At 41.3% G+C, this 102,768-nt stretch overlaps 1 protein-coding gene and 1 pseudogene across 2 annotated transcripts; both read left to right on the top strand.

The window, feature by feature from the left end:
• Window positions 1-6,199: 6,199 nt before the first annotated feature.
• LOC308550874 (large ribosomal subunit protein uL15 pseudogene) lies at window positions 6,200-6,647 on the top strand (annotated as a pseudogene). The gene has a single exon. The product of its transcript is annotated as a large ribosomal subunit protein uL15 pseudogene (transcript).
• A 40,411-nt stretch (window positions 6,648-47,058) lies between these two features.
• SLC30A4 (solute carrier family 30 member 4) lies at window positions 47,059-75,798 on the top strand. Its single transcript, XM_081117323.1, has 7 exons — window positions 47,059-47,905; window positions 55,162-55,308; window positions 65,619-65,772; window positions 67,181-67,382; window positions 68,076-68,181; window positions 68,977-69,111; window positions 69,723-75,798. Exons 1-7 carry the CDS (start codon window positions 47,515-47,517, stop codon window positions 69,875-69,877), a joined length of 1,290 nt encoding a protein of 429 aa, XP_080973449.1. The 5' UTR covers window positions 47,059-47,514; the 3' UTR covers window positions 69,878-75,798.
• Window positions 75,799-102,768: the final 26,970 nt, after the last annotated feature.

Raw genomic sequence — 102,768 nt, 5'->3', positions numbered from 1 at the left:
CCTAGTCAGGGCACATGCCCGGGCTTCGGCTGGATCAGTGCAGGAGGCAGCGGATCAATGACTCTCGCATCGTTGATGTTTCTGTCTGTCTCTCCCTTTCTCTCTGAAATCAATTAAAAAAAAATGTAAAAAGGAACAAGGCCCGCGTGCCTTCCCTGCGATTGGGACTATTAAAGAGTTCAGTGTTTAGCTGTCTGTGAGCTTCAGCCTTGCTAACTGGGGCATTGGCCAGGATTCCGGGCTCCCCTTGTTGATCGTAGGCGAATGATTTAAGGCCTGGGTTGCAGCATCTCCGGAACAGATTCAGCCGTGTTACTAGAAACTGCACTTGCTGAGATCCTGTGGGATGATGTCATAAATTTTGATGAAAAACACCTAGAAATAGGCAGAAGCAGCCTCACACCAAATAAAACCATCAGTTATGCTCTCCTACCTTAGACCCTCTCACCTGGACTGTAATAGTGGCCTCCTAATATTGCACCCCAAACTTGCCTGTCTAAACAATTTTCTATGCTGCTGCTGATGCTCGCCAAAAAAAAATGAGAATTTATGTCAAACCTCAGAAACTTGCACCTGCAACCCCACTGCCTTTAGCAGTGCATTCACACCCCTTCCTTTGGCTTCCTTCTGAGTAGTTATTCCTTATTACCTGTGGTAGGCAGAGCAATGACCCCACCTCAAGATGTCCACAGCCTTAATACTCAGAACCTGTTAATAATGTGTTAAATTTCACCAAAAGGGGTAATTTTAAGGTTGCAAGTCACCTCACCATAACATAAAATAGATTATCCTGGATTATTGAGTGGGCCCAATATAATCAATCATAAGAGCCTTCAAAACTGGGAAAAGGAGGCAGAAGAGGAGAGTCAGAAGGGAGATATGACTATGAAATACGATTAGAGTTGCAACATTGCCAGCTTTGAAAATAGAGGAAGGGGGCCAGTGGCCAGGATTGTGGAGACCTCTAGAAGCTGTAAAAAGCAAGAAAACGGATTTACCCCTAGAACCTCTAGAATGGAACTCAGCCCTGCTGACACCTTAATTCTGTCCCATTGTAACCTGTATTGGACTTCTGACCTACAGAATTATAAGATAATAAATTTGTATCACTTTAAGTTTGTGGCAATTTGTTACCACGGCAATAGGAAAATAATGCACTACCCTTCAAGCATCCTTTGTTCCATCCAACCATGGAATGTCTGCAGTGCTCTTGTTCATGCTTCAGGGATATTCTATTCAATATCCTATTCATGTTCCAAGGCTCAGCCTAAATAATACCTTTAATTTAAAATCATTCACAATTCTACCTCCCCCTTCAACTTTCAGGAATCAGAGTAATAACCTTTTCTCAATATAAAGCATTCTCCTGCTATTTAGCACTTAATCCACTCCTGGATTAGTTATTTCCCTTGACTTTCTCTATTAGATTGCAAACTCCAAACAGAAACTGTTATTCACAAAGAACCATAAAAAGGTTCTCAATAAATATTTGCTGAATGCAGTATTAATTTTTCAGCCCCAAATTCCAAGTATTGATAATATCCAAAGTCCGAATCACACAAGATGGCACTCGATAAACTGCCTGGTATCCTTGACTGTTGTTATTTCCCAACTAGATACTAAGGCCCTTTAGAGTAGATGCATGTCCTATGGGTTGTCTGTGACCTCTTTAGCTCTTAACGTAGTATTGCGTATATTACTTGGATTTTAAAATACTGGTTATTTAAATTTAATGGATGAAATTAAACTGCCACACCCTGCCTATTTTTATCACCTTTCCCTCTCTTCTATTTTGCTTAAAAGAAAAATTCATGTTACAAAGTTTGATGAATGCTCTTTTTCAGGATTTTAACTTAATGTAACAAAAATTAATCAGATAAATAGGCAAGGAGGACTTTCTACCAGACCCATCTTGGTTTTCTCTTTCTCGTTTTCCTTCTTTACTCCCACAGGTTTGAGCTCGATGCATCAGGTGCTTGTTAAAGACCCTCCGTGTTCCAGCCTCCATTGAGCAAGTGCTGTGCAACTAACACTGCTTGTGACAGCTCAAAAACAAAAGGTTAGGATTTGATGCAAGGAAGTAAACATGGTTCACTGAGTTATATATGTCTTTCAAAATGTCCTTTATTTCCCCACTGGTGTCTGTTTTACATACCAAAGTTATAATCCACTTCAAATAGCTGGGTACCTAAGATTGGACTAGGCACTGCAGAGTATAAAAGATGAGGTAAAAATTCTGGTTCAAGCCCACCAGGAATTTATATTATACCATTTATACATAGTAGAATCAGCATGGCAGTAAAGTGCTAAATTATGTGGAACAGACCTAGGGGACTGTAAAGGAAGTTAATGACATATCAGTTTCCTGTTGCTGCTGTAACAAATAACCACAAACTTGGTAGCTTAAAACAACATGGATTTGTTATCCTACAGTTTTGGGGTTCAGAAATCCAAAATCAGGCTCAGTGGACTGAAATCAAGGTGTCAGCAGGGATGGTTACTTCTGGAGATTCTGAAGGAGAATCTATTTTCTTGCCTTTTCCAGCTTCTGGAGGCTGCCCACTTTACTTGGCTCATGGCTCATCTCATTGCCTTTTCTCCCTCTGCTACCATTGCCACATTGCCTCCTTCTTATAAGGACCCATGTGATTACATTGAGCCCACCTGCATAACCCAGGATAATCTCTCCATCTCAAGATCCTTAACTAAATCTGCAAAGTTCCTTTTGGCATGTAAGGTAACATTCACAGATTCTGGGGAATTGAAAGTGGACACCTTTGGGGAGGTGTATTCAGCCCACCACAGATGTGCAACTGTGTAGTGCACAAGCAAGAGTAACTAGAGAAATTTTAAAAACTTAAGAGAGGAAATAAACTATCTTTAAGGACAGGTCAAATGTAATATGCAGAGAAAAGTTAGTAAAACTTTCCAACAGGAAGAACAGCATAAGTAGCAAAAGTATACTTCAGACTCAAGAACCTCAAGGTGCTAATTATCTTTTGGAGAAGACAAGAGTAACACAGATTAAGTGGCCAGTGAAAGAATTTATTGGAGAAAGGTGTTGTGACGTCTTTTAGATCAAAAGAGCTTAGGGCATGCCTGGCTGGGTGTGGCTCAGCAGTTGAGCATCGACCTAGGATCCAGGAGATCGCTGTTCGATTCCCGGTCAGGGCACATGCCTGGGTTGCAGGCTGGATCCCCAGTTGGGGATGTGCAGGAGGCAGCCGATCAATGACTCTGTCTTATCATTGATGTTTCTCTCCCCCTCTCCCTTCTTCTCTCTGAAATCAGTAAAGACATATTTAAAAAAAAAAAAAAAAAAGAGGTTAGAACAAAAGATAACCCAAAATGTAGTCATACAGCTCTGAAGAAGTTAGCCCAAAGAAATGATATCCAGAAAGAATTAAACACTGTATATTCATAGCAAAAGGAAAATAAGTCCATTGGATTCCAAGGACCTTGAAATCCAAAAGAGGGAAAGCAAATAGAATGCAATAAATACACCAAAACCATTTATCCACCTTTCAGTTTTGCTATTTTCCTTAAAATTTCCTGTATCTTTTATTTTGACTAACCAGCACAGAGTAGGTAGGAGGGAGATTCAAGTAGAGAAAAAATGTTAATACATAAATATTTTCTGTTCCCTTTTATTGACCAGGATGTCCTATATTTAGAATGTGCTAAGATTTGATAAAAGCTACTCCAAGTTTGGCCTACTTCTCTTACAGAACTGGATTCCCCCCTCCCCTTTACCTCTCTCCATTCTTTTCCAAAACCAAGAATAGAGATTGGGGACAAAAATATTTGAGTGAGAAGCATGTAGGGACCAGGAACTGCAGGGAGAGGGGATGGAAAAAGGTAAGGTACACTGAAGAAAGATGTTATAGCCCATGACCTTATGCTTCCAATGAATTAAAGTGTTCGAAATATGACACATTCATAGGGGGTGCTGTGCCTGCAAAATAATAAAAAAGAAAGGAAGGGAACTGAAGGTAGAAAATCAGAGAAGTTTGGATACTAAAGAAAAACAGTTTATCATTTTTCCTATGGTTCACCAATCTGAAAATGATTCTCGAGCAATTTTATCCACTTTTCTTATAGTTACGTGAAAAATATTCTTTCACATTAGCAAAATGCTAAAATACTTCCACCCAATGCAATTCTGCTACACTTACCATCATTTCTTCCTTGCCTTATATAAAAAAAGTACATGGAGTATTTCACCAACACATTCTCCTAAACCTTGCCACCAAAAACTTTGTGAAATTATATGCAGGGGTCAAAAGCTGTAACTTTTGAAATTTTTCAGTGGAATTTATTTTTTTACAGCTTTTGGTTCATAGCAAAATTGAGGAGAAGGTAGAGATTTCCTATAAACCTCCTACCCCCACACATGCACAGCCTCTCCCATTGCCAACATCCCTCACCAGAGTGATACACTTGATACAACTGATGAACCTGCACTGACACATCATAATCACCTAGTTACATTAGGGTTTGCTATTCATGTTGTACAATCTATGGGGCTGGACAAAGGTATAATGACAGGTATCCACCACTATAGTATCATAGAGAGTCATTTTAATGCTCTAAAAATAGCCTCCGTGCACTGCCTAATCACTGCTCCCTCTCCCCTAAACCCTGGAAATCACTGATCTTTCTACTCCATAGTTTTGGCTTTCCTCGAATATTATATACTTGGAATCATACAGTATGTAGTCCTGTCAGATTGGCTTTTTCACTTAGTAATATGCATTTAAGGTTCCTCTGTGTCATTTCATGGCTTGATGGTTGATTTCTTTTTGGCATGGAGTATTATTCCATTGTCTGAAGGTACCACAGTTTGAGTTACCCTCTCCCTACTGAAGGACATCTTAGCTGCTTCCAAGCTTTGGCAGTTATGAATAAATTATAAACATCCATGTACAAATTTCTGTGCAGAAATAATATTTCAACTCCTTTGGGTAAATACCAAGGAGCAAGATTATTGGATCATATGGCAAGACTAGGTTTAGTTTTGTAAGAAAACACCAAACTGTCTTCCAGTGGCTATGCAGTTTGCATTGCCACCAGCAATGAATGAAAGTCCCTTTTGCTCCACATGCTCACAAACTTTTGGTGGTGTCAGTACTCTGGATTTTGGCCTTCTAACAGGCATGCAGTGGTATCCCATAGTTTCTTTAGTTTGTATTTCCTAATGACATATGATGCAGAACATCTTTTCATATGCTTATCTGTCATCTGTGTATCTTCTTCGGTGAGATGTCTGTTCAGATATTTTGTCCATATTTTAATCAAAGCATTTGTTTTCTTCTTGAGTTTTATGAGTTCTTTGCATATTTTGGATAACAGCCCTTTATCAGGTATGTCTTTTGCAAATATTTTCTTCAAGTCTGTGCCTTGTCTTCTCATTCTCTTGACAGAATTTTTAACATGAAAACTTGAAGGGAACCTAAAATAGTGTGTGTCCATGAAAAGAGGGTAGGAACTCTAATCTCCCACAAAGGTGCCTGATTAGTTTTGAAATGTATATGTAGAGGACCTTTCTGAAGTTTGCAGCAGTGGAAATAGCCAAGTATTTGATGTCAAAAGACATGTTTCAGTAATAGCTAAGACATTTATTTACTAGTTAGGGTTTTTCGATTGCAAGTGAAGAAGTCCAAACCTACCTAAACAAAACAAGGAATTTATTGCCCAGCTGGCATGGTTCAGTGGTTGAGCATCAATCAACCTAGGATCCAGGAGATCGCAGTTGGATTCCAGTCAGGGCACATGCCCAGGTTGTGAGCTCGATTTCCCAGTAGGGGGCGTGCAGGAGGCAGCTGATCAGTGACTCTTTCATCGTTAATGTTTCCCTCTCTCTCTCTCCCTCCCCCTTCCTCTCTGAAATCAATAAAAATATATTTTTTTTAAAAAAGGAATTTACTGACTCCCTGAACTTGAAAATGCAAGAGTTGATCTGGTTTCAGGCATAGCTATACCCATTTCCTCAACTATAATCTCTCTCCCTCCCTCCCTCCCTCTCTCTATCTGCCTCATTCTCTACTAGGCTTTCCCCTGTATTGGCTTCACTCTAGCAGCAATCTCTCTCTGGAAAGTAGCTCCAAGTTTTCGTGGTCCTTACAGCTCTCAAATGACTAGAATTCATTTATTTATCTCCTTAAAAATAAAAACTCGCTCTTGTACCTTGGCCACGGACATGCCATCCAGACTGAGGAAGACCCAGAAACTTCAGGGCCACGTGAGCCAGAGCCATGGCTGCATCGCAAGCATAGGAGACACTCAGGAAGCCAAGGTAATACTGGTGGCTTACATCATCACAGGATCAACTTCGACAAATATCACCCAGGTCACTTTGGGAAAGCTGGTATAAGGCATTATTACCACTTAAAGAGGAACCAGAGCTTCTGCCCAACTGTCAACCTTGATAAACTATGGACCTTGGTCAATGAGTAGACCTGGGTAAATGCTGCCAAATACAAGACTGGAGCTGCTCCTGTCATTGATGTGGTGCAATTGGGCTACTACAGAGCTCTGGGGAAGGGAAAGCTCCCAAGGCAACCTGTCATTGTGAAGGCCAAGTTCTTCCGCAGAGAGCTGAGTAGAAGATTAAGGGCATTGGCGGGGCCTGTGTCCTGGTATCTTGAAGCTACGTGGAGGGGAGTTCATTAAAATATCCACAAGTCCACGCTAGCCAACTTGCCACAGTGGCTAAAGCGCCGGCCTGCAGGCTGAGGCGTCCAGTGTTTGATTCCAGCCAGGGGCACGTACCTCAGTTGCAGGTTCAATCCCGGCCCGGTCACGCACGTGCAGGAGGCAACCAGTCAGTGTGTCTCTCACTCTCTCTGTCTCATGTTCTCTCTCTCCCTCCCTTCCACTCTCTTTGAAAAGCGATGGAAAAAATATCCTCAGGTGAGGATTAAAAAAAAATGTCCAAAAATGAAAAATAATAAAAATAAAAATTCAAACTACTTGGATCACATGCCTACCTGAACACCAGTCTCTGCATCCAGGGGCTATGGAGGGTTCTGATGAACCAATGTGGGTCACATGTTAACACAGACAGGCAGTCTCTTCACTGGCAGTCCTCCTAGGAGTTATACTAAGGCACAGGGTAGTTTTTTAAAGGAAAATCAGAGTCCTGTTACCAAAAGGAGGAAGGAAATTGTTGCAACCAAAGAAACAGATGTCAACTGTATCAGTTACAAGATTTTAGTCAAGTCCCTTAATCTCTGTGAGCTGCTGTTTTTTCCATCAGTAAAAGAGGCATAAAACCAGACCCGTCAGTTGACATAGTTCTTGTGAGAATCAAACACTCGATAGAACTATGAAAAGGATCTGTAAGTTGTGAGGCACTATTGCAAACAATAGCAGCCCCTAAGTACTTCCTGTGTGCCAGAAGAAATATTATTTCTGTTATTAGTGCCTTGGTTACATACATTCACCAACCTCATTGGAATTTGAAGAGGTTCAGAACAGGCACTTTGGCATGTGAATTATTTTGAGCTGAAAGCAATCGAGATGAGGGTTCGTGAGAAACTTTTACCTCTCCCTTAAAGAATTTAAATTAGAGGCCTTGCCCATAATAAGAGTTATCACCAGAAATAACTTTTTATGACCTATCTATAAGGCAGGGCAAACTTCTTAATTATTGAATATCAGCTCTTCCTATCATTCTGAGAATGAATCTTCCTCCCCTCTGAAGGCCCAAGGTGCCTTACCTGATCCTTAGCTTGAAAACAACTGATTTTCCCTTTCTGTCCCAGAACCGCTCATGTATGTGGCATTCCCATATGTACACATGTAATTAAAAATTTGGTTATTTTCTCTAGTTAAACTGTCTCATGTAAATTTAAGTATTACAACAGACAGCAGAACCTCAAAAGGTAGAAGAAAGTTTATTTCTACCCTACAGTTTCTCTTTTTTTAAAAGTATGTTTTTATTGATTTGAGAGAGGAAGGGAGAGGGAGAAAGAAGCATTGATGTCTCTCGTATACACCCTGACCAGGGCTCGAACCCAAAACCTGGGCGTGTGCCCTGACCAGTAATTGAACCACCAACCCTCTGGTGCATGGAATGAAGCTCAACCAACTGAGCCACGCCAGCCAGGGATACAGTTCCTTAACTAGGCTTTAGATTTCTTAAATTTATTTTATTTTTTTTATTTCTTAAGTAGAGTTCCATGGTGAGATAAGAGAGACTAAATGGTTTAAAGAAATATCAGAGAGTTTGGAAATTACATGTTTTATTACAAACTCACTGTTTTCATACAAATCAGTGTCACACAATGAGGTTGTGTTTTAGGGGTAAAGCTCTACTGGCTAAGCTGGCAACTGAAGTTCCAGACTTGCAGAGTCAGAAGATCAAGTCCTGAAGTAGAGAGACCAACACCAACACCAAGGCTTTCTTTACCGTCACTACCACTGTCAATGTTTTCTTTTATGAGGGACAGGGGATGCAGAATGAGGTGAAATACTTTCTTCTTTTTTTAGTACTATAATGTCTGCCTCTCGATGTTATTCGTGAGTAAACAAATATTCATAACACTGAGCGTAATCCTTGGAAATATCATCAGTGCTTCTGGACTATTAGTAAAACTAGTGGTAAAAATTTTATTGATTCAAAAACGACATCTTTATATACTTTTTATTGAATTCAATGGGATTACATTGGTTAAATAGGTTTCATCTGTACATTGTACTGTGTGTTCACCTCCCACAGTCCAGCCTCCTTCCGTCACCCTTTATCCCCCCTTCTACCTGCCCCCACCCCTCCCCTCTGGTAATCACCATACTGTTATCTGTGTCAAGGAGGTTTTCCGGTTTTTTGCTTAATCCCTTCACCTATTTCACCCAGCCAGACCCCACCCCCTGAGAGCTGTCAGTCTGTTCTCTGTATCTATGAGTCTGTTTCTATTTTGTTAGTTTATTTCATTAGATTCCACATATAAGTGAAATCATGTGGTATTTGTCTTTATCTAACTGGCTTATTTCACTTAGTATAATACTCTCTAGGTCTATCTATCCCTGCTGTCACAAAAGGTAAGATTTCCTTCTTTTTCAAGGCTGCGTAGTACTCCATGGTGTAAATGTCCCACAGCATTTTTATTCACTCATCTACTGATGGACACTTGGGCTGCTTCCAAATTTTGACTGTTGTAAATAATGCTGCGGTGAGCACAGGGTGCATATACTCTTTCAAATCAGTGTTTCAAGTGTCTTCGGATATATTCCCAGAAGTGGAATCTCTGGGTCATAAGGCAGTTCCATTTTTAAGTGTTTTAGTAAACTCCATACTGTTTTCCACAGTGGCTGAATCAATCTGCATTCCCACCAACAGTGAACGAAGATTCCCTTTTCTCCACATCCTGGCCAACACTAGTAGTTTGGTGATTTATTAATAGTAGCCATTCTGACAGGTGAGAAGTGATCTCTCATTGTGGGTTTAATTTACATTTCTCTGATTATTAGTGACTTTTAGCATCTTTTCATAATTCTATTGGCCTTATGTATGTCCTCTTTGGAGAAGTGTCTATTCAGGTCCTCTGCCCATTTTTTAATTGGATTGTTGCGTTTTTGGTGTTGTTTGAAGAACTTTACTTCTTAAAATTCTTTTTTCATATGCTTATGGTGGTTCAAAAGACAATTTAAAAAAACACCTAAACCATAACATCCCAGTTTTCACAAAATTCATTTGTTAAACTTACTGTGTAGATATCAAAAAGGGCACCAACCATTATTGCTTTATTCTCTATGCAATACAAAAAGTGGGATTTTATTGACTATGTGCAGCATAAATCATTTCAGTCCTCACTTTCCTTTTAGGATGAACTTATTTAAACTAGCTAGTTATATGAAGCATGCTTCATTCAAAATTGCTAAAAGTAGCACATGCATTAGCCTTCTAAAATAGTTCTTATTTCTTACTTAAAATATTCTCTTCAAAGTGTTTCCGTTGCCAACTATAAATAATTTCCAAAGATTCTCCAGACCAGACAGTGAGAGAGAGATATAAAAACTCAATTTCTTTGTAATGTGATGAGGTCAATAGTACAGAGTTCAGAGTCTCCAATTCCTTTTTCAATTTAAAAATTCCAGTGGATCAAGTCATTTTTAAATTATTGCCTTAGTCTTTGGCCTTCCTGTAAATTTCTTGTCAACATCTTTGCAATTATTTAATGAATGTACTCTGTCTTTAAAATTAATCATTAACTTACCTTCATCTTAAAGTATTTTTTCTAAACTGTTCATTTAATTTATTAGATGAAATAGCACATTTAAAAGCATTAATCTTATTAATAGCTATTAAAAACAAGACAACAGGCCCAGGAATATGACTCAGCTATCAAAAGAATAAAATCTTGCCATCTGCAACAACACAGATACACTGAGTGAAACAAGTCAGAGAGAAAGACAAATGCCATATGATTTCACTTATATGTGGAATCATAAAAAGTAAACAAACACACAAAAACAAAGTCATAGATAGAACATCTTGACAGTTGCCAGATGGGAGGGGGCTTAGGTGAATGAATGGAAAAGGGGAAAGAATTAAGAAGTACAAATTGGTGGCTACAAAACAGTCACAGGGATGTAAAGTACAGCATAGGAGATATAGTGAATAATATTGTAATAACTATATATGGTGTCAGATGGGTACTAGATTTATTGGGGTGATCACTTTTTAAGTTATATAAATGCCCATCACTATGTTATACACCTGAAACTAATACAATATTGTATGTTAACTGTAATTGAAAAATAAAAAATTATTCAAAAAATAATTTTTTTTAATTCTCAAAATGGAGTCACTTATGCTAAATTCCGTGTCACCAAACAGAAGCTAAATTAGTTTCCACTCTCCCAGAAATGGAATCTTAAGCCAGCCAATCAGGAATCACTTGATCAGCACTAGTTAGGTAATCTGCCTGATAAACCTCTGCCATCCCCCTAAAGGAAAGTAACTTGGCAATAACCAACTCACTTTTTGGCCAGTATAAATTCCTTGTTCCTGCTTTCTTCTGCCTATAAAAGTCTTTCATTTTGTGCAGCTCCTTAGAATTCCTTTCTATCCGCTAGACTGGATGCTGCCTGATTTGAATTGATTTTTGCTGAGATAAACTCTCAAAAATCTTATGCCTCCAAGGGAAAGCAGAGTGTGCCACCCCAAAATATGACTTTTTTTGGGGGGGGGGGGGATGTTGATTTTTTTTAAGCTGGTTATTTTTTTTTTAAGCTGGTTATTTTTAAGAAATTAAAAACTCAGGAAAAATCTTTGACTTCCCCCTAACAACCTAAAAGAATTTATAGAGTACCTGCTCCAGGAACGGAGCTATCATCATAGATAACTATAGTTTAATATCAACTAGGTGTGATAGGCAGGGAGGAACCTAGCAAGGCCCATTTGATCAAAGTCCTCTCTGTGTCCCTTTGTTAAGGATGGTCCAGCAAACATTTATCAAACATTTGCTTTTCCATATCCATGTGAATTACCTTCCTGACCTTTGAAATCCCAACCACACCATCCACCTTTCTCCTTAGTTCAAGTGACATATAAGCCTCAACTGCCAGATTTGTCCTGGGATCTCATATTCTTATGACACCGTCATATGTACATACTTAATAAGTTTATTTTATCCTGTTAATCTGTCTCCTATCAATTTGATTGTTAGACTAGCCAGAAAAATTTAGAAGGGTAGAAGGAAAATTATTTTTCCTCCCCCACACCTGTTTTTAACACAGCTTAAGATTTCAGAATGGCATTTTCCCTTTTAAGGTTTTTGAAAAGTATTATCTATTCCCAGTGGGGAAAATAGGCCCTAATTTAATTTACTTAAAGAGATAAATATAACCTGTCTATATTTCATCATAAACCTACTGCAACTAATTCCTTACTGTCAGTGGCTACTGCAGGATTTTGCCAGTCCCAGTTGCCCTCAGACCCATTCCTCATCTTTTCCTGTTATGCTCCATCACAGGGGCTGTGTTCCCTGGCCCCTGTGTCAGCCGGCTGCCAGCCGGGTTTGACCAATGGTGAGACTAGGGGCTAGGAGACTGGAAGGGGGAGAGTAAAGAAGAAAGCCTTCCATGTTACTCAGTAAATGGGTTGGAATGTGAAATGTGCTGCCTCCAGAACCCCCCAAAATCTATGAGGTGTGGTGCCTCCTTAGTGGTGGGAGGTACAAGTACAATAATTTTTCCCTTACTTTAGAGGGGAATGTCCCGGTATGCCCAGACCACTGGACCTCTAAAGACTTTGCCCATGTCATAGGCCACTGAATCTTCATAAGGTTTATCTCCCACCCTCTGGAGCACAGGTATCTTTCCAAAGCCACCAACATACTTGTTACTTCTTGCCTATCCAGTCTAATGAAGCCATGAATGTAATAAGCCAACGTTATATTCTGCATCTTCAGGTGGTCCAGATCCCTTTGGACTATATTATGCCAGAGGATGGAAAGTTAACATGGCCCTAGAACAACACAAAGGTATTCTGCTGTGTCCATCCCACAGGAATGCAAACTGCTTTCTATTCTCTGGTCTTACCAGGATAAAAAAGAATGCATTCATCATATCAATAGCCTGTTCCAGAGACCATGGAAATCTCTGGCCAGGATACATATGGCACAGCAGACTTCACCTACTGGGCTCTGAATCTGAAAACTGACTCAGATACGGAAACTGGGCACGGCATCATGGATAGATGCCCTCAACCTCCTGCATCCATTCTCGATCTCTTTTTATTTTATAAATTAAGCAACACTCAAAACGCTTATTGGTTGTCCATACATATTGCCCCTTGACACAATCTCTTAGTCATCTTCATAGCTCTGTACGTGTCGGACTCCCTTGAGGGCCATTCTGCCTTTCTTCTTATAATATTACATTCACTTGGCTTCTGACTGTTTTAGTCCTACCACCTGGCCTCTGTTACTTTAAGATCCTATCACCTCCATGACTATGGGGGAGCTCAGTCTTATGACAGCATAGCTCACTTCTGCAGCCCTGTCCTACAGAAGACAGTCACCACTAATAGGCACGATCCTTGAAGACAGGGACTCAATGATCCTGGTGCTCCTTTTACCATCACATTCCTTATTGTTTTGGTAAATGAGGCACTGCCGGAATTCTTCTGCAGAACATGGTCAGAAGGTAGATTTTTCAGCCCGGCCGGGCGTGGCTCAGTGGTTGAGCATCGACCTAGGATCAGGAGATCGAGGTTCGATTCCAGGTCAGGGCACATGCCCGGGTTGAGGGCTCGATCTCCAATGACTCTCTCATCATTGATGTTTTTCTCCCTCTCTCCCTCTCCTTTCCTCTCTCTGAAATCAATAGATTTTTTTTTTTTTTAAATTTTTTTAAAGATGGATTTTTCAGACATACAATATATCTACTCCAAAGTCTACATTGTATCTGAGCCTTCTATCCTTTACTGCCTCCCAAAGCAGCATGAATGTTCCATTCCACCTTCCAAAGTTTTCTGCGGCTAGTTAACACTATTTCCCAGCAAGTTAAGTCCTGTGTTACAGAGAACACTCTCATATCCACGAATTCTTCTTTACTGAACATTGTATCTCAGCATCATTAATCAGGATCCTCAGGATCCAGTTCCATATATGCTCTCTCAGCTCCTGCCATTACCTGTTGGCTAGATCCTGCAGCTCCTTTAGCATAGGTCCATTTCTCCCTTTAGCAACTAAGGAAAGTGCTGGGTTATATTGTTACTTAACCCTAATAATTAGTCTGGTGGCCAGCAGGGGAGATGGAGGTTGATTATGGGGAGTGGGTGCATATTGTCTTACAAGGTAAAGGCCTCTACATTATCTTTAAGTCAAGGAGGCTCATGGCCTTTAACAGGAAGGAGAGAGTTACTGCTTCAGGCCCAGGTCCAGGCGAATACAGGGATATAAGATTGTCAAGTTCATCAGCCCAGACGAGATAGGCCCATCTCAAGTTCCAGGTTCCCAGCTCTTACCCTTTGGTGTAACAGACTTGGCATGGCTGGGAATTCACTGTTCCATGGAGTTTTGCTACTATTATAAAGTTCCAGACCTGATCTTCAACTTACCTGTCATCCGGCTGCCGGATTTGACAGACTACTTAGTCTTGAGTTGGAGGCTAATTGCCCTCAGTATTTCTTTTTTTTTCCTCCAGTGCTTCAATAGCATGTAGCAAGAGCCATTTAATTCCATAGTCCTTATAATTACTACTCCCCCAAGGTATTTTAAATACCTGAGTTATTACATTTTGCAGTACACCCCTTCTAATACAACCCTACTCCTGTTCAGCACTAGTGAAAGTTTTAACAATGGCCCAGCTGCCCCATGCCAGGCACCATCACTACTCCACCTCCTACCAGTGATGGCATTCTTGTTGCTAGCCAGCCAGTGAGCTGTCACTGCTAGGACAGCATGGCATCAGCTTTTCTACGTGGGATTCCCTAGAAAACAGATTATGAGGCAGAGATTTGTGAGCAGGAGGCCTATTGGAGGTTTCTGGAACAATACCTGTAAGAAAGTGAAGGAAGTAGGACTGGGTAGAAGGAAATAGGTTGAACTGCTTAGGAGTTGCATCAGAGGCTTCAGCAGATCCTGTGGGGAGCTCTGGAGTTACAAGTGACTCTTTGGGTCATCTCAAATAGAAGCAAGGGACCAAGTTTTTGTACACCTGCATCAACTAACTATTGGAAGAGTTGTATCCTTGGGCCAATCGGTGTCCTTCATCAAGGATCTCAGCTCTATAATCCAACAGCCATCAACGTACCCTCCAGCTAGGAGAATTAGCACCTCTGGCTGAAGGAGGGATCTGGGCAGCACACTGCAAGATCTACTATAGTTAGATTCTGCTCACACTCTACAGGTTCATAAGCCAAGAGAAAAAAGAGAGGTATTGAAACAGAACAAAGAGATTAGACAACTGTTATATTCTTGAAGGGATTTGCTTCTAAAACAAGAATGCTGGAGGAAATAAGTTAATAATGAAAGAATAATTTTGATATTACAAGGAAGTAAACTCAGGTCAGGTATGACTTCTTTGACATCCATGACCACACCCTCCCAGTGTCTCTTTCTCCCTATCTGGTCACTCCCTGGTTTCCTTCACTGACTCCTTTGCCATCTTCCCCTTCCCCACACCCTTACAGATGTGGCCTATGTTTCTTCCTCAGTCCTCTTCTCACTCTGTCTCTTAGATGTGGGTGACAAGCAGATCTACATCTCCAGCTCTCACCTCACTTCTGAGCTCCAAAATCTAATTTCCTGCTACCTGCTGGCCATCCCTTCCATCCCACTTCAAATTCAACATGTCCAAAACCAAATTCCTTAATATAGGATTCAAGGGCCATCACAATCTGGACCCTATCTAGTTAAATTATTCCTCCTCTACAGTCACTAAAATTCTGCCTTTTCCACCGGTTATTTTCTGGATACATGTATATTTTTATGTCTTTGTGCCTTTACACATACTGTTCCTACCAGCAATGCACAAGGGTTCCAATTTCTCTACATTCTTGCCAACACTTGTATTTTTCTTTTTTTTTCTTTTTTAGTAACAGTTATCCTAATGAATATAAAGTGGTATCTCACTGTGTTTTTAATACGCATTTCCCTAATGATTAATCATGTTGAGCATTTTTCATTTGCTTATTGGCTATTTGTATATCTTCTATGGAGAGATGTTCCTTTGTCCATTTTTAATTGATTTTATTGTTGAGTTGTAGCTCTTTATATACTGATTATCAGTCCCTTATCAGATATATGATTTGCAAATATTTTCTCCCATTCCATGGGTTGCTTTTTTCACTATTGGTAAGTATCTCTTGATGCAAAAGTTTTAAATTCTGATGAAGTATTTTTTCTTTTGTTGCCTGTGTTTTAGTGCCATATCCAAGAAATCACTGCCAAATCCAATATCATGAAGATCTTCCCTTATGTTTTTTATAGCTTTAGCTCTTATGTTTAGGTCTTTGTTCCATAATGACTTGATTTTTATATATAGTGTAAAATAAGGGTCCAAATTTAGTTTTTTGCATATGGATATCCAGTTTTCCCAACACCACTTATTAAAAAGACTGCCCGGCCCAGTTGTTATGCCTAAGTGGTTGAGCACCAACCTGTGATCCAGGAGATCAAGGTTCAATTCCTGGTCAGGGCACACACCCCAGCTGCAGGCTTGACCCCCGGGGGGGGATGTGCAGGAGGGAGCTAATGAATGGCTCTATCATCAGAGATGTTTCTATCTCTCTCTCCCTCTCCCTTCCTCTCTCTGAAATCAATAAAGATATATTAAAAAGAAAAGACTGCCCATTTCCCATTTAATAGTCTTGACACTCTTGTTGAAAATCATTTAACTATATATGTGAGAGTTTATTCCTGGGCTCTATTCTATTCCATTGGTCTATATATCTTGTCTTTGTGCCAGAACCAAACTGTTTTGATTACTGTAGTTTTGTAGTAAGTTTTGAAATTGGGAACTGTGAGTCCTCCAATTTTGTTCTTCTTTTTCAAGATTGTTTTGCCTATTCAGGGTCCCTCTATATAAATTTTAGGATGGATTTTTCTATATCTGCAAAAATAGTTGAGGTTTTGATAGGGATCACATTGAATCTGCAGATCATTTTGGGTAGTGTTAACATCTTAAACAAGGAAACTTTTTGATGATGGATAAGTTCTGTATCTTGATTGTAATGATACACGAGTGATGCATTTTTTTCAAAATTCATAGAACTATATAGTTAAAATGAGTATATTTTATTGCATGTCAATTATACCTCAATAAATTGATTAAAAGCTTTTCAAAGATACCATAGACTGGGTGCTGGAGAAGGCTGTGTCAATGGACACAGAAGAAAAAATGGGACCCCAAGAAAAGCCTGTTCTGTTTAGCCAAAGGATCTGAGAAGGAACTGCCTAACAAGACAGAAAGCTGAACCCTGGGTTACAAGCCATTAGGCCTCTCCCTACAAAACCAACATAACTTATAGCCTCTCTTGATTTTTTTTTTTTAATATTGTATTCTCTGAACTTTTTCTAGCTTTTCAGCTACCTCTTCTAAGTCTGACCTAAGCCTTATTGTCTTCTCCTAATTATCAGTAGGCTTCAGCCTCACTTAAATGAAAGTAATAACCAGGTCCCCAAGTGATTATCCAACCATCAAAACCCATAAGCAGGCCCTGAATTACTCCTGCATCTTACATTTGCTCATGTAGTTCACTCAATACATGTAGTTCACTGAAGTACATTTCTCCATCTGTCAAAATCCTTGTTAACCTTCAAGTCTCAGCTGAAGGGCTCTCTTAAGCTTTCTCAAATATCCCAGTCAGAATAAATGCTCTTTCCTCTGTTCTGAGCTTGTTTCATTAGGTGCCCTGCACTAAAAGCCAAGATCCTTTGGCCTAGGAATTAAATCTCTATGCCCTAGATAAACTTGATGGATGAATGAATGAGTGATCTGGCCTTCAAATTATAGGAGATTCCTATAATATTATAGGACTCCTATAATTTTATAAAGCTCTTATAGCTTTAGGGGACACATTAACCGTGGGAGAAAAGTGTGGTCCATAAACCTGTGCACAGGGCTATGGGGGTGAGGGAGGCCCAAATGTACGTGTGTTAGGTATAGATCTCAAGCTATGTTCATAGAAGGAAACCTGGAGGTCTGGTGGGGAGGTGTTGGGTAGGTTTGTTGGTAAGGGTGTTGGAGGAATATGTGGAGATAAAAATAAAAGATTCAGAATGATTGATAGACGGGGAAATTGAGAGGGAGACGTAGCACAATGAGGAGCAACCATACCTGTGGGCAGTCCCGACCTTTTGAACAGGCGGTGGTTTTCATTCCTGTGCCTATATCACCCCCATTCATACGTTCCTTAGCTATTTTTATTTTATCATTGCTTCATTCCATTGCTTCTTGAAGATTTCTTCATAAAATGAAAATATCCTTGGGAAGCATTTAGCTCTAATCAGTTAACATTTTAGCTACCAATTAAGCCAGTATGCAAATGCCAAATCTTAAAGGAAATGGAGTGTGGCAGTTCATTTTACAGGTCAACTGGGCTAGACTGTAGTCCCAAGTTATTCAATCAAACACTCATTTAGGTGTTACAGTAAGGGTATTTTGAAGATGTGAATTAAATCCATAATCAATTCACTCTAAGTAAGTAAAAGAGATTATCCTAACTAATCTAGGTGGGACTGGTTCAATCATTAAAAGGTTTTCAGAGCAGAACTGAGGCTTCTCTGAAGAAGAAATTCCTCTGTGGATAACAGCTTCAGCTGGTGCCCAAGAGTCTCAGTCTGCCCTTTCTGATGGCCTACCCTGCCAGTGCGCCTCGCCAGCTGCCGCAACGTGTAAGCCCGTTCTGCGCAATAAATCACTTAACGCTTATCTCCTACTGGTTCTGTTTCTCTGGTTGAACCCTAACTAAGAGTTGGGGGCTAGGCAAGTAGAGACCTGCATGAAGAAATAAAGGAAAGGGAGCAGTCAGCAAGCAGATGGGGGAGTTAATCTGACAATTCTGTGTAAGGCAGGCTTTATTTGGGAAGATAAGAGAAAGGCCAGAAAAGACAGGAGCCAGAGGACACAGAATGCAGAGTAAAGAAAGGCAGAAGGGGTGCGGAGGCTGTGCCACAAACTCGCTCTGCAGCAGCAGCGTTAGTTATTGGCAGCGGCGGGAGCGCAGAGGGAGCGTTGACTTTCTGACGGATCCTAGTGTCTGCGGACTGCATGGAAGTTATTCCTCAGAACAGTACAAGCTCACTTTGGCTTCTTTGTGCATTTTTATTCTTTCGTGCAGAGAGGCAAATGCATATCTTTGCAACTAATGCTTCCAGACTCACCCACAGAGTTGAAGGCACCGGAGAAAAGAGCAGAGAGGGAATAGGTTCCTTGTATATCTAGAGTGTTTTTCCAAATACCATGCATGAATAATTCTCCAAAATTTTTCCAGAAACTAGGATGTATTCTTTTTTAAAAATATATATATATATCTTTATTGATTTCATAGAGAGGAAAGGAGAGGGATAGAGAGATAGAAACATCAATGATGAGAGAGTCATTGATCGGCTGCCTCCTGCAAGCCCCCGACTGGGGATCGAGCCTGCAGCCCGGGCATGTGCCCTGACCGGGAATCAAACCCCGATCACCTGGATCCTGGGTCAAAGCTCAACCGCTGAGCCACGCATGGCTGGGCTAGGATGTATTCTTAACTGTGTGTTTAAATAACCCAACAGCAAGAATATAACCTAAGGTAGGAAAAAATAGGATGTTTGGATAAATACATACTTAAATAAGCAAGTTAGTAAAAAGATGACAATGTATATGAGCTTTGACAGAAAGAAGAGAACAACCCCTGATGACTCTAAGAAGGCATCTGCATGAGCATGATAAAACCAGGAATAAGCGAAAAGTTAAGATGCAAAACTGGACAGAATTGAAACTGTACCTAATATTAAAGGAATCAGCAATTGGGTGAGAAATGTAAAACATAAGCTAGTAGGCTAGAATTTTTCACATAGAAATTACATTAAGCCCGGCCGGGGGTGGCTCAGCGGTTGAGCATCGACCTAGGATCCAGGGGCTCAAGGTTCAATTCCCGGTCAAGGCACATGCCCGGGTTGCAGGCTCGATCCCCAGCTGGAGGCCTGCAGGAGGCAGCCGATCAATGACTCTCTCATCATTGGTGTTTCTATCTCTCTCTATCCCTCTCCTTTCCTCTCTCTGAAATCAATAAAGATTTTTTTTTTTTTTAATTTCGTGACTTTGAATTAGACACTGATTTCTTAGATGGGACACCAAACACAAGCAAAAAAAAAAAGGAAAAAAAGAAAAATTAGAATTCATCAAAATTAAATGAAATACCTAACAATACCAAATGTTGGTGAGGATGAGGAGTGATCTTTCATACTTTTCTAATGAAGATATAAAATGATATAAGCACTTTGGAAAATGGTAGTTTCTTATCAAGTTAAACATAGATCTATCCCTTGACCCAGCAAATCCATTTCTAGGTATTTACCTAAGAGAAATGAAGAATACCTAGAAATATTCTTATGAAATTATTTTTGTGGAGAATGTTATTGACTCAGTAAGCCCCAGTGCAAGGAAGTCCCTCAGCAAGGTGACAACAAGGAAGCTCTGGAGCTGCCTATTTGGGGGAGGTGTTAAAGCTAAGGGGTCCCTCTTTGGAAACCTTTGTCTTTATCCAGCTATCAAGAATGGTAGAAAGTTAGAATGGTTAAAAGAATTGTGTTCTTAAAAAGATAAACTGATATTTACTGAGCACTTAGTACATGACAGGCACTGTGTTACATGGTTAATCTCATTAATGCCCCATAGAAGTGAATATAATAGTAATATTGTCTTCATTTTACAAATGAAGCTCAGAGAGGCTAGCAGCTTGACCATGGTCACCCAAATAAATACATGAGTGTACATGGCATAGTTAAAAGGAGCAAGTCTGTCTCCTTTGTCTTTGTGTTTCCAATGTCTAGCACATATCGACTGTTTAAAGAATGAACAAACTAATGAATGGTGGAAGCACTTCACTGTGTGACCTCAGACAACATACCAGTATCTCTATTCTACACTAACTAATTTTTAAGACACAAATTTATAATTCAATGTTTGGTTTGGTTTTAAATGTAGACATTATACAGCTTTACCTTTGACAAGCCAGTGACATTTTTCTTTCAAAATTCCAAAATGCTAGCACAACCCCTAAAATTAACTGACTAAAAATGAAACAAGCAAAAATGTAATAATTCCTTGGAGTCCATAGTAATTACTGTCCTACTTTATCAGCTGGGTAAAGGCACATGATGGTAGTAGAGGCACTTAAAATACTAGCTGCTATAATAGATATGCTCTAGAATCTCTAAGTCTTAACTAATTAAATGTTTATTTCTCCTGCAACATACAGTCCTATGGAGGTCAGCAGGTTGTAGGGGCTCTGCTTTACATGGTCAACCAGGGGCTCAGGATCCTTCTATTGTATGTCTGTGCCTTACTCTAGGTTCTCAGAGTTCTCTCCATTTACCAGATAGATTAGAAAAGAAAGTGAAGATTACTTGTACTTTTTATAGAACAAATATGGAAGTGGCACATATCACTTTTTTACATTTTATTGGCCAGACTCAGCCAGAAGGCCTCACCTAACTGCAAGCCATATGCCCCAAGGAAGATGAGCGCAAGGATATTGAGAAGCGTGAACAGCCTTTGTGGAAACATCCAAAGTGAGGGAGGAGTGACTCTCAAAACCCAACAAAAGAGGGACATTAAGCCTATGACATCTAGACATCTAGAATATGATATAGTATAAATGGGCCACAACTAGATAAAAATATATGTATATTTATTGTTAATAATGGAATGATCACGATATTTTAATATCTAAAGTTCAGTGCAAAGAGAGAGAGAAAGGAGTAAAGGAAAATAAACTTAGTTCATAACTGTGCTTAATGTGAAATGAGGATAACAGGGGTCAATGGTTCCTGTTCTGGTTACTGACTGCTGTGTAACAAACTACCTCCAAACCATTGTATGAGTCATGAATATAAGCAGGACCCACCTGGAGAAATCTGTTCCATGAGGTATTAATGGAGGACACTTGGCATTCATCTGGCAGAGGGAGTGTTCTGGAAGGTCCAAGATGGTTTCATTCATACGTCTAGCATCTTGGCTAGAAAACCAAGCTCAGTGGGAACTGTTGACTAGAGCATCTACACATGGCTTCTCTAGCATGGTGGCCTCTGGGTAGATGGACTTCTCACATAACATCAGGATTCCCGGAAAGTGGCTATACTTACATCAGACAAAATAGACTTCAAATAAAAACTATCAGAAAAGAAAAAGAAGGGCATTATATAATGAGGAAATGTCAATACACCAGGAAGATAGAACAATTATAAATATATGTGAACCGAACATCAGAGCACCTAATTATGTCAAGCAAACTGACAGAACTGAGGAAGAAAGAGAAGGTAATACAGTAATAGCAGAAGAGTTCAGTTCCCCATCTTCAATAACAGGACACCCAGATAGAAAATCAACAAGGAAACAGAACTTGAATAACACCAGAGATCAAACTGACCTAACAGACACACACAAAACATTTCACCCAACAGCAGCAGAATACACATTCTTCTAGGGACACACGGCTCTTTCTCCAGGAGAGATCACATGTTAGGTCACAAAACAAGACTTAGCAAGTTTAAGAAGACTGAAATCACATCAAGTATCTTTTCCAACCACAATGGAATAAAACTGGAAATCAACAATAAAGAAAAGCTGGAAAATTCACAAATATGTGGACATTAAATCAAAAAGGAAATTAGAAAGTACCTCAAGACAAACAAAAATGAAAACAACATTCCGATACTTATTCTGAAGTCAATACTTAGTACTGAAGCAGTACTAAGAGGGCAATAAATGCCTACATTAAAAAAGAAGAAAGATCTCAAATAAACAACCAAATTTTATACCACAAAGCTAAAAAGAACAAACTCAGCCCAAAGTTAGCAAAAGGATATAAATAATTAAAGCAGAAATGAATGAAATAGAAATAGAAAAGCAATAGAAGAAATCAGCAAAACTAAGAGTAAGTACTTTAAAAAGATAAATAAAATTGGCAAACCCTTAGTTAGACTAAGTAAGGTAAAAAGAGAATATGCAAATAAAATCAGAAATGGAAGAAGAGATTTTACAATTGATGCCCCAGAAATAAATTTTTAAAAGATCATAAAAGGCTTCCATGAACACTTCCACACCAACAAACTAGAAGAAATAGATAAATTCCTAGAAACATACAACCTACCAACACTAAATCATGAAGAAATAGAAAGTCTGAACAGATCTATAACTAATATGGATATTGAGACAGTTACCAAAACTCTCCCAAGAAAAAAAAACCCACGATCAGATGGCTACACTGGTGAATTCTACCAAACATTTAAAGAAGAATTAATGTTGCCCTGGCCAGTGTGGCTCAGTTGGTTGAGCATAATCCCATCTTGTGCACTGAAAGGTCGCCAATTCGAGTCCCAGTCGGGGCACATAACTGGGTTGTGGGTTCAATCTCCGGTTGGGGTGCATGAGGGAGGCAACAAATGGATGTTTCTTTCTCACATGGATGTGTTTTTTTCCTCTCTCCCTTCCCCTCTCTCTAAAATCAATAAAAACATTTTAAAAAGAATTAATGTCAATCCTTTTCCAATTCTTCTGAAAGATTAAAGAAGAGAGGACACTTCCAAACTCACATTACCCTGAAAACAAAAATACCACAAGAAAACAAAATGACAGGCCAATATCCCTGATGAATATAGGTGCAAAAACCCTCAACAAAATACTAGCAAACTGAATCCAGCAGCACACTGAAAAGATCACATACCATGATCAAGTGGGATTTATCCCTGTAGTGCAAGAATGGTTCAACATATGAAGATCAATTAATGTGATACAGCCAATTAACAGAATATAGAATAAAAATCACACGATCATCTCAATAGATGCAGAAAAGTCATTACAGAAAATTCAACACCCTTTCATGATAAAACAAAAAAACTCTCAAAAAAGTAGGAACAGAAGGAAGTTGCTTCAACATAATAAAGGCCAAGTATTTGGCAATATTGTGGAGAAATTGGAATTCTTGCACAGTGTTGGTGGGAGTGCAAAAATGGTACAACAGCTATGGAAAACAGTATGGAATTTCCTCAAAAATTTTAAAATAGAACTATCATACCATCCAGCAATCCCACTTAATAGCTACATCTATATTGCAATTTGATCGAGAATGAATTGCCTCCCAGACAGACAGTTAAAATCTTTTATGTAACAGAAAATGCTGCAATGAATCCAGGATTCCGCTTTAGGCTGCTCACTGTCCCCCAGGGCAGTTGGTGAATGTCACAGCAAAAAACTATTGGTAAAGGTTTTCAAGGAATTGTGAAAAGATAGGGACTTAAAGGCCAGCCTGCTACTTACGGTCAAATGAAAACTCAGGAGACCTGAAGCTATTTCCATCGGTGATGTTGCCAGAGTCTGGCCTGGAACTAAAATGCCTGGAAAAATGAGAAACAAAGATAGGACAGCATATGAACTGAGAGTGTGGACACAAAAAACAATATAATGTATGTAAACAGCTCCGTGCCTGGACATAAAATAGTTTAGTAACAATCAGAGATTCAAATCTGCCTGTATATAAGGATTTCTGTGAAAATTTACTATTCCTTATATGTTTTTCCTGATGGAGATGAAGAGGACCAACCAGAAGACTTTTATGATGAAAATATGGGTCAACCCAGAGTGCCTTCTATTACATCTGCCTAACTTCACTGGACATGGCAGAACCTCCCATATCCGGTGAACTTCGATGAGCCAAAACAGTAAGATAATCAGGAACTACATTCCACTTTCTTAGTCACAATAATACCACACTTGTCATCTCTGTCAAGGGCATAACTATATCACTCATCCTCTAACTGAATTTTGTTAGAAAAATGACCACTTATGCAAACCAACTAAGTAGATTAAATATGCCAAATTTAGATGGACTGGCAGTTTGCATATTAGCAAAATCTCTGTAATTTGTGGAGTTCATTATTTTTACAAAAAATTTCACAACTTATCTTAAGGTTGTATAAATTTAACTTCTTTCATTAAAAAAAAAAGGTAAGTTCTAGAGCTCTACTGTACAAGATTGTACCTATAGTCACTAATGCTGTATTATACACTCAAACCTGTGTCAAGAGGGTAAATCTCATGTTGTGTTCTTTGCACAATAAAATAAAACACAAAAATAACTGAAGAGCTTAAAGGATTCTAACAAGTATCAGGGTTAGTAAGGATCCCAAAGAGTGGGGAAGATATCTAGTTACTGGACTTGGGGATTTGAATCCCACATACAACTTGGTGACATTTGCTCAAAACCAAGCAGAGGAAGGAAACCTAACAGCATGAAAAGAGACGTGAATCAGACTTTTGGTCAGCCCTGTGAGTTACGCAAGTGGAGCGATTCAATTCACAAACTTCCCTTTTGTAACAATACTGAGAAGCGAGTAGTGTCCTCCTGAAAGTCAGTGTAAGATCCTGACTTTTGTACATAAACAATACAATCACACTTGGCTCTTCCAAGGCAGAAAACAAAAGGGAAACACCCAAAATCATTCAGCTTTGAACCTGCAGAATATTCCATACACACTCATATTTAAGTCATGCTCCTTGAAAAAAATCAAACTGTACAGAGGCATTGAAATATATAATAAATAATAGAAGTCTCTCTCCTCTCCACTTTGATATCACTTTGATATGTATCCTCCCAATTTGGTGTACATACATACTGACCTACCTACACACACACACACAGACACACACACACACACACACACACACACACACACTTGAAATAAATGGTATTATCCTAACCATATCAAATCATTCTGCAATTTGTTTTTCTTACTTAAAATTTGTATAGCTATACCTCATTTTTTCTATTGCCTGCATGGTATTATATATGACTATTTAAGCAATCACCCATTGATGAATATTTTTTATATTATTTCTTTTCTTATATTTCAAAACTTGCTTAATTTATAAAAGTAATGCACGTTTTTAAAATTCAGACTGTACAGAAGTGTCTAAAATGAGAAACAAGTCTTCCACCACCCATGCCCACCAACTCCACCATTCCTACACCCATTACTCAGAGGTTTTATTAAATTTCTGATTTAAGTTCTATTGCTGATTGCCACTGAAATTGTATGCAATGTATTTGTACCTCTTTTTCTTGATTGATCAACTATAGATGTTATCTTTTGACTCCTTATGGTAAAAAATTTTGAATTTCTGGTTTAAATTAATAAATTCAATATATGGATGAAAACAAAATATGGCATTTGGCTATTGAACAATCTCAATCTGCTGCCAATAATGAGTCATCTTTTGTGGTTGCTATAAATAAGACTTTAGCTAGAGAAATATAGTTTAGCCCTGGCTGAGTGGCTCAGTTGGTTGGACTGTCATCCCATACACCAAAAGGTTGCGGGTTCAATTCCCAGTCAGGGCACATACCTAAGTTGCTGGTTAGATTCCCCTTCAGGGCACATACTGGAGGCAACCAATTGATGTTTCCCTCTCACATTGATGTTTCTTTCCCTTCCTTCCTCTCTCTCTAAAATCAATAATCATATCCTCAGGTGAGAATTTAAAAAAAGTTTTTTAAAGAAATATAGTTTAGCCTGGATGGCGTGGCTCAGCGGTTGAGCATCAACCTATGATCCAGGAGATCACAGTTCGATTCCTGGTCAGGGCATGAGCCCAGATTTTGGGTTCGATCCCCAGCAGGGGGCAGCAGATCAGTGACTCTCATCATTGCATTGATGTTTCTATCTCTCTGAATTCAATAAAGACATATTTTTATATATATATATATATATGTAAAAACTTGGATTTAGATACAGATAAACTCCACCAGGAAATGGAATACCTCAGTTGATATCACGGTCCTGCTGCCAACTAACTTTGTGACTGTAAACATATTACCTAACCACATGGTGCTCTAGTTTCTTATCTCTTCAAATAGAAATAATGACTATCTCACAGATCTGAAAGAGCATCAGATTAAATCCTGCCTTTGAACACAATTAGTAAACCACAGAGGTCTCATTAGTGCCTTTCCTTTAGCTGTCTTTGTCATTCCTGGAGCTGGCCAGACAGTTGGACAAACAGGTTAAACCTCAAAGTCAGGAATCCTCATGGTACCCTGCTGCTTCTCAGGTTTCAACCCGTAAGAGATCTGATAGAATGGGGGTGCCAACAGGAGTGTTAGCTGAAGCAACAGTTCAGACGTCCTAAAGCAAAACCAGAAACTGGAAGCAGGAAAAACAGATGCTGGTTGCCACTGGCGGCAGCAGCAGACAGCATCACCCCACCCTGACTCGGGGCAGGCAGTGCGATGGGAGAAGCCCATGCATGGGTGCAGGCATCAGATGTCTAAGTCTTTGAGACAGTCCCTGGAGCTGGATCTTGAGACAGAGGAGCAGAAGGAGAGAGAGGAGCTCCTGGCTACAGCCGGGATTATGTCAATGCCCTGGGTCACTACGACAGTCCAGGAGAACATACATGAGTCACACGGGAAAGCTCAAACCCAGAGCCGCCGGAGGCCTCACTCTGCTCTTTTGAAGAGAGCTTTCATTCTCTAAAAATGATCTCTCTGGTACTAACTCATCAGTAGACACATGAGGAAAGTCTGTCTGTAATTAATCTAAGCATGTCCGTAAGAGTAGGGCTGCTAGCGTCTCCTGTAAAGGATGGCACTTCACAGTTCTGGAGTGCACCTCCTCGCTGGGGGTCAGTAAGTAATAAGTGCATAGTCTGATTTTGTCAGACTATGGGCTTGATCTGGAGGCCTTGGGCTGAACAGGCTTTAACTGTGCTATGTGCTGGGTAATAGACAGTTGCATCTGAGACATGGCTGGATGGGGAGGGAACAAGTATGAGGTTCCCTTGAGATTTGAAATGAAAGAAGAAGCCATCCTCTGAGAGTGCTTCCAGCAAAAGTTAAATGCAAAGGAAGGAATCAGTTATCTGTTGGAGTAAAGTAGGAAGCCATGAGTAAATGAAGAGTGTGGGGGTACTGAAAGAGTATTCTTAGGGAAGTGGGACTTTATTGGAGTTGCAATTTAGTAAGCAGAGATCAAATCAATTGCTTTTGGAGAAAGACGTGGAAACAGAAACAGGTGGTTCAGTCATTTTATATTGTTAATAGAACAGTAATCTTTTGTGTAACACATTGGTATGTTACAAAAATAATAGTAATCATAGCAATATAGTAGTGAGGTGATGCTCTGGATTTAGACACAGATCAAGTCCTACAAGAGCACTGGACTAGGAGCCAGAATATAGAGCTTTGATCCCGCCTAGGGCAGCTCAGAGAAAGCCAATGTCTTTGCAAACAAGTCTGAGGAATGGGAGCCCTGCCAAGTCCCACAAGATGTGGATCTCCTTGATAGAAATGACCCCAGAGCATGAAGCTATTAAGCCTGGAACCTATAGCTAACTACCCTTGCTAGGATTCCAGGTGTACCCGACACTCTTTAAATCAAATTAGCTTTCCAAGCTGAATTCCTGGTTAAGGTAACTTGAATATCCAGGCTACCTACTTAATTTCTCTTTATAAGTCATTGTCATTTTTCTTTATATTTTTAAATTTTATATTATGAAAAATTGCAAACACAGAGAAGTAGAGAAAATAGTATAATGAACATATTTATAACATATATAATGTATAATGAATAGTATAAAATACCCATTAACCAGAGTCAATCATTATCAAGATTTTCCCACACTAAAGATTTTGCCTCACTAAAAACTGAAATATTTTAAAGCAAGTTCTAGACCCAAATCATTTCATCCCCACTTACTTTTCTATGGGTCTCTAAAACATACCTACACTTTCTTACATACCTACAATATTCTGCTCTGTATGTATTAGTTTCTGTGAGCCAGGTTAATGGGAGATGAATGCATTCTCAGGGTGCCAACAAAATCAAGTTTCTCATTCTTGATGCGCAGGGAACTTGCTGAGGTCAATGTCACTGTGAGGACTCTTGGGTCACCAGGATCCCTCTGTCTGAACATGACTTTAATAACTGAACTACAATAATCCAGGTCCTCTCACTTCTCACATGCATAAGTCTACACACACCATGTACAAATGCACACACTGAGCACATACGAACACACATACAAAAGAAACTAAATGAAGTAAACCCCTTCTGCACAGGAAAACAGTCCGTCACTGTAGCAATTCTGGTCGGCTATTAAGATAAGCGGGGATGCTACCTACACAAAGAAACAAAATGCAAAGGTAACATCTATGCTGACTTGGAAAAGAGTAAAATGAGAACATCAGAAAGCTAGAAACGTATCAGCTTGTTGGGAAGGGAACTGGAAACCATACGTCAAAATTTGGCCAGTTCCACATTATCACTTCTTTTTTTTATCTTTATTGTTGAAAATATTAAAGATGTCCCCCTTTTTCCCCATTAACCCCTTCCACCCCACACCCACTCCCCACCCCAGGCCTTCACCACACTTGTCTGTGTCCATGGGTTATGCATATATGCATATAAATTCTTTGGTTAACTTCTCCCCACCCACTAACCCACCCCCACCTTCCCTCTGGGATTCATCAGTCTGTTCCATGTTTCTATATCACTGAAACTATTTTGTTCATCAGTTTATGATGTTCGTTAGATTCCACCTATAAGCAAGATCATGTGATGTTTGTCTTTCTCTGTCTGGCTTATTTCACTTAGCATAATATTCTCCAGGTCCATCCATACTGTCCCAAAGGACAAGAGATCCTTCCTCTTTATAGCTGCATAGTATTCCATGGTGTGAATGTCCCACAGCTTTTTTATCCACTCATCTACTAATGGGCACTTGGGCTGTTTACAGATCTTCGCTATTGTAAATTGTGCTGCTATGAGCATAGGGGTGCATATATTCTTTCTAATTAGTGTTTCAGGATTCTTAGGATATATTCCTAGACGTGGGGTCACTGAGTCAAAAGGCAGTACCATTTTCAATTTTTTGAGGAACCTCCATACTGCCCTTTGCCCATTTTTTAATTGGTTTGTCTTCCTCTTGTTGAGTTGTATGAGTTCTTTGTACACTTTGGAAAATAGCCCCTTGTCAGATGAATCTTTGGCAAATATGTTCTCCTATACCGTGGGGTTCCTTTGAATTTCGAGGCTGATTTATTTTGCTGTGCAGAAGCTTTTTAGTTTAATGTAGTCCCATTTGTTTATTTCTTCTTTTGTTTCTCTTGCCCTATGAGATGTATTGATGAAAATTCCACTACATGAGATGTCTGTGGCTATTGCCTGTGGTTTCTTCTAGGATTTTTATGGTTTCACAACTTACATTTAAGTCTTTTATCCATTTTGAATGTATTCTTGTGTATGGAGTAGGTTGGTGATCTAGTTTCATTTTTTTGCCTATACCTGCCCAATGTTCCCAACACCACTTATTGAAGAGACTGTCTTTACTCCATTGTATGCCCTTGCCTCCTTTGTCAAATATTGACCATAATGGCATGGTTCAATTTCTGGAGTCTCTGTTCTATTCCATTGATCTATATGTCTGTTGTTGTACCAATACCAGGCTGTTTTGATTATAATGGCTTTGTAGTATAGTTTGATATCCAGTAAAGTGATCCCTCCAACTCTGTTCTTCTTTCTCAAGATGGCTGCAGCTATTCCAGGTCTTTTTTGGTTCCATATAAATTTCTAGCTCTGTGAAATATGCTGTTGGTATTTTCATAGGAATTACATTGAATCTATGGATTGCTCTGGGTAGTATGGACATTTTAATGATATTAATTCTTCCAATCCATGAGCATGGTATATTTTTCCACTTGTTTCATATCGTCCTCTTTTTTTTTTTCAGTGTCCTATAGTTTTCCAAGTACAGGTCTTTTACATCCTTGGTTAAGTTTATTCCTAGGTATCTTATTTTTTTAGTTGCAATGGTAAATGGTATTGTTTTTTCAGTTTCTCTTTCTGAGAGTTAATTGTTGGTGTATAAAAATGCCACCAATTTTTGGATGTTACTTTTGTATCCAGCTACCTTGCCAAAGTAATTTATCAAATCTAGTAGTACTTTGATGGAGTCTTTAGGGTTTTCTGTGTACAATATCATGTCATCTACAAATAATGACAGTTTTACTTCCTCCTTTCCAATTTGGATACCTTTTGTTTTCTTCCTGTCTGATGCCTGTGGCAAGGACTTCCAGTACTGTGTTGAATAATAGTGGTGAAAGTGGACAAACCTGACTTGTTTCTAAGGGAAGTGGTTGTAGTTTTTGACCACTGAGTATGATGTTGGCTGTAGGTTTGTCATATATCGCCTTTATTATGCTGAGCTATGTACCTCTATTCCAACTTTGCTGAGAGTTTTTATTAAAAATGGGTGCTGGATTTTGTTGAATACTTTTTCTGCATCTATTGATATGATCACATGATTTTTGTTCTTCATTTTGTTTATATGATGTATTACATTTATTGATTTGCTAATATTATACCAGCCTTGCATCCCCGGAATAAATCCCACTTGGTCATGGTGTATGAACTTTTTAATGTATTGCTAGATCCCGTTTCCTAATATTTTGTTGAGGATTTTAGCATCTATATTCATTGGGGATATTGGCCTGCAATTTTCTTTCTTTGTAGTGTCTTTATCTGGTTTGGGGATTAGGATAATCCCATAAAAAGAATTTGGAAGTCTTCCCTACTCTTGTATTTTCTGGAATAGTTTGAGGAGAATAGGTGTTAATTCTTTGAATGTTTGGTAAAATTAGCCTGCAAATCCATCTGGTCCAGGACTTTTGTTTGCTGGGAGTTTTTTTTTATTTTATTACTGATTCAATTTCATTAGTTGTTATCAGCCTATCCAGGTTTTCTGATTCTTCTTGATTCAGCTTTGGAAGATTGTATGTTTCTAGGAATTGTGCATTTCACCCAGGTAGTCCAGTTTGTTGACATATAGTTGCTCATAGTATTTTCTTACGATCCTTTGTATTTCTGTTGAGTCAGTTGTTATATTGCCTCTTTTATCTCTGAATTTATTTATTTGTGTCCTCTCTCTTTGTTTCTTGATAAGTCTGGCTAAAAATGCATCCATCTTGTTTATCTTTTCAAAAAACTAGCTCTTGGTTTCATTGATCTTTTGTATTTTTTTTAATTTTTTTTTTTTAGTCTCTATGTCATTTATTTCTGCTCTGATCCTTACTATTTCCTTCCTCCTACTTACTTTGGGCTTTTCTTGTTCTCTAAGTCTTTAAGTTGTAAGGTTAGATAATTAGAAGTTTTTCTTGTTTTTTGAGGTAGGCCTGCAGTGCTATGAATTTCCCTCTCAGGACTGCTTTTATCATGTCCCATAGATTTGGGGTTATTGTGTGTCCATTTTTTTCCAAGAAGTTTTTTATTTCTTCCTTGATCTCTTTGGTAATCCATTCATTGTTTAATAACATATTATTTAGCCTCCATGTGTTTGAATGTTTTTCAGTGTTTTTATTATAGTTGATTTCTAATTTCATGTCATTGTGATCTGAGAAGATGCTTGATATGATTTCAATATTCTTGAACTTGTAGAGACTTGCTTTGTGTCCTAACATGTGGTCTTTCTTTGGGAATTTCCCATGTACACTTGAGAAGAATGTATATTCTGTATCTTTGGGGTGGAATGTTCTGTAAATGTCAATTAATTCCATCTGATCTAATGTGTCATTTAGGATCGCTGTATCCTTGTTGATTTTTTGTCTAGAAGATGTATCCAGTGATGTCAGTGGGGTGTTAAAAGTCTCCTACTATGATTGTATTTCTGTCAAGCTCTCCCTTAAAGTCCTCCAAAAGTGTTTAAATAGATTTGGGTGCTCCTATATTGGGTACATATATGTTTATCAGAGTTATATCCTCTTGTTGGATCGATCTTTTTAGTATTATGTAGTGACCTTCACTGTCTCTCATGGTTTTCATTTTGAAGTCTATTTTGTCAGATAGGAGTATTGCTACCCCTGCTTTTTTTTTTTCATTTCCATTTGCATGGAAAAATTTTTTCCATCCCTTCACTTTTATCCTGTGTGAGTCCATTGTTCTGAGGTGGGTCTCTTGTAAACAGCATATATTTGGGTCATGTTTTCTTATCCATTCAGCTATCCTATGTCTTTTGATTGGAGCATTTGTTTACATTTAAGGTTACTGTTGATACTTATCTATTGCCATTCTTTCTTTATGTCTGTGTTCCTCTCCTTTTCTACATTTCTTCTTCTTCTTCCACCAGCCCCTTTAGCATTTCTTGTCGTGCTGGTTTGGTAATAATGAACTCCTTTAGCCCTTTTTTGTCTGCGAAGCTCTTTATTTCACCTTCAATTTTACATTATAGCCTTGCTGGATAGAGTAGTCTTGGGTTCAGTCCCTTATTTTTCATTACTTTGAATACTCCATGCCACTCCCTTCTGGCCTGAAGTGTTTCTATTGAGAAATCAGCTGTCAGTCTAATGGGTGCTTCCTTGTAGGTAACTTTCTATCTCTCTCTTGCTGCTTTTAAAATTCTTTCTTTATCTTTAATGTTTGCCATTTTAATTACAATGTGTCTAGGTGTGGGTCTTATTTGGTTCGTTTTGATTGGGACTCTCTTTGTTTCCTGAACTTGAGTGAATTTTTCCTTCACCAGGTTAGAGAGGTTTTCTGTCATTATTTCTTCAAACACATTCTTTAATCCTTTCTTGGATTCTTCTCCTTCTGGAACTGCTATGATGCAGATATTGTTATGTTTCATGTTGTCCCAAAGCTCCCTTAAACTGTCTTCCTGCTTTTATTTTATTTTTTAATATATCTTTATTGATTTCAGAGAGAGGAAAGGAGACGAAGAGAGAGAGATAGAAACATCAATGATGAGAGAGTCATTGATCAAGCCCACAACCTGGGCATGTGCCCTGACCAGGAATCGAACCTTGATCACCTGGATCCTAGGTCAACGCTCAACCACTGACCCATGCCCAGCCGGGCTGTCTTCCTGCTTTTAAATTTTTTCCTAATTGCTGCTCTGATTGGGTGCTTTTTTCTACCCTGTCTTCTAATTCACTGATTCAGTCCTCAGCTTCTTCTAATCTACTGTTGATTCCTTCCAGTGAATTATTTATTTCAGCTGTCATTCTTCATTTCCAATTGATAGTTATTAATTTGCTTGAGCAACCTTATAACCATTATTTTGAACTCTATATCTGATAAATTGCTTGCCTCCATTTCATCTAGTTCTTTTTCTGGCTATTTCTCCTTTTCTTTCATTTGGGTGTTCTTTCTTTGTCTCCCCATTTTATTGTGTTGGTTGTCCAGAGGTACCAGGTCAAGGCTGCAGGGAGTAAATAGGGCCTCCTTTCTGGGAGTACCAGTAGTTAGCCAGGTCCTGGTGGCAGGACTATGTGTTTGGGAGGCATTGGGTCATGATGGCAGGGCCAGGTACAGTACATGAAGGTTGTAGGCCAGGAAGGCAGGCAGGCCGGTCCCTCTGCATGGAGGAGTCAGGAAGGCAGTCAGGCAGGCCTGACAGGTCATGTTGAGAAGGCACGGCAGGCAGGCCAGCAGGCAAGCTATGAGTGCCCCATAAAGGAGGTGGGCCAGGCCAGCAGGCAGGCAGGCCTTGCACCACATCAAGGAGACATAGCAGGCAGGCAGGGAGGCCGGGTGCACCGCGTTAAGGGGGCAGGCCAGGCAGGCAGGCATTGTGCACTTTGTCAGGAAGGCGCTGCTGGCCCAGAGGCAGGCAGGCAAGCAGGCAGGCAGGCAGGCAGGCCAGCAGCGGGACCCACTGAAGGTGGCAGTCAAGTGGGCCTACTGTGGGTGCTGCACCAGGGAGGCGCCACTGGCAGGGAGGCAGACTATGGGCTCCGCATCAGAGAGGTGCAAGCCTGTGCAAAAAGCAGCCAGGTAGGCTGTGTGGGCCAGATCTCTGAGGTGCTGTGCCCATCAGTGGCCTCGGGGCGCTGGGTCAGGCTGCTCCCCACAGCCGCCTCCCAAGGAGGACCTTGAGGATCCTCCAAAGTGTGTGCTCTCCACTCTCAATCAGAGAGAAGCGCACACTGCAGCTGCGCAATTCTTCTGCCACAAACTCCTGCACCCCCAGGGAGCCCCCGCACTGACTGACGGGTGCCCCCCACACTCATACCCACGCACACACTCGCACTCTCAGCCTCCGTCAGGTGCTGTCAGCTGCCATCTTGGAACCTCCCACATCATCACTTCTATTTCAGTGTATAAGGACCCATTAATCTTCCCCTGCCTTCCACATCACGTCCAGTGTCCTCCTCCCGACCCGCAGGCCCAGGGCAGTGACTTCATAGGACGTCCTTCTCTTTTCCTTCCTTTTTCTCCATCTTCCATACCTACACACTCCCTCTTCAAACACCTCCTCCACTAACTCCCCAAAGTCCTAATTTTAAAAACTATGGACACATTTCTTTGACCTAACATGTGACCAGTACATAGCATAGTGTCTGCTATACAGCCTCTGCTATGGTCTTAAATGTTTCTGCCCCCCTTGAATTCACATGTTAGAATCCTAATGCCCAATGTGATGGCGTTTGAAGGTAGAGCCACTGGGAGGTGATTAGGTCATGAGGGTGGAGCCGTCATAAATGGGATTAGTACCTTATAAAAAAGACCCCAAAGAGCTCCCTAGTCCCTTCCACCACCTGAGGACACCAGTTTCTAATTGTGTAAATTTTAATAAATTGTTTTTAAAATTTCATTTATCCCACGTACACAATGGGGATAACAGTGTGTACTAGGCAGGGTTGGTATAAGGATTAAATTAAATAATGTATGTAAGGTTCCTAGCACAGTGCTTAATACATACTGAGCTCAAAATATTGTGATTTTTATTACACAATAATATTTATTATCATTAAGAAATCTCTGGAGGGAACCTGGGAAATTATGTTTACTTGTGAAATGGAAGGCTAAACACTTAACCAAATTAACTTCAGGGAAGGATGGCAAGTGGTATTGTTGTAGGAGGTGAGAGCGGCACCAGGTGTCTGACCTGGGTTCAGCAACCTCAGTACTCGAGTTCTGGCTAAGAAAAAAATTCAGAGCCAGGACTCCAACTTGCTAGAAAAGATTTATTGGTAAAGCAAAAAGAAAGTACATTCAAAGAGAAAATTTCAAGCAGGCAGCTCACAGAGCTTCCCTGGGGAGTGGGCTAGGGTTCCTTTTAACCCCTCAGAGTGGGGACTAACTGCTTTCCTCTTTAAACTGACCTATCAGGGCCTGTCCAGTCATCTTCTGTCCTTGTCTGGAGATTAGATGGGGCTTTCCTCCAGCCCCCTTGTTCTCTAAGGGTAGGGGTCTACCACATGACTAACCACATGCCAAGGGCAAAGAGATCAGGAGAATCTGAACTGCATGACCTGAGGTATTCTAGGGTGGAGAGGGGGTCTTAGGGGCAAGGTCCTGAATAACAATACTTATCTCCCATACCTGCCATTCTAGGCTGGAGAGGGGGTTTCAGGGGTGAGGGCTCGCATATTTCCAGTATCTGCTCTACCAGTTCTTTTTCATTGCTAGGTGTCCTGAATGTTCTGCCCTGGTGACCTTCTGTAACTGGTCCATTGTTCTTGCTTTGCTCATGTCTATTTAACTGCCTACCACAGTATCTTTAAGGAAAAACTTGACAAATTAAATTTTGAGGAAGTAAACAGCATGTAGATAAAAGGACACTGGTCAATATTATCAGCCTTGAGACCTTAAGAAAACCTTTGCTGGGTTTCCAAAGAAAGGTTGAAATAAAAGTTGCTTGAGATTGGAATGTGTTGTAAGGCAATAAGGAAACACAGTGGGTGGCACCTGTTGATTCCAGGCGAGAAAGAGAGCTAGGGGACAAAGTGACAGCTCCAGGGAAGGCAGCAAATGTATTCTGGATTTCTCTGAGGAAATGGTGCCGTTCTCAGGAAGGCGGGGTGCTGTGTGCTTGAGGAATTTGGGCAAGCGGTGGTTAGGCATCAGGTGGCCATGAAGATGACGTCCATGAGAAGAAGTGGAAAGGGGAATTAACATTAATCTAACAAGCCATGTGCCAGGCACATTATCTCATTTAAGTCACCACGACCCAATTATAGTAGCTAGTGCTTTCATTTTACAGACAAGGAAAGTGAGGCTGAATGAGATTATGTAACTCATCCAAGTTTGCTCTGCTAATAAGGGGAGGGGATTGTGATAGTAACTCCCCAGCCAGCAGACTGAGGTCTAGTGGTCCCAGTTACTCCATTCAATAAATGCCCACTGAGCATCTACTATGTGCCAGGCATAGGGCCAGGTGCAGGAGACACAGTGGTCAACAAAGATAGTCCCCTACTCTCATGGGACAAAGAGTCTAACAAGGGAGTTAGAGGCAGCCATCAGTCAAATAATTCCACTTATGAAGATAAAATTACAAAGTGAGACATGAGTACATGTATCAAATGGACTCCTCTAGATGTGGGGCATGATGGATGCCACGAGGAGTGGCTCTAGAATTTACCTGGAATTAACTAGGTAAAGGAGCAGTGAAGAAACACATTCCAAATGAGGCAACTACACATACAATGGTTGTGGTCAGAGCCCCGAACAATGCGAGTTCAGAGTGGCTACAGCTAAGGTACAGGAGAGGGTGAAGACAGTCAGGTTTCCATTCTGGAAGTCCAAGGTATTTTAAAAGCAGTCACTTTGGAGACTTGGGCAGTCACAAGCAGAGCCCTCTGGTGGGTTGCGGGGCCCCAGCTACACCCCACCTTTATGAGGACAACGGGCTGTCGAACTGTAGCTGCTTTAATAGTATGTCAGGGAGCAGGGATTCCTGGAAGCCAGTCAAGAGCCTCAAGCACCTATGCTAGGAGGGGGCTCACTAAGACGTGTGCTCGTGATCTGGAGAAGGGAGTATGCAGTAAAATCTGAACATGTCCAACTAATGATGGGCCTACATCAGGGTCAGCAAACTAGAGCCCTCAAGCCAAATCCAGCCTGTGCCTGTTTTTGTACAGCCCACAGCTAAGAGTGGTTTTTACATTTTTCAATAGTTGGGGGGAAATCTAAAGGAGACTAACATGTGTGACACAGGAAAATTACACGAAATTCACATTTCAGGGTCTACAAATAAAGTTTTATGGAACACAGCTATATTCATTATTTACTATGTCTATGACTGCTTTCACAGTACAACAGCAGAGCTGAGTAACTGACTGACACCAGGGTATTGCTGTAAAACTGATACTATTATCTGGCCCTTTATAGAAAAAGCTTGCTGGGCTAGTCAGAAGAGCCTATAAATCTGACCATGTGGTGAGACAACTGACAAATGAGTGTTAGTGGGACTAAGTGCAAAGTAATGTACTTTGGAATAAAAATATCCAAACTATTTATAAAATGAAGACAGGGCTCTGAGCTGTGAGGTTACAACTCAGAACTAAGCACAACTAGGAGTTCTAAAGGCAGCTAGAGTGACACTAAGTGAACTTCCTGCCCAAGACTATAAAAATCAGTACACAACAGATGACATTGGTTATCTGCACACTTCACCTGATGGGGCCTAGGGAATTATTTCAGGAAGACTAGACTAAAATACAACTGAGAAGAAAGGCTATCTTATTTTGCACTTTCACTTAAAAACTACATACAGCTATAGATATCAACAGTCTGCATGTAACCCAGGGAAACTTAGTAATAAAAATTTAGAATCTGGGGTGTGTACACGCGACTCCTGAGGGATGGGATATCATCTAGACTTCGTCTTACCCAACACTATGGCTCCAGCGCCTAGTTTCATAACTGACTATGAAAAGCATTCAAATAATGTCTGTTGAAGAAAGAAGGAATGGGGACAGGGAAGGAGAAGGGGAAGAGAAGGCAGAAAGGGGAAGCAGGAAAAAGGGGGAAGAAGCAGAAGCGAAGGAGGAAGCTGGGCAGAATCTCCAGGGTGTGAAGGCTGATGGGAGTTAGCCAGACGCTGCAGGTGGGGGAGAGCAGAGGAGCAGGAGCACAAAAGGCCAGGACAAGCTATGAGGCCTGGAGCGATGTCATTTAAAACTCCCAGTCATCTTTGCTTTAGTTCTAAGGTAACTTGGTTTCTCATATCACTGGTCCTGGGAAGGGCATCCAGGGCAACAGGAAAGGGGTATGCCCCAGGATAATTAACATTATCAACCACACAGTCATTTACTCAGTCTCTCGGGGCAGTCTGGCCTACACTGATTTCCCCAGCCTGATCCTCAGGTGTAGTTTCTGTACTTGCAAAGCTATAGAACTCACCTGGGACCTCAGTGACTCTAATAGAATTGTGGCCTTCAGGGCCCTACCTGGGTGTGGCTGGCCTCCCTCTCGGACACCTCTGACCTCTTCCATTGCAATGGAATAGGAGTCACGTCCAGAGATTTCCCTGAGGACTCCCAGCCCAGTTTGCTGCAGGACCCAATAGGAACAAGGAGTCTTTCCCAGAAAAGGTTCTCTTCCTGCCCAGCAAAGACTCAGCCAATATCAGGGTTCTAGAGTCTATTCTTGCTGAGATGTAAACTCATCCTAGTAAACTGAAAGTCTCATGTGCTGGAAACCCCTCTGTCCTAAGCAAACCAGGACAGCTGGTCACCTGCCAGACAGGTTCCTCACTTACAATGGGCCTCTTATCCTACTGTTGCTCAGACCTCACCTGGGTTTGCTCCTGACTTCCTGTTCCCTTGGGCCCACCACTCAGAATATTCAGAGCAGCTCCTTCGGGGTCAGGGAGGGGACAGCAAGGGCCAGGTGAGTCACTGAGAACAGGGTTAGGACCAGGAGAGATCAGAGACTGAGGAGGAATTCCTAAGGCAAGTCAGCTGGTAGAGTTGGATCAGTCTCCCATCTTCTATCTAGTGTGTTTCTGTGCATACAATGAGGGTTAACAGGAGCTGGTATCAGGTAAAACTTTCAACATTTACAATGTTTGGAGATAATGAAGATCCTCTAAAGGGAAAGGTGCCTTAAACCCTATTTGCAAGTGAGCAGAATGTGAATTATTAAAATATAAATAACAAAGGGGAGAGTAAAACTTTGTTGGTCAGTAAAAAAAAAAAACTGTAATAATTACAGTAATTTATATTTAACTACCATGGAGCATAGTGATTATGAGGCATTATTGTGTCAGGTAAATCTTAAACCAAGATCTTTATGATTAGGGGACTAAACATTAGTCAGGCATGTGTGCTCCAGTAGTAGGTTTTAAACCATTAAAGGTAATTTAGGTTGGCCTAGTCTTGAGATTTTTGCTTCAGGGAAAACAGGGAGCTAAATAGCTGGTGAACTTGTTACATTTGGTTCTTGGAGGACCAATATAAAGATACCTTTAAAAAAAAATTATTGCCGTCTTTATTTATGAAAGAATTTTGAGAAAAACTAAAAACACTGGAGACTTTAATCAAATTAATCCTCACAATAACCCCGGAAGGGAATTCTTACACAGTGGCCTTCATTGTTTAAAGCCACCAGTTGTTAGATGCCACACAAGAGTCACTTTGTCTGCAGTTGCTTCTCTGTCCTGGCTTAATTCATAAATGTTACAATGTTCTTTGAAATAAGTCTAGTATAGATATAAACTGACTATTAGTGTATTAATAATCTTCAATAATTATGAGACAAAATTACCTCACCACTAAGAATTTCTTAGAAATTACCTTACACACCAGTTTAAAGAAACAGATGTGTTTGTTAGAGGGAAATTTAAAATTATGGATTAACTCTCTATGATTAAAATATTTGCATATATTAATCCATGTTTATTTACAGGGCTCCTATTATGAGTACAATGTTAGGTGCTATAGACACAAAAAGTTTAGGATACAAATGAAGCAATCATAACAGTAATGTGTGTGCTGGTGATCTAGAGATCTAAATAAGTCACAACATGTCCTTAGTAAACCAAGGACTGTAGTTTAGCAGTCCTGAGAAGGGATAGATTCAAGTGGAGGATTCTTGAAGACCAGCATTTGCTCATACCCTTGCTTTGCAGTTTGGCATGGTCTTTAATAACTCTCTTTAGTAAAGTAGGTAAGGGAATGCTTTCACATACAAAATTTCTTTTTTCTAGTGTCCCTATGAAATAGGTAGGGCAAATATTTTCCCCTTTTACATACAAGAAAATGAGCTCAGCAATAGTATGCTGTTAGGAATCACAGTGACTGGATGGCAAAATTAGCAGCTGAACCAAGTTCTCTGAGTTCTCATGTGGTGCTCTTGTCTATGATGAAGCATTCCCAAAGCCCCTCTAAAGATGCCTTCCACCTTCATCTTCAAGTTCCCCCAGCCCAGCTACCATCTCCAGACTCCAGGGCTACTATGCTCAGTCCTTAAATCTGTCCCTCCTGGAACCACCTATTCCCTCTCTTTTTAGCCAGACATGGTTAGAGAAATCCATAGAAATGTTTACTTTTTCTGTTTGTTGGTTTATTTTGATTTTTCTTATCTTTTTTTAAATTATGATTTTCAATATTATTTTGTATTAGTCTCAGGTAGACAACATAGTGGTTAGACAATATGTTCCCTGTGATATTTCAAGTATCCACCTGGCACCATACATAGTTACTACAGTATTATTGACTATTTTCTCTATGCTGTACTTTATAACCCCATGACTATTTTGTAACTAACAATCTGTATTTCTTAATCCTTTCACCTTTTCACCCACTCCCCCCACTCCCTCCCCTTTGGCAACCATCAGTCTGCCTCTGTATCTATAAGTCTGTTTCCATTCCGATGGTTCATTTATTTTGTTCTTTAGATCCCACATATAAGTGAAATCATATAGTATTTGTCTTTCTCTGACCGACTTATTTCACTTAGCATAATACCCTGTAGGTCCACCCATGCTTTTGAAAATGGTAAAATTTCATTCTTTTTTATGACCAAGTAATATTCCACTGTATATATGTACCACAGTTTTTTTATCCACTCAACTATTGATGGGCATGTTGGGTTGCTTCCATATCTTAGCTGTTGTAAATAACTCTGCAATGAACATAAGGATGCATATATTCTTTCAAATTAGTGTTTTGGGTTTCTTCTGATATATACCCAGAAGTGGAACTGCTGAAGAAGGCAAGAACATACAACAGGGTAAAGACAGCCTAGTCAATAAGTGGTGTTGGGAAAACTGGATAGATACATGCAAAAAAATAAAACTAGACCACTTTCTTACACGATATATAAGAATAAACTCAAAATGGATTAAAGATTTAATTCTAGAAACAGGAGCCCACTGCATGGGAGAACATGTTTGCCAATGACACATCTGACAAAGGGTTCATATCCAAAATATATAAGGAATTCATACAACTTAACAAAAGGAAGACTAACAACCCAATTAAAAAATGGGCAAAGGACCTAAACAGACACTTCTCCAAAGAGGACATACAGATGAGCAAGAGACATATGAAAAAATGTCCAAAGTCACTAATCATCAGAAAAATGCAAATTAAAACTGCAATGAGGTATCAGTTCAAACCTGTTAGAATGGCTGCCATCAACGAATCAACGAACAAGTACTGGCGAGGGTGTGAAGAAAACAGCACCCTAGTACACTGCTGGTGGGAATGCAGACTGGTGCAGCCACTATGGAAAACAGTATGGAGTTTCCTCAAAAAATTAAAAGTTGAACTGCCATTTGACCCAGTAATCCCACTTCTAGGACTATATCCTAAGAGACCTGAAACATCAATCAGAAAGAACTTATGCACCCCTATGTTCATAGCAGCGCAATTTACAATAAAATCTGGAAACAACCCAAGTGCCCATCAGTAGATGAATGGATAAAAAAGCTGTGGTACATTTACACCATGGAACACTACACAGCTGTAAAAAAGAAGGATCTCTTACCCTTTAGGACAGCATGGATGGAACTGGGGAGTATTATGCTAAGCAAAATAAGCCAGTCAGAGAAAGACAAATACCACATGGTTTTTTACTCATATGTGGAATATAATAAACAAAATAAACTGATGAACAAAATAGATCCAGAGACATAGAAGCATGGAACAGACTGAGGAATCTCAGAAGATGGGGGTGGGGGAGTGAGTGGGAAGAGATTAATCAAATAACTTATATGCTTATATGCATAACCTATGGACACAAGCATTGGTATGAGGAAGGCCTGGGGGTGGGGTGGGGGTGGGGTGGAGGGGATCAGTGGGGGAAAAAGGGGAAAATTTTAATACTTTCAACAATAAAGATAATTTTTTTAAAAAAAAAGATTTAATTCTTCTAGAAGAAAACATTGGCAGTAAAATCTCTGACATTTCTCTCAGTGTTAACTTTTCTGATATATCTCCTTGGGCAAGGGAAACAAAAGGAAAAAAATAAATGGGACTATATCAAACTAAAAAGGTTTTGCACAGCAAAGAAAATCATCAACAAAATGAAAAGACAACCTACTGAATGAAAGAATAGATATTAGCCAATGATACATCCAATAAGAGGTTAATGTCCAAAATTTATAAAGAACTCATACAGCTCAACACCAAAAAGCGTAACAATCCAATTAAAAAATGGGCAGAAGACCTAAATAGACAATTCCCCAAAGAAAACATACAGATCTCCAATAGACATATGAAAAGATGCTCCATGTTACTAATCATCACAGAAATGCAAATTAAAACCACAATGAGATATCACCCCACACCTGTCAGAATGGCTGCCATCAATAAATCAACAAACAACAAATGGTGGTGAGGGTGTGGAATTCTCAGGCACTGTTGGTGGGAATGCAGATTGTTGCAGCCACTACGGAAATCAATATGGAGGTTATAGAGTTATGGTTAAGAGCCTGAGCTCTGGAACCAAACTGATCTGGAACTGAGTTCCTGCTGTTTGCTTGCTGCACAACACTAGCCAACTTCCCTGAGACTCTGTGTCTTCAGAGTCTTAAAAAATAAAAATAGTAATAGTAAAAATAGTAATAGCTGGCTTTGATTGAGTCCATACTATTTACTAAGAACTATGTATGCTTTACATACATTATCTCATTTAATCCTAACCATGGCCCTGTGAAGCAGGTGCTATTGTCACCATTTAATAGGTAAGAAAATTGAAGCACAAAGAGGCTAAACAGTCTGCCAGAGATCATATGACTGTAAATGATGAAGCCAGGATTCAAACACAAGTAGTCAGATTCTAAGACCCATGTTTTGAATCACTTCTTCCTCATAGTGAGGCTGTATGGATTAAATGAGCTAATGTAAGTCCAGGCCCATGCCTAGTGCCTGGCACATAAACAAGCCTTAAGTAAATGTTAACTGTAGTATAATTTTTAGCATTGTCATTTGTTCCAAGAGATATCTGGGCCAGAAAATAGGTTTTGACACAGGATATTTTGCATTTATTACAGTTAATTGTCCTGAGGTATGTGTCACAGGCCTCTGCTATCACCTAAACAATCAGTGTATTATGGATTACATGGTTAAGAGATGGGCTAAATGGGTGGCAACTTTTTTCACTTGCCCATGCAAAAAAGCTCTTCATACTTGAAAGAAATATGAAGTCACTTATTTTTAAAATGCTGAGCAATAGCTAGCAGAACTACAGGCAGTACCCAGATTATGAAGTTATATTTCAAAAGTTCATTTGTTTATTGTTATAAACTTTGAGTAGATAGAAATAAGGTTGCAAATACTGGTTACATTCTAAGACTATTCACAGAAGTCTATTTATTTAGCCCATTTTAAAGCTCAATGATAAAAAATCATGCCCAGCATGGCCTGGCTCAGTGGTTGAACATCAACCTAGGAGCCAGGAGATCACAGTTCGATTGCCAGTCAGGGCATATGCCAGAGTTGCAGGCTTGATCTCCAGTCTGGGGCATGCAGGAGGCAGACAATCAATGACTCTCTCATCATTGATGTTTCTCTCTCTCCCCCTCACCATTCCTCTCTCTAAAATCAATAAAGATTTTTTTTTTTTTTTTTAAATGCCACTAACCCAAGGGCAAGCCTAGGAACAAAAGTCCATGTGATTAAAGAATAAGAAAAATATCTTTCCTGGTACAAAGGAAAGTTGATATAGAGTATATTAGTTATCTACTGCTATGTAACAAATTACCCCCAAAACTTACCATATTAAAACAACACACATTTATTATCTCACAGTCTCTGTGGGTCATCTGGGAGTGGCTTACCTGGGTAGTTATGCTCAGGATCTGCTCAGGGTGAGGTTTCAGTTAACATTACTCGGACTGCAGCCATATGAAGACTTAACTAGGGAGATCCACTTCCACATGGCTGTTGGGAAGAGGCCTCAGTTCTTCAGCACATGGACCTTTCCATGGGGCTGCCTGAGTTCCTGATGATGTGGTAGCTATGGCTTCCCCAGTACAAGTGATCCTAGAGTGAGAACAAGGCGGCAGCTGCAATGCCTTTTATGACCTAGTCTTATAAGTCATACACTGTCACTCCTGCCAGATCCTCCTATTCATTATGGCCCATAAGTTATTCATTAAGAGCAGTCCTCGCTCAGTGGGAGGGGAAAGTAGGCTCCACCTCTTTGATGGGAAGCATATCACAGAACTTTGAATGTATCTTAAAATCACCCTGGAGTTTGTTGTCCTCCCATCACTCTCTTTAGGTACCCAGTTATACAAAATAGTTAAAATAAATTGGAATGCAGAACTTCCCAACAAAGTTTACTGTACTAAAAAAAAAAAATCTATGCTCTTCCCTCAACTTTTCTTGAAAACATATATCCCCTTTCTTTAAATAGATTCTCATTTGAAGAATTTATACTGAAGAGAGAGCTATCACACTCCTGGAATATGTGTCTCTCATTAGAATTTCATTTGTATCATTAGAATTTCAGGCAGTATAATAAACAAAAACAACACATAACCTACTCCCAAACCGGGTGGATTAAGATATTTGGAGTTAGAAAAGCAACCTTCAATAAGCTCTTTACCTACTGCTGGTACTGACCTACATGCCCTGGTTAATGAATACTCTGGGTCTTGGGAACCATGGGATCTCTGATCCAGGTTTCCTAACCTGACTCCCATTGCTGTAGCTCTATAAGAATATTGTGGGCCTTCAAAAAAGTGAGGGACTGTCCTGGAATCCAAAAACAGTTGGTGCTCTTGAACCTGAGACACGGAAAACACGGAATCTTTGAAGGAAAATTACATTTCATATGACTTTTCACTGTATTTTTTGTAACATGAAATTTGGTGATCAATGTAGACTGTTGTCAAAATACAACATTTCTAAATACTGGATAAATAGGAGTTGGCACAATAATTCAACACCAAGTAGAAGCTCGGGGCTTGATCTCTACAATGATTTCTCCTGACAGTGTTGTGTTATTGTTTTAAATCTTGTTTGAGATTTAACCCCATATGATGAAGCCTAAGGGACTTACTCAAGAGAGCTCATAGCCCAGCTGGTGTTGCTCAGCCACTGATCACTGACCTATGATCCAAGAGATTCCCATCAGGGAACATGACAGGTTTGCATTTGTGGGGCTCCACCCCCAGTAGGGAGTATGCAGGAGGCAGCCTATCAATTACTCTCTCATCATTGATGTTTCTATTTTTCTCTCTCCCTCTCCATTCCTCTCTCTGAAATCAATAAAGATACATTTTTTTAAAAAAAGAAAAAAAAGAAACACATATACCCACAAAATTTTGCACATAAGTTTAAGACCTCCCAAATCCCTGAAGCCCATCCAGGTGGTGGTGTTGGTGGTGGTGGAGGGAATGGAGCAATTGCCATTCCATTAACACTTAGATCTAAATTTTAAATCTCTTCTCACTACTTAATGAACTTTAATTCGCTGTTGTTAAACAGAACCAAAGGCCAGAACAGATAGCTCTACTGGATTTTCTGTGCTTGGGTTTAGTCCATATTGTGAATATTTGGAGGCAAAAGGAACGTGGAGTGAGCACACAGAGAATAACACGTTTGATGAAAAAACAATAATATATATTAGGACACATAACTGCTGACGACCATAAGCCTTGCCCTCTGCAAGTTGACTGTGCAGCAAATTTTGCCAACTTGCTAGAGAGGCAGCAACTCAGGAGTGAAAAGCTGCCTGACTCCCCACTTAGCAAGAAAGGGCTACATTGGTTTTCCGCTGAGCACCCGCAACCAAGCTCCGACCCAAGGCTTTCCCGAGGCCCTCCTTAGGGAGAGCGAACTCCCAGCCCGGGCGGGACCGCTCGCCTCTCCCCACGGAGCCCGCGGACCCGGGTCCCACCCACGTCTGTCTCACAGCGAGGGGACTGAGGGGGCCGTACCGGGCTGGGGCTTCACCGGCGAGCGTCCCCCGCGCAGAGGCGGGCGCGCGGGATCCAGCTGCCAAGACCCGGGCGGCCGCCCTGGGGACCGGCGCGCGCCCCCGCCCCGGCCCCCGCCCCGCCCCGCCCCTGCGGGCGCCTCGGCCCTGCGCTGCGGCCTGCGCGTCCCCGCGTCGACCCCTCCCTCGCGCGCCTCCCCCCCCCCCCCCAGGCCGCTCCGGCGCACGCGCGCGGTCTAGCGCAGGGCGGGGAGAGGCGGCGGCCTCCGGCGGCAGCTGCGAACCTGTCAGACCCACGGAGCCGGCCTGGAGCTGCGGGCGCGGCAGGCGAGATCGGCCCGCTCCCCCGCGGCTCCGGGCTGAGCTGCGCGAGCCGGCCCCACCGAGCCGACCGGGGCGGGGAGATGAGCGGCGGCCCCGCCGCGGCGCCCAGATAGACGCGCCGCCCCCTCGCGGAGCCGCGGCGCCACGGCGCCTCCGAGCTGGCCCTGCGCCCCGCGCCGCCCGGGGCTTCGGAACTTGTGGGCTCTGATGGAGCGCCTGTAATATAGAGCGTGTTTCGTTTTCCACAGGATGGGCAGGCACGCGCGGCAGTGCCGTCGGGAACGGGCGCTCCAGTGAAGTGGGAGCCGCCGGCCGCCCGCCCGCCCGCAGCCAGCCGTCCGCGCGCCGCCGCGCAGCCCCTGCCATGGCCGGATCCGGCGCGTGGAAGCGCCTCAAATCGCTGCTGAGGAAGGATGATGCGCCTCTGTTTTTAAATGACACCAGCGCCTATGACTTCTCGGACGAGGCCGGGGATGAGGGGCTTTCTCGGTTTAACAAACTTCGAGTTGTGGTAGCCGATGATGGTTCTGAAACCCCGGAAAGGCCTGTTAACGGGGCGCACCCGGCCCTCCAAGCCGACGACGATTCCCTGCTGGACCAGGATTTACCTTTGACCAACAGTCAGCTGAGTCTGAAGGTGGACCCCTGTGACAACTGCAGCAAACGGAGAGAGCTGCTGAAGCAGAGAAAGGTGAAAACCAGACTGACCATTGCTGCCCTTCTGTACTTGCTTTTCATGATTGGAGAACTTGTAGGTGAGTTGTGTTGCCAACTCACTTGCCATTTCCATTTGTCAAGCTTTGGTTACACGGGATTTGAGGTTTAAACTTTCTTTTCGGGAAGCTTGTTCTTTATCAAGATACTGATCTCTTGTGATGTGAAAAGTCCACACAATTCCAAAGTGCAGATCAATCTAAGTACCACATAAATTTGTTTATCTTCATTGTATATAATGTAACTTCCTCTTTAAAAAAAAAAAAGATTGTGGTAAAACACCAGGTTAATTTTTGCAACGTTTAAAATAGTAAATGATTCTAAAGTTACTGAGAATCACAAAATTGTACAGTCTGAAGGGACCTTACCGAGCACCTGCTCCACCTTCTTTTTCTCGTAGGGAATGGGAGGGCCCGGACAGGTTAAATAAGTTGTGAGGAAATTCACGCTGGTTCATGGAAGAGTCACACCTACAGTCCCAGTCTCTTGATTTTTTTTCTCTACCTTTGACTTATGTGGTCTCTTTATACTATTTCCTATTTGCACAATTAAATACTACCAACTAACCTGAAAGTTTTATTATAAGTAGGATCTGCAAGGAACCAGAAAATGGCTCCCCCAGGGTCTGTGAACTTGGTTTTCTTTTTTAATTATTTAAGTAATACATTCTTTGTTTAGAGATTATTTTCACAGTCACTTAGTGTAACTGCAAACTTGTCTTAGTGACCGTTTACAAAGTGACATTAAAGCAGGGAGACCCTTCTCTCATGTTGTCTCTTAATGATGAACCATGACGAGAACAGAGGTGACAGTCCAGATTTAAGGTGCTGGTTGGAGGTTAAGTGTAGGGAAATTACATATATTTCCTACCTCATTTCATACCATTCCTCCCCAGTGCTCGCTTCGGCTAAGCTGGCCACCTTTTCCCCCACAACTCACAAAGCTCTTTCTTGCCCTTAAGGCCTTCACACTGGCTGGTCCCCCTATCTCAGTGGCTTTCAAATTTTTTGACATCACTAGAGTAAGAAATACAATTAACATTGTGACTCGTGTAGGTGTGCATCATACATATATATGTGTGTACACATACACATGTTGAAATATATGTATAACTGAAACAGAAGTGTTATTTCATGTGATGTTTTCTAATATTTTTCCACTTGTGGTTCCACCCCACGTAATCAATTTCATGGTCCACAAATAGAGCAGGGTCTGCAGTTTGAAAAACACTGCTTTATATGGATTGCCTCTTCCCAAATCTTCTCTTGGCAGGTTTCTTGTTTTTCGCGTATTATCTCAAAAGATACTGCTGAGAGACCTTTGTAACTAAAGTAAACCTTCCTTCTCCCCTGTTCCCTCCTCAACTTGAAAAGCCCTCAACATCCGAAATTATCTTTACTATATATTTCCTTGTTTAATATTTTGCCTTTCTCCACTGAATTCCCAGCACCTAGAACAATGATTGGCACAGAATAGACACTGATTAATTTTTTGTTGAATTAATGTTTATTGTGTTAAAGAATTATAAGTGCTTAAGCTGTGAAGAAATTAAAAGACAAGAGTGAAGCTGTGGCCAGATAGGCATGGTGTCAGCAAACTAAGATTCAATGACTTGCTCAAATTCACATAACTGAAATATTGAGTCAGTCAGACTTAGTGATTTTTGAAGTTAATATTTAGTATTTGAAGTTAAAATCACACTAATCACAATTTTCCCATGTAAAATTAATTTAGAGTTTATTTTGCCTAAATAAAAATTATTAAGATATAATTGTCCTGACCAGTTTTGAAATCTCTCATTTGGCAAATGTTTTGTGAAGGCCACAATAAGTATTTCCTTTCAAATACTGACTTTATTTTCAAATATGAAAATTTTTGTTAAATAATACAGCAATAGTAGTACTTAGGATAGGCATTAACAGTATTCTTCAGAATGTTATATAGAATTAAATTATGCATAGTACAGCATTTATTAAAGTATCAAAAGCACTTAGAAATAAAGCATTTTTTGTAAGCATGAAGTAATTTTAAAAATGAAGTAATTGAAAGATCTGAAAGAGGAGATGATTTTGAATCTTGGCTTTGCCACTAACTTATTCTGAGACCTTAAACTCTTCCTTCCACTCAGCAAGTATTTTTTTGAATACTTACTATATGGCAGGCACTGTGCTATTTGTTCTGGATATACAATGGAGAATAGATCCCTACTTCCTGAAGCATTTAATCTAATGGAGGACACAGATGTTAACTAAATAAACACACAAGAAAATTTAAAATTCAAATGGTCTTAAATGCTAAGAAGAAAAAGAACAAGGAACTATAAGAAAACAGAGTAACCAGTGAGACATAGTTTATGTATGAGCCAGGTTAAAAAAAAAAAAAAAGAATAATAGGAGTTATTCTAGCAAATGGAGTGGAGGAGTTTTCCAAGTGAAGGGAACAGCATTTACAAAGGTCCTAAAATGGACCTTTAATAAGGACCTAAAAAGAAGGCCAGTTTGGCTGCAATGTTAGTAAACAAGAGGGAAAAACGCAGGGGGACCAGATCAGGCAGTTCCTGATAGACCGAATCAAATGAGTTTAGTTTTTAATTTTAAATACAATGGGAAGCCAGTAAAGGCTTTTAAGCAGAGTGTGACGTGATGGAATGATGGGATTTACCTTTTAAACGGTTATATGCTCTGGCCCTTATTTGGAGAAGGGATTGGAGGGTGCAGAACAGAAGCAACTAAACTATTGCAGAGGTCCAGACAAGATGATTATGGCTTGGACTAAAGTGGATGGAGAAAAGTGTACTTACTGATTGAGAAACATTCTAGCCGTAACATTGACAAACTTGGCTAGTGGTTTGGATGTGGGGGTTGATGGGAGAGCAGTGTTAGGAATGCTGCTGAAATTTCTCACCCAAGCAGCTGAGTGTATGGAAATGTATGTCAATTATGAAACAGGGAGGAAATACAGAGCAGGATTTACACATGGTTGTTTTGTGTGTTTTTAATCCTCACCTGCGGGTATTTTTTCACTGCTTTTCAGAGAGAGTGGAAGGGGGAGGGAGAGAGAGAGAGAGAGAGAGAGAGAGAAACATCGATGTGAGCGAGACATGGATTGGTTGCTTCCCACATGCACCCCTGACTGGGCTGGGCATCAAGCCTGCAACTGAGATATGTGCCCTTGGCCGGAATCTAACCCGGGACCCTTCAGTCCCCAGGCCGACACTTGAACCACTGAGCCAAACTGGCCAGGGCTAGACATGGTTGTTTTAAACATGTTATCATATGTATGTGAAATGGCCAACTAAATATGTCTAGTGAGCAAATGAGTCTATAGTTTAGAAGAAAGGTCAATAGAGTATGTAATGCCATGGGAATGGGAAAAAATCACCTAAGAGCCCAAGCCTAGAGGACTCCAACTTTAGAAGTCAGGCAGAAGGCAAACAGGTATCCCAGAATCCAAGAAAAGAGAGCATTTCAAAGTGGCAATAAATGAGTTGAAGCTGCAAGAGGTCCAATAAGATCAGAACTAAAAATATCCTTGAGGTTTAGTAACAGAGTTATTGATTACTTTAACAACTGCATTTTTATTGGAAGTGAAAAAGATTAAAAACTGAATGTGCCCAGCCGGGCGTAGCTCAGTGGTTGAGCGTTGAGCTGGGATCCAGGCGATCAGGGTTCAGTTCCCGACCAGGGCACATGCCCGGGTTGTAGGCTCGATCAGTTACTCTCTCATCATTGATGTTTCTATCTCTCTCTCTCCCTCTCCTTTCCTCTCTCTGAAATCAATAAAAATATATTTTAAAAAGCAAAAACAAAAACTGAATGCAAACAGACCTCCAGGTAAAGATGGCAAATGAACTCATGCATCTAATTGTACCCTCTCCTGCAGCCTCTCTTAAAATACAGTAAAGGGATATTCACACAAATGTGGAAAACTGGAGAGGAGACAATAGCAAACCAAATTTGGGAAACTAGATAGGAAACTGATAAAGGAGGTAACTGACTTAATAGACCCAAGAAAGCCATCTCCTAAGCAAGCAGTAGGTAAAGCCAAGAACCAGCCTAATGTATCAGAAACACCTACAGAACTTGCTCAAACACAAATTACTGGGCCAGAGTTTCTAATTAAGTAGTTCTGGGATCAGGCCTGTGAATTTGCAATTCTAACAAATTCCCAGGAGCTGCTGATACTACTGCTAGTCTGGGAACCACTGTTGAAAACCACTGTACTAGAGAATCCTAAGTAGGCCCAGAATTGGTTGCACCAGATACGCCTAGAAGTGTGGCTGAAAAGGAAGGCAAAAATAAGAAAATCTAGTTAAAACCTGAATAAAACCTTATTCACAGAGATAAGATCATGTATCATTGAAACAAGAACAGGATGCTTTATGAAATAAATTCGGGATAAAAAAATAAAAAATCTTTTAAACAATAAAAACACTTTGTAAAAAATTTTAACTCCACAGAAAAGTTAGAAGATAAGCTAAGGTAATCTCTGACAGAGTAGAGCAAAAAAGTAGAAAGAGATAATAGGAGGAAAAAGGCAAGAAAATTAGTATATTAGTCCAAACTCCAAGTAATAGGAGTTTGAAGAACAGAGAATGCAGAAGGAAAGAAATCAGCAACATACAGTAGTCCACCCTTATCCACGATTTAGCTTTCCATGGTTTCAGTTACCTGTGGTCAACCATAGTCCAAAAATATTAAATGGAAAATTCTAGAAATAAACAATTCATAAGTTTTCAATTATGCACTGTTCTGAGTAGCACGATGAAATCTCATGCTACTGTCTGTCCTGCTGCATCTACCCAAGACGTGAATCATCCCTTTGTCCAGTGTATCCACTACCCATCCCGAGTCAGTAGCCTTCTTGATTGTGATATCACAGTGCTTATGTTATCCTTACTTTACTTAATAATGGCCCCAAAATGCAAGAGTTGTGAGGCTGACAATTCAGATATGCCATAGAGAAGCCATAAACTTTATCATAGGTATGTATGTATAGGAACAAAGTATATAGAGGGTTCAGTACTATCCACAGTTTCCAGCATCCCCTGGGGTTCTTGGGATATATCCCCTTCAGACAAGGGGTATTGCCATAGTTCAAGAAATGTCCCCAGAACTGAAGGGTATACATTTCCAGATTAAAAGAGTCAACAAAAGCCCAGCACATTGGGTACATCTTTGTGAAATTTCAGAACACGGGGAACACATTGTTATCTATTGCCTCTGAATGTTTTTGCACAGGGCAGAGCTCCAAGTTAAGTCAAATAAAAACAGCCTGGCAAATATGGTCTTCCAGGGAGCCATGAGACAGGTCAAATAAAAAGAGTGCTTGGGGTATGGGGCTTGTAAGGAGCTCCAGCTTCTATCCTTTGCAGTGGCTGCCATGCTGAGGTTTTCACTGTGATTGCTGCTTATTGGTTTTCAAGGTTACCAAAAAGCTGGAGAGGGGCAGATGGGTATAAGGCAAATTAAAATACCACGGAGCTCACTATTCTTACCAAGATTCAGCTATTTCCCTTGAATAAATGCTACCTGTAATAGCCTTTGGTTAATTTCCAGAGTTCCAAATAAGCTGACTTGAATAATTTTTGCCCATATTCTTATTGTTTTTATGGAGATGATTTTCAAAGGTCCTTACTCTGCTATTTTTGCTGATGATCACCAACATGTGGCTCTAAATTTAGGTTAAATAAAATTAAAGAAAATAAATTCAGGCCTGGCTGGGCATGGCTCAGCTGTTGAGCATCGAACTAGGATCCAGTTGATCAGAGTTTGATTCCCAGTCAGGGCACATGCCTGGGTTGCGGGCTCGATCCCCAGTCGGAGGCGTGCAGGAGGTAGCTGATCAATAACTCTCTCATCATTGATATTTCTATCTCTCTCTCTCCCTCTCCTTTCCTCTCTCTGAAATCAATAAAGATATATTTAAAAAATAAGAAGAAGAAAATAAATTCAGTTCCCCAGTTGCTCTAGCCATATTTTAAATGCTGAAAAGCCACAGATAACTAGTGGCTACTCTTTTGGACAGTACAGATAGAACATTTCCATCATCTCAGAAAGTTCTATTGGACAATGTGGCATTAAGATATCATCCTCATTTTATAGATAAGTAAACTGAGGCTCAAAAATGTGAAGTAACTTACTCAGAGTTTCTGAGATTCCAAAGCCCCATGTTATTAACTACCAAGCTGTATTTTCTCTCAGTGATTTCCAGATTTTTCATGCCAGGGAATACATTTTTTCAAAATGATATTTGTGTAGAGCACACTGGAGTAAATGAACTTGACTACAAGATCACCAGCCCCAGTCCTGCTGTTCTTGGCTCTGCACACCCATCCTAGGAATCGGGGGATCAGCAGCTCAGCACACTAGTATGTCAGGACACCCTGATCATGAAGGTCCACTATGCATTATAACAGTGACTCTCAAAGTATGGTTCCAAGACCAGAAGCATCAGAATCTCCCAGGAACATGTTAGAAATGTAAATTCTCAGGCCCCATCCAGACCTACTTAGAGATTCTGAGAGTGGGATCAAGCAATCTGCAGTTTAACAAAACTTCCAAATGATTCTTATACACATAAAGTTTGAATACTCTGTATTATATTATAAAAAGCTTATTCAATGAGTGGTGCTAGGAAAATTATATAATCATAATGGAGCAACATGTATGTACACACACACATATGAAACTGTGTGTGTGTGTGTGTGCATGCAAATATATAAAATGTTTGGAAAATCAATATAAAATTTTAAATGTATTAACTACCTAAATACCACCTTTTATCCCTCTGTTAGGAGACATTGCTGTGTACACTCAAATGAATCAGTTATTTTTATCTTCTGTTTTGAACTAATTTACATTTTATTAGTTTCTTCAGTTTAATTTTATGTTCAAACCCTCCCAAACAAGTGAATGCCTACCTTTTCTTGAGTTTTATGATATTAGGTATTGTGGTTATTAATTTCACTAATAGTAGAATTGGTTGGTTGAGTAAAAGCTGCAGTGCTAAAACACAAAATTTCTCTTTATGTGTTAACCCCCAGTTTAGTGGTTCTTAACTTTTTCAAGATCATTGACTCCTCAGAGAATCTGTTCATAGAAGTAGACATTCTCACTAGAAAAATATATGCATATTTAATGTTTTGCATAATATTTCAGGTACCTTGATTTGATTGTAATAGGATGAAGATTTAGTTAGAAGTTCATGGTTTGTAGGATGTTATGTATTTTTTGCTTTATTACTTCCATTTGTTATTTTAATTAACTTCTTCCTTCCCTCTTATCCTTACTTCCAGGTGGATACATTGCAAATAGCCTGGCAATCATGACCGATGCGCTTCATATGTTAACTGACCTGAGTGCTATCATACTGACCCTGCTAGCTTTGTGGCTGTCTTCAAAGTCACCCACCAAAAAATTCACCTTTGGATTTCATCGCTTGGGTAGGTAATTGGGAGTTTTTTCTAGTTTATAAAATTTTATGGTTAAAACAACAATGAACTATAACCTTTGATTAACTGAAATCTTTCTGGTGATAAGCCTGTTGAAACAGATGAACAAAGCAAATGAAAATAGGCGATTTATTCAGATACATATCTTCTCATATACTGAAGTTCAGCCCAGTCAGCTAAACAATTTGTACATATAAAATTATATGGTAATCATTAATTTTTAAATGTTTTCCCTATGTCCTGAAGATGTTAACAGAAAAAAGCTTAACTTCAGTTTATTAAATCAAGCAAAACCACATGAGTTTAATTCATTAATAAGGATTAGCTTTTTTCTTTCACTTTAGGTTATTTCAACCGAGGCTACTGTAGCTCAGATTTTAAGCATTACTGTAATACATATAACATATACTGTGTGGCTGACCTTCATTAAGGCCATTATATCAACATAATTCTGTAAATGCTGACAAAGAGTCAGTCTCCCTGAACCTTCTCCCAAGCCCATCTGTGCATCTCCTTGTAAAATCTAGTTTTAGCAAGAACATTGCCTAAGCCAATTTAACAGAACCTCCTACTCTCAATATCCAGTGGGTTATCCTTCAGGTGATGTCTCGTCACCCTGGCCTGTCTTCAGCAAGAATTCTGTTAGGTCAGCTTAACCAGAATCCCCTTTACTCCTAATGTTTCCTGTTAGTAATTTTCCATCCACAGACTCCCACCCTGCTTCTTGGCTATAAAGTCCCACTTGTCCGTGCAGTATTCAGAGTTGAGCCCAGACTCTCTCCTCCACTGCAAAATTCCACTGCAGTGGTCCCTATACCTATCTCAATAGCTTCCCCCCTTGCATAAAGTCTTCTTTACCATGTTTTAACAAGTGTCATTGATTTTTTCTTTTCAACAATGAACACATTTTATTTTCCTATTTTTAACAAATATTAATATTTAATTAAGAGAGGTTAAAGTCATATATAATCGTATACAACTATGCTTCTTGCTGTGTTACTGTTTTTATTTTTTTTGCTTATTTTTAAAATACATATAAAATAATTGTCTTAACTATTATATGAAGTGCCATATGACCCATGTCATTTCCTCAGAACCCAAAAGTTGACATTTAGGTGAATGCAAAACCTGTCTTAAAGAACCAGAATTATCATATTGTCCTTTTATTTTGTGGAGACACTGTCACTCTTGGCTAATACATTGATCAGTTCCTCCCCTTCTTTGTTAATTTTTGGCCTAATATTAACAGTATCTAGCTATCCAAGCCATCAGGTTGGGAAATTATCTGACATCTGCACTCAGCACTTTCAACTGCTGTAGAAGAGAGCTAAAGCCCTGAGTGAGGTTTTTCTGTTATTTTTTAAACCACTATATAATGCATTTAGATGTGTTCCTAAAAGAAACCCCACTACCTTCCAACATATTATACTATACATTCATTTGTTAATTGGGTTGGGGTTTTTTAACAACTTTAAAATTACTTTCAAACTTCTGGCCTGGTGGCTTGGTTGATTGGAGCATCTATCTGTGCACCACAAAAGGTTGTGGGTTCAGTTCCCAGTAGGGGCACATACCTAGATTGCAAGTTTGATCCCTGGTTGGGCACACACGTACGGGAGACAGCCAATCTGTTTCTCTCTCACATCTACGTTTCTCTCTCTGTCTCCCGTCCCCTCTCTCTTAAAAAATTATTTTCAAACTTTACTGTGATTTAAACACCTGCAATTTAATTTAGATCTAAAACATAGCATCCCGGAATAGGGATTTTTACCCTCTAGCACTATTTGAGAGAGTACATTTCATGCAGTTCTGTGGTTCTTAACCTCTTTTAGGATATAGGCCCCTTGGAACTCTAATGAAGTCAGCAGCACTCTACCCCAGAAACATGCAGTGACAGAACATAGAAAGTCCTACATATAAGTTAAAAACCAATAATCATGAAAATTCTATTAAATATCAAAGAAGTACTTAGTATTTATCTAGATAGTCACTTTGTTTCTTCATAGATGATAAGCATTCTGAAAAGATGAGAGAAAATAGAATTGACTGGTCCTATTGTGTCTCTGAAAATTCCTACAGAAAGTCAAGATCTTTCCCTTTCCTTGAAAGTACTAAGTTTAACATGGTGGATTAGATATTAGCATTTGACTACTGTCTCGCCTCAGAGTCCATTGAAATAAAAAGTACCAAAACAGCAGAGAGAAGCCAATGTTGGGTCACTAATAAACAAGAAATTTTAAGAAATCTTTGGAAGTTAGAAGGTACATGGGAGTGGGCTGAAGGAAAAAAGTCAAGAAGCTATTAATCGAATTGTTGCATATGCAGGCTGAGTAAATACGATGTGAAAATGGTGAAACAGTTAATTTAGTATAGCTTGTGATCCTCAAACCACTTGTGTTTGGGGTAAGTTAAACCAATTTCCAAACTGGGAATAGGGGTATTTTTGAAATTTGGAGATTAAAATATTTGGGACTTGAAAACATTTATCTGTAATTCTGAAACTATGGTCATGTTCACAGACTAGGCTATACAAATTTATTTGATCCATAACATAGCTGGGTGGTACAGCCTGACTTATAGATCCTTTTGACTAATTAACAAATTAGTCAGAAAGGAGTTTATTCTTCATCTCAGGGGCCTGTCCTATTTGTTTGTTTGGGTAGTTACCACTTTTAGAGTTTTGTGTTTTAATTGTCTTTTGTTCAGATCTGAGATCTGCAGTTTTAGTAGCTATATGACCTTTTGGTGAATGATTTAACTTCTCTATGAGTTTCTTCTGGAAAACTAGGATGATAATACTTATATTGCAGAATTGAAGAAAACATAAGGCAAGGTGGTAAGGTATAAGTACCTAACAGGGTACCTGGCACATGGTAAATTTCCAGTAAATGTTAGTTTCAGTCATCTTTTCCTTCCCTCTTCTACCTGCCAGTGTAGCATACTACCCAGATTTTTTATATCTCTCAACCCATGCTCCTAGATTGCCTGCCTTCCCTTCTCCCCGTAATCAGACTTCTTATTCCCTCAGCATAACTGTCTCAGCTAGGTAGGAAAAAAGATGATTCAAGCCGATGATTAATGTCTTTAAAAATATATGTGTGTGTGTGTGTGTGTGTGTGTGTGTGTGTGTATGTCTTTATTGATTTCAGAGAGAGGAAGGGAGAGAGAGAGAGAGAGAAACATCAATGATGAGACAGTCATTGACCGGTTGCCTCCTGCATGCCCCCAACCAAGGATTGAGTCCACAGCCCGGGCATGTGCCCTGACTGGGAATCGAACTGCAATCTCCCGGATCATAGGTCGCGATGCTCAACCACTGAGCCACGCCAGCCAGACCAACCTGATGATTAAATAACTATTTTAAAAGATTTGCTTTTTGGTAACATTTTTGGCAATATGACAAAATTTATTTTAGCGAAAATCATTCAGTCAAGATGAGAAAAAGGTAGTTTGGGATTTGAAGGGTAAGCCCAAGGGGCTATTCCAGGAATTAGTACCGGTCTCTTGGTACTTTCCTTTCCTTCATGTGAACTCAAAGACTGTGTAAACTCATTCAGGTGTTTCTTTTTCTTTTCCTTTCTCTTCTCTTTCTCCATTCCTTTCAGTGAGCTACAGTGGCTGCTCTTTTGTGGGAAGAGGGAGAGTGGGGTAGAAACCATATGTGAGTTATTTTTAAATGCCTGGGTTTATTTGACTGTGGGTATTCCACCTTGTTCTGGAAGTTACTAAAACTTAGAACTTAATGAAGCCACGCTGTGAGAGAAATTCCACAAATCCTTAGGAGGAATGGCACTCTCTCTCAGACCAAGGGGATATGCTATTCTAAAGAGAACATTCTCCTTGCCTGGCTCAGCGATTGAGCATCGACCTAGGGGCCAGGAGATCCCAGTTCAATTCTTGGTCAGGGCACACGCCTGGGTTGTGGGCTCGATCCCCAGTTGGGGCGTGCAGGAGGAAGCTGATCAGTGACGACCCTCTCATCATTGATGTTTCTATCTCTCTCTCTCCCCCTTCCTCTCTCTGAAATCAATAAAGATATACGTTAAACAATTAAAAAACGGAACATCCCCTTGCTTGCTTTTATCCTTGTCTGTGGATTATGAGTAGAATTGACTTCATTCATATGGTTTTTCTTTCAGTTCTTGGGCTGGAGAGGCTGGGTGAATTACATAAAGATAGTGATCATGTGAAAGGACTGTAGTAAGCGGAGTTGTTGGTATTTGAAATAAAAAGCGAGATACTCACTTTGGTAATGCAGGTCATCAGCCTAGGTTAGTGGCAAAATGACAGTGCAGGAGTCTTTTGTATCAGTGTGTAGTGCTACTGAGCAAAGATGCTGGTTAACCTGGCTGAATGATTGTTGTCCTGGGGTAGGTATATGTTTATAATGCTAATTCTGCGTAGTTTGTTATTTTATTCCCTGATGCTAAAGGAGCAGAAAGTATCCAGCTAAAAAATATCTTCCCCCATACATGCAGCCAAAGAAATCTCTTCTTTCTAGTTAGTGATTAATTTTAACAACTTCCTCTCTCCCCCGACATGAGTTATGCCTACTCATTATTTATATCTCAGTGAGAATTAATTCATATCGTATGAACATCTATAGGAAAAGAATTGGTACTTCCTAGAATTCAGTTTTTATTGAGGCAGAAGAAGACATGAGTGAGGTAGCCAGTGTTGGATAGCCAAAAGTCAACTTGGAGTACTGGGGGAAACCCGGGGTATGGAAAGAGGGAGTGGTGAGAAGGCAGAAAATAAGAGATTACTTAGAATGGAAGGTAAGAGGATCCAAAGACAAACTTTGTAGTTTAGCTTGACATTCTGGTGGCACAAATGGGCCACTGAAAATCCTATATGTTGCCTTTAGCCTGAGTGCCGCTGGCTTGTCTGTGGCTGAATTGAAATACAAGTATTAGTTTGGAAGTCCTAGGCAAATCCAGTACAGCTCACTGATATTTCTTCTATTTCCTTTCTACTTTCTATTGGGAGAAGGTAGGAAAGAGAAATAGCATAAAAGGCAGTGGAGGAGAGACTATATCTCCACTTCCCTTCCCTATTAATTCTTATAGACATCTGAAATGTCTTTAGATGTGTTCTATCTGTAGGTCTTTGAGACAATAGCAAGACAGGTTTTATATAATTTAAGGGAAATATATTCATTATCACAGTGTCAGCGACGTTAACAGTGATGGAAGGTCAGTACACCTAGGCAGCACGCACACAAAAGCAAATGTGCTTGAACTGAGCATGGTTTTCCGTAGTTGAAGCAGAGTTTTCCCTGCTCACTGAATAGGCCCTCAGTAGTTACCTGTTCACTGAGTAAATAATAGTATAGTGTGGGGAGACAGGCAGTAAACATGCACGCAAACACAACATAATCATAAATGGTATTAAATGCTACAGGGAGAAAGAATGAGGTATCTGATGTAGAATAATGAAAGAGGCCAGAGAAGAACTCAGTATTTTTCATATGAACCTTAAAAACCTCTAGTTTTGGTAATTTATAGATGTGTTAAAATGTACAGTAAACATCTTTTATATTTTATAGTACCAGCAAAACTTGATAATCATTTATGTTTTCCCCTATTTACTTTTCTCTCTTACCGTTGTCCATTCAAACCAAAACTGTTTATTCACACTGTGTGTGAAATTCATGGTGTATGTTAGTTTCTATTAGATCATTGACCACAAACATTTGTTTGTATTTCAGCTGAATAAAAAGACCCAAGGGATGTTATAACAAAGAGCACACATTCACTTATCTTACTCCCTCCTCCATGCTCATTCAGCCAAGTGAAGTGATTTAATTATTTGTGCATAAAGTAGCAAATTATGTTAGAACTACTCTAAGAATAGGTTTTCTAGAATTTCCATAAAAATCTGAAGAGTTTTTCATTTTTGCTGAATTTCCATTTAGTCAAGTTTACCTAAAGCTAACAGGGTAGTAACTTCCACAGAAATCTAGGGTTTCAGTTGTGTGAGTTCCTGAGTCTCCTTTAGAAACTGAAAAGTCTGTATATGTTATGCACTCCTTTTATCTTGAAAAACTTTATTGTATGTTATATGACCAGAGACCAACCAGAGCAAGAATGAGAAGATAGAGCAAGTCATAATTTCATTGTTGATTGAAAGTTTCCCTCTCTGTTAAATGTTGTAGGGGGGAAAGCATCTTGCCTATGTTTATCTGCATTCCATCATGTTAAACATACTAGGAAAAAATGTTAAACACTAATTAGTCCTATTCATATTTCACCAAAGTTTCATTTATTCACAATGAAAGAGCTTTTTGTTCCTTTTATCAGAATAAATCGTCATATTACTACTATTAGGATTTTTAGCTGTATAGTAGTATATGTGCCTTATACTTCTCAATTATAATCCTCAGTCCTAAAAATCTACTTAAAATTTTGTGTGTTTTTTTTTCCTTTTGCATTTATCAATTTTCTGGCTAGAAGACATTTTTATAGGTAATTAGAATAAAAAATAACAGATGAATGTCTTTGCCTTTCACCAAGGGAACTAGATGTGAGGCACATTCCTTATGAATTGCTGGAAAAGGGATATCATTGATAGCAGTATCTTAATATATTGTTTGGGAATTTCTAGAAATTAGCTGAATTCCATTACTCTTAACTGTGGACAGTCATTGGGATCCTTTTTATGCTACTCTCTTGGGTGAAAACTGTGTTGTAGAAGACTGCACTTTCAGCTCCTAGTCAGCTGGGAATCCTGCTTGCCAAAGAACTCAGTTTATTCTGTAGTGTGACTTTCATTTTACTGTATTTTGAAGGTGGTTTTGCTGTATCTGTGAGTTCACAAAAAGGCAATTTTAAGTGTTTAGGTAAATTATCACTGGGATTGTGGACTTACCAGATTTAGAGCATGCATTCCACACATGTCCAATTTCTCTGAAATATTATATGATGCCCAATATGTCTGAAATATTGCACGGGACTAGTTATACTAAAATATTATGTTTTTTTATCTGAAATGCAAATTTAACTGGGCGTCCAGCATTTTATCTGACATACCTACTAGGGTAACTGTTGAGAGTGAAATGGGGCACTTTTAATAATTATGCCAGGCCAGAGGCATAAATTGGGACTATCCTGGGAAAACTGGAAAAAGTATGGTCAACCTAATAATAGAGGCTTCTTAAGTATTTTAAATTATTGATTATATGTAGTCATAAGCAATCACATCTCTGTCATTAATGTAAATGTGTATTGCTTTGTAATTTCATATTTAAAAATTTGATTGCGGCACCTTAAAAACTATGGTGGCCTAATTGCTAGTTCAACCTTGACGTTTTCTTATTTTGGAAGAGTTTGAGAAGGATTGGTATTTTTATTTTTTAGTATTGAAATTTTTTAAATACCAGTTTTAAAGAGAATTAAAGTTCTTTTTTGTGAGTAAAATGAGGCTACCACTAGTACATGAAATTTTACACTTTAAAATTTTTAAATTATTTCTTCTTTATGTTATTTATGTATTTTACCATCAGCAGTTATAACTTAAGACAAGAAATTCATGTTTTCTGTCTTGTATTTGGCTTAATTCTTCTCTTTTAACCTATTTTTGTTTTGGGGTATTTAATAAATACAGTATTCTCCCCTTATCCACAAGGAATATAGTCCAAGACCCCCAGTGGGTACTTAAAACTGTGGATAGTATCTAACCCTATATATACTGTGCTATTTCCTTTACATATATACCTAAGATAAAGTTTAATTTATAAATTAGGCATGGTAAGAGATTACAACAATAAATAATGAAGTAGAAAAATTATAACAATATGCTATAATAAAAGTTATATGAATGTGGTCCGTCTCTGTCTGATAACAGATCTGATAACAGAGGACTACTGAGTGACTATCAGGGAGCGTATACAGCGTGGATACGCTTTACAAAGGAATGATTCACGTCTTAGGTGGGACAGAGTGGGCAGTGCAAGATTTCATCATGGTACTCAGAATGGTACACAATTTAAAACTTATGAATTGTTTGTACCTGGAATTTTTCATTTAATGTTTTCGTACCGAGGTTGTCTATAACTGAAACCACAGAAAATGAAACTGCAGATAATGGGGACTACAGTAGCCTATTATTCATATTTAGCTTAACTTTCTTATTTTGTATGCAGTTGTATAGCCTTTTATCTTACCTTGTTCAGCCTAACTTCATTCTAAAAATTTATCCACAAATATTTGAGTACCTGTTACATGCCAGTATATTGTTATAATTTTCCTACTCAGCAGTGGTCTGCTGAGTGCTGTAGTGAATGTGGCATGGGCTGTAACTTGGTCGTCTCCTCAAGGAGCTTCAAGTCTGGGCTATGGGTGTCTCTCCACAGCTTTGTGTATTTCAGTTGGTCTTTTCTCTGCTTCTTCAGCCCTGTATCTCTTTTGAAGTATGATGATTATTATTAGTATGTCAGGAATAGGTGTACCATGGTTTTGAATAGTAATTGTGGTTTTTTTGTCTTATTCCAACATTTGTTCTGTTAATTTACTAAATTTTATTGGAGTTTCATCTAAATTAATGATACATCTTCAGGAAACTTCTAGATCATTTTTCTGTATTATAAGTTATAGGTTGGAATAAAAGTGTATCAAAGTCCAATATACTTGAACTGCCTGGAACCTTCGAGCAATGAGTTGACCCAGATAACAATTTTCCAGATTCTTTTACGTTTTAACACTTAACAGGATTAATGTCTGGTGTCTCTAGGAAACATTTTCTTTAAAAGTATTTTCTTGTTTTGTGTGTTAACCACTTGTTTTATATAATAATGTTAGTTAATTATTTTAATATATATTTCACATTGCCTATTTTTGGTTATTTTGAAAAGATACAAAATTATTTCTACTTTATACTCACATGGTAGAAAATTTATATGGTATGAAAGCTTATATAGTGCAAAGCCATCTCTGTCTCCTCACCCATGCTCCTCATAACCAGTTTTTTTATCAGTACTTTGTACATCCTTCCTGGTACTTCATGTACAGGTCATTATTTATATACTTTTTTCTTTTACACAAATGTTAACACCATACACAGTTATGTACTTTGCTTTTTTCACATAACACTGTATTTTGGACATTATTCCTTATCAAAACATAGAGTCTTATTTATTTTTTTACAGCTGTATAGTATTCCCGTGTTATAAGGCCTCTACTAATCACTTTTTTATTGTTTTCAATGATTTGCTATTATATGCAATGCTTGAGAAATACCTTCATAACATACCTCATTTTACACGTGTGCAACTCAGCTGGCATGAGTATATATCATTCCTAGAAGAGGATTTCCTGGGTCAGAGTACACTCATGAATACTTGCGTGCATAAAATGTGTTTGTTTTTATTTAGTCTAAAGGTAATATGTGTTTGTGCTTCAAAACTTACAACATTTCAAATATTACCAAAAAGAATAAAATGAAAAGTAGATTCTCCAAACTCCCACTTCCCAGATGTAACACTTTCTTGTCTATCTATCTTGTAGTTATCAATTTGCCTATTTTTTTCTTCTTTGTACATAAACGGTTGTATTTTATCCCATTGTATATATATACCATCATTTGTCCATTAAGTTCCTTATTGGTGAACATTTAATATGTCCCCAGATCTTTTTTGATGCTACTGACAAAGCTGCAGTGAAAAACCTTGCAGATATCTTTGCATACATATGGATGTGTTTCAATCAGATAGATTCCTAGAATCAAGGAATACGTGCATTTTTAATTTTGATTAGTGTTGCTAACTGCTCTCCAAAGAATAGTTCCATTTGATCCTTCCACTAGTATATCCTTGCTGACTTGGCTATTATCAAACTTTTTAATCTTTACCAATTTAGTAAGGGTCAAAGAGAAATCTTATTCTTATTGGAATTTCTCGTATAGTCGTGTGTATTACAAACATTTTTTCCTCAGTTTTTCATTTTATACCATGTGTATGGTCTATGAATATGCATAATTTGACCCTAAAGGGATGAAGGGAGGGTGGTGAATGGTGGGAGTGAGTTATTGGGGGATTCAGATCAAACTACTAAATCCTTTTAAAATAAAAAAATATATAGTATACCTGAAACTAATATAATATGTCAGTTATACTTCAGTTTTTAAAAAATGGTCTTTGTCAAACTAAAAAAATTTTTTAAGAAAAACATAACAAATGATATAGTACTTTTATCTTCTTAGAGGAAAGGAGATCCAAATAAATAAAAGATTGTATGGTACTGAGTTTGTATGAGGTGTAATAACCATACCACTAATACATTTGTTTTTTATATTTTTCCCTCCAGAGGTTTTGTCAGCTATGATTAGTGTGCTGTTGGTTTATATACTAATGGGATTCCTCCTATATGAAGCTGTCCAAAGAACTATCCATATGAAATATGAAATAAATGGAGATATAATGCTTATTACCGCAGCTGTTGGAGTTGCAGTTAACGTAATGTAAGCTCTATTTAAAAAATTTTTTTCAATAGGCTTTACTTTTTAGAGCATTTTTAGGTTCACAGCGAAACTGAGAGGAAGGTACAGAGATTTCCCATATACTTCCTGCCCCCACATGTGCACAACCTCCCCCATTATCAGCATCCTTCACCAGAGTGGTATGTTGTTACAATTGATGAACCTACATTTTCATCATAATCACCCAAAGTCCATAGTTTATCTTAAAGTTCACTCCTGGTGTTGTACGTTAATGGGTTTGGACAAATGTATAGTGACATGTATCCACCATTATGGTAGCATACACTCTATATTGTTTTCACAATATTCTCAAATACTATGAATTTACATTCAATAATATGTGGTGCTATTTTAACATATTTATAAATTATATAGTACATCAGATTTTCTTATAAATGCTAATAAAACACTTGGAATTATAAATTCCTCATTAGTTTGCTCAGGTATACTGAAGTTTGACTAACAATCAGGAATTTAAATAGGACAACGTGTTTTTTACTTTAATTTTTATAATACTTCTATGTTGAGATTTTAACTACCAACTTTTTTCCTAAAAACTATGAAATTTTTAAGTTATATACTTAATCATTTGGATCAGGGGTCAGCAAACTTTTTCTGTAAAGGGCTAGATAGTAAATATTTAGGCTTTTAGAGCCATACAGTCTTTTGCAGCTACTTAGAAAGCAGCCACATTCAATATGTACACAAATGAGCATGGCTGTGTTCCAGTAAAACTTTATTTACAAAAACAGGCTGTGGGCCAAATATGGTCTACAGACCATGGTTTGCCTGTCCATCTAGTGGTTTCTATTTGTACTTAGAATAAAATCAAAAGTCCTTACCATGGCCTTTTTAATAAGATCCTTTGTACTTTCCAACTCATTTCCTAACACTCTTGCTCACTTTACTCTAGCTACAATGGCTGCCTTGCTTTTTTTAAGCACATAGAGTACATTTGCACCAGGGCCTTTGCCCTGGTATTCCTTCTGCCTAGAACACTTTTCCACCACAGCTTGCCTCCTGACTTCATTCCAGTCTCTGCTCTCATGAAATATCTGAGGCCTTCTCTGACCACTCTCCCCATCACTCTCCATCCCCTAGCAATGCTTTACTTTTCTTCAAAGCATTCTCATCACCTAGCAGTATACTAGGTATTTATTTGTTTACTTCTCTGCCTTCCCTACTAGAACATAAGCTCTAGGGGGATAGGGATCTGTCGGTCTTAGTTACTCTTTTGACCCCAGCACCTAAAATAGTACCTGCATAATAAGTGCTCAAATATTTAGTAAATGAATGAGTTCCGTGTTGCCTCATTCAGGTCTGATTAGTCACATGTATTTTTATCAATAGTGTTAGGAATAATAATAATGTTTTCTTTTATTTTTAACAGAATGGGGTTTCTGTTGAACCAGTCTGGTCACCATCACGCCCATTCCCACTCCCTGCCTTCAAATTCTTCTACCACAAGTCCTGGGTGTGGACACAACCATGGGCAGGATAGCTTGGCAGTGAGAGCTGCGTTTGTGCATGCTTTGGGGGATTTGGTACAAAGTGTTGGTGTGCTAATAGCTGCCTACATCATACGATTCAAGGTACTATGATTGCTAATTTTTCTATTTTAAAATATATTTAATTTCAACATTAAAACTAAAACTGATTGTTTTTATCAGTATACTGGCCACCAGTGCCACTCCTGTTCATTTTGCACTTATGAGACCTAACTGAGCCACCAGTCTATATAACTCTTTTGTTAGCACTGAACACAATAGTATCACATCACGAGGTAACTTATCTGTAGCTGGCTTTGGTAGTGCCTTCACTGGAGAAATTGATTTTAAGCCTTATCATTTAACTGCCAGGTGCTGGAATCTGCATGTAGTAAAATCCAGAAACCTGGGTTCTAGTGTTGGCTCTGCCATTAGTGCTTTGACCTTGAGCAAGTCCCTTAACTCTAAATTTGAGTCCCCTCCTCTTAAATAGGAGGGGCTTAAATCCAACTGGTGACTGCTAAAACTGCTGCTCTGACATCTGTGGTTCTGGATGGGGGATTTAGAGAAGGTGCGGACGAAAATAGCAGAACCAACCGGAACCTTCTGGAAATGGGTCCCGTGAGGAAAGGCATTTAAACAGTCTAGGAAAGAGTTTCTCAGTGGCAGGGTCCAGGTTTTAAAGCTATTCTGCAGTCCTGCTAAAGAACAGGGGACAGAGCATACCTTAGTTTGCTTTACAGTCTGTTTTATGTCTGTCAGTATCTAATCACACAGTTTTGATCTATCACCTCACAGCCAGAATACAAGATTGCCGATCCCATCTGTACATACGTATTTTCATTACTTGTGGCTTTTACAACATTTCGCATCATATGGGACACAGTAGTTATAATGCTAGAAGGTAAGATCTCACTCATATTCCATTTGTGGCTGCATTACTTCCCTAAGTGAAGTTGGGGGTCTTGGGGAGACACAGTGGGAAGGAGCCATGTCTTGTCTTTTTTTTACTGACACTTATTAGGCTACAGTAACACCACCTTACCTGTGCATAAGGTGTGAGAATCCATGCACTCCCTCCCATCTGTCACCCATTTGGTTCTTATAATAGCTGAGAAAAGTAGGTAAGGCAGACATCAGCATCCCCGTTGGCCAACAAGGAAACTGAGGCTTATTAGGGTAGCCTAACGTCATTACAGCCGCGCTGCGAATCAGCTGTGGCGCTAGGACAAGAATGCAGCTTTTGATTCTTAATACAAGTATGTTTAGTGGCTTATTTATTAATTTCTTAATTTCAGTTTAACTTGCTACTTTGTTATGTTTTCAGCATCCCTGCCTTACTAATGTTACATAAGCATGTAAATATAAGTTCTCGACAGTAGGTTAGCCATCACTGGATGTTCCTTTCTTTTTCTTTGTTTGTCTGTTCCAGCTTATTTGTTAAATGAAGTATCCTGGGTTGATTAACATTCCTTTTTATTGAGAGTGAACATTGTTAAAGTGTTTCTTAACCTTTTGTGTATATCCTGCTATATGTTTGCATGGTTTATCTTAAATTATTAATATATTTTAAAGTGTTCATTTAAAATGAATTTAGCAAAGCCAGTTGGTTGTTTTTTTAAAGTCCTACCAGTAATGTATAACTCCCCCCCCCCCCAAGATAAACTTTACTTATAAATGATATGTTCTGAACTAATAGGTGTACCAAGGCATTTGAATGTCGACTATATCAGAGAAGCCTTGATGAAAATAGAAGATGTTCATTCAGTGGAAGATTTAAATGTCTGGTCTCTCACTTCAGGAAAACCCATGGCCATTGCACACATACAGCTAAGTATGTCGCTGACGGTAAACACTGGGGTTGGTGGGCTTCTGTCTTTGGGATTCAATATCTGTGCTTACAATTAAGTAGGAAGACTTTTCTGCTGGAAAGATTTGTTTTCAGGGAGGTGTGGGCTCTTTAAAAGGTGAGTTGCAGGTCAGTATTTATAGCAGAGCAATAATTTTTATCTCTCTGAAATGAGACGTTACATGTAGATTTTTGCCTTCAGATTAAAGGCATTAAGCATATTTGCCATGCTTTTTCTACATAACAAAAGCTAGAGCCTATGTTTATTTCTTTAAATCATTTCACAGATTGATGCTTTTTATTTTATTTTTTATCAAAATAGTACATGCATGTGGTTTATTAAAAAAAGAACAAAAGATGAAAGACTTGTAACTGATATCTAGATTTTTCTCTAGCTGAGAGTGGACTGGAGAGAGTGCATAACGAGAACCGATCTGGCTTTGCAAACTGACACATCTCTAACAGAACAGCTTCGAGAGGGTAGAAATCAAACTAGCAAAAATATGTTCACAGTCTCCTAAGGTTTTCTTCCCTGTGTCTTATTCACAAATGTGTAATGTACAACAAATAGTAACGATATTTTCTTGACATTGCAGTTCCTGGAAGTTCATCTAAATGGGAGGAAGTGCAGTCCAAAGCCAAGCATTTGTTACTGAACACATTTGGCATGTATAAATGTACTATTCAGCTTCAGAGTTATAGGCAGGAAGTGGACAGAACTTGTGCAAACTGCCAGAGTGCCAGTTCCTAATTTTAGATGCTTGGGGGACTACTGCCCTATCTACCCTGCAGTCGCAGACTTGAGAGCAATAAATGCACACCCGAGTGAGAGAGTGGAATTCCTGACAGCTGTGCCACATCACACACCGGTCTTGCAGCCAGCCTGAGAGTGCTAGTTTTTGTCGAGTGGTAAAATGAGACTTCACCATGATTTCACATGAAGATGTTTCCAAAACACTGTTTACAGAACGAGACATGACTCTACAGATACCTCAGAGAAGACAATCCAAGACCATACTTCATGGATCACAACAGAGTATGTGTAATGCAGGAAGCATCAAGAGTTCTGTATTTGCATTTCAAAATCCTTTTTAAAGCCCATTTTATATCAAGCCAGTGCTGGAAGCTGATTTTTTTTAAACATAATCTTGACACCCAGCTTCTGGAATTTGACACTCAGCTCTCTTTTTACAGAAATTATTTCTCAACAGGTTTCAGAAAGTACTAGTAATTACCAGAGTGGAATAAGCATGTTTTCCTAAGTGTTTCAGAAATGGTTTATTTCATAACTAAGTCTTAATGGTATTATTATAGGTTATAAACAACTTTTTCCATGTGTTACAGGGTTTTGAATCTCAAAGTTAACACTTTTGGTTATTTGTAATCTTATCAGAACCAAATCTTTACATATTGTGGTCAGTCATTAAATTGCTTAGGAAATATTTTCTGTATTATTCTGAATGGCAGAAGTTAATCTTAAACTGAAATTCCTACATGATAATTTAAACAAAATATGGGAGCAAGGATGGGGTGTGGAGTTTCAGATTTAAGTCGTCCTGAAATCACTTTTATTGCTCATGGAATTTATCTTTACTTAAGAACGGCAAGAGTCTGCAAAATGTAAACAATGATGCTCTGTCCTGTTAAGAACTGCCTTATGTTTTGTACAGAAAGTTTGCTTGGTACCTTGCTTCCTGCCTCCATACCAGCTCATCCGTGTGTGCCTTTCAGGGTAGAGCTCTGGAGGGCTAATGTTCAGTTTGTAACTCCCACCTCTCACATGAAGATTAACTACATTTCTCCAGAGAGACTGTCTGTTTGATGATATGGGTTAGGAGCTCTCCACAGACTCCAGAAACCCTAAGATACAATTTTGATGTTTTCCAATAATACCATAGCAGATGCTGAAAGGAGTTAGGGGAAGATGTTAATCTCAGCAGACAAAAATTTTAAGGGTTTTTGACCGTGTGTGTGTGTGCGTGTGTGTGTGTGTGTGTGTGTGTGTGTGTGTGTGAGAGAGAGAGAGAGAGAGAGAGAGAGAGAGAGTGTGTGTGTGTGTGTGTGTGTGTGTGTGTGTGTGTGTGTGTTTAAATCACTGGAATAGGATGGACATTAAATTTGTGAGGTAGGGAGGTTAAGCATAAAAGTTTCCAAACAGAAGGCAACCTAACTGGTAACAGTTGTATTAAAGAGGCAACTGTGAATATGCTGGTTTGGGATCATCTTTATGCGGATTAGGAGTGCATTTTCAGCAGAGGATCAGACGAAAGTAACATGTACCAGACAGGCTGTGAGATGAAATCCTAGATAGGCGGGCAGATGACTTAAAATATAAGGGAAGAATATGAAACAGATTTCATCTTTCTACCAAGTACCTCACTATAAGTAAAGCTAAAATAAAACCTGGATTTACCTGAAAGGTTGTGAAGAGTTGATGGGATCCAACAAAGAGGTCGATGAGGGAGGGTTAATGGTACCTAATAAAGCCCAGTGTAACAAACTTGAAAATTTTATGGAATCCTTACCGTGAATCCATTTAAAATGATTTGAATTTTTCAAAAATTTCAAGAGCACATAAATTGTTTAAACCAGAATACTCTTTTTTATTGTGTATTGTCCTATATTTAAAAAAAAAAAACCTCTTAAATGTAGAAGGCAAGTGAGACTAAATGAGAGGCACGTCAGTGCGCACCTGGGCGTTCGCGTACTGTGTGCACCTAGCAGAGGAAGGAGAGGAGATGCGTTGTGTGATAATGGATTTTCCCATATTTGCAGTTGTTTCCCACATCCACTGAGCTTCTTTCCTGTAAAGTTTCCTTTATCTTATATAGGTATGTCTAACTTTTCACATCAAACTGTTCCTTGAAAAGTTATTGGGTAAAACAGTCTGAAATCCATTTGAGAATTGAAAAGGATCCTTTTGTAAAATGCAGAAACAATGACAACTTTTGTAAACCCTAATTATTATGTTCTGTTTCAAATTAGGTACACCTGAAGTTATCTGTGCTTTGTTTTGTTTTTGTGGCAAGAACTACAGATTTTGTACTTTTACTCTACTGGGTCTGTGAGATTTGATAATTGATAGATTTAACTCTTTGTAACTTGACAAAACCCACAGAGAAGGATGTGAACTTAGCATATGCGAGCGGGGACTGCCCAGCTTCTGACACAGAACACGTGGTCTGTGCTTCACCCCCTGAGCCACAACCACCAGGTACACCGCTCAGCCGGCCCTCAGAGAAAGAGCAGTCCATTGTCCTGTGAGAAGCAGCTGAGCCTGGATAAACACCTGCCATTGTTCACTTTGCACTGGGAAAACACATCATTACATAAAAACTGGGCAGTTTTTCAGTGCAACGTGTTTTCATTAACATTGCAAATAATCATTTAGCTGTGTACATAAACCTGCGTTTCACAAGTCTGGCCAGACTAGCCTTTTGATTTATTTTAGGAAAAGGCGTATTGTTTCGTTAATGACCGTGCTGCCTTAGAAATACAATGTGGGGAATGCGGTTGAATGAGGCATATTTCAGAGAGCTTTGAAATGCAGAACCAGAAGTGACTGTAATTCACACATACATTTTCCATTAGCTCTGCCTGTGTAACTGGAGCCCAGATTTTCACTACTTGCAGCTCCCATCAGTATTATTTGCCAACTCACTGGAGTTCTTATTGTTGTTTCTTTTTCAACTCTGGATGCTATATTTCCATTTTCTAAAATGAAGTTTTCTCTTCTTAGGAGTCTCTGTGTTCTGGTTCTGTCTGTTGAACCCAGAGGTCCTCACTAACAGTGTTTATCTTTGGTAGAATTTTCCCAGAATAGACATAGACATGAGCTTCCCTTTCCTCTTAATGTGAGGAGAAAACCATCTTTCAGAGACAAAGCACCACTTTAAAGGTGTTTCCAAGTAAGAAAAACCGTTTTTCAACAGCTGATTATTCTGATCGATAGAAACAGACTACACTGTGCAGCCACAAGCAAAGGCCATTGGCTAATAAGCCACGGGGCTGTGCTTCTCACATCCACTCCCACTACTGTAGAAGAGAGAATCGTTCACTTCTGAAACAAGCACAGTAGCTAAGTTTATTTTCTTTAGGCATTTATATTAATTGGTTCATCATAAGGAGTAAGATGTTCTTACAGAATCTGAGCCCCTTCGATACAAGGTTTTAGGCAATTCTTCTGTTGACTGTGCCTGACATATAGTAAATTTAAAGTTACAGACTGTGTTCCTAGGTACAAGATCAGTTCATTTGGTTCAATTTGTCTTTGAACCATGTTTAGCTCATGAGCCATTTGGGTGTTAGTCACAAACAAATGTGGCACCTCGCTATGCTGCGTTGAGGGCAGGCAAGTCTGATCTCCAAGTACCTGATTAAGCTTAATACCTTTATAACCAAAGTACCATTTGCAAACCCTAACTGCAATCTGTTATGTGAATCGCCAGCAGAGCTTCAGACTTGTCTTACAGATCACCAAGCAGGGACACTGTTGGTGGTGTTGGTAGGAGCACAGAAGTTGGAGAGAACTTGTAGGAGCTCCTCTTGTTGAACTGTGCGTGTGCACTCCGGCCAGCCTGTCACTGAATTCTGGCTGAAAACGGGGCTAACCTGTCCTTCTAGTCATACTGTGAGGACCACCAAACAGTTTCTGGTTTTCAGTAAGACTGGAAAACATTTATGGGGACTTTCTCTGACCATGTCAGTTTCAATACTGCAATTGCATATTTTCTGAAATAACTGCGACAGAAAATTGGGATGTGCCACTGTGTCCGCCCTACACCTTGAAGATACTGTACATCCGGAAAGTTTGTGCTTCTCTAAATAAGCATCTGTTGCTAAGTAAGCCATATCACAGGTTAAGAAATTGTAGACACTTTTCCATATGCCCCTTCAGAAACCAGTATTTTGCATATGATTGGTTTTAGAACGATTTCGAAGCTGGTGTTTTTGTCCATGTAATTTAAAATCAAAGTATAGTATATGTGCTGTATTTGCAATTTTTAAATTGTAATTTCCTATACATTTATTAAATAAAGTATTGTTTTGCCATGTGCTTTATTAAAAAGGAAAATGTACAGTTCCTTAAATTTCTGGGGGTTTTATTACATAATAGTAGTAGGCCTTAAAACATAATCATCTTGCCCTGGCCGATGTTGCTCAGTGGTAAGAACATCGGCCCACACACTGAAGGATCTCAGGTTCGATTCCCAGTCAAGGGCAAGTAACTGGGTTGCAGGTTCGATCCTGGTCCTGGTTGGGGCTTGTGCGGGAGGCAACCAGTCGATGTTTCTCTCTCACATTGATGTGTCCACTCTTAAAAATAAAATTAAAAAATCAATGGAAAATATATCCTTGGGTGAGGGTTAACCAAAAAAACCCACAAAAAAAGCCCAAAAACATAATCTTCTTAAAAAGGAAAGCACTGGAAAATAAATGATAACCTATCTAGTTTTATAATCTCAGATTGTAATGCCCTCTTAGATGTTTAAGAAATAAGCCTGAAAAAATCTTTCCAATAGGATAAAAAGAGATATTAAAAGAACCTTCATCTTTTTATTTTATATCAGCCACTTTTAATGTCCCTCCAGCCCCAGCAACAATGGCAGAAAGGAAAGAAAGAAGCTCCTTTACAGGAAAGAGTGCTGACCCCTGCCGTTCCCTGTTGTACCACTTAAGGCTATGGCGGCACATACGGATCCAGCAAGCCCTTCCAGGGCCCACTGAGAAGCTGCTGAGACTGCTCCATCTGAGGCTGCCTGAGTCACCAAAGGCTCTTTTCTCCCCTTGACCTATTTCCTTGTCTTTATCCCCATTGGCGCTTGGAGCAGAAATACAGGAAAAGAGTAGCAAGTTTCAAATATTACCCGTGTACCATATGCTTTATCCAATGTTCACTAGCAAAGCAGTTTTCTACCCAGAACACTGTGATCACCAGAATGATTTAACAATACTTTAGCCTCATTCACTTGATTTAATTTTTCACTAACGTTATGACAAAAATGAAATTAAAATGTATGTATGTCGAGGTCCTTATGTAGTTTGTGCCAACTGAAAGCTCACAAATGAAAAACATTTTATCTGCTAAATAAGATGAAAATTGGTTGTGAGGTTTTTAAAATAATGTTTTTAAAAGTTTTCCAGTTACCTAGGGAAAGAATCAACTTTTTTTGAAAATGGTAATAAAGTATTAGATAAGTTATACTAGTAAATAAAGAGATGTTACATATTGTTTATTTACCTAGCTATGTTTCTATTTTGATGTGTCATTTTTTTGTTTCATGTCAGGTGCTAAAATAAATTCTAATTTGGGGAAACAGCCTCAAAAGCTCTTATCTATGCTAAACTTTCAGCTTTATTTAATATATTAGTAGGATTATGTTTTTGGTTATAATCCAGTTCCAACTGTGACCTATTATAATTGTTACAAGCTATAAAACAAACTAGACTATAAATAGGAAGTATGAAGCCTTATGACTAACTCTCATCTCTACATTAATCATGTGTTTAAGATTAGGAGGCTTAAAAATCCAGCCGCAATGAAATGTCACCAAAGATCTCATCATTTTCAGGCAGCATTCTGCTTTAAGGCTCTCATGTGACTTTTAAAGAACATAAACTGTAAAGTTTGGCCTGTGAGTATTACCCAATAAACATGAAGATTATATACTATAAGTTACCAAAGGCCTTTCATGTCATCTGTCCTCGACTTTTCAAAAACTTGTTCTGGTTAGACTTTCAAATTCCTACTGTTTGTGTTTCACTTGCCAATTTCTGCATATGGGTTTGTGGTTTTGGTTTGTTTTGGTTTTTTTTAACACTTTTATTCACTTTAACAAAATGCTGACACTATGGGGGGGGGGCGGGGAAATGTGTGGGGGTTGGTCTTTCTCCCCAACATATATTGAGCTTTTTCTTGGTAGGAAAGTAGGATTTTTTTTAAGTAGGAAATTTTTGGAGATATCATGAAAGCAAGGCCAGTCCTAGGACAAGACAGACACCTCGGTTCCCTGGACGGTCCTGGGACTGAGTATCTGACCCCACCCTCCCGTGTCATCTTTGCCCCACTTTGTTCCCAGAGGAAACGTGCCCACACGGAAATGGTTACAGGGATATTTGCCTCTGAACAGTGATCACAGTGATGTTTGCCTGCAGTCAAGGCACAAAGAAGTGTAATGAAGACATTTCCTGGCCCTCCGTCCGTTAGCCTGTCACACTCCCCTGTGGACGCTACGGGGCAAAGCCCAGTCCTAACAGGCTCTGTGGGAGTTTCGGCATAATCAGAACACAAGCTTGTTCCAGAATTTTTTCCAAAGTCCAGGATTTTTTAAACCCCTAAGAAAAAATATTATAGAATTTATAATGTTTAGCCACTGATATATATATATATATATATATATATATATATATATATATATATATATATTTGATTTTAGAATCATTCTCATCTTTAAGATAACCATGGTATTGAAACTGGGACATCTCAAAAAGTTGGTTCAGTGATTGGAAATGGTTTTCTCTAAAATGGACATGGACTGCTTCCATATGTCATCCATTTTATTCAACCAAGAATTGATCTCTGGTACAAAGAACTCATACTACTCAGCAAGAGGAGGACAGACAACCCAATTAAGAAATTGGCAAAGGATCTGAATAGACACTTCTCCAAAGAGGATATACAGATGGGCAAGAGGCACAGGAGAAAATGCTCAACGTCGCTAATCATCAGAGAGATGCAAATTAAAACCACAATGAGGTATCACTTCACGCCTGTGAGAATGGCTGCCATCAACAAATCAACAAACAACTCGTGCTGGGGAAGATGTGGAGAAAGGGGAACCCTGGTACACTGCTGGTGGGAATGCAGACTAGGGCAGCCACTATGGAAAACAGTATGGAGGTTCCTCAAAAAATTAAAAATGGAGCTGCCTTTTGACCCAGTGATCCCACTTCTAGGAATGTATCCTAAGAATCCTGAAACACTAATCAGAAAGAATATATGCACCCCTATGCTCATAGCAGCACAGTTTACAATAGCCAAGATCTGGAAACAGCCCAAGTGCCCAGCAATAGATGAGTGGATTAAAAAACTGTGGGACATTCACACCATGGAGTACTACGCAGCTGTAAAGAAGAAGGACCTTGTACCCTTTGGAACAGCATGGATGGACCTGGAGAAAATTATGCTAAGTGAAATAAGCCAGGCAGTGAAAGACAAATATCACATGATCTCACTTATATGTGGAATCTAAACAACTTAATAAACAGATAAACAGAATAGATTCAATGACATGGAAGCATGGACCAGACTGACGAATGTCAGAGGGATGGAGGAGGGCGGGTGGGTGGAGGGGGAGAGATTAACCAAAGAATTTATATGCACATATGCACAACCCAAGGATGTGGACAATGGTGGCGAGGGGGACTGGGCAGGGGGGGTGGGACAGGGTAGAACGGGTCATTGGGGAGAAAAAGGGAGGGACATCTGTAATATTTTAAACAAAAATAAAATTTAAAAAAAAAAATTGATCTCTGAAGGCCACCTCCCTCCCAGTGAACATGTTATGGAATGAATCACAAAATTCCTATGTATTTTTTATTTTATTTATATATATATAATTTATTCATTTTTCAGTTACAGTTGACATGCAATATTATATTCCTGTGTATTTTTTAAATTAAATGGGAAGTGAAACTATTATGTTTGGGGGGAACATCTTGGGCTATACCCTCAACCCTACAGACAGAAAATCACACTCCCATTAGAGGCGGCTTGAGAAACTGGCCTATAGGATAAAACCCATCATCTTGGTAACAACATACAAAATCCTCCTGCTCTGGTGACTGCTTACTTCTCCACCCACAGTTCCATCCTCACCACCACCACTATCCTGCCTCCCCTGTGTGAGCCATGCCAAACAACAGTCAACTTTTGGTTTACGGGGCAAATAATAATTTTAACATTTATTGAGCCCTTACTGCATTTCCGACACTGTGCTGTGCACTTTATGTGTATCATTTAATCTCATGATAGTACTTTGAAGAACATTATAATCTTCATTTTGCAAATGAAGAAACAGACCAGGAGGAGTTAAATGACTTGACCAAGTCATACAGGCAGAGTTGTATCGCAGGAATAGAAGGTCACAGAAAACTCTTAAATATAGTTAGCAAAACTAGTAAACATGCTAATACAAAAGGGAATCAATGTAGGCTAATGCAGTTAAAATCACAACCAAGTTTTAGATAATAGATGTGTAAAAGTAATGGAAGTATAGCAGTTTAGGAGCACTGAACTTTATATAATTGCATGCGTGCTTGGTGCAAAAGTAGCCAAACATTCACTGCTTCTTAATCGAGGCACTAGAATGGTACTCTGGATTTCACTGCCTCCACTTGACCAGACTATCTCCCCTAAGGTCACTGGTGCTCTTCTAAAGGCCCCTGAACAGGTTTCAGTTATTATCCCAATGGTGATAATTCAAGGGGGGAAAATAGTCAAAACAAGATGTTGGCATAGGGAAAGAATTCTCAGGACGAAGAAAGAGAGGCAGACCCCTAAGGGGAAGAATCTGAAACATGTAGAGATATTTTCCAGCCCACACCTGCTTTTCTCCTTTCCTAAGTTTCAATCTTCTTTCCACAATCTTGCCTGAACTCACCTATAGGAATCCCAATTTAGCTTTCCACCTTTAACTTTTTCTCTTTACAACTGAAGTGTTACATGTATTTTTAAGTGCTCAAAAGATATCAAAGATAAGTTAATATAACATAAACATAACCACCCAGGTCAAAAACTATAACACCCAGAAGGCCTTCCCATGGCAGGTCCCATCTCTGCCTCCAGATAGTGCTGAACAATTTTTCAATGTTGTATCAATTTGTGCTCCCACCAGCAGTATATGAAAGTACCCGTTGCCCGACATTTGTACCAACTTGGCATTGTCAGTCTTTTCATCTTAATCATTCTAGAGTATGTGGTGGTTCCTCCTTGTGGTTTAAATTTGCATTCCCCTGATGCAAATGAAAGTGAAGTGAAAGGACTCCCCCTGGTGGCAGGGTCTGAATTACCTGAGAGTTTTGTTCAGACCATGTCCGCTATACCTGGGCGGTTCTCCACCTCTTTTCCGCCCCTGAGTCTCTAAGAATAAAAAGTTGACCATCTTTCACAAATTTATTGTCCATAGTATATCCTCTATTACGTAGTCCCCTTTAAGTCTCCTTGCTCATTTTTCTGTTGAGTTTTTATGTTAACTTGTAAAATTTCTTTAGCTTTTGACACAGACCCTTTGTTAGTTACACGTGTTGCACACACCTTTCCCAACTTGAACTTTAAAATCAATTCAGGGCGGCGGCGTAGGTAACAGCTGCGCCTGCCGCCTCCGCAACCACATCAAAATTACAGCTAAAATACAGAACCACCATCACTCAGAGCCTCCTGAGAACTGCTGAACAGAAGCCCTACAACCAGGGACCTGAAGAAGCACCGAGACCGGGAGGAGGGGCGGAGACGCGGGCGGATCGGGGCTGAATCGCAGAGACAGGGCCGTGGGCCCACATCTGATGCCACCCGGGTAAACCCGGGAGGGAATCTCGGCGGTGGGGGTTTCCTGGAGAAGCGAGAGGTCCCAGCCCCACAGCAGGCCCCCCGCCCAAGGCTCCAGGGCCAGGAAGAGACGTCCCCACAACTCCGGGCTGTGGAACCAGTGGGGACTGTCCCTGAGGGTCAGGGAGGCTGCAGGAGCCCCAGCAGCTCCTCTTAAAGACCCTCCCACAGACTCACTCGGACGCTCCCTCTGAGCCCAGCGCCGGGCAGCAGCCTGAAAGGACCTGGGACACTCGGGGAGGAACTAACCTGCCTGAGATCCGGGCGAGAGGTGGAGGGGCAGCTTCCTCCCAGGCAGAGGAGCTGGCAGAGACCATTGCTCCTTTGGCGAGTCCTCCCCGCACAGCCAGCAGGCAGGCGCCATATTTGAACCGCCAGCACCTGACTCACCTTTGGCCCCGCCCCGTGATTCCCGGAGGCCCCGCCCCTCCCCACCTGCAGCTCATCCAGGCCATTTCCAGGGCTTCTCTCTGCAAGTGGCCTCTCGAGCCTCATGCTCAGGACTTTCCTAAAATCTCTCAAACAAGCAGCACCAGGCCCCATACAGCTTGATAAGTGGCCCCAGGCCTGGCACTAGCGGCAGCCTGCAGTGGCTCATAGCTGGGCCTCTCCTGGACAACTCTAAGCCCAGCACAAGTAGCAGCCAACTATGGTTTGCTGTGTAGCTCATGCTGGGTGGCCCTGGGCAAGGCACTGGCAGAGGCTGACTTTGCACCTCCCGGGAGGCCCCAGAGACAGTGCACCTGGTGGTCAGACTCGACCACGCTGGATTACAACCCTACCACATCCAAGAGTGACACACTCAAGGGGCGCACTTGGTGAACACCAAAGCTCCACTGAAGGAAATCCTGCTCCATAGGGGGGTCTCCAGCACAGCAGCTCTTTGGCTGTGGTTGCAGCTGGTCCTCACAGCTGATTGGCCTGGGAGTCAATTCCTCCCAGTGACACCAACAGCAACCAAGGCTCAACTACAACAGGACAGTGCACACAGCCCACACAGGGGACCACCTAGAAGGCCCAGCTCAGGTGACTGGGGAGGCTGAGACACTGGACCCTACAGGACACTTACTACACAAAGCCACTCTACAAATTCCAGGAGCATAGCAGCTCTACCTAATACACAGAAACAAACACCTGGAAGCAGCCAAAATGCAGAGGCAAAGAAACATGTCACAAAGGAAAGAACAGAAAAAATCTCTAGAAAAGAAACTAAATGAAATAGATCCAAGCAAGCTAACAGATACAGAGTTCAGAATTTTGTTTATAAGGGTGCTCAAGCATATTAGTGATAGTATTACAAAAACAACAGAAAATCGATGACATAATAAAATACCAATTTGAAATGAAGGCTACAGGAACTGAAATGAAGAATAATTTACAGGGAGTCAACAGTAGAGTAGAGGACTCTGAGAATCAAATCAGCAATTTGGGACATGAGGAAACAAAAAACACTCAACCAGAGGAGCAAAAAGAAAGAAGAATCCAGAAATATGAAGATAGTATAAGGAGCCTCTGAGACAACTTCAAGCAGACCAACATTTGTATTATTGGGGTGCTAGAAGGGGAAGAAACAAACCAAGAAATTGAAAACCTATTTGAAAAAAATAATGACAGAAAACTTCCCCTACCTGGGGAAAGAAATAGACTTACAAGTCCAAGAAGCACAGAGGGTCCCAAACAAGAGGAACCCAAAGAGGCCCACAGCAAGACACATCATCATTAAAATGCCAAAGGATAAGACAAAGAGAGAATCTTAAAAGCAGCAAGAGAAAAGCAATTAGTTACCTACAAGGGAGCACCCATATGACTGTCAGCTGATTTCTCAAAAGAAACTTTGCAGGCCAGAAGGGAGTGGCAAGAAATATTCAAAGTGATGAAAAACATGGAACTACAACCAAGATTGCTCTACCCAGCAAAGCTATCATTTAGAATTGAAGGTCAGATAAAAAGCTTCACAGATAAGAAAAAGCTAAAGGAGTTCATCACCACCAGACCAGCACTACAGGAAAAGTTGAAGAGTCTTCTTTAAGAAGAAGCTAATGAACAAAAGAATCTGATGAACTAAATAGATCCAGAGACATTGATGCAGGCAATAGACGATCATATCTCAGGGGAAAGAGGGAGGGGGGCTGGAGGGTGGGAAGAGATTAACCAAAGAAGTTATATGCACATATGCATAACCCAGGGACACAGTCAATAACGGGGTGAAGACCTGGGGAAGGGGTGGGAGCAAATTGGAGGGGGTCAATTGGGGGGGGGGAAATGAGACACCTGTAATACTCTCAACAATAAAGATAAAATAAAATAAATTCATTTTCACCTGTACAAACAAGCAACTCAAATCAAGTTCAATTTTGTCATACTCAGAAGTGACCGGCAGATGGCGCCATAGCCTTGCTCCTAAACCATAATACCAGTCTTGCCTGTATTTCCCCTCAACCTCCCAAAATATGTTGCAAATAAGCAATGTTAAGAATGAGAAACCAAACCTGAAGCCTTTATACAGCTAGATGGAATACAGATAGAACTAGGTTTCTTGGTGGGAACAACACATCAATCTTTTTTGCTCAGAACGGAGGAGTGAAAGGTCTTTACCTCAAGGCAGGAAAACCAGGTGAGGCTCTAGGAAGGCAGGTGGGGCCCCGAGCAGAATCCATGGATATTCCCTCTGAGAGTAACTTGCTGGGCGACTGAAGAAGTGTGTAACTACCATACATGTGGGCAAAAGGCAGGTTCCCCCTAGCACGGGGTCTGTAAGGAGAGCAGAACAGGCGTTTGGTCAGGGGTTATAAGTATTTTCCCACCTCCTTTCCTTTATTCCTCTTTTCGATTTTGTTTTCATTCATTATATTTTGTGATTGCTTAAAACTGATGTGGTGAGCCTCAGAAAACTAGTGGGAAACCAGCCCCATTTGCTGGGATGGACAAATGGTGTTTGTAGGTGAACATGTTTGAATCCTGAGGCCTGGTAAGTGACCAGCAGCCTGCCTCTCTCTGCCTCTGCTTGAAACCAAGAGTCCTTGACCTAAGTTATTTCAGTTCCTGAGCCCTAAGGTGGAATGACCCCCCCTGGCCACTTTCCCATGTCCCCAGACAGAGGGACACTGGAACAAACCTCAAAGCTGTCCTTAAGACCTGGAGAAATAATTTATTACTCTTACCTCACCTCCTCAATCAGCTCCCAGCAAGACCCCGAACCCCTAACCCATGATGTCTTGTGATTTTGCCTTTATAATCTACCCTTATAACCTACACACCATCTGGGAGGCCGGGCTTTTGAGCATCAGCTTCCCATTCTCCTGGATGGTACCATTTGTAATAAAATAACCAATATTTCTCCACTGCAATTCTCATTGTCTAGCATTTGGCTCTGCTAGGGCTGGGTGGACAAACTCTGTTTTGTGTACAAAAATAACAACTACGAAGGGCCTCAGCCCTGAGTGGACTTTCCAGCCCCCGGTTCAGCGACCCGTCTGCTGGGTCTCTGCAGGTTGTCTGAGCAGTGGCCTGGACTGATTGTTGCAGGGTTTCATTGCTCACCTCTGACCAGGCGCGGCTGACAGCAGTGCTTTCATGTTTAAGTGAGAGAAATGGGGTTCTTGGTTTAGGAGACATCTACTGCTAAGTAACCTCATGGGTGATAACCCCAGGGACACCCCAGTATTACTTTTGGTTGGGTCCTTGAGGGACTCATTTAACTTGGTTTGGGGCGCCCCCTGTTGGCTGTATTAGGGAAAGGACCTTGAGAGGTTACAGTTAGCAACTAGAATTGATTACTTAAAGTGTATGCTATTTGTCAAGTCTGTGTCTCAGCCCAACCGTGAAATTTTGTTTTTAACTTGAAGTCAGTTTTTAATTTGGTCTGGATCTGGCAAATTAAATCTAGAAGTATTGCATGTTTGGGAAAGGAGGAACATATGAATCTGAATGAGTGAGATGTTGTTTATAGATGTTATTTGTTTTACAACATGCAAAGCTTTGGTCATCTGAGCAAAATCTTAAATTAGTTCATCTGCCAGAAACATAACCTGAATCCAGTTTTTCCTCTGGGTTTGGCATCATACCTGGGACACAAAAGCTGGTGATTTAAAATGAAAACTATGGCCCAGCCGGGCGTGGCTCAGCTGTTGAGCCTCGACCTAGGATCCAGGCGATCGGGGTTCGATTCCCAGCCAGGGCACATGCCCGGGTTGCGGGCTCGAGGCAGCAGATCAATGACTCTCTCATCATTGATGTTTCTATCCCTCTCTCTCCCTCTCCCTTCCTCTCTCTGAAATCAATAAAGATATATTTAAAAAAATAAATAAATAAAATGAAAACTATGAGACCTCTGTTTATGCTTATCTGTATGTTTATGTATGTCTATGAATGTATGTTCCAGATATGGCATATTTCTACCGCTGAATGGTAATGCTAATTTGTGATATTAAATTGGCTTAAACAAGCAAGTGCTTATATGAGAATTCTCAAGAACAGAACAGACTAACCCAAATGCTTTTCAGAATCACATGATTTGGTAAAATACTTGCTATTAAAGCTGGGTCTGAGTTTGGTTTCATTAAATAGGCATATATTTAAAATCATCAGCACTAAATAATACTTTTATTTTACCGGGTTTTATTAGGCAAATAAGTTCATGTTATCTCTGTTGCAAAATAAGTCAGCAAGAAAAATAACTTAGTATGGTAAAATTTTCTGAATTTAATTGTTAGGAGCAAGTAAATGAATGTAAATGGGATTAAAACATGTTTTAGGTTAACTCTCTAGTAATAATTATATTGTATGTGTACTTAAATGTTTTTTTAAATCTCTGGTAACTTGAAACTTTAGAATTTTATTAAATGATAGGTTAAATATTTTTGACTATCTAGATATTTCCAAATAACCTGAAAAACTGAAACATTAATTGCTAGATAAGTGTAAGTTTACCTACTTTCGACCTCTTATTACAGAGAGACTGAAAGGTAAATTTACATCTGTTAACAAAAACATTTTGTGCTTTGCCAGTAAAAGAACACGTGTTTCTAATGGTTAGGAAATAGATTCATAGATTTACTATTCTAAGGAACGCTGATTATTTGCATTTTAGTTGTCAGTAAAAATTAAGGTTCTAAGGGTTACGAATTATAACTAATATGGAAGGAAATGATGTGTGTTTTCAGTGAAGGAAGGTACAGTGTATGGAAATACATTTTTGAAGAAATTGAGAGAAAGTGGTTTGTCCTAAAATAAGGTTGGTTATTTCTGCATGAGTACGAAAAGACAAACTAAGAAGGCCTAGGAAAGCTGTGGAAGGTTTGTGGAAAAGGAGTTCTGAGACTGGAATTTTCTGTATGGTCCAGCTGGATAAGATTAAAATAAATTTAATAGAGTAAGTTAACTTAAGCTCCTATAATAAGCAAATACAGAATTGGAGTTTGGTTGTTTCACACTGTCAAAAGGACAAAGTTTTCTTATATTGCTCTGCTCCAGATAGGATATTATGAGCTGTTTTCTACCTAGAAAGCAAGGACTCTGTATTTTATGAAAACAGCTTTGTGTCTTACAGGGTCTTAATCAGGTACTTGATTACTTAAGAAAACTATCTTCTCAATCCTAAGAACTAAAGTTTTGATAATAATAGGTAACCTGTATTTATGTCTCACATCTTTTACTTCCACTTTGAATAAATAGATAATTTAATATTGTTTTATAATGACATGTAATCCTTTGGTCAAGCATGTTTGGCAAACTTCCCAGGGTCGGAATGTAAATTATTTTAACCTGGAAATGGCTTCGGGTTGGTTATTCCAGTAGGCCCGGGAATGCCTCCAAGATGTGATTTCTTTCTCTTTATAAAAGAGAAAAATTAAACTAATTAGGCCTGTTTGATACACTAAAATTCATGGGAAGCTTTGTCAAATAAAGAAATAATTATGTTCTATTTGTATGCATATATTCTTTTCTTTTTTTTTTAATGGGTCTTGACCAGCATTTATTAAAAATGACAAAAGTCTCAAATAGACTGTAATAGAATAGAAAACCTCAGGTTTAACATATATAGTAAGGCACTGTTTCGTAAAACCCACATACTTGGGGACTGAATCTTGATGTTAAATGTATGTCTTACTGTGAGTCATTATCAAGAATGTTTGAAAGTCACTGATTTAGTCTGTACCTTCCGAGGGGCAGAATGTCCCCTTTGGATCTATTCAATTGGGCTTTCTTGGGGGACCTACTATCTATCTATTCCTATCGGGAGACAAAGATAGGGTCACTTGGAACAAACTTGTCCCAGTTTCTTAAACACTTTCCATACTGCAAAGTCGAAGATCTAATTCTAAATCTCCAGTGGCTATTCAGATAAATTCCAATGACCAGCAATATTTCTGAAAAACAATTAACATTTCCATTTTGAAAAAGGGAGGAAAAATATGCACACAAAATGAAGCTTCAAATGACTCCAAGAAAGTCTGGGGCCAGTGAAAAGTTCTCTGACCCAGCTATGTTTCCCTACAAATGAATCCCGCAGGCACAGAGCCAACGCATCTGAGTCATGAAACACACCCTGTGTCATATCCTTGTCTTCTTTTCCTTGACACAGGGACTTTCCCTAAAAATTCTTTTTGAATTTTCCTCATTTTCTCTTCTAATTCAGTCAGTTTCTTGCCAGTTTCTCTCCTCTTTGATTTTTTCCTTTACAATAGTTCCTTCTTATCCGCAGTTTTGCTTTCTGTGGTCTCAGCTACCCATGGTCAACTGCATTCTCCAGGGAACTCTGGCCTATTGAAAACACTGATCCCTAAAGCCACTGGTGAAATATCTTGAATTAGTTCAAATTTACCTTGCAGGTTGACTCTGCAGACAGGAGGCTGACTAGCAGCTGGGGACCTCTTGTTGGATGTTCCATGAAGGTTTGTCAGTAGAGTGAAGTTGTTTCTCACACTTCTCAAGCTGGCGAGAACCTGGGCAAAAGGTGTTACAATCAAGTCATCGCCGTGTTGCTCGCTAGGAAGCGAAGTTTCTCGACATCGCCTTCGGGGACAGGTCAGAGTCGCTGTCCGATCTGTAGAGAAAGGACTCTCTGCGCCGGCTGTGCCCGGGGAAGGTGGCATGAAGGACCAACCCCGAGGAAGAGCTGGCCTGGGGGTCCAGCGGGCTCCGACCTGGGGAAGGGCCATTCTCCACATCAAAGCTGCCTGAGATCCAGGGAGAGCTGGAGGGGCGGCTTCCTCCCGGGCAGAAGGGCTGGCGGAGGCCATGGCTCCTTTGGCGAGTCCTCGCCGCACAGCCGGAGGGCAAGCACCATGTTTGAATCTCTCTTTTTCTTTTTAATCCTCACTTGAGGATATTTTTTCCATTGCTTATCAGAGAGAGTGGGGGTGGGGGGATGGAGAGAGAGAGAGAAACATTGACGTGAGAGAGACACACACTGACTGGTTGCCTCCTGCACACACCCCTGCCAGGGCCGGGGATCGAGCCTGCAACCCAGGTATGATGTGCCCTTGTCCAGAATCAAACCCAGGACCCTTCAGTCCTTGGGACAACCCTCTAACCACTGAGCCAAACCGGCCAGGGATGTATGCATAGATTCTTATTACTAAATGAATTTTCAAGAGATTGTAATCTCTAAGCGTCTGCAAAGTATGTTTCATCTTCAGAAAGATAGAGAGGACTCTGACTTATTCCAAAATACAGGGCTCTGAGATAAACTTTTGGATCATACCTTTAAAATGGGTAGAGATTTATAGCGCTCTACATAATAACTGTATTCATGAAATGCTGGCGAGTGATCCAGATAAACAAAAATTGATTATATGACAATGACTGAACTGGTATGATTATAATTTTTATGAATTTTTCTTTAAAATTTGCTGATTTTTTTAAATCTTTTGTTTTCCAGATAAAAGGAAACTTGTTTCTCTTAAACTACTATGACTTAGCAATTTGGTAAATTTTACCTTTGTAAACAGAATTAAAACATTTTTTTGATCTTCCTACTTGATCCCTTCAAAATTCAGAAACTCTTTTTTAATTTTATTTTTCAATTACAGTTTGCATTCAACACCACTTTGTCTCAGGTGCACAGCACAGCAGATAGACACTCATATACTCTACAGAGTGCTCTGGCTTTTCTGACCTTGAGAGGCCTTTTAAGTTTAACCTGAATATTCCTTATGAAAGAGTTCAGCAAAGCAGAGTTAAAAGTACCATATGGTTAATTAATATTCTTTTTTAAAATATATTTTTATTGATTTCAGAGACAGGAAGGAAGAGGGAGAGAGAGAGAGAGAGAGAGAGAGAGAGAGAGAGAGAGAGAAAGAGAGAGAGGGAACCATCAATGATGAGTCATTGATTGGCTGCCTCCTGCATGCCCCCTGCTGGGGATCGAGCCCAAAACCCTGGCATGTGCCCTGACTGGGAATCAAACCGGGATCTCCTGCATCTTAGGTCGGTGCTCAACCTCTGAGCCATGCCAGCCAGGCATTATTCCTGCTGGACTTATACAAATAATCAGGCCAAGTTTATTGAAACTAGACTTATTTTGCAAATAAATGAGTCTTGATTTGGCTATCTTTGGTAAAAATAGGGCTGATTCCAGAAAGAAAAATTATGTTTCAATTGAAACTATAATACATCTTTGTGGATTTCAGATTCTAGTGTTGTCCATTGTCTTTTGAGTTTTGCTTTGTTTTCTGCTTGTAAACTAGACTGGATCCTGAATTCTCCCAGTTTCTTCCACTATCTGCCTATGACTCTCCACACGTTTCCAACTTTTCTCTCATCCTTTGACTAGGAATCACTGAGAACTAAAACTGCCTTCTCCCAAAGCCATGCAAGCTAAAGATGGACAACTTGATATAAAATTCAGAAAACTGCCACAACAGCTCACTCTTAAAGAATCTCGGTGACTGTTGCTGTGTAAGTCACGCAGGCAGTTCACCTCAGCACCTGATAACATCATCAGAGACATTTCCAACTACAAAAGATCCTTCTGGCTTTACATCGAAAAATCCCAAATGACAGCCTCACAAGCTCAGAAGCCGGATTATAATTTACTCTGATCACTAACCTTTGGTTTTCCCTTGTTATCGCTCATTAAATACCTGATATTATCAAATGTAACCTGGATTGTCAGCTGTTTGGCCCATCCTGCTGCTCAAGCTCTAGGATTCCAACAGACCGCCTGAGAGTCAGAGGCATGTGGGTCCTCAGACAATAGGCCTGCCTTGGATTACTAGCTGGCAAAGCAGGGAGTCTGTGCAGTAGCTAACAGGACACGCCGCACCTACACTGATGTCTCTGGGAGTGGAGACTCGGCTGAACAGAACCAAGCAGAAGGCTGCTGAGCTACAGGTTGCGAGAAAGACCCGCAGACGGCCTGGATTCCTCACTGCCTTCTGGAACGGGAGGCCCATTTCGTGGGTTATTACAGGGATGCGTTACAATGATAATCCTTACCATGTTATGTTTTATAACTGTTAGAGGCTGTATGTTTTTGACCGAATATCTCACCTTTAGGACTAAAAGCAGGGATCCCAGGGAAAAAGCAAACATTGTGGTAGAGCAGAGTACTCAAGGCAAACTAGGAACTAAAGGTATTTTCCACTGAATGTAAGGCAGCTTCATTCCTCTAATCCCATACTCTGCCCCTTTTTGGCAGGAAGCAGCCAGAGTGGTCTTTGCCCCTTCCCCCTTGAGACCAAGGGATGATCAAAGGAAAGGGAGGGATTGAAACCAAGGGTCCTTATGATTTTGATTAAATTCAGTTTTAAATCCTAGCTCTAGAAATCACACCCCTCCCTCCCTGCCCTCCCCGCCCCCTCTCTGACATGTATGTGCCAGAAACCTAGACTTGACCTCAGATGATCAACAACCCTGAGGCATCAGAATACATTAACCCGGGAACCTGGGCCTGACTAATGGTCACATGGTCTGAACCTCTGGCAGACTAAAGATAACATCTTGACCTAAATTATGTTTCAGTTTGTGAGTCCTAAGGTGGAATAACCCCCATGAGACCAGACGGAGAGACACAGAAACAGACCTCAGCGCTGTCCTCAAGACCTGAAGATATGATTTATCACCTCTGACCAATCAGCTAACCCAGCACAACTCTGAACCCCTAACCCAGAGTGTCTTGTGATTTTGCCCTATATGATCTGTAGCCTACAAACCATGGGGGAGTTTGGGCTTTTGAGCACTAGCTTCCTATTCTCCTGGATGGTGCCATTCATAATAAAATAGGCAATATTTCTGCACTGCACTTCTCAGTGTCTAAAGTGTGGCTCTGCCAGTGCTGAGTGGACGAACTCTTTCTGTTCTGTAGCAGACTCAGAGTGGATGCCCCCCCGAGCTGACCCTCCACCAAGATGGTTCATCTTCCTTCCCCCTCCCCAGCCCCCCTCCCCACTAAATGAGGGGATGAGTGAGTGGATGGATGGATGGATGGATGGATGGATGGATGGATGGATGGATGGATGGATGGGTGAGTGACAAGGCCCTAGCCTTCCCAAGCTTGGAAATCAGAGCACATAAACCCCACATTCAAAGGAAGACCCCTAGGGAGAACTCAGATGTACTATAGTTAAAGGTAGCAACGCCAGGAGGGATCTGGGAGGGGGCCTGGTGTGATGGGTTAGCATGTGATCAGCTGTGATTAGCAGCAAGGTGAAGGACCCTTTAGTTGAAGGAAAGACGTAAACCAGGGCCTGAGGCATATTTGGAATGTGGGAAGAAGGTGACCTTTACCATGGTCATTGGCAGGAACATCAAGCCAGGATTTCACTGCTGTGAGCCACCACCTCTGATGTCCTCAAGACCCAGCACAAAGGCTGCTCATTTAGAATGTGTCAAATGAACTTACTGGTAATTTTAATTCTCACTGTTCAGAAATGACCCCAGGTTGAGTTGTCCCCCTGAAGCTCTCTCTTGTCCCACATGCATTCAGACCCAGCCCTACCCCCAACTCCTCGTGGAAATAAAGGCTCTGAAGGAGGCTCCTTGTGTTTTCTTCCTGGGGATGACTGGGTAAGCCTGCGCTCTGAGCAATGTGGAAGTGCCATCCCTCAGCGGGTTTCACACCTTCAAAAGGCAAAGACATTGCACCACTAGAGCTTCCTGGCTCTGGGGGTGCTGGGGAGGGGCCCACAGGCTGGGGCCTGGGCACAGGAAAGCACATGTCTGTGGGGTGGGAGGTGGTCTGACTACAAGTGGTGATGCTGAGGCTTGCTGCCCCTCACCTGCCACCCAAACTGACAGTGCCCAAGCCTGGGTAGTGTTGTCCCCTAAACTTGGGGCATGGAGTCTCCCCCTTTTCTCCTGGCCCAGGCGGTGGTTTGCTGGAGCCAGCTAGTACTGCTTGTAAGAGCTAATTGTTAATTTTTCAGGAATTTCGCAAGTCAGTTATTGAACAACCATTGTTTTAAAATTTAAATTGTTAAACCTTGCAAGAAAACAAGTCACATTTTTTAAAAGCAATAAATACTCAAAACTCATCACTTCCTAATTTTTCTTTTTTTCTTCTTCTTACTACATTTTGTAATTATACAGGTCTTGAGGCTGCCTGCGCCTGCTGAGTCTGTGGGGAGGAAATGCCCAGCGCTCTGCCACACAGCTCTTCCCAGTGCTGAGGCCAGTGACCCATCTTTGGCCTCCTGAAAGTGGTCACAGTGGGAAAATTTACACCACAGAGATCAATAAATGCTACCAATCAGGGCTTTTTGTCCCAAGTGCCTGTTATACATTGCACCTCACCCAGGCACAGCAGGAGGAGCCTGGCTCACACTCGGGTGGGCAGAACTATCTGGAGGAATTGGGGAGAAAAGCCGGGGTGTGGATGGAGGGCAGCCGGGGTAACGAGCAGAAAGGAAATAAGTGAAGTGACTGCGCTGCAGGAGGCCAGCTTTGTGAAGACACAGGGGGAAACCACTGAATGTTTCATTTTTGGGGCCACAAAAGGGAAGTGCGCCCAGCACGGCAGTTGAACCTCTAAAGCTGGTGGCTCTCCCTGATGGCAGAGATGGGATAACAAGGAGGCTGGGGGACCAGAGAGGAAGCCACGCACCGTCTTGAGGGATCCTCAGTCCTCCCTGACTCTCTTCTGCCCCCTCTTTAAAAGTTCTTTCCTCTGGGGCATCCAGCCCTCCCCTCCACATCCTGCCACACACTCGCCCTGCGTCTTCTCACTGCCCCCTAAGGGTTCCAGAAACTTCTGCTGGCGACACACCCATTTCTCTCTGGAGCTGGATGTCCCACAGGTCCCAGACTTATCACCCAGCCCTCCAAACCCGCAGCTCCCTCAGGCTCCCACCCCCGGGAGAGGCAGGGGAGAGGCAGAGCTGAGCCGGCTGGGAGGCCTCCCCCTGCAGCAGCCTCAGGGCTCAGGGAGCCCCTGCCTCGCCTCCCAGCCCTCCTGCTCCCACCCCCCTCCCAGGCCTCTGACCACTGCTCCTCAAACTTAAATGATTTTTCTCTTCTATGTGCCCCCGTGTTTTGAAAGATACCTATGACATTGCATTTATTAAATAATAATATCACCCACCCTTGAAGTTTTATATCCAATTTTCAGTCAGAATTTCATCCATTAAGCCCACACTGAGCAGTTGCTACGTGCGGGGGCACTGTGCTGGGCAGGAGGGATACAAAGGTGACTAGGGGCCGGCCCTGGCCCTCAGGGCTCTCGCCCTCTAGGGGACAGTCAGACAAAGAGCGAGTGAACCGAAACAATGCCCCAAGGCAAGGACCACGACGAATGTGCACTCGGTCCTACAGGACCTTGGAGGTAAACCTGCCAAACCGGAACCCTCGGCACCCTCCTTGCGCCTCAGTCTTCCTCAGTCCTTACGTCCACTCACTCCCTGGACCCCAGGAACCTATCTCCTTAAACTCCCAAATCTGTGCCGTACCCCCATCTCCACAGTCAAGGCTTGAGTTCAGGTCACCACCCTCTGCTACCTGGACTCTCTAAATCCAGTCATCCTGCATGGCAAAGCCAAAAAGGGGTCCCAAGCACAGAACCGACCAAGACATCCCCTTACTTGAAACCTTCAGTGGTTCCCTGTTGTCCTTAGGATAACCCCCAAACTCATTAGCTTGGCTCACAGCCCTTTCTGACCGAACTCTCATCAACACAAGAATCATTTCTCATTTACTTGCACACTTCTCACCAGTTTAATGGAACGCTTACTAAGTGCTAGGCATTGTGCGGGTCCTGGAGTCCTGCAGAGAACATAAGGCACACCGTTCCCTCTCCTGGACCATGTGCTCTAGCAGAGGGTTCATATATTACATACTTATGCAAATGATTATTTGATGAGTGCAAAAGGAACATTTCCTTGTCAGCTTCCTGCTTCGACCACAATCACCTCTTCGCCACACCTGCCTCCCAGCCCTGCCTGGACTGTTCCCTCTCCCGAGCTGCCCTCCAGGTCTCAGCTTGTGGGTTCTCTCCTCCTGGGAGTCTCCCCTGAACCTCCTGGATGATTACATGGGATCCTGCTCGCCCCGCTGTGAGCTGTGAGAGCGCAGAGACAGGCCATGCCCTCCAGGCCTAGCACAGGACTTGGTGCTGTGAGCCCTCAGTAAATGTTGTGTGAATGACTACTAGGTCCTCTTAATCCATGTGTGAGCATTTGCATTTTAAAAAAATTATTAAATTATTTACATTGATCTCACTCAGAAAAGGCTGGAGCTGAGAACTATGTCTTTAGACAGGGATGCTGGTGAACTGAGGGCTTTCAGGTGACTGTGACTAGAGTGTGTGGAGGGGATAGTCTCCAGGTCGCTGGGGTATGGTTTGGTTTCCAAGGTGAGGTGGACCCGGCTGCCCCACATCTTTGCTGGGGCTGCCATCTTTCCTCCAGGCCCTCGACCCAGAGCCCTGGCTGACCTCCCAACCACCTGCCCCCTGGAGCCAGTATCTGCCCCTGAACTTGGTTCCTGTGGGCTACACATTGCTGGGGGGATAGGTGCAGCACCCCCAAGGGGTGCGTCTAGGGCAGCCTTGCCAAGGAATCTGGGATTCTCTCCCCTGGGTCTGGGGGAACTCCACTCCCCCAGCTCCCATGGGCCACAAACCTCACAGGTAGCAGGTGGCTGCCTGGGCCTGTGGCTGAGGCCAGGTCGATGAGCAGCAGAGGTTGGGTAGGGAGGCAGCCGGGTCACCCACCTCCTCTCAAAAGCCACCTGTCCCGTCTAAAAGAGGCTTTGTTCTGTCTGGGAGACCCCACCCTCAGCAGCTTATCCACAAAATCCCACACTGCTGCCCTGAGCCTCCTCTCTCCTTGGAATCATAGAGCTGGAAGATCACCTGGTCCACCCCCTTCATTTTACAGCTGATGAAACTGGGCCCCTGAGTGGAATTAAGCGCCCAAGTACCAGTCATGCTTTAAAATAAACAGAAAAGGCCAGTCTCCTGACTCAGTCAGTTAAGCCCTGCTGCCCGCCTGTTTCTCTTAAACTGCCTCAACTTTTCCAGCTGGTTTAAACCGGAAAGTTATGCATCCAACAAATGAACTCACTGGAATCACTGCCGTCCCCACCTCCGCCCTCCTCCACACCCACTCCCATTCATCTGCCCTTCTGACCCAGAGGTGGGGACAAAGCTAGACCCAACCTGACGGGCCTCTCCCAGGCAGGGACCAGAAGGACAGCACCGTGACAGGCGTCAGGACTCACCTGGGTAAGGAGTGTCTGCCAGGCCAGCCTCAAAGAAGGAAACCACGCACAGGTGTGCTCTGTTTACCTTCCTGGCTCACAAACAAGACTGGATTCTAGAACATGGCTGATAGGATAAAGCCCCAACCTTTTAGCCCAGCCCTCAAGCCACTCCCATTCTGGCCAAAACCTGGCTGCCCAGCCTCATCTCCTGCCACTCTGGACCCCACACTCTTTCCTGCCACATCACCCCATCCTCAGATTGTGCGACACCCTCTGGGTCTCTCTGGCTTCGTAGGTGCTCTTCCCTCTGCCTCAAATGCTCTTCCCTGCTTCTCCATACAAGCAGCTCCTCATTTTTAGGACTAATCTCAAAGTCATCTTCCATCCTCTGCGAATGTTTCCTTCCCTCCCTCCCTTTCCTTCCTCCCCTCCTCCTCCTCAGTGTGCCCGAAGTGCTTCTGTGCCCACTTCATAGCATAATAAAAAAATACAAGGTCATGGATCTGTGTCCCCACTAGACCTCACTCAGGTCCTCAGTGACAGAAGTTCTGTCTTTATCTTCAAATTCTTAGAGCCCAGGACATGATAGACACTCAAAAATAAAAAAGGAATAAATTGCTAAGTGAAATCAATACATGGACTCTGAATTTATTCTAGAGCTAAATTAAGAGCAAGTCTTAACATTACACAAGGATCCCCTTCCAACTCATTTATTCAACAAATATTTGAGTGCAGCTATGTGCAAGGCACTGTATACACACAGTCCTGGGGACTCAGAGCTGGAGCAGATACAAGGGGTCTACGTTTTGGAGGCACAGACAAGGCAACAAAGAATACAAGTTATAAGGGAATGTGCAGCACTGACTGACCAGAGCTGTTACAAGCAGATCATTGCATTTAATCCTACATGGGCCTACCAGGTAAGCACTTTCATTATTGTTCTCACTTTACAGATAAGGAAACTGATGCTTTTAGAAGTGGAGAGACTTGCGATGGCACTAGTAATAGAGGCAGGATTCGAATCCAGACCCCACATGCCCAAACAGAAAGATCCTCTACGGGTGTACCTTGTTTTACTGTGTTTTACAATTTTTTACAAATTGAACGCAAGACCCTCCACCAACAAAAGGATTACAGCTTGCTTTATTGTGATACTTGCTTTATTGTGGTGGTCTAGGGTCGAACCCGTAGTACCAGGTAGGCCTGTGTAGGGTTTTATTTCCTTAAGTAGTGTCCTTCAACATTGTCTGCAAACACCTGGAAAGCTTAAAAATCACTGACGCGCCCTAGCCAGTTTGGCTCAATGGTTAGAGCGTCAGCCCTTGGACTGAAGAGTCCCGGGTTCGATTCTGGTGAAGGGCATGTACCTCAGTTGCAGGCTTGATGCCTGGCCCTGGTCGGGGCACATGCAGGAGGCAATCAATTTATGTGTCTCTCTCACATCAATGTTTCTCTCTCTCCTTTCCACTCTCTCTAAAAAGCGATGGAAAAAATATCTTCCGTGAGGATTAAAAAAAAAAAATCACTGCCGCCCACCCAGGTCCCGCCCCAGAGATTCTGATGTAATTGGTCGGGGCGCAGCCCAAGCACCAGGGGTTCCTGTGCGCAGCCAGGGCTGAGAACCAGCTGAAACCAGGGAGTCCGGTGTCGTGTGTGAGGTGGGACCCACCTGCAGCCCACACCCCCCCTGGCTGGGGCAGGGTCCTGTTTGTGGAGTTCTCCTATCCCCTTAGGAGGGGCTCCTGACAGTGTGGGCAGGGCTGCACTTCCTCCCTCTAATTCTCTGGATATCTTACCAGCTGTGGCCTTCCTGTGGCCTTGCAGTTGCCAAAGACACCTTCCTGGGGAAATTCCACGGTTCACCACACAGGGGGGCCTGGGCTCTCCAGGACGCCCCAGCTTTCAATAGGAAGCAGCCAGGCTCTCTGGGTCACAGTGAAGACAGCTGATGTGAGGATCCTGGGTGAGCAGTTTGTGGGCTGTGTACCTGCTGCGAACCCAAAGGGACTGGCGACAACATCACCCCTCCCTCCACCCCCAGATCCCCACAGGCAGCTCCGCGGAGTGGAGCCAGCAGAGCAGGACGCAGGCTCCTGGCTCCACCGTCTGACTGCTGCCCTGGCCCCTGCGCACTTGCGGGCTCCGGGAGACAGTGAGAATCCCCAGAGCCAGCGGAGCCACACTACGTGGCTGCAGCCTGCAAGGTTGGGTTTCCCCGTCTCAGGCCCAGCCAGTGACTCAGGCATGGTACTGAAAGCAGACAGTGACTTCAGCTCCCTTGCCCACTGAGGAGCATGACCTCTCAGGAGCACAGAGCCCGGGGCCCAGTGGGACAGTAGGCAGTGTGGTGTACGTGTGTGGGGTACGCAGGACACTTCCCCCACTAGCTGATGCCCTGAGCTTCCTATACCTCACAGAGGTGTTGTATCATTTCATTGAGTCTTCCCAGCTTTTCGGATGCAGAGCTCGGGGCTTCTCCAGATCACACAGTCCCTCAGTCAGCAGAGCGAGGTGTCCAGGGTGAATGGACCTGCATGGCCATCTCCGAGATCTCTTCCTCCTGCCAAAATTCCTGCCTCTCAAATACTGAGAGTAGATGGTTCACAAACCGGCTGAGCCGTCACTGAGGATGGTCACATCTGTTCCTCTAATCTGGGGGTTGGGATGTGTACTGAGGCCATGTGAGAAGCAGTTTCCTTTACAGCAGGGGTGGGGAACATCCGGCCCATTTGATCTGGCCCTGCCAAGGCCTCACCAAAGAGAAGCAGTTCCAGCCATCACATTAGGGGTGAGTTAATTGTTTGACCAAATATAGCAAGCTAATCTTTAAGTTGATAATTTTATATGGCCCTCAAATGATGTTATAAATATCCACATGACTCTTGGCAGAAAAAGGGTTACCCACCCCTGCTTTACGGGAGAACCAGTAAGACTCCAGAGCTGCCACAGCAGAGGGTGGTTCTGGCGCCCAGACTGTATTTATGTTGAAGGGCAGAGACCCTCTTTTCTTTACCTTCGTATAAGCCCCTTCCCCATATTACCTGCGTAGTACATGACAGATGCTCCCTCAATGTTTTCTGAATAATTAAACCCAGTGATGAGTCTTTTGCAAAGGCTCACGTCATACTGACCACTGGCACACTTAACCTCTAGGTTTTTAAGTTTTCATTAATCCAACAAATATATATATACTATAGACCAGGTACATGCTAGCTGCAAGCAATCCAACCATGAGCAGGAAAAGAGCTTCTCAGGGAGCTCCAGTTGTGTGGGAGGAGAAATTAATTTCCAAATACACATAAAACAACACTGATAAGGTGATAGAGAGGACCACAGGACTCTGCAAGTACACGCAAGAGGGCTTCTGTGAGGAGGTTTGAAAATCCAGAGTTTGCCTAGCAAGGAGCCCGGTGCAACTTTGCCTGATTGAGTAATTTAAGGTCCCGAAGAGCTGGAGGAAAACCCACATCTCCTGACCGCCCAGTTCAGAATGCCAAGCTCAACAAACCTTTAGGTGTAAGTTTTCCAGTCAATAGGAAAGAGAACTTATTTTTTTATGCAAAGCAGCTTAAACTGAAACTGACCTCGCCCCCGGGCCTCTGAACTGGTTTTCAGGGAGGGAGGGAGGGAGCAGGCTTCCCAGGAGCTGCAGAGACAGGCACACCCAGATTGCCCAACACCACAGGGCCCTGCAGCCCGGCACCTCCCAGGCCCCTTCCTTCCCTGACCATGGGCCCTGAGAGGATGCTCTCCTCAGTGCCAGCTCCTCGGTGGTCAAAGACCCACAGAGGACAACCCTCCAGTGAACCTTCCCTCGTGTCAGTGCAGGGCGAGATCAAGGGGAAGGACTGGAGGAGGGACCCTCAGATCAGCCAGAGGCAGCACACACACGAAGCTGTCAACAGTGAGGAAATGGTGGCTGGCGACTGGCCCCCCTGAGGCTTTGCCCCTCAGCTGCCCTCTCCCCTTTCCAGGGCTCTTAGCTCATAATAATCCCCTGGCCCTGGGAGCTATTTCCCTCACCCCGGCTTTTTTCTGCTCCGCTCTCCTCTCTCTCTCCTGACTGGCTTCTTTCCATCTCTACTCCCTCAATAACTTGGGGTGCCAGTGGCCCTATGACTGCCTCTCGCCCCGACATCTCCCCTCAGGTATGTGCCTCTGACTGTGCCCCTTGTCTATCACTTCAAGCTCCTGAGATAGTGGTTGACCCAGTGAAATCTTGTGGGGCCTTGTGGGGCCTTTGAGGAGGGGCCTGAAAACACGGCAGGTCCTTTAAGGTCTGACCTCGTCTCCTTCTCACCCTCTCTCCTTCCCCCTGGTCAAACTGTTCTTCCTTTTGGATGTAAAGAAGGCTCCCTGCTACATCATCACAAATTCTTCCCAACTCCACGGCTTAGAACATAAACTCTGTGCTCACTTTCCCAAGCTCTGTCCTCCAAAGAAAACCCCTTTCTCTCCCAAGGGGCCGCACACATGCGCACTGCCTTTCAGGCTATGGTTTCAGCTGAGGACCTGAAGCCTCTACATGGAAACTTCTTTGTTCTAAGCATTCTCAAGCTTTAGCCATGCATCATAACCTGAAGATGTTATGTTCACACACACACACAAAATCCTGTCTCCCCCCACCCCGTTCAGGTCCAGTAGGTCCGGGGTGCAGTCCCAGGCTGATGCGGGCAGTGCACCCGTGGGCACCTGGAGTGGGGCCGCTCGTGCACCTCAGGCCCCGCCCTGAGGCAGCGAATGCTCCTGGCCCCGAAGCTGGAGGGGAGAAGAGCGACGAGGAAATAATGCAGGAATGAAATCTCTCTGCGAAAATATTTCAAAACATTAACCTACCTCCCAGGTTTGCCCCTGAGAAGATGAAACCCTCTTTTGTAAAACAAGGTTCTGAAATGTTAGGAAACTTGCCCAGGTCCCCCAGCTCTGGACTGGAGTCAGGTGCTGACCTGTCCACCTGCTCCCGGCCCACTGTGTCAACTGGGAAACTGAATTAATGTAAGATTTGATCAGCACTGGCAGAACCACTGCCATCTGTCCCCGCATAAGTGGAGACAGTGAAATGACATGTTCCCAAGTGCCCATGATCTACCCACACACCTGATAATCCACCGCGCTGCAGGTGAGGGAGCTGGTCGGTGTGACCGGGCTGGCAGCCAGGCAGCCTGGCCAGCAGAGGCATCCCCCCCCCCCCCCCCCCCCCGTGCCCTGGAGGGACTTACTGCAGGCGGAATCTTGTTGCTATGGTAACTGCCTCCCTCCGTGGGTGGCATCACTAGGTAAACCCAGTGTCTGGACTCTGCTTCTTGTTCTTTGCACAACAAACCTACTTACTACTGTCACCACGCTGGCAGACTGAGCTACCAGCCCTAGCCCAGCTGGCCTTGTTTGTGTGTTTCTTACCATCTTTAGCAACCTCCAATTTCCTGTTTTTGGAAAATAAATCAGATGTAATCTGTAAGGATAGAGGGTTACTTCACATGGTGGGGGCAAATTATGCCAGCCAGTTATTTCTTGAGGTTATTTCTTCAGAAAATGTGGAGCAGATTCTTTTTCTTTCCTTTTCCTTTTGCAATATAATTCACATGCCATAAAATTCACCCCCTTTAAGTATATAGTTCAGCCCAGCCGGTGTGGCTCAGTTGGCTGAGTGCCGTCCCATGCACCAAGAGGCCACCGGTTTGATTCCCAGTCAGGGAACATGCCCGGGTTGCAGGCTCGATCCCCAGTAGGTGTTAGGAGGGTTTACCTATGGCCTGTTTTACTCACTAAGCTTTATTTAACAGCTTTCGTCCAAGCATATTTTTCTCCATAGCTTGGGGCCATTGACGCAAGCAAGCCCATCTGCAAGAAAAGATAGGGCAGACCATTCTGTTTGACCAAGGCTGCACCTGCAAAACATCCTGTTATCCTCCAAGACATCCTGTTATTCTGACAATTCTTTGTGGCCAGCAGATGCAACACCGGCCCCTCACTGTACCCTACCCTTAGGCCCTGTAAAAGAAAGCTGAACTCCACTTTCGGGGCTCACACCGTACTGTTGGGATCAGCCCACTGTGAGAGGATGTTTCAATAAAATTTTCTAAAACCTCTCCGAGTGCTTCTTGGCCTGGTTCCTTTCAGCATCGACCTAACAGTAGGGGGCATGCAACTCTCTCTCTCTTCCCCCCTTCCCCCCCCTTCCCGCCTTCCTCTCTCTCTCTCAAAAAAAAAGTATACAGTTCAGTGGTTTTTAATTCAAGAAGTAAATGATACCACGAGAGGAACTTCTGGGGCGACAGAAATGCTCAGTAGCTTCTCTTGCAGGACGGTTTAATGGGTGCACAGTCATTATCAAACCTCTTCTAACTGAAAAATTAAGACCTGTTCCTTTTATTATAGTATATAAACTATACCTCAATTAAAACATAACTTACAAGTAAATGGTACCACTTCAATAAAATCTGAAGCAATTACAACTTGAGGGTCACTCAGCGGTTGAGCCAGTGAACTTGTCCAAACTAACAAGCAAATAATAGGTCCCCTTGGCCTTGTTATCTGAGTCCACTTCTCATCCATGTCGACAGGGAGATGTGGAACAGCGCAGGCGCTGTACAATGACACGGCGGGTCAGCGGGGCCCTCACACACCGGCAGATAGTATGAACTCACGGTGACACACAACTGAGGAAAACCCATGCACATCACTTGATATGAATACAAAAAAGTGGAGTTTAATTTTATGAACAGTATGCCCACTCTCCAAATAAGTGATATTTTATTACATATGTTATTATAGAACTCCTGCCAGGTGAATGAGCAATAGTTATAAAATTTGCAATTTTCCTTAATCTTACTCTAATTTTCCTTTTCTAATTTTCCTTTTCTAATTTTCCTTTTACTGCACTCAGGCAAATGATACAGTAAACCACCACCAAAACAAAAACAAGAAGCCTTAGTTTCTAGAAATTCTATAATTACCTGAGGCAGCTTTCTAAGCATGGGGAAAAGACATTATGAGGAACAATCTCATAGAACAAATTCCATTCCTCTCACAATCTTAGGTACAACCTTCACCCTCCTTCCTCGTTCAAACCACATACCTTCAATTCTGAACATGAAACTATATGCAGTGTGCTTGTGTGAATATAGTGATTTCTAAAATGCAGATACGTTTTTATATTACATGTTGTGTGTATAATTATGTCTTTCCTGGAGTGAGATCACCTATGTGGGCATATGTGTAGGTTCTTACGTTTCACTAGGGGTATCTCTGTAGGTGAGAGTGAACGTAAGATGCATTTATCTATGGGTGTGTTCGTGGTCGTGCAAAAGTTTATAATTGGGGTGTTGTCAACCAAAGGTGGACCGGTCACCAGAAGTAGGTATGTGTGAATTTCAAACAGGTAATGTTCCCACTCATAGCAGAAAATAATTTTAAACACACTTAAGAGCTTTCTGCCTCATAATGATAATCACTTTCTAAAAAGAGAGAAGGGAACTCTGACTGGTCTAGTACACGTCACACACCACGTTAGGCACTGTAATCCTTTTATCTCACAGTCTTCACAACTCGCCTCCACAGGTACAAACTAAGCCAGTTCTATAGATGAAGAACCTGAGCCTTGCCCCAAGCAGCATGGGCAGAAAGACCACGGGTGGCAGAGCGGTCTGATTTCAGAGCCTGTAATTTCATTCTCTACGACCAAAGCCTCAACTAAAATGTGATGACTAAGCCATTAGACCTCACTCGTCTCTAGCGATGTGGAATATGACTTTAACTTCACTCATCCAGAAAGCTCACTTACATCTCATGTGGGAGAGAATTACAGGTGTCTGCTAAGGCTCCCAGCCATCAAGTTGAAAGGACCGGGCTTTGGTTTAACTGCCAACCAGAACCACCTCCCTGGGCTCCTTCCCCAGCCATGTCCCTCAACCCCCATCAGACACCAGATCCCCTTCCTCTGCCCACGTCCTCTCCGTTCAGTCTTCGCTTCCCCTCAGACGGCCTCTGCCCTCCGCAGGCAATCTCACCCATGCCCTTGGCTTCTCCACCCCGTAAGCTATCTGCAGCTCACATCTCTTCGCAGTTCTCCAGAATTAATTTGCCTAGATAGCGTGCTGAACCCTCCAACGCAGCTACTCCAAAGTCTAACTCATTTCATTTTCTTCTTTATCACCCTTCCCTTGGACGTCCCGCTCCTTCCCCCTCCTGCATGCCTTGTCTTGGCACCACCCCCTGCCCGGCTAGCAGGTGAGAAACCTCGGCGTCGGTTTGGACTTCCTCCAGCTACAGCCAGTAAGCCCTGAGCTCCTTTCCTCAATTGCTCTCAAACGCCTCCTCTTTTTCCACCCCCTCTGCCAGTGCCTTGGTTAGTTATGGCCTTTCCCACCCGTACCCTGGACCACTGGCAGCAGGTG

This window comes from Miniopterus schreibersii, assembly GCF_964146895.1.
Source record: "Miniopterus schreibersii genome assembly, chromosome: 1".
NCBI classification, from domain to species: Eukaryota; Metazoa; Chordata; class Mammalia; order Chiroptera; family Miniopteridae; genus Miniopterus; species Miniopterus schreibersii.
Note: the sequence above shows the minus strand (reverse complement) of the source record. Positions and strands in the feature narration are given on the sequence as shown.

Bases quoted from the DNA above. Each gene is read 5' to 3' on its own strand.
- SLC30A4 (XM_081117323.1), top strand. From the start codon at position 47,515: ATGGCCGGATCCGGCGCGTGGAAGCGCCTCAAATCGCTGCTGAGGAAG. The intron at 47,906-55,161 runs GTGAGTTGTGTT...CCTTACTTCCAG, and splicing joins CATGATTGGAGAACTTGTAG to GTGGATACATTGCAAATAGC. The intron at 69,112-69,722 runs GTATGTCGCTGA...TTGACATTGCAG, and splicing joins CATTGCACACATACAGCTAA to TTCCTGGAAGTTCATCTAAA.